Genomic DNA, 133,941 nt, shown 5'->3' on the forward strand with positions numbered 1-133,941 from the left:
GGTCTTCTGTTTTCCTGCATGAGCATGTGCGCCTGCTAGCTGATCGTTGCGCGCGCATGCATGCCAGAAACCCCAAAAAGTAGCTGGCCGGTGCACATGCATGCGCTGGAAACTGGAAGTTCATTTTCAGGCACATGCATGCACCCTGGGCAGCTCCTCTTCTGGGTTGTGGACCAGACAAGCGTGCACATGCACGAAAAGCACACACACTCTCTTTTCTGCACTGCTGAAAAGGTTCACCATCATTGTACTAGGATGATGTTGCAACACAAATTTTGTCCCTTTTATAAGTACCCATACACATATCAGGAGTGGCCCTTGCTTAGCAATCTTGCGGTGCTCATTTCATCATTTGACTCCCTTTCCCAACTATTTGGGTGTCCATGGCAGTGACTAGGCAGGGTTGGGGATATGAAAGGAAAAACAAGCAGGGAATGTAGGGAATGCACATTCAGCCACTCCTTAAACCAAAATGTCTTTTTCTGGGATCCAGTTGCATTGGGAGAAGGCAGCCACAAGATCTTGGAAAAACCACAGGGGCTGAAAGGAACCACCAGTAACTATTATACGATGTTCTCCAGGCACTTTAAAACACTGTATTCCCTTTGAATTCAAAGCCATGCACTGTATTGGCACATGCATGAAAAGATATAAGAAGAGAGGCTTCCCTCTTTCCCCTATATACTATTTATTTATTTATTTATTATTTATTAATCATACTTTTATACCGCACCATCTCCCGTAGGACTCAGGGCGGTTCACAGGCATATTAAAAGACAATATAATAAATAAGCATTAAAAACCTAATTAAAACTAAATATTATCATAGCCAAATCACTAAAAACGGTAAAAAACGGTTAAAAACCCATTAAAATGTAGCTAAAACATTTTATTCTTAGGCTAGTCCAGCGCGCTGAAATAATAAAGTCTTCAGTTCACGTCTGAAGGTCCGGAGGTCGGGGAGTTGTCACAATCCTGGAGGAAGCTTGTTCCACAGGGCTGGTGCCACCACAGAGAAGGCCCTCCCCCTGGGGGTCGCCAACCTACATTGTTTGGTCAACGGCACCCTGAGGAGGCCCACTCTGGGGGGGCGCACGGGTCATTGGGAGGCAATCGGCGGCAGAAGGCGGTCTCGAAGGTATCCCGGTCCTAAGCCATGGAGCGCTTTAAAGATGGTAACCAAAACCTTGAATTGCACCTGGAAGGCTACCGGTAGCCAGTGTAGACCGCGCAGGATGGGTGTTATATGGGAGCAATGCGGTGCTCCCTCTATCACCCGCGCGGCCGCATTCTGGACTAACTGGAGCCTCCGGGTGCTCTTCAAGGGGAGCCCCATGTAGAGAGCATTGCAATAGTCCAGGCGGGAAGTGACGAGGGTGTGAGTGACCGTGCGTAAGGCGTCCCGGTCAAGGAAGGGGTGCAACTGGTAAATCAGGTGAACCTGATAAAATGCTCCCCTGGCGACGGCTGTCAAATGATCCTCTAAGGACAGCCGTCCAGGAGAGTTGCGCACTCCCTCCCTGGGGGAGTTGCGCACTCCCTCCCTGGGGGTCAGTACTTCCTAAGTTGCACACTCCCTCCCTGGGGGTCAGTACTTCCTCCCCCACAGTCAGCGATAGTGTAAGCTGACTGTACCAGGACGCCGGAACCCACAGCCACTCTGTCTTGGAAGGGTTGAGTCGGAGCCTGTTCCTCACCATCCAGACCCTCACGGCCTCAAGACACCGGCCCATCACCTCAACGGCTTCGTTGGGGTGGTTCGGGGTGGAAATGTTCAGCTGAGTATCATCAGCGTACAGATGATAATCCACCCCGAAACAACGGATAACCTCACCCAGCGGCTTCATATAGATGTTGAACAGGAGAGGCGAGAGAACAGACCCCTGAGGCACCCCACAAGTGAGGCGCCTTAGGGTCGACCTCTGTCCCTCTGCCAACACCATCTGCGAACAGTCAGAGAGATAGGAGGAGAACCACCGATAAACGGTACCTCCCACCCCCAATCCCTCCAACCGTCGCAGCAGGATACCATGGTTGATGGTATCAAAAGCCGCCAAGAGATCTAATAGAACCAGGACAGAGGAACAACCCCTGTCCCGGGCTCTCCAGAGGTCATCCACCAACACGACCAAAGCCATCTCGGTGCTGTATCCGGGTCTGAAACCAGACTGGAACGGGTTCAGAGAGGCTGTTTCCTCCAGGCGCTGAGGAAGCTGATATGCCACCACCCTCTCAACAACCTTCGCCAAGAAGTGAAGGTTGGAGACTGGACGGTAGTTCGCTAAAACAGCCGGGTCCAGGGAGGGCTTCTTGAGGAAGAGCCTCACCACCGCCTCTTTCAAAGCGGCGGGGAAAACACCCTCCAACAAAGAAGCGTTGGTAACTCCCAGGAGCCAGCCTTGTGTAACCTCCCGTGTGGCCAGTACCATCCAGGAGGGACATGGGTCCAATAAACATGTGGTGGAATTCAACCTACCCAACAACCTGTCCATGTCATCAGGAGTCACAGGATCGAACTCAGCCCAGATAACATTCTCAAGACTCGTCTCCGCCATCCCACTTGGATCTATCCAATCAGTGTCCAGGCCATCCCGAATCTGAGCAATTTTATCAGACAGATACTGAACAAAATCCTCAGCGCGTCCCTGTAAGGGGTCCTCCTGAGCCTCCTGCGTAACCCTAAATAGGGTGGCTGGGCGATTATCTGCCGATGCGATGAGTGCGGAGAAATAGGTATGTTTCACCGCCCTGATCGCCACTAGATAGGTCTGAATATATGACCTCGCTAGTGTTCGGTCAGGTTCGGAGTGGCTGGACCTCCAGGCGCTCTCTAGGCTTCTTTTCTGGCGCTTCATCTCTCTCAGCTCCTCGTTATACCAAGGAGCTGGTCGAGTTCGTCGCCGGGTCAGAAGCCGCAAAGGCACGACGCAGTCTAAGGTGCCAGCGGCCGCCTCCTCCCAGGCGGCCGCCAGCTCCTCAGCCGAGCCGTGGGCTAACTCCCTCGGAAATGGCCCAAGCTCCGTCAGAAACCTCTCAGGGTCCATCAGGCACCTGGGACGGAACCATTGAACCGGTTCCGTCTCCCTGCGGTGAGGTGTAGCGGTCCGAAAGTCTAGCTGAAGGAGTAAATGATCTGACCATGACAAGGGTTGAGATATTAATTCCCCTAACTCCAGATCATTTAGCCACTGTCCCGAGACAAAAATCAAGTCCAGTGTGTTACCCCCGATGTGGGTGGGGACTGCAACTACCAGGTCAGGTCCAAGGCCGTCATGGAAGCCATGAACTCCCGAGCTGCCGTTGACGAATCGTCCGCCGATGGCAAGTTGAAATCCCCCATGACCATAAGTCTGGGGGTCTCAACCGCCGTCCCGGCTATCATCTCCAGCAGCTCGGGCAGGGCTGCCGTCACGTAGCAAGGAGCCAGGTACGTAATCAGCAAGCCCACCTGCACCCCCCAGCCCCACCTCATGAAGAGGGTTTCACAACCGGCTATCTGCGGGACAGCGACCTCCCTCAGATCCAGACTCTCGTTAATAACAACCGCTACCACCCCACCCCTACCATGGGCCCTCGGCTGATGAAACGCACGGAAACCTGGCGGGCACATCTCAGTGAGGGGAACCCTCCCTTTTGTGCCCAGCCAGGTCTCCGTAATGCCCATTAGGTCCGCTCCCCCCTCTTGAATAAGATCGGATATGAGGGGGGCCTTATTCATGACGGACCTGGCATTACATAACATCAGTCGAAGGTCCAGGTTCCGGGGGATATAACCACTCGGGACCCGAGTGAAGCCTAGGGGCCCGGAGTGCGGTATCACTTTCAAACAACGAGAATGCACTCCCCGAACATGATATGAGCCCCTGCTTCCGCCATACCTGCCCCTCCCTCGTACCGTGTAGATGGAAGTGCCCATACATGGTCAAGCCTTAACCTCCTCCAAGACCTCCAATTTACAAACCTCCAGATCGTGAACCTTAGAAGGGACTAGCCTAATCCCCTGTGGTCGTGCCCCCCCACATCCCCTAACCCCTTATTTGAATTAGATAAAAGTTTACAAAAAGATAAATTTAAAAACCTCCTTAACCCTCTCTTAGAAGCATGCCACCTCTCGGGATTCCAAAATCCGTCATCGAGGTAGGCCCTCGATAAAGAGGAGGGCCACACCCGCGAGAGGGGGGCATCTCGCAGTGCAAGAAGCTGGTTAAATGAAAAAGTCATCAGAGATTGAAGAAAATGGTGGTATCCTGGTTTGTCGAGGTCTCAAACGACAGTCATTGGGCAGAGCCACCAGCTGGAAAACGAAGAGATCTTAAAAAAGTGCATGGTATAGATAGCATAGTCCTGGGTAGAACTAAGATGGTCCACCACCCAGGTTCTCACGGAGGTTCCATAAAAAGGAGAGAAAAGAGCAGCGACCGTTGCCGCCGCAGGAGGTCTTCCACGATAGCCTTGCCATCGCCGTCGTCCCCGCCCTGGCATCCAGCAGCCACTCAGGGAGCCCCCAAGGACCCCAGCGGAGCCCCCAAGAAACCATAGAGCCCCCCCCCGGGGGGAAGGGGGGACAGTCACTGTCACCATCGCCGTCTTTGCCATCCCCATCAGGGTATCGCTGCCGGCGTCATAGATATTTAAAGGCAACCACCGTCCCCTTAGCACAGCAACCCCCAACAACAAGGGCTCCAAGGCTCGAGGGGCTCCATCGGGTACCCAGCAGGGCTCCACTAATTTACCTCTGGGGCGGAGGGGATAGAGAGGGAACCAATGGCCTGCTAACCATGTGTTTCCCAAACTTGTAACCCTGAGCCTTGAAATGCTTGGTGGTTAATTTTTAAAAATTGCTTATTTATGGACATGATTGAGAGGGTGGCCTAAAGAGACTTTGTGGTCAAACAGGGACTTCAATCTGGTCTGCTCAGTCCCAGCCCAATAGCTTTATTATTAGATAACATTAGATCTTGGGAAAATAAAGGAAATACTATATGTATGTTAAGCAGTGTCAAAGATACAGTAAGTCCTTACCAAAGGTGTGTGTGTGTGTGTGTGTGTGTGTGTGTGTGTGTGTGTGTGTGTACATTAAGCTCCATCTCCTTCAGTAATGTTGTAACTTGACCGCCATGTCCCAGGCAGTCCTGAAATTCTCTTCCCTACACCTCAACACACTCACAAAATAATTTATCTTTAAAAAGATGGCCTGCCTCTAATTGTAAATGTTCATTTCAACCCCATTTCTTTATAAGAGGCTCATATAAGGGTAATATAGTTCCATGCTCACCTGAAAGGCAACACCTAGTTATTTCAAAATGCCGATGAAAGGGGATTAAACATGGTTAGCACTTAAATGAGAAATACTAATAGGACAGATACTAACTAGGACAGAGATGGGGAACTATCGCCCCTTTATGACTTGTAGACTTCAACTCCCAGAATTTCTGAATCAGCATGGCTGGCTCAAGAATTCTGGGAGTTGAGACGACTTCCGGTATCCAGCGGCAACGGACGTCTGGAAGGCTTCTCCTGCCTCCAGCGCCCGAATCCGGCCGCCGCCGAGGCCCTCAGGGGCCAGGTGTTCCGAAAAGGACACCTGCCGCACGGACGGCTCGCCAGGGGTCTCCCAGCCGACATACAGGACTGTGGGGACCGATGCTGGCGCGTCCTAGGCTCGGCGGGGTTCGGAGGCCACAGGCCGCGGCCATTATTTTGGTCGTCGCCTGGGCCGCTGTGCCCGGTGACACCGGGGCATTGGATTTATAACTGCAGCAGCCTGGTGGTGAACAGGGCACGGAGAAGAATTGAGGAGGAGAAGGGAAGGGAATATCGGTGGCGTGGTGGACTGCTCCGGTGCGGGGGTTTTTCTCCCCTGCGGTTGGAAGGAGCACGAGTTATTCTGGAGAGGAGAACTTAAAATAAGAAGATTACCGGTTTTGTGGAGCTCTGGAGAGAAGAGGTGATGGAGAAATTTAGGAGGGAAGGTTTGAGGCCCCCCCTCCTTCTGGGGAACAGTGGTGGCGTCCCGCTTCCGCCTTCACTATGTGGATTTTGATGACATCACTTCCCTTGACTTCCTGGTTGACTAACTGTACTCTGGACTCGTTGCTCCTGTGAGTGCCCCTGGTGGATCCGGAGGAAATTACAAGGATACTGTGCCTGCCTGAGGATTTTGTATTTTTTTCCTTAATGGCAAAGGTCAGAGACCAACTGCTGGAGAGATGGAGAATTTTGGAAAAGTTATCTAATATGGACAAGAAATTGGATGAAATAAGAGCAGAAATTGTGACTATCCAAAAGGATTTAAAGGATACTCAACAAGTTTCAGCAGAAAACAAGCAGAAAGTGGAAGGTTTGGAGGGTGAGATGCGGGCAGTGCAGAAAAGAGAGGAGGCGACAGGCAATGCTGTGCTTGGACTACAGATGGATAAAATGTCTTATTTCCTTAGGTTTCAAAATTTGGAAGAAGTGGACCAAGAAGACTTGAGAGATGTTGTGACTAAATTGTTGGGAGAATTTCTTGGGAGAGGTGTTGATTTCATGAATTGGGATGTGGATCGAGTTTATAGAGTTAATTAGCAATATGCACGCATGCAGTTCCCAGAGAGGTTCATGTCAAATTTGTGAGAAGAGAGACGAGAGATGAAATTCTTAGAAAACATAGGAGTGGGGCACTGATTTACAGGGGCAGGGAGATAGCCATTCTGAGGCAGATTCCCAGACAGGTACGTGAAAAAAGAAAGAAATATTATTTTTTGTCAAGCAAATTGTACCAGAAGGAAGTGGGCTTCAGATGGCTGATGCCAGAGGGATTGATGATTTTCCGGGAGGGCATTACGAAAAAAATCAGTACAATTGCGGAGGCTACGGCCTATGTGGAGGAACACAAAGCCTTCCTGGAATCAGATGACCCAGGAATTGAAGAAGGGGAGGTTATAGATCATGGGGCTGAAGCGGCTGCCGCTGTTGTGGCCCTGGAGTTGGGTCAGGCTGAACCCAGAGTTCTGAGATCCAAAACTAGGAAGTGATAAAGATATTTGGGATTGTGTTGGTTTTCCTTATTCTCTTTTGTACGATATTCTGTTTATTCTTGACTCTTCTTTATTACGTATTTAAAATTTGCAAACTTAGCTACTTCGTGTCACCTGCTTGCCTTATGGCTGTTGTATGTGTTAAAAAATTTGAGTAAAATTCTTATTTTAGATAAGAAAAATGAAAATTTACCATACCTGATATGTATTTGTATAAACCTTTTTTGACTAATAAAAACTTTTTGAATAAAAAAAAAAAAAAGAATTCTGGGAGTTGAAGTCCACAAGCTGTAAAAGCAGTGGTGAAATCAGTTTGCTGCCAGTTTGCTGCCTATGCGTGCATGGTGTGCATCTAATGTACACTTGTGCACACATGTGCAGTGCGCACCAAATGTGTGCTTCATGGAGAAAAAGGAGGCTTAAGAAGGTAAGTAGAACAGTGAGGGGGGAACAGCCGTGGGATTTCCCGCTTTCTAGCTAATATAAATCACAGCTGATTGTCGGAATACTAGTTCGGATGAACCGCTAGCAGTTTTTTACTACCAGTTTGCTGGAACTGGTAGCTTTTATTACTGGCGCGAACCAGTAGCATTTCACCCCTGCATAAAAGGGCCATCATTCCCCCCCCTGCACTAGGCTATGAAATGTGTATATTTAAAATGAAAATAAAGCAACATATTTCTTATGCAGGAATAATATCATGACTTTTTCCCAGGAATTCCTGGAGGTACATGTGGTACACATACAAGTCTCCCCTCCATTCCCTCCCCACAAAACAATTCTGTGTGTCAGGTTTTGCCCAAAGATACCCACTGAGTTTTCATGGCTGAAGATGGACTTGAAACTGTGTTCACTATTTTAGCCCAATTTGGCATCTTAATCACCAGGCCACTCCCAAATGCCCAAATCTCCCCTCAAGTTGAGTTCAACCCTTGGTAACTATCTGGCCTCTCCTATTGCTTTCTTCATTCATCTCACTGTTGATGAGTCCATGAAGGTTGATGTGAAGGAAACTTTATCTTACTTTTCTTGGTTATTTCATGTATCAGATGCCAAAATATGATTACTAGCCTTCTAGTAATCTTATTTGTATCTAGTAATGGGCAGAAAAAGTAATCTTGAGGAACAAGAGAAAGAGCTGCCACCAAGACAGCGGTCAGGTAAAAGAAAACTTAAGTCTGAGACAGAAATTGTCACATGACACAAATCTTCCTAGTTATCCCAAAGCTAAAGGGAAGTTAGTTGGAAGTATATCCAAACTTGCAAGTTTTTGTTACTGTAACCTTATAATAAAAGTAATAATTGCCTCCATGACTATGACTAGTCTGTTTACCTTGAAGGAGTGACACCCTCCATAAAATTATTCCCTTAGGTTTTGTTGGCTGGATATAGGTAGTCCTCAACTTACGACCACAATTGTGCCCAAAATTTATGTTGCGACCCTGATTGCTACACAAAATTTATGTTGCTAAGTGAGAAATTTGTTAAATGAGTTTTGCCCCATTTTACAACTTTTCTCGCCCCATTTGTTAAGTGAATCACCGCAGTTCTTACATTAGTAACAGAGTTGCTAAGTCAGTCTGGTTTCCCCATTGACTTTGCTTGTCAGAAGGTCGCAAAAGAGGACCAGATGATTCCGGGACACTGCAACCCTCGTAAGTGTGAGTCAGTTGCCAGATGTCTGAATTTTGATCACGTGATCATGGAAATGCTGCAACGTAAGTGTGAAAAGTGGTCATAAATCACTTTTTTCAGTACTGTTATAACTTTGAATGGTTATTAAATTAACCTTTGCAAGTCGATGACTACTTGTACTTGTATTAACCTTAGCCAAGATAGTGAGGTAATGGGGTTTAAACTTCAAATTATCATGGGGTCACTGAATGCTGACTGTTCTCCCTTTGTATGAAAATCTTAATCTTAATTTTTTAAGATTTTTAATTTAATTTAATTTAATTTAAGGAGAACCAAGCTTTCCCTCATGGGGTAGCATGGGTGCAACACAGATCAAAAGAAAAATGATCAATGTAAAAATATTCTGATTCCTTTCATGGCTTTGAAAAAGTAACATAATCGTTGCCCTGCCAAACAAGGTACCAATGTACCTTTGGAGTGACTTTGTTAATAGAAAATAGCGCTCAGTCAGACTGATTGGATTTAAACATGGCTGGTGAAAAAAATTGCACTGTAGTTTAGATGCTGTGTCATCAGTGATGTATTATGCTACTTCGCCCATTTGTTCCCATGTCAATGTTTATATTATATTTACAGCTGCTGAAGATCCATTCTCTCCCCTGTGGATAAACTCAACCTGGCGTTCAGCATTCTCTAGTATGGTTGGAAGCATTTAATTTAATGAGATGGTTTCTTTCCCAATCATGGATGGGTGACCCACTTATTGGGACTAAGCTATCGGAACCTTTGCTGAAGCTCCAAATAGCCCTTTGCCTGAGTGACCAATCTGACACATGCTGATACTAAAAGTAATAGTATTTTTTTTAAAATCTTGGGAAATTATCATAATCAGCCAGCTGGTGGATAGAATCCGTAAAAGAGAATGAAGCTGATGTGGGAACTGTACAAGTAAAACATGGCATTTAGGCTAAGTGTTTCAAAAGGAATATCAAAAAACATCTGGGAGAAAAGGGGGGAGGGAAAAAATATAGTAAAGAATTAGAAAAGCAAGGGGGAAAAACAGAATGGAAAGTCAAAGTTTCTTCTTCTACTATCATTCTCTATACCTTTCACCAGGACTTATCCCTCTTCAGTCCATTCTCCATCTTTCCAGCATTGATAAAATGCATTTGGAGCTCTTATCGATATCTTCACACATGTTCTCATTAAGGCAGTTTCTAGTTATGTGAACAATTTTATGATTTGCATGGGGATCAAGTGTAGCCATGGTGAAGCTTATGAAATGCATAATATCACTGCCTACTATGGGGAGACTGGCTGCTTCAGAAGGGGAAAATGAAAAGTGCCAAGAAAAGGAACCTGTTCTTGGTAGTTGTAGCTTCTTGAACAGGCACCTAACTATTTACTTGCTACTGGCGTGAAGAGATGTTTAGCCTTCTTCTCCTAAGCTGTTATACCTAATGACTTTGGAAAAACCCTCTGAGTCAATACTTGAGAGGTATCTGACCCAGGCTATACAATCCATGAAGCAAAATGTACATGTGTATAGATTGCTCCATTGTTGCAATGTGTATTGCTGTGTTGATGTACTTATCTGAACAGGTAGGGAAAGAATACCAAGCATAGCAATTAGTGAGTAGCCACAAATTATTGAGAGGTTAGGATTGTATGACCCGGAATCTTTCTGTTTCTTTTTAAGTCAACAGTTTCTTGCCTCCCTTTATCTATCCTTAGGTACCCTAGCCCAATAGACTTTTGTGGGCTTTAAGTCTATATTTCTCTGTGAAATTCACTTCCAAATTGAGCAAAGGGACTGAAAGTGTGTATTTGGTGGTAGAGGACAGGGAGAGCCAAAGCAGCATTAATTTCTTAAAAGCTCACTTGCTTTTACCCATCTACACACAGAGACATTGTTTAACTTTTCATCTATTTCAGTGGCCCCCAGTCTTTTGGGCACAGGGACCGGTTCCGTGGAGAGAAGTTTTTCCATGGATCGGAAGGGGTGTAGTTTTGCATGATGACTTCATTCCGCAGATAGGGCTTCACTTTTTTGTGCGGCCCAGTTTTGGGCATGTCATGGCCCAGTGCCGGTCCACGGACCAGGGGTTGGGGATCCCTGATCTATTCAATCACTTAAATATGAACAAGCAGTGTGTGTGGCAGCTATCAAAAAAGCTAATGCAATTCTAGGTTGCATTAACAGAGGGATAGAATCAAAATAATGAAAAGTATTAGTACCATTCTATAAAGTCTTAGTAAGTCCACACCTGGAGTATATTCTATGCAGTTTTGGTCACCACATTATAAAAAAGATATTGAAAATTTGAAAAGAGTGCAGAGAAGAGCAACAAAGATGATTAGTGGCCATGAGACTATGCCTTCAGAGAGGACCTGTTCCATGTCCAAGATTGCACAAATAATTTCCAGTTCAGCCAGTATCTATATATTAATCAGGGAATTGCCGGGATCATATTATCATATGTGGTGGACATGTAAGGAAGCAAAAAATTATTGGGTTAGAATACAGGCATGATTAGAGGAAATGTTGCACCAACGTATAGAATTAAAACTAGAGGCATTTTTATTGGGTATATTACTGGAGAAATATAGTAAAGAAAATACATATTTGATTATTCATTTAGTAACAGTAGCAAGAATTGTATTTGCACAAAAGTGGAAGACAGAAAAAATCTCATCAGAAGGAGAGGTAATAAAGAAGATTTTAGAACGTGCAGAAATGAATAGGTTAACATTGAGAATAAAAGACAAAGAGGAATTGATGTATTTCAAGACATGGGAACGTTTTTATGTATGGTTAGAAAAGAAATATGAATAAAAGATTATAGAGAAATAAATTAGATAAAGTATGAGTAAATGAGAGAGAAGACAAACAAAAAAGAAAGAAAGAAACCCAGAAGACACCTGTGTAAATGGAAAAGGGGAAGAGGAGAGAGAGAAAGAAAAGGTTATTATATAAATGTACATTTATGATGATATGTGTGAATTTAGTAAAATGAAAAAGTAATTGAAAAGAAAATAAAAAATTGGGGTTGCTCAAATACCACTTTGGAAAATACTAAACATTTATGAATACAACAATAGAGTGAGAATAGAGAGGGATAGAGGAGAGAAGAGAAGAAGGAGAGAGAGGGAAAGAAGAAAGGAAAAAGGAGAGGAAGAAAGAGAGGGGAAACAAGAGTAGGAGAGAAGGTTAGAAGGGAGGAAGAAGGGAGGAGTAGGGGGAAAGGAAGGGGAAGTAGAGAAGGAGAAGGAGAGGAGGAAAGAAGAAAGAAGAGTAGATGGAAGAAGGGAGGGAAAGGAAAGAGAGAAGAGGGAGAAGAAGGATTGTTGTAAAACAAGGGAGATGAAATGGTAGAAGAGCAACCCCAAATATATTTAATTTTTTTAGGATGAAGACTGTATTAGTATGAAAGCTAAAAGAAAATATGTATGTTAGATAAGAAACTGTACAGTTAAGATACGTTTATGAGAAAAAATAAAAAACTTTTTCAAAAAAAATATTAAACAGGGAAGCGGCACCATCTTGTACTTTTCCACAAATGCTTTGGATTAACCATGATTATGAAGAAAAAAAGGGTCTTTGCAATCCAAATTCTGGGCAGTGCAAAAGCTGACTCATGCATCTTTTGTTAATAATGCAGATTGTATATTACTGCATATCCTTGCATGGTCTGGATTATTTATTCAGAGTGTGCAATTACTAGAAGCTTGTTTATAGTTAAAAAAACTGAACTCCATACCTATGTTTCTCAAATGCTATACTTTTTCTACTCTCCTCCAGAGATTTATGAGCAAGGAACTTAATGCTGGTATGATTATTCCAGTCTAAAGGTCAAGAAACATAAGGATTGCACAGTCTGGTGTTATGGTCACATATTGTAGAGGTTAATATATTTCTTTGCTTTCATTGATGGTACATCAATAGTGTTGAACTATATCTATGAAGTTCCCTTTTCTGACACTGACAGCTGTTTTTCAGTGACATTTTTTTTTTCATCGAAAACACAAAAGGACACCCTTGCCAAAGGTCAGGGCAGAAGATGCCACCCTGCAGCCATCAGCATGTATTGCATCTGAAACCAGTCACAGCATTTTGGCATGCCAAAATTTCTCACCAGAATTTCTCCCCATCCAAGGCAATAAAAATAAAACAAGAACAAATACAATACTGTTAAGTGGCAGTTCATCGTCACATCCACAATGCCCAAATTTTCTGCTTGGGGAGACTATTTCACTCTGTGACATAGTACAGCCAGACCAGATTCCAACATTTCCTTCTCCCTTTTAATTTTTTTATCTGTATGTTTTCTATTCAAAGCAATCCCAATGACCAACTACAGATTCTAATAGCTTGCAGTGAAGAGCAGTTTAGTGATAAATAACTCATCCCTTGCGTCAAAGACCAAGCTTAGGAAGCGCTCCATTTTTGACTCTTCCTGTGTTTTTGCTTGTCATCCAGCAATCAAGGAAGAAAAGGATGCAATATTATTTTGGATGCCTCCTATTAAAAGTGGCATTTTGGCTCCTATCCTTCTTCCTCCATTCAACTCAAAGGCAAATTCAACCTTTCCCTCACCACAAATCACTTGAAATACTAAAAGCGCTTTTCATTTTGTGATGCTTTCATTATCACTGCTTCCTGATCTGCTTTCCCAGGCCGGTATGTTTTTATCTTTTCTCTGTTAATCTGGTTTATTTGTTCTTTCTGAAGAAATTCTCTCCCTCCCCCTTCTAACAACAATGATGCCAGTTCCAGGGATTTCTTGCCTTCTGTCTTTGGGGTGGGGGGATAATCTTCCCTTTGAACAGCTGCTGTAATTTGCCAGGAAAGTAGGGGGTAGAAGACACCAGGAACGGGGTACTCTTGTGTTCATTGCAAGGTCATTGGTGTAGACAATGGCTCATTTCCTTCCTACACACTCATCTTATTTTTTTTTTAAAGCACACTCACATTTTAACAGAGTAAGATAATTTATGGTTTTCTTCCCCCAGAATGGGGGGGGGGGGAAATACTTTTGACTGTTTGTTCCATCCTCCTGATGACTTCACCCGACCTATTCATATGCTTCCCACCACTTTTTACTCATACAGCTACCACCAACCCTGTGTACTGATTGTGCCAGATGCATATTATGCAGGGATCATGAACACCCATTCTCTTCCTTCCTCTGACCTTCATCTCTACATCTCACAGCCACAATCTCCAAAGAGGTCTTTGCTCTCACTCAGGCTGGCTGGAACTACAGAAATGCAAGGCACCAAAAATGAGGGGAATCAAAATAAAAAATTTTCCCATAATTCTTCTTAGTCTTAGGCCTAACTTAACATTTTACTGCAGCACTGACAACTGCAAGGTTGTTCATAATTGTGCTCATCCACAATTCAGAAAGAATCAGCCTTAAGTTGCCACTAAATGGACTAATATAAAAATAGTTCTTTCCCCCTTAAGACAACACTATCTCACAATAAAGTTCGTAAAATCCATTATTTTGGAGGTGAAGCTTCAGCCTGTCGAGATACTCCAGGCAAGAAGCATGCCCAGAAGTACTGCTCTTAACTTTATTGTAAGAATGCTGAAAATCTTACTTATAACAACTGACATCAGAAAACATAATGGTTTGGAATAGATGCACACAAAAGACGTACTAGGCATTAAGAATAAGAATTACAAATTGTATGCTGGTTCTACACACTGAAGGAACTATGGGTAGCATTTTACTCGGTTGTGAAGAATAGCCATATCCTAGCTAGTGTTTTGTAACGTCCTTATGTTGGCTTTCCATACTTCACCTTCAACAGCAAGGCATAAGGAATTCCCCCCCCCCCCCCCGCAAATGGAATAATACTCCTCTTTCCTAAAGAAGAATCTCAGACCAGAAAAGACTGATTTGAAGGTGTGTGTGGGGGGGTATTTTTATTTATTTATTTATTTATTTATTTTGTCAAACTTGTACATGATAACAGGTGTAAGTATAAACTGGACTTGAACATAGGAAATGAGTATGAATGGGGACAGTAGGACAGGGACGGTAGGCCTGCTGGTGCGCTTATGCATGCCCCTTTTACGGACCTCTTAGGAATGGGGTGAGGTCCATGGTAGACAGTTTAAGGTTGAAGCTGTGGGGGTTTGAGGATGTAACAACAGAGTCATGTAAAGCATTGCAGGCATTCACCAATCTGTTGCTAAAGTCTATTTTCTGCAATTGAGTTTGGAGCGGTTTACCTTGAGATTGTATTTATTGTTTGTCCAAGTATTATTGTGTTTGAATCTGAAGTAGTCGTTGACATGTAGGGCATTGTAGCAGACAATTTTGTGTACTATGCTTAGGTCAGACCATAGGCGGCACAGTTCCAGGTTGTCCAGGCCCAAAATTTCGAGCCTGGTGGCATAAAGGATTCTATTGTGAGCAGAGGAGTGAAGTACTCTTCTCATGAAATACCCCTGGACCCGCTCAATTGTATTAATATATACAGATATACAGCGTGGATTCTAGGCAGACAAGCTGTATTCGAGAATTGGTCTAGCAAAGGTTTTGTATGCCCTAGTTAGCAGTACAATGTCACCAGAGAAGAAGCTTCACAAAATTAGGTTAACAACTCTTAATGCCTTTTTGGCAATGCTGTTACAGTGAGCTCTGGGGCATAGATTATTTGAGCTGAGTACTCCTAGGTCCTTGACAGACTGAGGGTCGTCTACGAGGTCGTATCTTCCCAGCTTGTATTTGGTGTTCTGATTTTTGTTGCCAATGTGTAAGACAGAGCATTTGTTAGTTGAGATTTGGAGTTGCCAATTGCGCGACCATTCTGACACATAGTCAAGGTCTCTTTGTAGAGGAGCAATATTGTTGGTGGTGTTAAATAGTTTTCCATCATCATCAAAGAGAACACAGCTGTTTATAATCTGATCACAAAGGTCATTTATGTAAATCAGAAAGAGTGTGGATCCTAAAACGCTGCTTTGGGGGACACCACTGTTAACTGGTGCTGGGTTTGATAGGGTGTTCCCTATTTTGACTATTTGTTGTCTGTTTGACTGGAACATGGCTATCCACTTGTACAGGGATCCTGAAATACCGTAAGCACTTAGTTTTATCAGTAGTTTGTCGTGTACCACTGAATCAAAAGCTTTGCAGAAGTCTATGTAAATTGCATCTATTGCTTTACCCTGGTCGAGTTGTGTTATCCAAATGTTTCTGCAGTGTAGGAGTTGTAGATTACAGGACAAATTTTTCCTGAAACCAAACTGCTTGTTAGAAAGCAGGTTGTTTGTCTCTAAGTGGAGGGTGGTGGACTGATTTATAATAAGATTCCATGACTTTACAGGTGATGCAACACAGTGATATTGGTCTGTAATTTTCTACTAGGCTGGGGTCCCCCTTTTTTAAGATAGTAATGACTATGGCTAATGACCATAGGTTGGACAAGGAGCTGGTTCTGAAAGATACCTCATAGATTGTGCTTAGAAGTTCGGCTATGGCAGTGGGGAACTTTAGAGTATTGCTTTAGAGATTCCTGAAAACTTTCCTAAGCTCCTGAAACTAACTTGTGAAGACAGAAACATGCTAAGAGCCGAACAAATCAAACCGCCTATGTCATACTTTGAAAAGGAAGAGAACTAAGAACTTGCCTTCACTAGCATTTCTTAGAGTGAGAAATTCTTGCAGTAACCTTTGCTCCAAGCTGGAGACAAAAGTATATGCTAGATGGCCATGCAAGAAATTGCTACTTTGAGTGAAGAAAATCAAGGGATGTTAGAGCTGACTACTTCAAAAGATGAAAGAGACCAACTCTGAAAAGTGGACGACTGTGCATTTTGTTCTTTTAGAGTTAGAACTTATTTTTCTGTCAAATTTAGGCAACATATAACTTCTTTATGTAGCTCCATCTATTGATAAGGAGTGTCCATCCCCCTGTTTTGTGGGACACAATGGCCTATGGGAGAAGAATATTCACTATTACCACATCAAAAGAAAAGGGTGAGGTTATCGGACCATTCGTAATAAAAGTAGGAATATGAGAGAGAGATGTTTATATGTACGTGTGTGTGTGTGTGTGTGTGTGTATAAACCAGTTATGACAAAGCTCCTGAATACCAAACTTGAAATAAGAGCCTCCAGAGTGTAAAAGACTAGGAAGCTTCTCCAGCGCTAGTCAGAGGGGAGGGAAGAGTAACTACGTGGGGTTGTAAATTCTGTTTAGATTTGCATAAAAGGGGAGGTCCGAGTGGTAAGGAGACCCATCAGCATCGGCTTCAGAGTTATTTAGAGTGAGGACCGTCTGTTGTCGCTTAAGAGAATAAGTCGGCTTTTTGCTTTTCCTAAAAGGAAACTTAAAGCGGACGAGCAGGAGAACCCTCAAAAATTTATCCCGGGGGTTCGGGAGAATAAAGCTTCGTGGTCCATCGAGGCGGGAGAAGAGGCGGCTTTGGATTTAAGGTGGGAGGGGAGGGGCGGAAGAGCTCCGGTCCGCAACCCTTCCGGAGAACTGTATTCATCTGCTTCAGCTCCGGATCCCCAGCTCAGACGGGCCCGTCCTAGGCGCACCATGACCGAGATTACCGAAAAGGAGAACGACCCCCAACACAGCACGGATGCGCAGCAGACCCCGAGCACCGGCTCCAGCCTGCAGGAAACAAAGGTAGCCATCTCCCTCCCTCCCTCTTCTAAACTAAGCGAGTTATTGATTGGCGCACTTTTCTGAGCCGCCGTCTCCTCCTTCAGCGCAGCTCTCCTTTCCCAGGGCGACTCTCGGGATCGAGGAGGCAGCGAGCGCTTGTATACCGCGGAGATGTTTTCTCCTTGGTTGTCTCCACAGAGCCTCTCGTCCATTCTTGCGCCCCGCCCCGCTCCATAACTAGTTCTCCACGAGCCCCGAGCGACCGCGTGTTTTCCCCTTGCCCGGTTCCTCCAGTCCCATCTTTTCAGCTCCGCGCTTCCTCCTCTTTCGCCCGCCTTTTCTCCCTGCAGTAGCCAAGCCGCGTGCCATCCTGCTGACTGTTTCATCACAACCGCAGTACTGTATAATCCTTTTGAAGTAAGCGGTAGCACCCTCTTTTTGCCCCCTTCGCTAATCTGGCGCCCTCTAGATGTGTTGGATTACCGGACCGATAGTCTGCAACCCATCTGGAGAGTGGTGTAGATCATTGCTAGATATTTCTGGGATTCCTCTTGGGCTCTGTGCATGTGGCGTGGTGGGTTACAATTGTATGGGATGGGCAGATGGGGAAAGAGAAGAGAGAGCTGTTTACCATCAAAAGACACTTCCAAATCTTACCAGCCTGGTGACTGTTTTTTTCTCTTTATTAATCTGAACGCTGGATATAGGAACGGATATAAATATTTATTGACATTTAAGTTGAGAAGCACTCTACTTTAAACATCTGAGTTAGGCATTTATTTTCTGTGTCCCATTTATAATCTGAAGGCCAACATGTAGGGCAGATGATTATATAGCTGACAGTAAGAGAGACAGTAATGCAATAGTCCGATCTCTTTGAAGTTGGATTTTTAAAAACATAATCAAAGCTGGAAAATGGTTGTATATCCCCATTGTCATTCTCTCCGCCTGATAGCCTTAATGTCCAATTTAAAAGGTAAATAGGATTACCAAGAAATATCGTAAAATACATACGTGTTTGTGAGGATCTAAAATATCACTTCAGTGTTATCTATGAAATAAGTGCAGGAGACTGGGGATAAGGGCACTACCATTCAGTACACACACACACACACACACACACACACACAAACAGAGAGAGAGAGAGAGAAAGACACAGAGAGAGAAATTGGAGGAGATTGAATTTGAAAAGGTTACTAGCTTGAAATCATAATAACATCTAATTCTTGGGGAGAACAGGAGCTTTGGAAAGTAACAAAAATTAACTCTGTATGTGTGTGTCTGTTCACATGCATGTTTCAATGCAGCAGGGTGACTTATTACAGCATGCTTTAATTATAGGCTTTGTGTTGTAATAGTTGTGTTCTTTTGTGTCTTAGGAACATGCTTTAAAGGGGAAGAAGATGGGGAACAAAATCATTTTGCTATGGAAGAAAAAAAATGCTTGAACTGTATCAGCATTTCATTGCAAGAGCAGCTAAGAAAGCCACTAGCAGTGCACCCAGTGGGAAGCAAAATTTTCTTTCTTTGCTGCTTATTTCTTAGATGCTTCTAGTTTACAGAAGAATGTTACTTCTGTACATGGAGGCTCCACTAATTCAATTGTCTAGTTGGCCTATTCTCCCTTCATAAGAAGTATGCATATTGTTCCTGCTTGTTTGTTTCCTTTTACATAGGTGATAACATTTCCAGTTTGAAGAAAGAACATGTGGCCAGTGCAATACTGAAAAGAAGTGTTGACTTCTCTAGAATTTAGTTTTGGCAGCCCAATGCTTACTCCCTCTCTGCTAGAGTGAAAATGCACTCAACAACGTCAACACTTCTTTTTCCTGTTCTTACACTCCTGAGACCTGAAACCAGAAATAGACATTAGGGACTGCTATACCTAGGAGTGTGTGGACTGAAAAGAAGCATGATACATACATTAGAAATCAGATTTAAAAGGCAATCAGATGAACTTTTTTCCAACCAAGCACTCTCCACGTATGTCCGACTACAATTTCCATAACCTTCAACTCTGTATGGCTAAGAACAATGGGATGTGTAACCTAACATATCTGGAAAGCCAAGGAAGGCATTTCCAAAGCCTGACCCATTATGATCATTTACCTGAAACTGCAGATTCAGTCCAGAATTGTGTTGTCAAAATTTGGGTTGTGATGGAAGAAATAGGAATTTTGGTTATCAAAAATAAGGGGTGTTTTCAACCCACTCCAATTGTTACTAACGTATGCTGTGATGTGGAATGTGCAGGCTCATTCTGCTGCCAGTTTAGAGCCCTGCTGATGTCAAAACTGTGACGTTGGTTGCTAATGCACGTAACATCTCGAGTGGGTTTAAAATTCTAGGCAACACGTGCAGTTCCAGCAGTGATGCTGCATCTTCCACTCCTGCCAAATTTGTACTACCAATAAAAGATGCGTCTGAGTGTGCATGTGTGCGTGTGCATGATTGTCTCTGGCATGCACAGCAGAATATGTTCCTACTTTACTCTGCAATTCACTCACTAGGAAGTTACCTCTGTAAGGAAGGAGATGGATGCAGTGCTATGCAGGTTCCCTATGTGGGTGAAGAATTCCCACATGCCTCTGAAATCTATGTAATGCCTGGCACTTTTCCTCTCATATTATCAATTGCTTATCATTCTCTAGTCAAGCTGCTGGCTGTCCACCATCAAATCTGTGGGGTGAGTCCACAGTTGCTTTAGAGGTTGACAGAAATGAAGGAAGACTTTTATCTCCTGCGTTTTCCTGGACCATGCTGTTTGTGCCATACAACCCAAGAATTTTGACTTGCCTTAGTTGGAATCGTCTGAGTCTGACCTACACTGACAGCAGCAAATCCCACTGATACCCCTCTTCTCCTTTAGCAGAAAAGTAATTACCATTACTGAGTAATTAACTATGTGCTGCCCTTTCATGGCACTTACAATCATTCTGCTTAATGGTACAGACACCCACGATTTCAAGGACTAAGAAAAAGAGTCACATTTTTGAATGCTTTTGTGATGGGTGGGAGAATCATTCTCTATATGAAGAATGAAGCTTATCAGTGGAATGGTACAGCCTAGCCTTATCCTTGATAGGCTATATTTCATAGCACAAAGAAGCTGATGGGAGTATGTATTTGAAAAACAGAGAAAGCCAGAAGAAATAATCAAGAATGCACCCTACTCGTCCACAGTGCTCCTTGATTCCATTGTCTGGATAAAATTGAGTAGAAACGAGGGCAAGAATCACTAGGAAGTGAAGAATTATAACTGGAGTACGGAGCAAAGGTTATAATAAATTAGGGAAGACTTTCCCTCTACATTTTTTTCTGACTAATCCCCATTTGTGAATCTGCTATTTCACTTCCATAAAAAGCCATGTAGAATAGAATAGAATAGAATAGAATTTTATTGGCCAAGTGTGATTGGACACACAAGGAATTTGTCTTGGTGCATATGCTCTCAGTGTACATAAAAGATATGTTCATCAAGGTACAACATTTACAACACAATTGATGATTAATATATCAATATAAATCATAAGGATTGCCAGCAACAAGTTACAGTCATACAGTCATAAGTGGAAAGAGATTGGTGATGGGAACTATGAAACGATTAATAGTAGTGCAGATTCAGTAAATAGTCTAACAGTGTTGAGGGGATTATTTGTTTAGCAGAGTGATGGCCTTCGGGAAAAAACTGTTCTTGTGTCTAATTGTTCTGTTGTGCAGTGCTCTATAGCGTCGTTTTGAGGGTAGGAGTTGAAACAGTTTATGTCCAGGATGCGAGGGATCTGCAAATATTTTCACGGCCCTCTTCTTGATTCGTGCAGTATACAGGTCCTCAATGGAAGGCAGGTTGGTAGCAATTATTTTTTCTGCAGTTCTAATTATCCTCTGAAGTCTGTGTTTTTCTTTTTGGGTTGCAGAACCGAACCAGACAGTTATAGAGGTGCAAATTACAGACTCAATAATTCCTCTATAGAATGTGCCACCTGAATTTCCTTTATGAAAGAAATCACAGCAGGGGGATGTGATAATTTTGAAGTGGGAAAAATAGTGTTGTGGGATGGGAGAGAGGAGAGTTAATTAAGATTTTTTGTCCATTCCCACAGTCATGGTTGAATTTCTTGCTCCATCTCTGAAGCTGCCTGGTGGTTTGTTTAAAGACTCAGGTAGATCTACTAAGTCTGTGAGTATTTGTGCACTAAGTTGTGCTTTTAGAGCAGCTTTTTCAAACCTGATATTCTCTGTTTTGGAGGATTCCATGTTGGGGAAGATTGATGTACGTAACTATCATGTTCAAAAGGATCCCTTAAATGCCACCCTAAGGCAAAACAGAAGAAATTATAACTGTTCATTTGATATCTGTCCTTAGTGATACTTCTTAAAGCTCTGCTAGCCTCAGGCCAAAATATTAGGCTTGCTTTGCAGAACTGTTTTGAACGATATACCTTCTTTCTTGTTTTCTCCCCAATTTTCCTCCCTTTTTAAAGATTTTTCCTTGGTCAATCCAGTTGCTTAGCCAACAGCCTATCTATGGATTTGGTTGCAACTCCTTCTGAAGAAGCTCTGGGTTGGTTTTGTTTTGTTCGGGAGAGACAGTTTAGCAGCCAAAAAAATATCTCCACTGGAAATAAACTGATTAAGCACCCACATATTCCTGATATTACAAAGATTAGCTTTTCCCATCTCTAGGGGAGGCAGTTTGGCCTTACATAAACCTGATGGGGTTTTCTAGCCAACCCAAGGATTCCTTAGGAAACTCTTTGAAAATATGGTACTTTGTTTGCTCCTTCTTAAGAACAAGATATCTCATCAGAACAGGCACAGTACATAAAGGTCCTGCACATTTATGATACATGAGGAAAATCTGATGGCTTTTACAATAAGCACATTGACTAGGATGAAAGACTCAGTTGAACAGACCTGAGAGATTTCTGCTGATCTGTACTTCCCTGCCCCCTCTTTTCCCTATTCTGGTTACAGGAAGATTTATAAACAAATATCTGTAAAATTCCAGCACAATTATGGTAATCTATTTTTGAGAAGATGGGGTTGTATAGATTAAAGGAGTTGTGTAATATTTCCCTGTTCTCAACATATAATAAAATAAAACAGAGTTCCAGGACATTTTCACACCATTCTGCTTTAGACCTGGATTAATTTGAATCATATTCTCTTTCCTGGAGTGAAATTGATGTATTTCTGACTGTAGTCCAGTTTATTGGAAACCACAAGTGATGAAATCCAAATTTTTTTACTACAGGTTCTGTGGGCATGGCTTGGTGGGCATCGTGGGGCTTGGTGGGTGTGGCAGGGGGAGGATACTGCAGAATCTCCATTCCCACCTCATTCTGGGGCCAGCCAGAGGTGGTATTTGCCAGTTCTCTGAACTGCTCAAAATTTCTACTACCAGTTCTCCAGAACCTGTCAGAACCTGCTGGATTTCATCCCTGGAAACCACTGAAAACTAGCACTTTCCTTTGAACTGCTATCTCTCAGCAAATCTCCTAGACAATCTGTTCTCCATTTGGCAGGAGGACCCCGACTCCAGGGAATAAATTGCCATCATGGTTAAGGTCTTATTCCTGAATCTTTCCTCTCCCTTCATTGGCTCCCCCACAATAAAAGTGGTGAATTTTCAGCAGTAAAAACTTGGGGGATGGAATAACTCAACAGCTTCCTTCTAAGTTTTTATTCCGATGGTGTAGATTTGATCTTGGCAAGGTGTTTTTTTTTTAAATTTTATTTGTCGCAAAAGTATATATAAGCATAAACATAAAATAACTATACGATATATAAGCATATATATAAGCATAAGCATGGAATAACTATATGAAATTGTATACAATCAAAGGGAACATTAGGACAGGAATGGTAGGCACGTTGGTGCTCTTATGCATGCCCCTTACAGACCTCTTAGGAATGGGGTGAGGTCAATAGTAGATAGTCTTTGGTTAAAGCTTTGGGGATTTTGGGAAGAGACCACAGAGTCAGGTAGTGTATTCCAGGCATTAACAACTCTGTTACTGAAGTCATATTTTCTGCAATCAAGATTGGAGTGGTTCACATTAAGCTTAAATCTATTGTGTGCTCGTGTATTGTTGCGATTCAAGCTGAAGTAGTCTTCAACAGGAAGGACATTGTAACAGATGATTCTATGAGTTAAACTCAGGTCATGCGAAGGCGGTGGAGTTCTAAATTTTCTAAACCCAGGATTTCAAGTCTGGTGGCATAAGGTATTTTGTTGTAATCAGAGGAGTGGAGAACTCTTCTTGTAAAATATTTCTGGACACGCTCAATTGTATTAATGTCCGAAATGAGGTGTGGGTTCCAGACAGTCGAGCTGTATTCAAGAATTGGTCTAGCAAATGTTTTATATGCTCTGGTTAGTAGTGTAATCTTTCTGGAGAAGAAGCTACACAAGATTAAGTTTACAACTCTTAAAACCTTTTTTGCGATGTAGTTGCAGTGGGCTTTGGCACTTAGATCATTTGATATGAAAACTCTGAGGTCTTTAACCGGGTCATCTGTAAGGTAATGTCCATCAAGCTTGTACTTAGTGTTCTGATTCTTTTTTCCAATGTGTAATGCTTGTTATCTTGATGCAGTACCATGAAAGATTTTAAAAGTGATGATCAGCATTTTGAATTGGATCTGGAAACTGACTACTGGCCAATGCAGGATGGGCATAATCCTATTCTGATGGGTTTGTCTTGTCAGGCGCCTAGCCGCCTCACTGTGAATTAGCTATAGCGATTGAGATCTCTCCAAAAGCATCACCACCTAGAGTGCCTTACAATAGTCTAAGAATGAGTCATCATGACCAAGACATCGGTTAAGGTAGGATTGTAACAAGTGCAGCAGCCAAAGCTGAGCAAAGGCTCCCCTGGCTATGGTTTCCAGCTCCTATTTCAGCAGAAGCCATGAATCCATACAGCTAGTCCTTGCTTATCAACTATTGTTCAGTGACCATTGGAAATTACAGTGGTGCTGAGAAAATAATTTTATTGCCCGCTTAGAACCTTTGAGGCACCCTTCTATCATGTGATTGCCATATCAGTCCTATGCCTGGTCTGTGTTTTTTTTCTTCCCCCTTCTTGCAGAGAAATTGAAGAAAAAGGGATTGCAAGAAAGTAAGCTGTTAACTTCTACACACCCAAAGCAATGTGATTGTACTAATAGCCTTGGCCCAGTAGCCATGGGACACTATGGCTACTGGGTCGACAGTAAACTGCAAACAGTTTATAGCATGCTCTTGAAATCCCTTCTTCAATCTCTCTGCTCTGAGGCAGCTTGGGGGGTAGGAGAGAAAAAAAAGCGATTTCTATAGGCACTCTGTCTGCCCTCTTATCCTTGCCCCCTCCCACCCCTGAAAGAGAGACTGGAGAGGGATTTCAAGAGAATAAGATGTTTGTTCTGCTACTTTTGAAAGCAGAACAATCACACCAGTAATGGGAAAGGATCAGACAAAGAGGAGATTGCTTTCAGAAATTTTTCTCCCTTCTTCCTATCCCCCAGAGAAATTGGAGAGAAAGGGATTAAAAAAAAGTAAGCTGTTCATGTAGCGTACCTATGACGCCCAACCCTGGGCTGCAACATGATCATATTGGCTTTGATGTGTACAAGACAGCATGCAGGCACTCGAGCATTCTAAAAAGTGGTGGAATGGTTAGGAAACAAACTTTAAGAATAAAAGATAAAGAGGAATCGGTGTATTTCAAGACATGGGAAAGATTCTACATATGGTTGGAAAAGAGAAGAAATAAAAGATAATAGATAAAACAATGTTAATAAATGGAAATTAAATGAGAGAAATAAGAAAAGTAAATAGAAAAGGGGGATGCGGGTGGAAGAAGAGAAGATCATAAAATATAAATGTACAATTATGAAATGATAGATTGGGTAAAATAGAAAAGAAATTGAAAAGAAAGTATATAATATCAGATTGGAGTTGCTCAGTTACCAAACAAGGGAAATATACAACAAAAAAGAAAGAAAGAAGAGAGGAATAGAGGGTAAGTTAGAGGAGGTGAAGGAGAGAGAGGGATGGAGGGAAGGAGAAGGAGAGGAAGATAAGTTAGGGATTAAGAGTAGGAGAGAAGGTGAGAAAGGGAAAGAGAAGAGTGCGGGAGAGGTAGGGGAATAGGTATGAGGAGGGAGAAGAGGAGGAAGAAGGTAGGAAAGGAGAAGAAGGAAGGAGGGAAAAGAGGAGAAGAAGGTTTGTTGTAAAACGGAGGGAAAGAAATGTTAGAAGAGCAACTCCAAATGCAATTAAAATGTTTTACTTTTGTACTTTCTTTGGAGAGAATATGTATGATTATCTTTGAATAAGAAAACGTACATTTACAATATGTGTATCAGAAAAGAAAAATAAAAAAAACTTTTTTTAAAAAAGGAAACAAACGAAAGCCAAAAGTTTAAAACTGAGTAGTTTGTATGTTTCCAGCCAGAAGCAACAGTTATGAACACGTGATTTCTCCTTAGGGACCACTTCACTTAGAAGTGGAATTACATATCCCAATACAGTTACTGAGCAAGGACCACCTGTTAAAACCCCAGTTCATGCACTGAGTCCTTGAAAAGGAGCATTACCCTGTCAAGAGTACCTTCCAGGTTAAAAAAAGATGCCAGGTGATTGCTGGCACCAAACACATCAGTCTTGGCAGGGTTTATTCTGAGTTTTTTTCCCCATTTTTTTTAGATCCTGCCCAAGCACCAGTTCTGGGTTTCCATATGTGTTTATGCAATGTCAAAAAACCATTTGTCCCTTAGTCCAGGACTGTCCTTGATACCTTTTCAGGTAATGAATGAAAAGCCTGATTAATCCAGTTTTTATTAATCTGGAGAGACAAGTATTGTTATCTTAGCTTCAAACTCATATCACCGAATCCTGGAAAATATTTACCTAATGCACCTCTGATTATTTATTCAGAAGAGATTCTAATCATCATCTCTGATGAGATCTGATTTAATTTAAGTTTTGAATATTAAATCAGGAATGCATTCATGAAAGATTTAGATCCTTTAACAACAAGATGTGAGAAGAGTTTTACTGCTCAAGAACTACCGTCGATCATCTTTTTCCAGCCAAGGGCTGCATTCAGACTGGAACCAAAGCCAGGATGTAATTGTGGGAAGGGCATAAAAGTAATGGAGCTGAATCATTTGTGATAAGTATTCCTGATAAACGTCACCTGTCAGTGTTTGGTTGCAAAGGATGAATTTTTGTGAGTAATGTGCCAAATTCTCTGGGGAACTTTGTGTATAATTGCAGATCATGAATTGTCCAGTTTGCTTAAAAGCAATTGTAGGTTAAAAAATGCAGGTTTGAAATTGAGAAAACTTGTGTTTGGTCCTCTTCTGTTCATGGTATTGGGGGTGATGTTAACAAAAATTAGGGTTGTATGATGATATTTAAAAGAACTTGAATGGAAACGATAGGAGTATCTGCCTTAATCTGTTCCCCTTGCAGTTAGTTGTCTTTCCCTCTCCAGCTTTCCCTTATTATCTCCTATGAATGGGTCATTTCAAGAAGTGGAACTAGAAATTAAGACTACTGGCAGAAGAGGGAGAAGAACTGAAGTTAGAGATTTTGTTCTTGTTAAGAGCAGATAGCTGAACTAGAGGAGATGCTGCAGTCAGATCACTGGTGCTATTCAGCCAGTTCTATCTGATTTGGGCAAACAGGTAGCGGCAGCTGCGGAAGGTTCCGCCCATCCGCCCGGACGTCATCATGTCCTGTTTTTGACATTCTGTGCATGCACAGAAGGTCCTGCACATGCGCAGAGGTGCCATGCGCATGTTCAAATTTGCGAACTGGTAGTGAAGGTAAGTCAATACCACCCCTGAATCAGACATATCTATTAATTTAAGTTGCTTTAAAAAGGATTGCACAGATGTGCATGGGATCAGGCAGTTGGTCAATAATAATTATTTACAATCCCAGGACCGTATCTTAATACAAGGTGACCAAACGCAACAGCAGAAGAGAGCTATTGAACACTTGCCTACGTTAGCTTTTTGAATGCACCTGGTTGGCCATTACATGGCACAAAACTGAACTGGAGGCCTGAATCAACAGGATCTTTTCTTACAGTTTTGTCAGCAAAAAAGGAAGGAAAAAGGGTGCTTGGGGAAAATGACAAATCTTAATAGCAGCTGTCAGGGCCAAGGAGGCTCCTGTAGAATCTTACATCTCAGGAACATTTATTATATCAAGAGACTTAAAGCCAGTAAACCGGACTGTTAATGCACTGTGTTTAAAAGCCCAGGCTATTGCTAAAGAAATTGAAACCACTTAAGTTGGCTGTCAAAGAGCTTGGGGCACAGTGACAAGAAAAATGGCAGCCTGAACATTGGCAGCCTTCGCTGAGTGTTGGCACTGAACAGGACTGGATCTGGATGCCCAAGTTCCAGATTCCAGAGCTGTCTTCCAGAATCTTTTTGCTTGCAGTAGGGATGACCTTAACTCTTCTTGCATGCTGGCCAAGGCAAAGCCACCAGGATTCAGTTCCCTTCCCTTTCCAAAATGGCTGCTCTTGGTCTTTTTTCTGCAAGGTGTCATGCTGGATATTCAGGTGGAAACTGTCTGTTTCCAACAGACTCCAAGCAGCTAGAGCAGGCTAGTCTTCCCTTGTTCCCATTGTTTTTCAAAATGTACAAGTGACATTTTATTCAGGCTGACAGGAGAAGAAAAGCAGGCCAGGGCCCAGCATGGCATTGCCATAAAGAAGAGCAGGAAGAGCTAGCTTTGCTCTTTGTTTTCAGAGCCATCCTTTCCCAATAAGGAAGTATATGTTTTCAGAGCCTTCCTTATACAATAAGGAAGTATATCGTCTTCCTTATTGTAGAGGACAAATTGTGAATAGACACAGGAACATGGAATTGGGGCAAAGTCAAGCTGAGGCTTCTGGACATTATGGATTGGAGCATACATGAGCATTTTAAATTTTATGTGACGCAAGAATTGAATTAAGGTCCAAACTCTCCTTGCCTCCATCCTCATTTAGAAAAATTCAATTTGGTGGGAATTACTCACAAATTTGCTTCAGTGGCATACAATCTCAGTTGTCTCTGTCATGCCAGCTTAGGGAAAGAACAGGCTTTTAACTTTTATTATGAGAAAGAAGAAAAAAGAAAGAAGAAAATTAGGGCCTCTGGTGGCTCAGACTGCTAAGGGAGTCTGTTATTAACACAGCTGCTTGCAATTACTGCAGGTTCAAGTTCCACCAGGCCCAAGGTTGACTCAACCTTCCATCCTTTATAAGGTAGGTAAAATGAGGACCCAGATTGTTGGGGGCAATAAGTTGACTTTGTATATAATATACAAATGGATGAAGTCTATTGCTTGACATAGTGTAAGCCACCCTGAGTCTTCGGAGAAGGGCGGGATATAAATGCAAATAAAATAAATAAATAACAAATTAAAAGATGTACATAAAAGTTTTGGTATCTCTGTAACCTATGTATTGTAGTTGTTATATGTATAAGAACTTGTGTAAATGTGAGAAGTTTTCTTGAGTTTTCTTTTAATTGTTGATTTTGTTTTAGACAACATCTGCAGCTTGTTTATGAAAGCCAAGGGATTCTGTTGTTTAAAGCCCATCACTTATTTATTTGTTTGTTTATCGAATTTGCACGGCTGCCCAACTCCATAATGTCTCAGGGCTGCATCTCCTATTAAGACAGGAAGAGCAAAGCAAGCACATTCCTTTAGCATAAAACATCTCTACCACCCCAGCCCAAGGCCTGGAGAAAAGCTAAGTTTAAATGAGGTCACAGTAGGGATTATATCGATCTTGGGAGTGGGGAGAAGTGCTGTTCCAAAGATCACGTGGTGTAACAAAGAAGCCTGTTTCTTGGATTCAGCTCAGTTTATGAAAGTTCCTGGTTCTGCTTAATCCAAATACCCTCAGGCACGATGTTGCTAGTGTTGAGTCTGAGTCTGTTCTTTCCCCATCCAGACCATAGTCACTTGTCAAGACCTTGACAGCATGATTTCATTGGGCTGGGGTTGAGATACACAGTCAGGTATGATCTGCATATTAATGACACCTGAACCAAAACTGGTGAATGATCTCACCTAATGGTCTCATATAGATATTGAAAAGGAGGCAAGAGTGCTGAGCGTATTGAATCCTGCATATCAGAGGCTTTGCATTCAGTCTCTCTCTTCCACACCCCCTGCCCTCCATGCTATCACCTACTGGAACCAATTACAGGGCAAGAACCACCATAACATTTCTATTCCCTAGAAGCAACCCAGAAGAATACTGTATGTGATGGTATTAAAAGCTTCTGAGAAATTGAGAAGAACTATATGGTTTCACTACTTGTTCCTGTCACTACCAAAAGCTGTCAACAGCTGTGTGCCCAATGCTTTCTCAATACCGTGTCCCAGTTTGAAACTGGCTAAGTATTGCCTAGATAATCCAAGGCTCTCTAAAGTGGCTGGCTAGACCAAAGCATCTAAGGTGTTGGCTCAGGCAATAGCTTCTTGAAAAGAGGACATACCATTATTTCCTGCAAGGCAGGTAGAACCATATCTCTTTCAATGTGGCTTTCGGTTCTACCAAGAACTATAGCATGTACTGAAGTTCAGTGCTTAAGAAGAGAATTTACCATCAGGAAGAGGACAAGGGAGAAGTTGAGTGAGGATAGCCCCAAAGAAAGGCTATTGCCTCATATAGTTGAGTGTGTGATGCTGTCTGTAAGGTGGAGGCGTCTTATTGAATTTAATCCAAACTTGAATCAGAAAGCCCTTTAAATAAAAATATCTTTCAAGAGAGGATAGTTCTCTGTAAAGGCATTTTATTTGGCATCTTTAGGGGTCATGAAGAAAAAGAATGGTGGATGTGAATAAGACAGGGACAAAAGCTGAGCTACCTATCTTCATTGAATCTTCCTTACTGCCTCATTTACAGACCTTGGCTAATGAGCCAGGGTGTATGTCCTCTGTGAGCATGTATAATACATAACACATGCCTATTTCAAGCATCTTATCTTGTAGATCTCAGTGGGAGTAATGGAAGGAAGCATGGCTTTATTTTCAGTGTTCTTAGCTACCAAAAATAGACCCAGCACCCTCTCTAAACTGGTCTGATGTCTTGTAAGATAAAATTAAATTGGACGTTGGAGATGCTTCATTATATCTTCCTTCTCTCTTCATTTCTTGTAAGATCAGTCAAGTGGGGAAGCAAATTTGATCAGGACTGCAGTATTGAAGAAGACTATTTTAGTTATTTCCCCTGTTCCAGCTTCTTCCCACCTGATGCCCTCTGAAGAAAAGGTGCCAAAGTGTCGACCTCCATCTTTTTAATGAAATACTTCAGGTAATTCAGGAAGAAGCAAAACATGGTGGCGAGTTAGGGCCTTAACCAAGTTACTTAACATCTCATGCTTTGACTTTTGCATTTACCCAAGGCTGCCTTTGAAGATTTTTCAGATACTACAGGTGGGACAGAATGCAGCAACCTGATTAATAGCCACTGGGAATTCCTATAACCTTGTATTACTGCACGCTGCACTGGTTACCAACAGGTTTCCAGAAAAAATTCAAAATGATGATTTTGACGTATAAAGTTCTATGTTGCTTGGCTCAAGGTAGCTTCAGAATTGTGATTATGCCATAAAGAAGAGAGCACTTTCCATCCCTCCCATCTAAAAGATGGCTGGGAAAGTAGAACTTTTTAAGTAAGAGAATAGTCTCCTCCAGAGAATTAAAAGGCCCCAAATTTGCTAGCATTCAGAGAGCAACTTAAATTGTTCTGTTCTGCAATGTGTTTGCATTGCGACTGATATGTCAGTGATAATGATTCTAACTGGCTGTTACGTAGGTGTAAAGGTAACTTTTAAAGCATTTTATTTTTTATGGTACAACTGTAGCAATTTTTTTGTTTTGTGGTTTTGTTTATACATAAAGTGCAATGTACAGTGATACAATATGTAGAAAAATGACAAAGCGGAATGCATGACAGCAAATAATATGACTGGACTGTTTGGGGGGATTTTTTATTTATTTATTTATTTTTGTCATTGCTTACTTAAAACTGGGCAAAGATGCAGCCAGGCAAAAGAATTTTGAGAGAATCCCCAATTTTGGGCGTCTCAGCTGGAAAGACTCTTAACCCAAATACTGTGCTTGCTTGCAATATTTGCAAGTCCCAAAGCAAGGTATGAGAAATAGATGAGGTTCCTATTCTGGTTCACATACAGAAGATGATTGCTGACTTATCTTGATCCCAGGGCATTTAAACCAGAGATGCACAATCTGAGAATTCATGCTGTATATCCTCCCCCTCCCCAAATACAGATCCTCCATAGGTTGGCAATGAATTGTACTTTAGAATATCACAGAAGAGAATATGTATTATGTGCAAGGAAAATAATGTTTAACTTTAAATTAAATGCAGAATTTACCTAGCTCTAAAGCATATTTGTTCTGGCTTCTCCTACAGCCCTTTGGTATATTAATCAAAATCTTGATGAAGCCTTTAGTTGTGGATTTCATCAGAAATAATCCAATTTGCACACCAGTTTTAAACAGGGAAATGCAATCCATTCTGGGCTAAAGTCTCCAGTCCAGATAATCACAACTACTTGCTTTTGATCCTGAGTCGGTTCCTCCCTTTGCACAAACCTGTTCAAAGTCCTCATTTATGCTTTTTCCAAAATGCTCCCCTTGGATTGAGTTTGAATGGAAGTTGGCATCTAGCACAATGATACAATCAGTTAAATATCAGGCTGACTTAATTAGTTCTACTCAGCCCAACAGGAACTGCAATTGGTATCAGTGTAAATTTCTCCAGGCTAGCTTCAAACCTAGCCTTGAGAATGCAATATAATAATTCAACCAGAATATGAATGAATGGCCAAACCATTTCAGTTTTTTTCTATTGCTGCTATATTGGAGTAAATTCTAACAGAAATAATTGTAAACAGCAAGCACCCACTTTCCAAACTGTGACTCCCCCACCTCCCTTCAGGTAATGAGGTTTCTTCTTTAAATAAAACTGCTGTTCATCTACTTTCATCCAAAGGATTCATAAGATAGCAGTCTTGGACTTCCATTATTTCCATGATTTGGTGAGATGAAAATGAGAATAACAGCTGAGCATTATCTGTATAAAATCCAACCCAGGTGCAGATTTCAGTGTGATGTGCATTCTGAACACATTACTAAGTTGGCACATTTCACTAAACCACACTGTGATTTGCTTGCTATTATCTAAATGTATGTCAACCTTGCCACTATGATTTGCAACCAGTGGTCTGTGCCTTAGTGTGAGGTGTAATCCCACCAACATGATAGGTTGCGGCAATCATGAATATCGATGGAGAAGGAAAGAGAGTTAAAGACATCCCCAGAGTTGTGAACTTGTGAATTGATGCTTGAAGCCTCTAGAGGCTATGCAGTGCTGGGGGTAGTGAGCGCAGCTGAAAGTTAAACATTGTACATCATTTCATAAATATGGGGAAAGGAGAGTTTTTGAAAAGGTTGGGAGCTGAGTCGCCAATGAGACTTATATTTGCCAAGCTGTTTTCACAGCAGCTGTGTTAAAAATAGCTTGCAGGGGCTGGAGCTGCATGTCAAGAAATATTAGCCTTTTTTTTAATAGAGTCTTGGCAGGTTCGTTGAATGTTGCAGAGGGTGAAAAACTGAGAAATGGCAGTTTGAGCAGGAACCTGGATCTGCTCTTTTGAACATCCGTTTAAAATAGCATAATAGAGAATCTGGTTGAAAGGGAAGGCCTCAATTTCCCTTGGCATAATTCCTCCCACTGGTTAATCCGCAACATGTGGGGGCCACAATTCCTATAACACCAAATTTCTATACTGACTGTGGATGCTGGAAGTTGCAGTCACAACATTCTATAGTTCAGGGGTCTCCAATCTTGGCAACTTTAAGCCTGGCAGACTTCAACTCCCAGAATTCCTCAGCCAGCAAAGCAAAGCTGGCTAGGGAATTCTGGGAGTTGAAGTCCGCCAGGCTTAAAGTTGCAAGGTTGGAGACCCTTTGCTATAGTTGGAGGGCAACAAGGAGGGAAGACTCCCTTAGGGCAGTGATGGTGAACTTTTTGGATTTACTTGTGTCTGCTGGCATATCACCCCACCCAAACGAAAGAAAACAATTCTTTGCATATTTATCTTTTTTTTTTAAATGAAGCCCAACTGTGTATGATCCCCAGGATCTGCCCTGCGCTTCTTACCTTCAGGTCCTGTTGTTTTTCTGTTGATAGGCTCCTTTGGCCTATCTGAGGCAGCTCTAGGCCCTTCATTCTTGAAGTGGCTTCAGAGAATGCTCTTCCATAAACTGGGTGAAAACATGCTTGTTCTTGCACAACTTGTGGAAGCTCTGGAGGCTGCCCAGAGCATACTTCAATCTTGTGCTGCCTTCTCAGCTTCCAGAAAGTATGAAAAAAAGGCATATTTTTGACAATAGCTGTCAGGGGAACTGTGATGTCACTTAAAATGTGATGGTTGTCTGCTTTGACATTCAGGTTCACCCATTACTACCTGATGGGGTGGGAGCAGTGGTGGGTTTCTACCGGTTCACCCCAGTTCGGGCAAACCGGTAGTGGCGGTGCAGGAGGCTCCGCCCATCCACCTGGACATCATCACAGATGCTCTGCGCGTGCGCAGAAACGCTATGCGCAAGAGAAGCAAGCACGCACACGCTCCCGGTTCCGAACCAGTAGCGAATGTCAGTGGAACCCACTACTGAGTGGGAGGAAGTCAGTTTGCCATATTATTTCCCAATAAACCTCCTGTTTTATGCAAACATTTTCCTAATGGTTATATGATGCTTTTAGAAAGTCATAAGTATTTTCTAGTTCATCTGTCCCATATTCCAAGCCATGTTTCACACCTTGTGCTAAGCCATATGCTTTGTTTTGTTTTGTTTTAGGGTGTTGTGTTATGTTGTGCTTCACCAATAACTGAGGGCTTAGCATATTTTTGCCAAGCTTTTGTAGATTATTTAGCAAACTCGTGTTAATCCAAAGAAGTGATTGAATTCAAAATATTCTTCAATCCCATTCCATTATTCCTATGCCAAATTTTTGTTGCTTATTTATATTTCTTCTCTTGATGCCATGTTTTTGGAAAAACCACTTTCCTTTCCTTTCCTTTCCTTGAAGAAGTAATAACAATAATTATTGTTATTGTTATCATCAATATCACTAGTACTTTGAGGTGTTTTCTTTGAGCAGTATGAATTTGAGAGCTTTTTTTTTTGCAGAATTCTCCTATTTAAAGGCAGTAAACGGGATTGAAGCTAGACTATACTCTTTCAATCTGAGCATAAAGTATATGCTGTACAGCAGTTTTTCACAACAGAATGACTGGATGCTCAGTGTTAATACTAAGCTTCAAACCACGAAGTTTAGGTTTACCCAAGTATTGATTTGCCGTGTGGTATGAACCTAACCACTGTGATTTATAAACCATAATTTATCATATAGTACGTTATGAAAATTAAATAATTATATTCATCCAAATATGGTTTAAAAATCTAGTGTAATATGTGAACCCACCCATTGTGATGTATAAAGAACCATAGTTAAAATAAAAAAGTGTTTAGTGTAATGTGGTAAATATTGTATGCATGTATCTCCCAGTAATGCTTATTTTTAAAATGATAAATATTCATAAAGATCAGAAACCTTTTATCTAGCCTTAAATATAAGATGCCTTCTTGTACAATTAGTACTGTGCATATGTGCTTTAAGATATTTCTCTGTCTTTATAACTGCTGTGTTACAAGGCTTCGTCTGGAAAAGTGAATTTCTTCATCAGTTTTAAACTTCTGATCCTTTACAATTTAGTGGCTTTCACTTTTCCACTCTAATAACACTTTCAGATATTGAATAATCAAAGAACACAAAAAGTGCCTTCTTGGGTTCTACAATTTACAAGGTGCCAAAATGATCATACATGTGTCATGATGTCATTCTGCAAATGACAAGAGTTATGTCATTCGTAAAGTCATGTATTTTACTTTGTGGTGCACGTACCATTTGTCTTGCATGGCTTTTTTTGCAGATACAAATGGGAGAGCAGGGTCTTCTGCCTGAAAACTTTTAACTCCTTACACCCACCCATCCCAGTACTTCTTCCCCAGTATCTTGAAAAAAGTACCCAGGAACAATTGAGGCAAAATAAAGAGATAGTCCTGGGGATGGAGAAGATGTGAGAAAGAAATTCTGCCTTGAGTTGGTTTGATATGAGTGGGTGACATTGGGAAGCTTTCGAGATTCTGTTATTATATCCTACGACAGTAGTAGCATTTCTTGCACTGTTTGTTTCTTTACCTAGCCTGCCTCAAAAGATTGGTATACTCAAGGTTACCTAGGATCAGCCTTCTGTTTGTTCCATTCTCCTCATTTTCTTTCTTTTTTTTAACTGATCCGGTTTCTTTTGTATTATTATATGACATTACAGCAGCTGAAACACATTTAATAAATGAAAGTTTTTGCATTCCATGCTTGAAAAGGCTTCCTTTACTCCATTTCCATATACTAGACTGCTGTTGCAAATATAAGAGCAATGATATTTATCAAAAGAGGAAAGGAAAGGGAGAAAAATTGACTACAGTTGGTCCTTGACTTATGGGCACAACTGGAAACAGAACTTCTATAACAAAGCGATGGTCACTAAGTGAATTACATGGTTGTTATGTGAATACAGCTCCCTCCCATTGACTTTTCTTGTTAAAACCCCCTAAGATGGTCATGAAGGGCCATCAATATGAACTGAGGCCCTGCAACCATCCTAAATACATACTGGTTGCCAAGCACCCAAAGTTTGATCACATGGCCACAAGGACACTGCATCACCATGCCATCTGTGGGTGGCTAGGTTTACATATGTTCATAAACATGCATGAATAATTTTAAGAAGTCGCTCTGCAGTGTTATAGTTAATTTAAAAAAAACCCTCTTTAGGCACAAAGTAGGCTCCACATTTTTCAGTTTTGCTATGGTTTTATCAGCAGCTTAGCAGAAATGACTTTATTTTTCAATGTTATATATGGAATTTGATCCACAGAAGGAGATAGTGATAGTTTATTTAATTTTATTTGTAATATGCCTCAAGGGAAATAAACAGATGACTTGGAATTTGTAGTCCATCTGTAGATGGACAAACACTTAAGCCCAATTCAGGCTCCAGGTGGGTTTCAAGCATCTTTTTACATATAAAAACGTCTTGAGCTAAAATAGATTCTTGTGCTCCTGAATTGTGTGAAATGAAGCAGCCTCTATTAGCACACTAGATTTGGAAGCCCAGTGGTATTTCTTTCGCTCCAAAGGCCCCAGCTCATCAGTAGTTAGTGGAGCTGAAACCTTTTAAGCTCAGTATGCAGAGACAGCTGGGTTCCTTCTCCCCCTCCCGCCCCCCCCCCCAGCAAAAAGCCACAGCCAGTGAGGTGTACAGAAACCCACATGCACATTTCCACTCTCTCACCTTGCACTTTCCCTACCCCCAGCTCTCTTCGCTATACTTCATGTTCTTTTGCTATTCCTCCCTCGCCCCCGTTTTCTCTAACAAGGCTGAATTAATTTCACCCCATAGCCCGTTTTAAAAGCCAGACCTGATTCATGCAAACTTATGGTAAATGGCAGTTCTATAATATTTTCTAAAATATTGTCTCTTCATGGGTGTCCCAGAATTAGGAAACAGAAGATACAAACAAGAATAATGCATTACCCCATCCCAGTGTTTCTCAACTTTAGCAACTTTAAGAGGTGGGGACTTTTAACTCTCAGAATTCCTCAGCCAGCATGCATTACTTCATTGATGATGCCTGCCCCTGTGATTTCTAAACTATAGGCTTCGCCTCACTCGTGAACCCAAATATTATTTTAAAATAAATAATGATTTGAGTGCAAACGGGAAACTTTGCAGGAAAGAGGACGGCAAGGCAAAATCTGGTACTGGTTGCAGAATCTAACTTACTGTATGTAATATGATGGAAAGCAGATACGATGGAAACAACTAAGGCTAGAGCAGTTGCTGATCCTACATCCTCCAACATCTTTTATTTTCTCTCCATTTAACTTTGCTCCAAGCTTTTTCTGCTCCATCTCTGTCAGATAGACTAGCTTTTCCAAGCTGGGATGGGTGATAAAACCTGAGGCTAACAAGTAGGGACCAGCCAACATTCACACAGCAAGCTTCATGGTTGAGTGAAAATTTTAACCCAGCCAGCTGTAGTCAATGTGCCCAAATAGGCGTAGCTGTACTTGGCAGATTTATAGACGCTAAACAGGTTTGGATCTAGTTACAATATGGATCAAAAACTGCTAGGAAGTAGGTTAGACTGAGAAGTTAAACAAAAATCCAAAAAGAGGATGAAAAACTACTTCTATTCTATTGCCAAGAAAGCTACATGGATGCATTATGGATAAATGCAGTCGATGGAGATTAAGTCAAATTTGGTGCTCAATATTATACCTGTCAGCCTTGCTTTTGTGACACTTAGGTATTCCAAAGAACCTAAAAACACCCTGTATGCAACAATAAAAATGTATAAACACATCAATGTATTTTGGAAATTTTAAGAAAATAATGCTGGAGCAGGTTCTGCACAATGTACTATATCGGGGTGCAGTTGAGGGCAACCTACCCTGTCCCCCAGTTTAAGGTGCAAATACCAGAAGATGGGCAGTCATTTGAAAACTGATGCAGAAAATCTAACAAGGATTTCCCCCCATTGACAAGAAAGGCAATTAAATAAATAACCAGTCATTTGCAGTATCCTTTGTAATAGGCTTGATTTGAGTCCCAGCTCCGTAGATTTTTCAGTGTTATAAATGCTCTTTTCTCTTTGAAATCATTTTTAATAAAAATGATTGTTTCTAAGTATTAGTTAATAATGTAACTAATAATGGAATGGAATTGAAGGTACAAGCAAGGATAATAACAAAGGGAAGTGATCTATCTATCTATCTAGCTATCTTTTTTGCTGGTCCTTATTTTTTTGCTGGTCCTTATTTCAAGACCTGAAATCTACTTATTTCTTAAGCAAAAATCTCTTCCAAATTTTATTCTCATTGATCTTATTGTTTCTGTTCACAGGGAGAGCTGCAAAATGTCTCGTCTCCTTTTCTAGTAAAAAACAAAATTCTTCTAGTCCAGCCAACAACACCTTTCCTTCCTTGTTTTCAGAACCAAAGATTGAGAGGAATTCTATTATACTATAGTCCAGGGGTCTCCAACCTTGGCAACTTTAAGACTTGTGGACTTCAGCTCCCAGAATTCCTCAGCCAGCAAAGACCTATGCTATAGTCCTTGCAATGACCATACAGAAAACTATCAAGTTTACACTGATACAAGAATAGTGTGATACATCAGGAAATACTTAAATCATTGTAAATACCCCTATCTTCCTGTACTCCTGAGAAATTTGCTTAGAGAATATAGTTGATCTTTGAAATCTAGGACAAGTTAAACTTACTCAACAATCCTAGTTATTTTGCCAAGGTTTTACAAGCAGCTGATTCCTCTCCCATCTTCTTAATTCTACTTGCACATACACATTACTGGCCTCAATTCAAATTCAGATGGACTCTTGATTTGTATTAAGGGACACGGTAGGGCAGTGATGACTAACCCTTTTGCCATTGAGTGCCAAAAGCAAGGGGACCGCGGGGGGGGGTCGTGTGTGTGGGTGCCCACATCCATAATTCAATGCGCCCTGTCCCACGCACCTGTGTGTGTGACACCCTCCCCCCCTGCACTCCCACCGCTTTTGGTATGTGATGGCACGGTGGGTTCAGTAGGCCCGTTTTTAGCTCTCCCCAGGCTCCAGAGGCTTTCTAGGAGCCTGAGGAGGGCAAAAATGGCCTTCTCCAACCCTCCACCCCAGTAACCCTCCAGAGGCCAGAAACAACCCATTTCCCAACTTCCAATGGGCCTGGAAGGCCCGAAAATAGCTGGCCAGCACGCACATATCTTGCGTGCCCACAGATATGGCTCTGCGTGCCACCTGTGGCACGCATGCCATAGGTTCGCCATCACAGTGGTAGGGCCTTGCCTCCCATTCTTCTTCCCTGGAATTGAAGGTACAAGCAAGGATAATAACAAAGGGGAGTGATCTATCTATCTATCTATCTATCTATCTATCTATCTATCTATCTATCTATCTATCTATCTATCTATCTATCTATCTATCCATCTCCACCAATTCCAATAGAAACTGGATGGCAAAATGGATCAGAAAGTTCATTAAAATAAAATATAAAACCACGCAATAATAAATACTAAAATAATCTTAAAGGCAACACAGATGATAACATAGCACTCTTCCCCCCCCCCCTCCACTCATAGAGTAAAGCATTAACCCCAGCTCTGGGACTAAACCAAAGCCAGATTTTAAAAGCTTCCTGGATTTAAGAAAATTCATAAATGGCTAGAAATGATAACTGAGCAACATATTGAGTTCAAACCAGAAATGTGCCTCTTAGGTATATGGTTGGAAAGTTATGACAAAGCAACCATTTACTTAGTGTTACATATATTGACGGCAGCTAGAATTACATATGCTAAATATTGGAAAAATGTGAACACCTCACCGGATGATGACATAATTAGGAAAATTTGGGATTGTGCAGAAATGGACAGATTAACTTGAAAAATTAAAGATAAAGAAGGCTCAAAATATTACAGGACATGGAATAAATTTTATGAATGGACAGAGACGAGGTAGAAATGAGAGGGACGTTTATGAGTGTCAGTACAACAAAAATGTATAAAACTAGATATAATAGGGAAAAATTTGTAAATAAGCTAACGTAAGTAGAAACTTAAGGGACACGGTGGCTCAGGGGCTAGGACGTTGAGCTTGTCGATCGAAAGGTCGGCAGCTCAGCGGTTTGAATCCCTAGTGCTGCCGTGTAACAGGGTGAACTCCTGTTACTTGTCCCAGCTTCTGCCAACCTAGCAGTTTCGAAAGCACGTAAAAATGCAAGTAGAAAAAATAGGGACCACCTCTGGTGGGAAGGTAACAGCGTTCTGTGCACTTTTGGTGTTGAGTCATGCCAGCCACATGACCATGGAGACGTCTTCGGACAGCACTGGCTCTTAGGCTTTGAAACGGAGATGAGCACCGCCCCCTAGAGTCGGCAACGACTAGCATGTTTGTGCGAGGGGAACCTTTACCTTTTTAAGTAGAAACTTAGTTGAAGTTTTCTTTTATTTCCTTTTGTTTTTTATTTTTGTTTTTTTTTATTGTTGCAATTACTGTTAACATAGCACAGTTATAGTTATTAGCATGTATGTTATTTATCATTGATCTCTCTCTGGTTGTGCTTTATTGGCATTGTTACCCTGATGTGGCACTGTCTTTTCAATAAAATAAAATAATAATAAAATAAAATAAAATAAAATAAAATAAAATAATAAAATAAAATAAAATAAAATAAAATAAATAAAATAAATAAAATATAAAATAATAAATAAAATAAAATAATAAAATAAAATAAAATAATAAATAAATAAATAAATAAATAAATAAATAAATAAATAAATAAAAATAAAAAATAAAATAAAATAAAAGCTTCCTGGAACCCAATGCAGAGGGCATTTTTCAGAGAGAAGGGTGGCACTGTAACAGAAAAGGCCAACTTCCTTAGTCCTGTAACATAATGTTTACTAAAGTGGACCTGAAGCACAACCAGATGAGCAGAAACAATTAGACACTTATCTCAGGAAAACTGGTTTATCTCATCATTGTAAAACTTAATTCCTTCTTTTTTCAGGTTGCTTCATTGATCTAGCCAGTTCCGTTTTTTATTTTCTAGCCATTTCTTCCAGCCTTGCTCAAGTGTCGGCTCAAGCCTTGTTTGTATCTAAGAGAATCCTTGTACCTGTAGGTCCCCAGTGGTATCACTTGTGCCCCTTACTTCCATGTCTTTTATATTCCTTTTTCCAAACATTGCTTTCCACTCCCGGAAGTAACCTTTCCCTCCCACCAGAAAATCACATTTCATATGTCCTTGTACTTTGTCTTCTAAAATGCTCTGAATCTCATCCAATGATCTCAATACGTTATTTTCCCTTTCTTCATCTTTCCACCCTTATTCCTCTGTTCTGCATCCACCCATCCAATTACAAAGTTATTACTTCCAGCATTTTGCTCCGTCTTCATTCATTTGTTTCACTTTATCGCAACCTCCTGAGTCCCAATAATGTGTGCTGTTAGCTATATTTATCTTGGGTTTCAGATGGTATCCTTGAGCATTTCTAATTCTTAGCAGTTTAAATGATTTGGCATTTATTCATTTTAAAAATTGTTTCAAGATTAGCTTCTCTCAGATTATGACTTTAGTCACGGGTTTTTCCTAATTACAGACCCAATACTTACCCATGATGGTTGGGGATGATGGAAGGATTATGCCGCATTGCTGGTGCTTTTTTTATAGCCTCCACTAATATCAGTCCTTTTACTGCAGTAACTGGCTGGAATTGTGTGGCATAGCAAAACTGGCATTATATAATGAGAGTGAAAAAGGTGTTAGTAAACAAATTTCACAGAAAAATTAATAATGTGAGCCAGATTACAATACGCATAGGTGGAACCGAAAAGTAAGAGGCCAAATTACTAAGTTACTATAAAATAAAGTAGTTGGTGTATTCAGCTACTAACATTGCTAAGATATACCGAGACATGAAATAAATCATTACTGGATTCTCATTCTCATTCTCTTATGTTGGCCATACTTGGTGCAAGTATAGATACTTCACCAACAGAATGGATTCAGCTCTCACTCGCCAGAAAGAGATAATGAAAAGAGCAGTGAAATGGGGTTGCGGGCTAGATAGCCATAAGATCACTCATCTCCAGACACGCCTAGAGATTGGAGCATCTGTAGTAGTCCCCTAGGCCCACATGTTAGCCAGTGGGTTGCTGTTACATTGAGCAGAGTTTTTCCTCCAGGCCTAGATGTTGTACCTTGAGTGCAGTTAGTCATGGCCTTTGCTCTGTATGTTCAAGGTCCTATTCTCACAACAGCAGGTCAGTGGAAAATTTTCCTAACAATATGTTAACTAACTTATTCCACTGTTGACAGCCCTCTTTTCCCCAGCAGGAAAGAAAAACAGTAAAGAGAGGATGGTTTTTCTAGCACATAAATGGCCTGCAGCCTTAAACAATCTCTTCTTTGCCCTCTTTTCCTCTCTAAGCAGCCTGTCTTCCAAATCAGATTAAAGTAGTTTTTGCTTGCTTTTTAAAATAGAAACCTTTTCTTGACTCCCATGTGCTCTCCTCTAGATTATTTATTTAAGGCTTCTCTGGTAAATGTGGAATGAGACTGAAGCTTTTCTCTTCTGTGAGGCCCTTGATACTCTCTTGAGCTTGGTTGTTTCCTTGCGTATGTTTCATTACCAGGCTAGGTAACATCATCAGGAATGGGGAGAAGGAGAAATGGGTTAAGTTTCTGTTTTGACTACTCCCCCAAAGCTTTGCCTTCAGTGCCTTTTGAGAATTCTGCAGCAGAAATGTGGTGATTGAAGGGAAAAGCAAAAATGAAGTTCATGAAGTACAAGAGCTCAGTTTGATGTAATAGTTAAGGCATCAGCTACGAACCAGGAGATTGTGGTTCTAATCCCACTTTAATCACAAAGCTAACTGGGTGATCTCATCCATCATTTTCTCTCAGCCGTAGGAAGAAGCCCAGGGTATTTCCCAAAAACTTCCCAAGAAAACTGTACAGGTTAATCCAGGCAGTTGCTAGTGCAGCCATGGTAGTGCAGTGGTTAAAAAGCAGTATTGCAGGCTAACTGGTCACAGCTGGGAGTTCAATCCTGACTGACTCAATCCCCCATCCTTTCGAGGTCGCTAAAAATAGGACCAAATTGTTGGGGGCAATATGCCGATGTTGTAGACCAGTCAGAGTGCTATAAAACACTATGGAACGATACACAAGTCTAAGTGCTAATTGCTTTTTAAAAGCACAAAATCCATTAAGTATATTGAATATTTCATCACTTTCAGTGGATACTGAGCAAAGTTCTTGATGCTAATATAACATGCCCTCCTCCCCAGTGACTGCTGTTATTTTTTCCCTTTTTCTTTCCCTTTGTCTGCTAGTTACAAAGGTTCAAACGCTCTCTATCACTCAAGACCATCCTGCGCAGCAAGAGCGTGGAGAACTTTTTTCTGCGCTCTGGTAATGAGTTCAAGCTGCCCTCCGATGTCCTGCTCAGTCCTCCTGATTCCATGCCACCCCCCTCTCCACCCCCAGCTCCCTCCGAAGTAGAAGCCTCCCCGAGAGCTCTTCACAAGTCCCTGGGGACCCTCAAGCCCATGAAGACGCACAGCTTCCAGGAACACGTCTTCAAGAAACACAACCCTTGTGAAATTTGCCATCAGCTTATTGTAGGTAAGCAATTTGGATGCCTTGTCCCACACCTTCTTGATAATGTTTTCTAGTTCTTGCCATGCACGCTCAGGAGCTGAATTCTGGTCATTTTTTTTCTGTCCATGTCTGGATTTCTTACACTCTAAATCCTGAGCTACTTCCAGATCAGGATGGCCCTCCTCCCTTTCCTCAAATAGGTTTACACTTAATAAGGATTAGGCATTGATTCTAGATGAAGCTTGGAAAAATATGCATTGGCGGAAGTTGGCTGTTGATGTACCTCATCTGCTTGAGTGGAGCCTGCAGTGGAAAAAATAGAACAGCTGGAGCACAGCCCATGAAGGAGCAAGGAGATGCACACAGGCCTGATATTTTCTTTTTCTTTTTTTAAGCAGGCTAGCAACAAGCAATTGGAAGTGGGTGGAAGCCTTATAGGCTGTGTAGTTTGCTTTCTTTTGCTGTCTAGCATTGTTTGTTTGGGTTGGAAATTTTGATGGCTGTTAAGTGAAGCACCCATGTGTTCGTCTCATGTATGACACTCCACTTCTTCCTAAGGCAGTCATTAAATGAATATGTGGGTTGTTGAGTGGTCATTGGGTGCCTCAGATTTGCCAGAGAAGGACCCCAATCTCTCAAGGCATTCCCCACCCCCGGAGGCACTTCAGGCTCGCCCTATGCCCCTCAGGGTGCCTATAGGGCTTGAGTCTACTTCCCACCCCACCAGGCCCTATGTCCTTCTTCTTGTCCCACATCACCCCACAATGCCCCTCACACACATCCTTAATCCAAGCTCTGGAGCTCTTTGAAAGATGTGATGAGTGACACGGGGTGAGGAGGAGGAGGAGGAGGGTATGGGGCTTGGTGGGAGTAATGCGAAGGGAGGTGGGAGGGCACTACAGCATCCCTGTATCTGATGTAAGAATGAACAATCACAGGGGCAGTACAGTGACCATTATTCCAAGATGAGGTTGTACATAGTTTTTTTTTGGAGGGGGGGAGGTCTAAAGTGATCAGTTGTAAGTCAAAGGCTGCCTGTAAGTGCAAAGGAAAAAGTAACCCTGGAAATAAGGATTGGAAAAAAATTCATAAGATGGTTGATCGTAATAAGCCACCCTGCAGATATGTTGATTAGGGAGGATGGGAATCATTATTGGCCTCATTTGAGATGAGTACACAGCCTGTCCCTTGCTATCAGGCACATATTTCTGATTTTTATTCTCCCTTGCTCTGCCCCTCAGTATTGTTTCCACCAACATACATCTATTATCTTAGCAAAACACCTTCTAGCTCCCTTGTGTCTTGGCTTTACTTTTAGGAAACTCCAAGCAAGGTCTACGATGCAAGACATGCAAAGCAAGTGTGCATTTGTGGTGTTCAGAAGAAGTTTCTCATCAGCAGTGCCTGGGCAAGACAGTAAGTAGCTAAGCAAAGGTATGCATGGGTTAGGATAGAAAGATCCAGAGAAGGAGAGGATGGACTCTATTCTATAGTTTACACAGGGTTGATGTAATGCAAATAGGCCTCACTTAACATCCAATTATTGAACAACTGTTTGACATTACAGTGGTGCTGAATGAAGAAGTTTACGTGCAGTCCTAGATGTTCCAGCCATTGCAGTGCCTCCGCAGTCATGTGAACAGAATTTGGTCCCATTGGGGCCCATCCGCATTTATGGCCATCTTATTTGCCATCCACCATCATCAATACCCCAGCTGTTGCCACATTGCGTACCACTGCTGTATTGGGCAGGACTTGTTTCACGCTGCTTTCTTTCAAGCTGCTGTAGCCAGGGCCTCGGTTTGTATGCCAGCCAGGTTCTCCATTCATATGCCTGTCAGGGCCTTTGTTCTCAGGTCAGCCAGGACCTTCTTTTACAAAAGGAGACCCCAACCAGTCTGGGGTCCTATCTGTGCTGGCACAAAATAAGGCCCTGGCTAGCAAGGTCCATATTTCAGGCACTGGCTTTCTTTCATTGGCCTTGTTTCGGGGGGAAAAAGTTTCTGGCCAGTGCAGATATGGAACTCCTGGTTGGGACTCAAAAACTCAAAACAGGAGTGCAAAAGAAGCCCTGATTGCAATAGTGTGAAAGCAGGTGGCACAAAAGAAGGCCCCCAACTAGTATACTAGCAGCATGCAGTGTAGCAATAGAAAAGGCAGTGGGCAGAAGATAAGCGGGCAGGCAAATGGGCAGAGATGGGGGGGGCGGAGATAGGCAAATAGAGGAAGTTGAAGCAGAGACAGTCCTTACCTTTTTCCAAGAATGCTTGGATCCTGGTGAGCCCCTGAAAACAACCATGCAGTGACAGCAACTGGCATTGCTGGAATTGCCATTGCTAAGCTGTTTTGTGATATTTCACTTGGTGACTACATCCCTTAATGATGGAATTGCTGTTCCCAATTAAGGTCATTAAGTGAAAATTAATTGGGCCAGTCACTCTCAGCCCAACCACAGGATTATGGTTGTGGGAAAATACAAGGAGGAGAGTGTGTTGGATGTGTTCACCGCCTTGAGTTATTTGACTAAAAATAATAAAGGCAGGATACAGATAAATAAATAAAATGAATAAATAAATAAATTACCAGTTCCATAGACTGTAGTACACGCATTCTGCAAGAGAAGGATTGGCAATGATAGAAGGAAAAAAGAAACAGGAGGGTGGATTTTGCCTACAAAGTTTGTGCATTTTGGATAAAGTCCTGTATCAAGAGCACTAGAAACTGGATTGCTTTACACTGACTTTCTCTTGCAAACAAATCATTTTAAAAAACAAATAAGCTCTGTTGTGAAAATATCCAAAAGGATCTCTCAAAACTGGGTGAAGGGTCATTCAAACGACAAATATTCAGTTTAAGTAAGTGTAAAGTGATGTACATTAAGGCAACACAGAACCCTCTCCAAATTTCAGATATTCATTGATATGAATTTCTTATCAGACAAAAGGTCTTCAGGTTTTTCTGAATAGATATCTGCCATAGCAGCTTTGCAAAAGGCACATTCTATGATAGGAGTGAGAACATAGGGAATTGAAAATAAAATAGCCAGCTTTATAATGTCTGGAATATCTATATCTGGTATGTTCTATACAATTATGGTTGGACTGGAAGAAGTTCAGGGCATGGCAGATCAAGATAATCAGTTGTCTTTAACATTTTCCTTCCAAGGAAAGGCTGGAAAATGTAAGACACTTAGCTTAGAAAAAAACAACTGGTAAGGATATAAAATTAAGCATGACATGGAGAAAATAGACAATATATTTTCCCTTTCTCAAAACACTAGAGAAAAGGCCATCCAATGAAGCAATCTTAAGAGGAAATTTAAAATAGGCAAATGAAAGCCTGTTTTCACATAGCACATAATATGTGGTATTCATTATCTCATGGCATGGTGATGGCTACTAATATGAATGGTTTTAAAGCAAGGTTGGTTATTTTCAGATTTAATGTTGCCTCTGGCTTGGGGATAGTATGCCTCCAAAGAGGTTATGGGAACATGGGCAGGGGAGGATATGTCTCCTTCTGCAACTTAAAAGTACTCAGAGACATCTGCATGGCCATTGTGAAGAACAAATTTTGTATTTATTTTTCACATTTCTTAACTACTGGTACCCGACTTCCTCAAAGAGGTACTTTTAGCAATATATAATAAAACTTCAAAATATAAAAGCAGCATATACTGTAAAAAAATGAAATGTTAGAATTAAACTTTATGAATTTTTTTTAATTGTTAAAAATTAGTTGCAAAAGGCAAAGGAAGGCCTCTAAAAATGCTGAACTAAGATAAATTTTGGACAATTCAAGAAAATTCCTATTATGTAAGATCAAAATTACTATATGAGATCAGGTTTGGTTTTAAAAATTGCCCAACAAATTGTATAAAAAATAAATCAATGAACATAACGTAGACATAAAGCAACATGCCAAAAATATATTTCTCACAACCCTTATTTTTCTCTATACTTACTGCTAATTCCAGCTGTTCAGAAGTACTATTTTATAGATTATGCAAGGAAAACAGCCCACTCATGTTTAAAAAAATACGTTCCTCAAAATAAAGTCTCTTGAAATCAATTATCTCAATTCTTTGTTACCTGATATGTCTTTCTGCTTAAACTGGATAAATCACTTGATTTGTTTTACATCTTTTTCAAACTGAAAGTAGAATAACGTATTTTATTTCTAGACACTTGCAATTTTTTTCACTCAAGGACATTCTAAAAAGCACTTGGCCACTAATAAACATTTTAAGGTATTTATCAATCCACCTCCTCTGTTTCTGTTCTTTTATATTTATCCTTAACAAATTGTAGCTTATGAAATCATGCTTAAATGAGTTGTGCTTCATTGCGTGCAAATAGTTGTTTGTATTGCAGTCCTTCCTCCAATAAACCAAGAAAAGGAAAGAGGATATGCATTCTGAGAATATGGTTAAGAAAGAGAGAATGGAAAGCAGCTTTACAATATAATTTGTTCTAATTTTTGAACATTAGTGACATGTTAAACTTGCATTATTTATTTTGTTGTGCAAAAGGCAAAATGAATAAACTGCAGTATTATAATACACTTATCTTGTGTTATAGTTAATTACATTTGGTTTTCTGTCTTTATCAATATGAATTGCATGTGCTTTCTGTGGCTTACCAATTGACATTATGATACAGAAAGTGTTGTACCACTTGGAGCCAGTTTCTGTACATTTGTACATTCTGTACATTTCAGATTTCACAACTTTTGTCTTATTAGATTATATTTTCATTTTTTCCTCCAGGGATTTCAGAACCCTGAAGCTGTGGGAAGCTGTGGGTTCCCAACAGCTCTGTAAGATCAATGTTAGTAGATGAGCGAGGAATTTTCTTGGTTTGAGACCAAACTCAATCTGCTATACCAGATTTCTAGAAGCAAAGAATGAATCTAAGGATCACCATTTTTAGAAGCTGGTGTGCAGAGTTCTAGACTATTTCCTCTCCTGTTTTACTTAGCTTAAAATTTCTCCGAAGGTTAAGCATATAAAGAGGAAATAAACTATTCTTTGTAATGCTTCAAGAGTGAAGTGAACATGGTTCCTATATTAATTCACCCTCTCAGCAGTATGGAAGAGGGTCAAGCACATAGTACTCTATAGCAGCCACTGAAATATTCTTCTGTACTTCTTTCCTCAGCAGGCAACCTCTTTCCGCCGTAATCTTAGTTCTCCTCTGCTGCTCCATGAACCACAGCCCCAACAAGCCCCAGCCAAGGAATCTCCTCCTGCAGGTAAAAATTTGGCCATTTCTAAAGGCAGTAAAATTTCTGACAGAAACTCAATCACGGAAAATGGATGGTGAGGTGCTCCCAGGCTGCTGTCTCCTAGAACTGCCAGCCAGGGCTTTCCAAGGGAAGTGTTCAAGATGGCAGACATGCATGTGCAGTGCATGTAAAAAAAGGGGTGGGGTTTCATAGTTCTCATCTTCTAACACCCAGCCTCTAAATTGTCTCTGCTGCCTCCTCAATGGATATTTAGGGGTAAGAAAGAATACGGAAGAAGCAGCGAGAAAATGCAGGAGTGTTATACATGGAAGATTATTATGGTGCTAGGATCATCAAGTAAAATGCCATGATTGAGCCAAGACAATTGAATGGAAGGTTTGTGGGGTGGGGAGGTTCATTTTGGAATTCAAAGGCCTCCCAGATCCAATTTAGCAAATGGATTCTTTATCAGGGAACCGAGTAGAAGAATTTGACTGGTCATTGCAACTCAGATCTGTCCTTCCAGATGGTAACTAGAAAGCATGGTGGGTTAATCTGGCTGATGAGAACAGATTTCGCTCATTGCACAAGGAATTTTACAAATAATCCAGGACAGCGTATGCTTCACAAAGTACAGAATAATAGAATAAAGTGACCCTGCTTATGACAGCTTCCTTTGCTTCTCCTTTGTGCATGACAATCCAATTCTAAAATGTATCTGGTTTACCAGCAGGCCCCAGTGGAAAGGTAGATCCCGTTTATGAGACTTTGCGCTACGGCACTTCACTGGCCTACATGAATCGCTCCAGCTTCAGCAGCACCTCAGAGTCCCCCACCAAGAGTCTGGTATAGTCCCTAAATTCAAAGATTTCATTTTGGTAACATTAACAGGTCCCTGATGAACACACTGGGGTTGAGGGAAACCCATTTGTGAAACCTAGAGAAGATAGTGCAGAAAAATTTATTGGAAATGGATATATGTGAAAAAGGATAGGAAGAGAGGTGGAAACTATGAGTAAATCAAGAAAGCAATACACGTTTCTTTCATTGGTACTCATTTTATAAAGAGTCAAGATCAATATGAGGGAATGTATAGTTGAAGCAGGTAGCAACATTCAGCCAACCTTGGCTGATCTCAGAGAGGCCTTTATTTCTTCCAGAATGAGAAGGAGGAACTAGTTCAGAACACAGAAGGCTCAACAGCAAGTGGACCAACAGCAGAGGAAAATATGACCGATAATGGTAAGTAAAATTCCCGTTCCCACTTAACAATGTAACATATGTAAAATAACCTATTTTGTTAGCCATGCCCAAAATTTACCTTCACCCAACCACATACATATGTAATTCAATTCAAATCAAATCTTTATTGTCAGTGCACAACATATGTACAAGGAGATTGGTTGAGCTCCCTCAGTGTAATACACAAAAAGAGGGATGGCTCAGCCTGTGTTAATGTAGTCACACTTGCTCCCTCGCTTTCTCTCTCTGTCTCTGTCTCTCTTGCTCTGTTTCTTTCTCTCTTTATATTTATATTATATTATAAGAAATTTATATTTCTTTCTCTAGTACCATGTTTCCCGAAAATATGGCCTACCCAGAAAAGAAGACCTAGCCCAATTTTCATGCCTGTGCCTAAAAGAAGGCCTAGTTAAGGCCCATCCACTATGTGGTTGTATGAGGTGGGGTGAGGCGCATCTGTAAAAATCAAGCGGGTGTGGGTGGAGGACAAAACAAGGTAGGGGGTGGGGGATGAAGCAAGGCAGAGGGTGCCTCCATGTGCCCTGCACTGGCTTACCTGAGGATCCTTCAGCCAGACCACCCATGCCAAACTCTCACCCCACCCCAGAGCAGCCACAGCCACAGCCCTTCTTCAACCTGCTTTCCAGTTCCATTCTCTGCTGCCACATGCAGGGCAACAAAAGTAGTTTGTGGGACTGTCGTAAAAAAAAAATAGTTCAATCAGATCTTCCAAAATACAAGATGAAAAAACCAAGATCTTGTGAGGTTGGAAGGTCTGAACTTGTGTGTGTGTGTGTGTGTGTGTGTGTGTGTGTGTGTGTGTGTGTGTGTAGTGACAGAGAGAGAGAGTGATCCGATCCAACCTTGGAGAATTATACCAGTGCTGGTGGCGGTGTGTGCTCTCTTTCTCTCTCCTTCCATCCCCTCTCTCATTCATTCCTTCTTCTCCTTCCCTTTCCAGTTCTGCAAAGTGCACAAAATTAGGTGGAAAAGATTTTTGGAACAAAAGCTCAGCTTTGGCCTTGGCCTTCCTCTTTGTTTGTTTTCCTTTCCCTCCTATGTGTAATTTCTATACAGAATTATTATGTAATTCAGAATTTCCATGGAAGCTGATATCCCCTTCTTTGTTCTGGGATGGAAGTAAAATTCAACTCAGAAGTCATGGGAGATATCCAAGTGGCTGTACTAAAGGCAATAAATCTTGCTCTTTCTAATTCGATCTTCTTTCGCATATTGTATATTTTATTTTGAATGATTACATCCTTGCATACTGTTTGGTAAGTCTTCCAAAAATTGTTCTAATGCAAATTATCCCCTTTGGTCCTAAATTGTACTGTGGAAGGCAAGACTGGCTCAGAGATTAAGGCTTATGACTTTGAACGCCTTCAGTTCTCAGTGTTTTGCTAAAGGCGAGACTGAGGCTATTCTGGAATCCTTAAAAAAAATCCCCCTGTACAAACACTCCTCCAATTGCAGCAAAGACCATTTAATTAAAATTTCTTCTCAAAGCTAGGTCTAATCTTTGCAACCTGAAGAACACCATTTTGCCCAGATTTTCTGTCAGTGACTGCTTCTCTGATTTCTGGGTGTTGTTTCTTAATGAACTTCTAGATCTCTTTTCATCTCTGATGATGGATTGCATCCTTCTCTGGGAAAAAGGAAAGAAAGAATATATGTTTCATTGCATACTGGAATGATGAACTTTAATATCCTCTGCCTTTTTTTTTTCTTTCAGTTTTCTCAGCGGCCACAGAAGGAGAGAACCCTGTATTGGAAGAAAAGAACTCAGGGCAACAGGTAGAACATGAAAACCCATTTCATTTGAACATTGAGAAAAAGCAGAGATTACCCCAAAAATGTAGGATCTAGCTCCTTCTTCAGATTTTTATTTCTAGAGAAAGAGGGAAGAAGGAAGGAAGGCAGGGAAGGAGAGAAATTGCATACAATAATGTTATATTTTTGTTTATTAATATTTGGCTTTTATTCCTTTTTAAAATTCAAGAACCAAAAAGATTGTTTAGTATAGTAGTTCAACTTTAAAAGTAGAGTTGCATGGAACTACATGCCACAACTTTCCTTTTTTAAATTATTTTCTCTTGTGGGATAATTATTTAGCAGTCCAACCCAGAAATTCTCTACCCTTTCTTGTCAAAGTATAGTTATTTAGTGATGATCCACTGTAATAAATTTCCTTAGTGAGTCACGAAGGAGACAGACATTTTATATGTGTGTAGAATTTCTTAAAGAAAATGTAGTGCGGGACAATGAGAATGACTGGCAAAATAATTCCTGCTAGACACAATTAAGGGAATTGTGTTTAGTGTTAGGAAATGAAGACTGAGAAGATTATGACTGCATTCTTTGGAGAGATTTTATTCAGAAGAAGGCCATAACCTGTTCTCTGTCAGGAAAACAGATTTTGTTTGAAAGTTAAGAACATTTCTTGACGGCAGTGGGTTCATTTTCTTAGGGACATTTGCTAAACATGTTTGGACAGTGTGAGTCAGATATTTGTCATCAGTGCTTTAATCTGGGTTTTCATATTGAATGGGGGCTGAATTCAGTGGCTCAAATGCCATCCCCCATGATTCTATAAACAATTTAAAGGTTCAGAGCTCTGCTTTTTAAAGAAGCCAAGTGGCATATGTTCTGATTTTTTTTTTCCTTCAAAGAAAGTTGTGAAAAATATAGCCAAGCAAAACTATCGATTTCAGGATGGATAGAAGGCTGGAAAAAGGCCCTTGTCAATGGAGTGCGTGACTCTTTCACACAGCTTTACTTTTGTGCTGGCTTCTGCCCTTTTCCTGACCCATTTCGCTCAACTGCACTCTTTCCCTTTCACAAATTCTTTCCAACAAACCTTCACCATCTCTAGCATGGAAAGTAGCAAGTTCTGGTAATCATAAGATCTTTATCTGTCTGCCCCGTAATAGCATTTTGCAAAAGCTGTAAAATGTAGGAACACTTTGCATCAAATGGTATTTTGCTGTTTACTTCAGACTAGATCCCTAAAGATTACACCACGTGTCTCAAGACTGCAATGTTTCTTCTTGTTATTTCTTTTTCCAATAGCCATCTCAAGGCTCTACACGCAAAGAGGTCTCACCCATGTATTCTTATGTTGCTCTGTACAAGTTTCTGCCTCAGGAAAACAATGATCTGCCACTAAAGTAAGTATGCCCTTATTCTCAGATAACCAATCTAAAAATCCATAGCATGAGATGGGCATAAAGTAGACTTAGAATAATAACTTTATTGTCACTTTGAATGTACACTAATTAGCATACATTCAAATGAAATTTCGTTGCGTACAGCTCTCAAAGGGTCTCCGCCTCTAACATAACATGAATGAATGAATGAATGAACAAACAAACAAACAAATAAATAAATTATGCATATATCCACATATATTATATGACATCGAGAAAGAACACAGTCTAGTTTGGATGTATACATGTACATTGCGAGAGAAACAAATCTTATGAGTTTACCAGACAGATGACATAGGGAACAAAGGAGATCATCGTAGATTTTAGGAAGAGCCGGCATGGTCATACTCCACTCAGAATCAAGGATGCAGCTGTAGAGGTGGTCAATAGCATTAAGTATCTGTGGGTGCAGATAAGTAACAATCTGAACTGATCTCTTGACACGTCATCCTTAGTGAAGCATGCAAACCAGTATCTGCATTTCCTGCATCAGATGAGGAGATCATATCTTTCTCTTTTTATCCCCACCACTTTTTACAGAGGCATGATTGGGATGTTTTAACAAAATCCTTCACGGTTTGGTTTGATGGCAGCAGTGCCTCAGATAGAAAGTCCATTCAGAGAGTGGTAAGAACAGCCGAGAAGATTATAGGAAACTCGCTTCTTGTCATTCAGGATACTCCTTATAAGCGCTATGTGCTTAGAGCTCAAAGCATTGATAGAGACCCTGCACACTCACTTTACGGTCTGTTTTTGCTGCACTGAATGCTGTATCATTCACATACTTCACATTATGATTTGTAGCAGATTTGACACAGCAGTCGTGGGTCATTAAGGTAAACAGTATCAGACTCGACACAGCCCTGTGGGGAACCTGTACTCAAGGAGATGGAGTTGGAGACTTTTCTTCCAACTCGCACAAATTGAGGCCTATCAATAAGGAAATCCAGTATCCAATTACATAAAGGAGTATTAAAACCTAACAGGCCCAGTTTGTTCAACAATGCTAAGGAATGATTGTGTTGAATGCCAAACTAAAATCATTAAACAGCATTCACACATGAGTATTCTTCTCCTCCAAATGTGCCAAGCTAAGAAGAAGCACATAGGAAAGTGCATCATCTATAGAGTGGATCTTCCAATAGTCAAACTGTAATGAGTCAAATGTAGGGGGAAACATGCATGAAACCACATAATCCTTTACCAATCTCTCAAAACGCTTCATCTAATGGAAGTGAGTGCCACAGGATGGTAATCATTAAGGCATGTGATGTTGGCTTTTGGGGGCACTAATACAAGGATGGCAGTCTTAAAACATGATGGAACCACGGCCTATGAAAAGTTGAAGGTGTCTTGCAATGAGAAGTTGAAGATGTCTGTGAGAACAGTGGCCAGCTGGTCAGCACACTCCTTAAGTACTCGCCCAGGGATATTATCAGAACCAGCAGCTTTCCGAGTATTGATTTCCCACAGGACCTTTCGAACAGCAGTTGTATCAAACCTGGGGCCGTGAAAATATTTGCAGATCCTTCGCATCCTGGACATAAACTGTTTCAACTCCTACCCTCAAAACGACGCTATAGAGCACTGCACACCAGAACAACTAGACACAAGAACAGTTTTTTCCCGAAGGCCATCACTCTGCTAAACAATTCCCTCAACACTGTCAGACTATTTACTGAATCTGCACTACTATTAATCATTTCATAGTTCCCATCACCAATCTCTTTCCACTTATGACTGTATGACTATAACTTGTTGCTGGCAATCCTTATGATTTATATTGATATATTGACCATCAATTGTGTTGTAAATGTTGTACCTTGATGAACGTATCTTTTCTTTTATGTACACTGAGAGCATATGCACCAAGACAAATTCCTTGTGTGTCCAATCACACTTGGCCAATAAAATTCTATTCTATTCTGAGTGTCTGCTCATCAGGGAAGGAAACAGCCTTCCTTGCTGGAACATTGTTTGTGGCCTCCAACCATCCAAATAACATATTTAGCTTGTTTAGAGCAGGGGACTCCAACCTTGGTCCCTTTAAGACTTGTGGACTTCAACTCCCAGAGTCCCTCAGCCAGCAAAGCTGAGGAACTCTGGGAGTTGAAGTCCACAAGTCTTAAAGGGACCAAGGTTGGAGACCCCTGGTTTAGAGAATCTATGTCCCCTTACATGTCAGGGAAGATGCCTTATAGTCAGGAATGACCCGAATGCCTTGCCACATGCGTCTCGGGTCCATAGGCTCTTGAAAAAAGTTCTGTACTTTCTGACTGTAGGCCCCCTTTGCTGTTTTTATAACATGTCTCATATCAGCTCTTGCTATTCTAAGTGCTGCCACATCACCTGATTTGAAAGCAGTGTTTCTCACTTTCAGCATCACACAGATCTCCTACGACACCCAAGGTTTTTTATTTGCTCGTACGACAAAAGTGTTAAGAACACTGACATCCACCGTACACTTTCACATATAAGCAGACACCGTAGAAGTGTATTCATTCACATCAGTATGTTGTTCATTCACTGCAGCCTCTTTAAATATGTTCCAATTAGTGCACTCAAAGCAATCTTGTAGAGCTTCCATAGCTCCTGCTGGCCACACACTCACTTGTTTTCTAATTGGTTTCTCTCTGATTAGCAAAGGTTTATATGCTGGCATAAGCATCACGGAGAGGTGATCTGAGGAGCCAAAATGAGGGTGAGGGGCAGCCTTAAATGCTTCCTCAATGGTAGAGTAAGCTAAGTCCAGGATGTTCCCACCCCTAATGGCAAAGTCCATATATGGATGGAAATCAAGGAGGGCTGCTTTCAAGTTAGTATGATTGAAATCCCCTACCACAATGAAAAAAACCCTCCAGGTAGATAATTTGCAAGTCATTGATAGTGTTATAAAGAGGACTCATGGCTTCATCCTTGTTGGCACTGGGGGCAATCCAGTGCCAAAAGTAAGTCAGTTCTTTTACTGTGAAACCTTGCTGACAGAGCTTAAAGGAGCTACCACTCAAGATTAAGGCTGTGGTTGCTGGTGGGACACCTGCAAGTAATGACTCATGTACTTCTAGTAGGCTACTTATTTTGCCCAGTGATTTTTATACTGTGGCATTCCCTACATCTTACTACCCAAAAGACAGCTGGAGATAAACTAGACTTTGTCTGTCCCTGCAGGCCAGGAGATCGAATCATGCTGATAGATGATTCTAATGAAGATTGGTGGAAGGTGAGCAGAATATTATGGCAGAACACAGAGATCTGAACATATACTGTATTTCCCATAAAATATGCAACTCAACTTCTTATATGAAAAGTGCCACCACTTGTGTTTGACCAATTGATTGATTGATCGATCAATTGATTTTTTATAACCAGTTCATTCAGAAGCCCAAGGCAGCTTATTCAGCACTCCTTCTCTCCCATGTTTTCCCCACCACAACAACTCCATGAGCTAGGTTGAACTGAGAGAGAAGGACTGGGCCAAAGTCTCCAGTGAGCTTCGTGGCTTACCATGTACTTGAACCAGGGACTCCCTTATCTTAGACCAGCATCTTAACCATTGCACTACAGTGGTGACATCCTCTGCTCTTTCTGAAAAGTTCTGTCTTCAGAAGTTTCCTGATTGGTAGTAAGGGGCAGGATCCTAAAGATAGGGGCGAGGGGGGAGGAAATCTGTAGTTCATTGTGATTAAAGGCTTCATCTTTGAGGAGATGGGTGATTCAGAAGTGTGTGTGTGTGTGTGAGAGAGAGAGAGAGAGATATGCACAGAATGACAGACAGACAGACAGACAGACAGACAGACAGACAGAAAGAAAGAAAGAAAGAAGATTCCAGCTACAAGTTTGCAGGTACAGAAGACCAGGTTCTCAATATCTAGGTATTCTAAAGTGGAGATTCTATCACTATAATCATTATAATTTAATTATAAACAATTATATGCTTCTTTGGGTCTCATTTCCTAAACCCAAGATAACCTAAATACTGATAAAAGCCTTGTATGGTTTGCAGGCCAGGAGGAATATTATAGTGCCCTGGTTTTTATATATTTATTTCAGTATATAACAGAATAACAGAGTTGGAAGGGACCTTGGAGGTCTTCTAGTCCAATCTCCTGCTCAAGCAGGAAGCTGTATACCATTTCAGACAAATAGTTGTCCAATCTCTTCTTAAAAAACTCCAGTGTTGGAGTACCCAAAGCGTCTAGAGGCAAGTCATTCCACTGATTAATTATTCGGTCAGGAAACTTCACCTTAATTCTAGATAAGTTCTCTCCTCGATTAGTTTCCATCTAAAACTAATCAAGTTTTTGTCCTACCTCCAGGTGCTTTGGAAGTGGTTGACAACCCACCCACTTCACTCTTCTTTGTGACAGCCTCTTGGAACACTGCTGTCATATCACTCCTAATCTTTCTTTTCCTTAAACATACCCATTTCTTGCAACCATTCTTCATATGCTTTAACCTTCAGTCCCCTAATTATTTTTGGAGCTCTTCTCTGCACTCTTTCCAGAGCCTCAACATCTTTTTTATATTGTGGTGACCACAACTATATGCAATATTCCAAGTGTGACCTTACCAAGGCATTATAAAGAGGTGTTAACCCTTCACATGATCTTGATTCTATATCTCCGTTAATGCAGCCTAGGACTGCACTGGCTTTTTTGGCAGCTGCAGGATACTCCTGGCTCATATTTAAGTGATTGTCCATGTGAAGATCCATCTCATAGCAGGTACATCTGTTTTATACCTATGTATTTGGTTTTTCTTGCATAAATGTAAAACTTTACTTTTGTCACCATTGAATTTCATTTTGTTAGATAGAGCCCAGTGTTCAAGTCTGTCAAGATCCTTCTGTATCTTGAGCCTGTCTTCTGTAGTGTTGGCTATTCCTGCTAGCTTGGTGTCATCTGCAAATTTGATGAGTTCACCTTGTATCCTCTTGTCTAAACCATTTATGAAGATATTGAAGAGTACCGGGCCTAAGACAAAGCCTTGAGGTGTCCCACTGCATACATACTTTCTTCCATATAGAAACAGATCCATTAAGGACTACACATTGTATGTGGTTGATCAGCCAATTACAAAACATCTGATAGTGATGCTATCTAACCTAGTGGTCCCCAATGTTTCTATCTCAACAGATTGGCAGCAGCAGTGGTGGCAGGAGGGAAGGGATGGTTTTGCATGCGCAGCCTAGCTCCCGTGCATGTACAAATGAAGCTTTGAACACTTGCCCTCCACTTGCACAGACTGGTTCCTGACAGGCCGCAGAGTGGTACTGGTCCAGAGGTTGAGGTCCCTTGATCTGATTCATATTTTCCCACCTGGTCAAGTAGTAGGTTGTGGTCTACTTTATCAAATCCTTTACTGAAGTCCAAATAAATTATATCGCTGGTCCACTAATTTTGTCACTTTGTCAAAAAATGCAATAAGATTTGTCTGACATGATCTGTTTTTGATAAACCCACATTGGTTTCTGATTATGACTTTGCTTGGCTCTAGTTGTTCACAGATTCATTGCTTGATTATCTTTTCCAGAATCTTTCCAGGGATAGATGTCAGATTGATAGGTCTGTTTCCTGGATCCATTTTTTCCCTGTTTTTGAAGATGGGAACTATATCAGCCCTTTTCCAGTCCTCTAGTTCCCCAGTGCTCCAGGATCTTTGAAAGATATGGCTCTGTGGTTCTGTGATCACATCTGCCAGTTATTTCAGAACCTTGAGATGTAATCCAACTGGACCTAGTGATCTGAACTCATCTCAAGTAGAAAGTTATCTTACCATGTTCTTGCTTATTTTGATTTATATTCCTAATCTGCATTTTGCATTTTTTTTATAGGATAGGCTGTTTTTTTCCTTTTGGGTAAAGACAGATGCAAAAACTCAGTTAAGAAATTCTGCTTTCTCCCTGCTGCTTGTCATCTTCTTGCCATCTGCTCCCATTAATGGACCAAAAGTTTCCTTTACTTTTTTTCATTTTTTACATGAAAAAAAGCTTTTTTTGTTGTTACTTTTGACTTTGTCACAAGCCTTAATTCATTCTGAGCTTTAGCTTTCCTGACTTCATCTTTGCAGGTTTGGCTATTTGCTGATATTCTACCTTAGTTATGTGCCCATTTTTTTATTTTTAAAAATATTTTGTCCTTTTTGTCATTCAGTTTATCAGAGTTCTTTGTGCAGTGATGCTGGTCTTTTAAGATTTCCTATTTTTCTTCTTCATTGGAATTGTGCTAGACTAGGCTTTTGTAATCTTTTCAAAGTTTCCCAGGCCTCTTGGATTGTTTTCCCCGTGAGGATTCTCATCCATGAAATCCTTCTCAAGCTAAGTTATTGAAATCATATTTTTTAGCATCCCAAAATGAATCATTGAGTAGTTCTTTGAATGGCAAAGACAAAGCTAAGAAAGCACACTGGGCTCTAGTCAGATTACTTATTCCTTGATGTTACACCAATCATCCTGCCCATGACCATCAGCTTAGCAATCAAAGAATGCAGAATGTTGGTCCTGAAAAATTTTGGAAGTCCCTGATATACAGCTAGGTTTTCCAACCAATCACTCTAAAAATACCATATGTTGGGACCAAAATTCACAAAGGCGACACTGTTTGGATTTTCTGGTAGATGCAGTACCAATAAATTAGGAAAGTATCAGTTGGGGAGAACTGATTTTGAGAAAGGTGATGAAGCTCTAAAACAGTGTTTTAAAGAGTTACCTTCACCATATAGTAAGGATAGTTCCCCAGCCCTTATTGTGTAAAGCAAGTGGCAAATGTTTTACCTGATTCAGATATTTATTTCTGAATAAACTTCTACTTTGCCTTTATAAAAACCCTCCTTGCAGGTGCTTTCCAACCATAACATGCAATAAAAATCTCAAAACAATAAACCCATTACAAAAAAAAAATCATAATTATATTATGAAAAATCCAGTAGAAATCTGATGAAATCAATATTTTTCTTTATTGCCTGTTGGAAAAAAAACCCAGCAAATATATGACTATGCATGTATTTACCATAAAGCAGAACATTTCTCTAGGGCCAATTTTCCTTGCTATGGCTCTTATTTAAAATCCAGAGAATTACAGGTCTCAGTTTATAATTTTTAATTTAAAAGGCCAGATTTCTATGCCTGCTGATGAGCAAGATATAAAAGTATAACATAAATACTGTCACAGACTTTTGTGCTATAGTGGTGACATTTTTGTTTTGCAATCTAGGGGAAGATGGGAGACCGCATTGGCTTTTTCCCAGCCAATTTTGTCCAGCGAGTTCGCCCAGGTGAAACTGTTTGGAGATGCTTTAGGACTTTCTGTGGCAACAAAGAACAGGGACAGCTGAGCCTTAAAGAAAACCAGGTAGGCATGTATGCCCCCAAATATAGACGTGAACAAGTAAGGTCTCTAGCCTCTTTTTCACAAAGCTGATCTGTGACCAGTCAGTTCAAGTTTGGAAAGATATGCCCTGCCTCTCAGCTGGCACTCGCCTTGAAGAAGTGAAAATAAAATGGGGTCATCCAAGGAGAATTAAAATGCAACTTTGGTCCCACTCATAACTTTTCTGTAGCCCTTATGCAATGGTGAAATGTAAAATTTGTTACTACTGGTTCTGTGGGCGTGGCTTGGTAGTGGTGGTAATGTAACTGGGTAGGTATGGCCAGCTTTTTTTTTTTTTTACTTTTAAAAGTATTTTTTCTACAACCTTTTTGGCTGAAGAGCAGGGATGAAATCTAAAAATTTTCCCTATCGGTTCTGTGGGCGTGGCTTAATTGGTGGGTGTGGCTTGGTGGTCAGGTGACTGAATGGGCATGGTCAATAATAATAAATAATAAAAATAATAAAGTATACAAAACTTGGGAGGCACCGGTCTACCAAGTGCCTTTTACTGAGAGGCCTTTTTTTGGCAGGCACCAGTCTACCTTCTTTAAAAGTAGAGGCAGTGGTCTACTAGCTGCCTACAGCGCTGATCAGCTATAGTGCGGCCCTTTGAAGTGCCGTGGCAGTCATTTAAGGCCGTTTGCAGCTATATCACCACCGAGAGCTTCAGGGACAGAGAAGAGGAACAGCGAAGCATGGGCATTGGGGGAGGGGGCAGGGATTTTTGCTACCGGTTCTCCGAACTACCTGCCCCAATTGCTATCGGATCGTGTGATCCGGTCCGAACCGGGAGCCTTTCACCCCTGCCGAAGAGGTTGTAAAAAAATGCTTTTAAAAGGCTCTGAAGATCCTAGCTGAGTTGCCTGATCATCAGAGGCTGTTGTTTTCTTTTAAAACCATTTTTTTTGCCTTTAAAAGAAAAAAAAGCCTCTGACAATCAGGCAACTCAGCTGGGATTGCCAGAACCTTTTAAAAGCATTTTTTACAACCTTTTTGCGAAGAGGTTGTAGAAAAAATGCTTTTAAAAGGTTCTGACAGTCCCAGCTGAGCCGCACGATCATCAGAGCCTTTTTTTTTACTTTTAAAAGCATTTTTTCAGCCGAAGAAAAAATGCTTTTAAAAGTAAAAAAAAAAAAAAAGAAAGAAAACCTCTGATGATCGTGAGGCTCATCTGGGCATGTGGGGGGGCAGGGATTCTTGCTACTGGTTCTCCGAACCACCCGCCACCATCGCTACCAGTACGAACTGGGAGCATTTACCCCTGCCCTTATGGGAAAAAGGTTTCCTACCCCTGAAATAAAAGGTAATTTAAAATAAAAGAAGTCAAACATGATTCCTAGGAAATTTAGGGACAAGTCCATGTGTTTTTAAACAGGGTGGCTGGGGGAGGAAGCTTGGTTGGCTTGTTTTCAGTTCTAACTCGTTTTCCTGGTATTGCCTGTTGAATCCAAACACCAGGTTGGTCCTAAAAAGGACTATATTTTTCTTCAGTCTTTGTAACCTGATGGACATCATTTTGCTAGGATAAACTTTATCCTTTGCTTTTTTATATTCTTGTAACCTTTTGCTTGTGTTATCTGTTGATAGTATCTAGTAATTTTGTCTTCTGCCAAACTCTTGGAATTATCTTTTATTATTCCAAGAATTAGAGGCTTGTATAGTGACTCACCCTTCACGACTGGTATCCAGAATATTTAAACTTTAGCATTCTTATTTGTGCTTGCATCGAATAGTCTTAATTTTACTTCATCAAGTATTGTTCTTCTTGTGGTCCAGGTTAAACTTTTCTAATGATCCAGCTTTCACAGCCATACGTCACAACTGGAAAGCCATGGTCTTGATAATATGTACCATTGTTGTCAGTGCAATTTAACATTTAAACTAGTTATCCCCTAATTACATAATATGTCAGAACTACCAATTCTCAACGTTCTATATTTAGGAGCAAATATCCGTGCTTCACATTATGGTGATGAATTGGACATGAAGGTTTTATACAATTGTGCACAGTATTATTGCACATAAGCTGAACTGCAGCTGAGGTGCACCTTGTTTGTGTATTGCTAAAGAACTAAAATCTTGGTCCTAAATTAGACATTGGAGACATTTTGATGAGTCAGAACTTTTCACTGAATCACTATGTAATTCAGTAGCAATGCTTCTTTGACAATTTCAGATGGACTATAATTCAGATGGACTATAATTCAGCAAAATGAAATTATCCAGAGATTGTACAAAGGAGATGTTCTAGCTTTTTCCCTTCAGTTGAGTCAGAACAAGAAGACTCAGATTCCTGGTGATCATGATAGCTTTATAACAGGTTAGGAAAAGCAGCTGTTGGAGAAGGATGATTAATATATTCCCATACCAAATTTAATAATATTGGAGGTGCGTCTATATAAAAAGGTCCCTGGTGTATAAAGCACTTTGTCCTTAGTCTCCTCCTCTAATGATTTTAATAGAAAGTCCTGGGATTAACTTTGCAGCCAGTGAATTTTCCATTTGGGCATTCCAAATTCCTTCCCTCTTGAACATTCAAAACAAACTCAGCATCTCCTTGCACCCATGTTGTTCTGCCAGCCTAATACTCCTGCATCCACTCTCAGTGTGTAGGATTTCAGCCAATCTGAATTCTTTGGTCCATTTCAATAAGTTTTGAGCAAACCAAGTTATTCTGAATCAGTAAGGAAGGGCTGGGTCCTACAAATAATGGAAGAAAGGAGCTTAAGTCAGTTTGGATGCCAAGCAAAGGATAGCCAGTAAGATAGTGGAGATGAGATGCAAGCCAAGGTGAAAAATATTGGAGCACAGAAGAAACACAAAGACAGTTGCTTAGGGAAGTTTGTTTGGTGTTTCCATTGAAAATACTTTTATTATTATTATTATTATTATTATTATTATTATTATTATTATTATTATTATTATTATTATTATTATTATTATTATTATTATTATTATTATTATTATTATTATTATTATTATTGTAACACAGAAATATATCTAGAAATGTATATTGTTGTGAGGTGGACTCTTACCCAATAATGAATTTTCTTGATATTAGAGGTTTGTTCTCTAATATGTGGAAGCCTACACAGAGGGTTGAAAAACCTTATAACTAACTAGGAGTGTTAGCATAAATCCAAACAAAAGTTAAGTTTAAACTTTATATAAGAGGCACTGTAGTATCTCATAAAATTTAATCCAGAATTAGGGGATCCAGTCTCTTCTGTTTATTACAGCAGTGGGGCTGGTATATAAAAGAGTATCCAATACATTTCCCTCCTTTGTTTTGGAACCAATCTCTTATTTTTATTTTATTTTTTCCATACATACATTGCTATTGTATGAGGTTTATATATGTCATGTGTGTTATTTCTCTTTCTTGAACAGTCTCCCAGTTATTATAGGCACTGATCAGGAAAGAAGGGTTTTGGTTATGTTTATATATGTTGTATATGCTACTCTTTATCTGCCACTTGAAATTTTGGATAATTGATGAGACATGATACAGCTTGTACAATGAGTCGTACAAGGCACCAAAGTCCGATGAGTTGTACAAGCTGCCAAAGTTTTTTTACTATGAAGGTTGTAACCTTTATGGTTTAACTTTAAAAAGTGCAACTTCTTGGCCAGAACAAGAAGATTGTTGCTGAAAAGGACCTTTTGTTTATGAAAAACTCTCTACAATTTTTAAAATGCCCATGAGAAGCATGAGTTTTGGAATACTACTACTATCAAATACTTTGTGACAGAATTCAAAAGCTATCTGGCAATAAATTAGAATCAAAAGTGACTGAATAACACTGAGCCAAAATCCAAACTTCATTTTTTAAAATGCCTCCAAAACACACAAACAAGACAGTAAGTAATACTTATTACTCCAATTACATACTTTAAATGTCACATTGTGGGGTTCATAGTACGTTTACATTTACCACTTCTGAGTCTTTGGATAACATTTAGGATTCTCACCACCCCTTCTTCTGATTCTCCTAGATCTGTGTTGGTGTGGGAAAGACCAAAGAGAATGAAGGTTTCATCAAGGTGACAAGTGGCAAAAAACGTGGGCTGGTGCCTGCTGATACTCTGACAGAAATTTGAAGATGAAAGATGAGGAGCCAAATGAGAGAAGTATACACTAAAAAGAGGACGCCTACAAGGGGAGCGAAGCTGCCTTGTGTTCCTCTAGGCCACCCCATATCGGAGCACCTGGGTAATCACTGTTTCACAGAATCTTCCCACTGGATCTTGCGAGCAGCTTTTGTGGAAGGGGTAAAAGAACGCTTGAGGGGGAATTGGCAAGAGCACCACTTGCTGTGTATCTTTATCCACGTGGGGTTGGAAATTCACTCCTGTTTGACTTAGTTTCTCATCACATTCACTGCAGTCTTTGTAAAGGTCTGTGGCGAAGAGCTCACTGTGTTGTGAATGTGAGGGAGATTTCCTCTGCTGTAATTCACACCCTGTCTTCTTGTCTTTGGACCCTGACAATAGATGCCAGTTAATAATTAACCAGCCTTAACTTATTGGGAGGGATCTATCTTAGTGTAAGGCTCTCGACCCCCTCCCAATTTCAGAAATTCCCCAACAATGCTGTTGCATGCAAGCTACCCATGGAAATGCAAAGCCCTTCTCTGACTAAGAAGACCATGTGGTGTGTTGGTTTCTGTGTTAGTTTTCTTTCTCTGTATTTGTGTGACTGTTTGCTCACAATTAGTATCACCGTCTGTCAAAAAGATGATGTGGCCAGGCAATTATATACAGCCTTTTATTGGTCACATACTGAGGAGTCTTACTTTGGAGCCTCTTCTGCTTAATTTTTAGGAGGCGAAGTGGTTTGCAATTCTGTTGTGCCCTTTCCTGGGTCCTGGGGAAATCATACAACTATGTTTGCTCCTCAGTGTGTAGTGGCTGACCCGCCATATAACTGATAGCAGCATTGATAATTTCTCAGGGACCTTCCTTAGCCAGATGCTTTTCTGAACTAAACAGAGAATATTCCTGCTTTGCTCATAGGAGTTCAAAGATCCGGGTTACTCCAGATTTCTTTGTTTCCCAGCATGCTTTCAGCTATGTGATTTGCAGATATATTTTTGTAAAACAGAAAAGGAAAGAAAAGAAAGAAAAAGAAGAAGAATGAAAGTCTATGATTTGAAAAGAATTATTTAATATAATATTTGCATCGACATCCCTAGTATGACTGAACTAGCATTTTTCTCACTTGATTTGCTGGTTAAGAAGAGATGCCTTGTTAAATCCTATGGTTTCTTGGGCCCAGTTGGAATATATAACAGGCCACATATGAGATATTGGCCTGAGAAAGATGGCTCACATGAAATACTTCTGTGAGATAGACCATTGACCACCATTTAACCAATAGTACGTATAACACTGTGATTCTAGCCTATTAGTAGGTTAGGTTAGTAGGTTAGCAATAGGTATTCCTTTGCTTCTTCCAAAACTCCAGAAATACATTTTCTTTATTTATACTTCAAATTGTCCAAACAGCATACAAAATATACAGTTAAGTGCTTAATTCATCAGGTATTCTCAAAATACGACTTGGTGATTTGGTGATGATCAATACACAGCACATTCATGACATTCAGTAAATGTTTTCTATTTTGTTTTTTTGGGAGTAGAAATACATTTTCTTGTTTTCTTACATAAAGACTATTAGTGAGAACTTTTATTAACCTAATGTTAAAGCCCATATCATAAAAGTCATCCTTGCATTATACATGGTTTTGCCATAATCTATGGTGAAAGACTGCTGTTACAATAAACAAATCCTGTTTGCTATCACAAGTGCAAAATATAGGCATATGCACAATGCAATGAGAAAACAAATGATGCATCAAAAAGATTTGATCAAGTGTGCAAACTATCTGAAACTATGTTATTGCTCAGCAATAGGGACCCCCCCAAAAAAAATCATGTAATGAAGAAATTGCCACAAGGAAGAAACGCTGATTCAGGAGTAGAATCTGGTGTTACGTTTAGAGATGACTTTTAGATTCTTCCATATTTAAGCCATCTCTCACATTCTGATGATCATTTAGTCATGCACTAGATAGAAACAGTTTCTTTTTCATCAATTAGCTCCTTGGCAGTCAAATCCATCTTCTCTTGGGAGAAGTCGTTAGCAAGCTACTCAATTCCGTCTCAAAAATCCATCAGTATTTCTTTTTTACTTGAAATCAGAATATTGTTCCAAGTATTTCCATATCATAAAGGCATCGCTATATTGGTCTGATTCACATCTATATCATAGAATTTCTGCAACACTAAGCAATGACTTGCAAATATGATGTCCAGATTTCATAACCAGGAACTTTATATCATTAGAAATGCTTTCAACAAATGAGCTTAGGCATTCAGTTGCCAAAAATTAAGCATAATGAAATCAAATAATGTAAATGCATGTATGAGTCAGACTCTACCTTGGGAAATTTATTGCTTGCAAAGCTAATATAAAGATAATAAAGATTAGAATGTATTTAAATGTCAGTGTCACCAAGTGGAAGCTGTAGAGGAAAAAGAAGCACTTAATATTTGTTGGACAATATGTGTTAAAGTATGGCACAATAAATCTTCCACCAAGTACACAGACTCATTTATATTGTCTTTTCTGGGTCAGGACCATGAAAATAGATGATATAAGCAACAAGAGTATCAGCCGTAGCAATTTTCCAAAATAAATAATGTTTAGATAGAGACCAACAGTAGGAAAATCTATTTGGAAGATGAATTTCCCATTCTTGTTTTATTATGCATAGTTACGTTTGCACTATTTTTGAATTACTGTTGGATAGAACTTTTCCACTTTTTGTGCACTAATTTGGGGTTATCTCAAGCTAACCAAGCACTTACGGAGTGGTTTAGCCACTGTCTCGATAAACATGCAAATTTTACAGCATGCACAGCAGCATTCCTGAGGAGTTTTGCTTGGTTGTCAGGATTAAAAAATTAGATCCATAATCTTATGATTCTCATATCAAGAGTGCCAGGAGGAAAGTACATAGGACATAATATGAGATCTTCCAGCTGGAAGGTTTAGGTTTCCTACCGCACTAATTCATGTGGCAGATGTAATTTCTTTATTGGTTTCCCCTTTATTCTCCTTTAAAGGTTTTATTCAGAATGTTGGAGTTAACTGGAACATATTGAAGCACATTTTTTCTTTTCTAGTGAAAAATGATATAATTACTTCTCAAAAAATAACATCATAGAAAATATCCCTGGTGGGGGCTATAAAATCGATTAGAGAAATGGAAGATGGGAGGAGGAAGAACATGTGGCCAGATACTACTGACCCTACTTGATTAATAACCCTAATGAATGGGGTAATACAGAGGTGATCTGATAAGAGTTCTCCAGAATAAACTGCAGCAAGAAGCAAGGTGAGATACAGAAGATGTGAAGGGAAGGAAATATAATCAGAATTACATTATGTTTCTCTTGATAATATACTGATTTTTGGAGTTAAAACCAAAAGATGTGTTTACTTGCCCAGTGGATCTCCTGAACTACCAATACTTGCGGGGTGGGGGATAGTTTGTTTGTTTTTCTTCATTGGCTAATTGTTACAGCAGCAACTAACTATACATCTAAAACAATGCCATGTCAATATATTTTCCTTCTTAGGCAGGCTGTGTGAGAGACTGGTCACAAAATACATTCAACATACATTTGAAATCTCCATTGTACAGAAAGTGTAGCACCCTTGATTCCTTGCTGGAATCCCACTCATCTAAGCAATAATGTTCAATTCTTTCTTGGCTGCATATAGACATATATGTTTATAAATGGCATCTTTGTATATGTTGAAGAATGCATTGTGGTCAAAGGGGAGAAAATGGAAAAAATGTTCTGAATTAAATACTATGATGCACCAAACACTGTGATTGATAGGTTTTTCTTCTCCCGATTTGGTCAAAGTAATATTGGTTTTGTTATCTTCTGGTAAGATAGTTAAAGGTATGGTGAAGAATTGTAAAGCCAGAACCTTATACTTGAAGGTCAGCACTTTGCCTAAGCTGTTCTTATCAAATGTTTCTCTATGTCTTAGCTCGGTACTTCATTCTTTAAAATAATTGTTATTCCGCACTTGCTATCAATGCTATCATCACCAAGTGAATGAAATTTGCAGGCTGTTCATATGGATGTAATATTTAAAATATTTGATATGTTTTCACATAACTGATAGTGTTCTTAACCTGAATATACTGATTATCCAGGCTATTTAATATCTTGGAAATTTACTTTTGGCAAGCTGCTTGCAATTCTAGAGTCCATAAATATGCTTATTTGTCCAGTATAGCAAGACATCCTGATCTGAAGAATTTGGATGACTTGGGATGTGGTCATGCAACTAATTGGGATAGTAATAGTAAACCTGCCTTTACACAGTGAAAGTGAATGTGTGTGGTGGGATAGTGCTCTGCTAATAATCTCTATGTACTGTATGTGTGTAAGACAGAAAGATACAGATATAGGGAACGGTCTTTTTAAATGTTACTCAGTATGTATATATTTGGTACCAAGTTTACAGCTACTTCCACAAAAGTTTATTCTTATATTCCTGAATGTGTGAACTCATGTGTTTCTGAGTTTTGGGCTGTAACTCCTGTAGTTGGATTTTGCTTTGGCCTATATTAAGGCATTTCACTGTCATCTGTACCATTTCTTTTAAATTTCTTTGTTTAAGAAAGTCAGTATAAAATAATTCTATATTGCCGTGTGTTGATCTTTCCACCTTGGCCTAGGTAGGTCTTCGATGGACAAAGAAAGTACAGAGTACTAAGGTTTCACTGAATAAATATAACAGTTCTGAAATAAGGTGATGCTATGAAATAATTTTGAGACAAGATGTGGCTCAGAGAATTCTAGACTTCTTTTCCTACAATATTGATAAACTCTTCCTATGTGCTCCATACTGCTATTGGTGCTGATCATGTGCATGAGCCCATATTCTTGCTGCCACAAATATTATATACTTTCATCATCTAAGAAAAAAAAATATTGGAAAAAGGAGTAGAATATAATGGAATACTACAGAAGGGAAGGATGACATCACATTGATAAACATAAAAGATATCCATTACATTTGTGCTGCAAACTCAATTGCAGTTTTTTTTTTCAAGGTGATCTATTTTCAAGATCCATTCTTCAGCTTGCTACATTTGTTATTGTGGGGATCATATTAAGGAAGGAAAGGAGGCAAATGATAAGGAAGTTATTATCAAAAGTAAAAAATGCAAATAGGTGTTTTCCCCTTTTGGTATAAAACGCATAGTGTCCAACATTTGGTGTGGTCCTCAACCGGAACTGACAGATCCTTTAAAGTTCCCCAGTCTGATATATAGATATATATATCCAGTGAACTTAACTTTAAAAGACCTGATTGTAACAAACTCAGCAGCTTGGGAAAGATTCCATGGACGAAAATCTTAAAGGAGAAAACACCTAAAGAAATTTGGGAAACTGAAAAAATAATAATAATAAGAGCCCAGTTCAGCACAATACCACTGAAAAAGAAAAACAAGAAATCCAAGAAGAAACAGCATGGGTGCACAAAGATCTCTCTGATAAATTGAAAGACTAAAACAATAAGTACAATAAATGGGAAGAGAGACACATAATTAAAGTAGAGTATCAACAAGCAATCCTGACTTGCAAAGATGAAGTCAAGAAAGCTAAGGCTCAGAATGAAGTTGAGTTTCAACCCTAACCCTAATTCATTCTTTGCATCAGTCTTCACATAAAAAGAAAATAGCCCAACCTACCAAAAACATAACCCATAAAAGAGGCTAGAAATAAAAATTAAAATAAGCAAGAAAATTATAAGATACCTGTCTGATCTAGATGAGTTCAAATCACTGGGATCTGACAGATTATATCCCAGGATTCTGAAGGAACTGGCAGTTGAGATCTCAGAACCATTGAACCATATTTTTCAAAGATCCCGGAGGACCAGGGAAATACCTGAGGCCTGGAAAACAGCTGATGTAGTTCCCATCTTCAAAAAAGGGTGAGGGGGGAAGCAGCCTGACATCAATGTCTGGAAAGTTCCTGGAAAAGTTAATCAAAAAACAGATCTGTGAACACCTAGAAGCAAGTAAAGTTATAACCAGAAGCCAACACAAGTTTGTCACAAACTTTCCAAACATCTTATTTCATTCTTTGACAAAGTGACTAATTTAGTGGCAAAATGTTGTGGACATAATATACTTTGATTTCAGTAAGACATTTGCCAAAGTAGATCACAACCTACTTCTTGTTACAGAATCAGACATTTAGGCAGCAATCCTTGGCCGTGCCCACTTTGCTCCCAGCCAACTGCCACTGCCGAATCCCAGCAGGCTTTCCTCTTACCCTAGTCCACTGCCAGCAATGGTCCACCGCCAATGACCCCCAGACCCTCCACCTCCAGCCAATTCCCCAAGGTTTGACCCAGGCATTTTGCTGTATCAGACAAATAGGGTGGCATCAAATCACATGGCAGACAGAAACAATTTGCTGTGTGGGCAAAGCACAATTGGTGGAGGGCAGGGGAATCGTAGGAGCTGGGGGGAGGTGGTATGTGATGCAATGGGTGGCATGCTGCGGTGGGAGAGCAGGATCAGTATCAGCTGTGGAGGAGGAGAGCAAGATAGGTGGTGGAACTGCTGATAGAGGAGGGGAATCCTGGGGACTGGAATAAAGCACAAAGTGCAAACTCCTAAGCAAAAAGGCACTACTATAATGCTGTCTGGAAGGGCAACGACACAAATCTGTCTGCCAGAAGCCCGCACAATTCATTATTTCTCAATCTTTTCCAATGCACATGCATAAATAAATGAACAGTGGATAAGGCTTCCCATTTTGTGGAACGGAGTGGGTGGCAAGGGCGGCAGTTGTGGATGTCAGTACAGGAAACCGTGGTTTCTTTACAAGTTTTTTTAAGCACTCAACAAGGTTTTTTTTTAAAGCCACTCCACAAAATGGGAATCCCGGCACACTGCCACAGCTGAACTGTCCATTTGGCATTTGGGCCAGAGCCAACACACAGGCAATGGCAGGGGATGCCAAAATGGAAAGCTCCCATCCGTATTTGGGCCAGCGTTTGCTCTAAGTGGATAATTTGGCTTTTAACACTGGGTGGGGTGGGCAGGGGGGATGCAGCAGTAGGTAGGAGCTTCCTATTTATGCATGTATGTGCATTGGGAAGGATTGAGAGAGAAAATGAATTTTGGGGGGTTTTGGCAGACAGATTTGTGGTTTTGCACTTCCAGACAGCTATATAGTAGTGCCTTTTTGCTTTGGAGTTTGCATTTTGTGCTTTATCCCAGGATTCCCCTCCACCACCAAGAGTTGGATGCCATCGCCTATCTTGCTCTCCCGCTCCACAGCCGACATCGATCTTGCTCTCCCACCCCAGCCTGCCACCCATTGCATCACACACCCACAGCCCCTATGATTACCCTGCCCTCTGCTAATTGTGCACTGCCCCCAAGACAATATTGCTGCTGTCTGCCACCTGATTTGATAGTGACTATTTGTCCAATGTAGCAAAATGCCACGGTCAAATTACGCCTTGGGGAAGCGGCTGGGACGCAAGACTGGAGGTGGAGGGTCAGGCGGTCATTGGCGGTGGACCATTGTTGGCAGTGGGCCAGGGGAAAGCCTGCTATGTTTTGGCAGTGGCAGTTGCCTCTGAGCAATGTGGACACAGCCAAGGATTGTTGCCTAAATGTCCCATTCTGTACCAAGAAGTAGGTTGTGGTCTATTTTTTGACTGAAATCAAAGTATATAATGTCCACAACATTTTGCTGGTCCACTAATTTAGTTACTTTGTCAAAGAATGAAATAAGATGTTTGGCATGTTTGTGACAAACTTATGTTGGCTTACAGTTATAACTTTACTTGCTTCTAAGTATTCACAGTTCTGTTTTTTGATTATCTTTTCCAGGTTCTTCCCAGACATCGATGTCAGGCTTCTTCCCCCCCCCTTTTTTTTTTTTGAAGATGGGAACCACATCAGCTGTTTTCCAGGCCTCAGATAGTTCCCTGGTCCTCAAGGATCTTTGAAAAATATGGTTCAATGGTTCTGAGATCTCACTTCCCAATTCCTTCAGAACCCTGGGATATAATCCATCAGATCCCAATGATTTGAACGCATCTTGATCAGACAGGTGCCCTCTTATCGTTTTCTTGCTTATTTTAATTTTTATTTCTAATCTCTTTTATGGTTCTGTTTTTGGTAGGTTGTGCTATATTTTCTTTTTATGTGAAGACTGATGCCAATAATGAGTTAGGCAGCTCTGTTTTCTCTCTACTGCCTGTTATTTCCTTGCCATTTTCTCTTGTTAGTGGACCAATTGTTTCCTTAATTTTTTTTCTTGTTTCTTGTGTGTTGAAACTTTTTTAATTGTTTTTGGTATTTTTTGCAAGTCTAATTCATTCTGAGCCTTAGCTTTCTTGACTTCATCTCTGCAAGTCACGATTATTTGTTGGTACTTAACCTTAATTATGTGTCCCTCTTCCTATTTATTGTACTTATAGTTTTCGTCTTTCAATTTATCAGAGAGATCTTTGTGCACCCACGCAGTTTCTTCTTGGATTTCTTGTTTTTCTTTTTCAGTGGTATTGTGCTGAACTGGGCTTTTATTATTATTACTATTTCAGAGTTTTCCAAGCTTCTTGAGTTGTTTTCTCCTTTAAGATTTTTATCCATGGAATCTTTCCCAAGCTGTTTCTGAGTTTGTTACAAAATCAGCTCTTTTAAAGTTAAATTCACTGGATGTATATATCTGTATATCAGTTTGGGGAACTTTAAAGTACCTGTCAATTTGTTTCCAGTTGAGGACCACACTGAATGTTGGATACTGTATTATGAGTTTTATACCAAGAGGGGAAAACACGTATTTACAAATGTCACAAATTGCAGAATGAGTCTGAAAAATAATCACCTTGGGAAAAAATAACTGCAATTGAATTTGCAGCACAGATGTGATAGGTATCTTTATTTTTATTAATGTGATGCCTCCGTTCTGTAGTATTACTTATATTCTTCTCTCCCCGCCCACAACCAATCTTACTGTCCTCTCTCAGCCTGCAGCCAATCACATCATGCACTGCCCCCAGCCCCTGAGATCATCTTTCCCATTGCCAATCATGCACTGTCCTAGCGCCATCACTTCTGCTGGCCGCCACCCAATTGGCTGGCAGCTATTTGTCCAGTGCAACAAAATGCCTGTGTCACACCATGCCTTGGGTAATGGGCTGGGATGCAGGGCTGAGGATGAAGGGCCAGGGGGGCATTGGTATAAAACACTCGCTGGCATTGGGCCAGTAGAGGAGGAAAGCCTATTATGGTTCAGTGATGGTGGCTGGAAGCAAAGTGGGCATGGCCAAGGGTCAGCAGCTAAATGTCATAGACCCTCTTGGAAAACTAAAAAAAAGTGAAATAAATAGCATCACCACCAGTTGGGTTTGCAACTGGCTAACAAACCACACTCAACAAGTAGTCCTTAATGGTACTACATCTACATGGAGGGAAGTAAGCAGTAGGGTACCACAAGCTTCCATCTTAGACAGGAATAGAAGGAGAACTCATCTAATTTGCAGATGACACTAAGCTGGCAGGAATAGCCAGTACCCCAGATGATAGATTCAGGACCCAAATGAATCTTGACAGAGTTGAACACGGAACTCTATCCAATAAAACAAAATTTAATGTAGAGAAAAGTAAGGTTTTACACTTAATGCAGAAAAAAACAAATATACAAGCACAGATTAGGTGAAACCTGGCTAGCAGTAACTGTGAGAAGGTTCTGGAGTTCTAGTAGACAATCACTTAAATATGAGCCAGCAGTGTGTGGCATCAGCCAAAAAAGCTAAAGCAATCCTTGGTTGCCTAAACAGAGGGATAGAGTCAAGTTCATGTGAAGTATTAGTACTGCTTTATAAAACCTTAGTAAGATCACATCTGGAACATTGCATTCAGTTTTGGTCACATAAAAAAGGTGTTGAGGCTTTAGAAAGATTTCAGTAAAGAGAAACAAGGATCATTAGGGGACTGGAAGCTAAAACATCAACGGTTGCAGGAATTGGGTACTGCTAGTCAAGAGAAAAGAAGGGCTAAGGGTAACATAATAGCAGTCTTCTAATCTTTGAGGGGCTGCCACAAAGAAAAGTGAGGCCAACTTATTTTTCAAAGCACCAGAAAGCAAGACAACTAATCAAGGAAATAAACAACCTAGAGCTAAGGAGAAATGTCCTAACAGAACAATTAACCAGTGGAACAACTTGCCTTCAGAAGTTGTGGGTGCTTAATCACTGGAGGCTTTTAAGGAGAAACTAGAAATCCACTTGTCTGAAGTGGTATAAGGTCTCTTATTTGAGCAGTGGTCTGAACTAGAAGGACCTACAAGGTCCCTTCTAACTTTTATGCTGTGTTCTATACTTTATACATATGGCAAAGTTGTGCTTGGCTAAAATTTATGTCTGATTGGTGGAGGATGGGAAAAGAAAAATGTGATTATGTGGTATATAAACTAAAGTAATTTTTGCCCTAAATATTGTTGATGGTAGTATCAATTAAGTCAATCAAGTGAAGTTAACAGTTGCATACAAAAAGGAGAGGTATAGCTCAGTGAGTTGAAATAGCAAGGAAAGGGTAATTGTGTAATAATTTCCTAGAATTCTTTCTGTATGCAGAGTCAAATTAGCATCTCATATAACAACCTTTATTTTACCTAGCATTCTTTATGAATCTTGCCAGTTTATGATGCAGTGTGCCATGCTACATTACCTATATTATTTCAGTTATAGGCCAGTATAAAACAATATAAATAAGAATTGCATCCACTTCAGTAATAACAATGAAACATATAGTAAATACAATATAAACATGCTTAAAATCTAGCATTATCAATATGGCTATAACATTATAACATTAAGATCTTTATATAAAGGTTCTTGAATTAAAACTAATATTGTGAACTAAGAAGCAAAAATATAATAGAAAAATGAATATAAAGACTAAATGATTATAATTCATAATGGGGCCTCTGTGGCTCAGACTGGTAAGACAGTCTGTTATTAACACAGCTGCCTGCAATTACTGCAGGTTCTAGTCTCACCAGGCCCAAGGTTGACTCAGCCTTCCATCCTTTATAAGGTAGGTAAAATGAGGACCCAGATTGTTGGGGGCAATAAGTTGACTTTGTATATAAATATACAAATAGGATGAAGACTATTGCTAACATAGTGTAAGCCGCCCTGAGTCTTCGGAGAAGGGTGGGATATAAATGCAAATAAAAAATAAAAAAATAATAATTAAAGTTTAATAAAATGTTACATAAAATATAGAAATAGGTCTTATCTAATCTATTTCTTTACTATCATAGCTCAGATACAAATAAACATAAACTCTGGTTTATATTTCTGTTTGCACAAAATTTTGCAACTGCAATGGAAATGCTGATTTTTATGAGTGGAGACAGTAGGCATATAAGATCTGTAAGATTTCGCTGGATAGGCTAAACTCCTCATCAAGGAGAAAGCAGTGTGTCATGCAAACCCAGAAAATTGGACTGATAAGCCATGATTAAGTGAATCATGGTGTCAGCCCTGGAGTCCATCTTTTACTTTGGATCTTCAGGGCTGCCACACTTGGTGGATGGGCATGCTGTGGGAAACGAGAGGGAGGGTGGGTAGATGGAGACAGGGTGAGATGTATAGCCATAACAACATTCTTTTCCCTGGGAGCCAAGGACATTCAGCTTGCACCTGGAGAGGCGTGACTGGGAAGCAACTCCAGTTCGGACGGGGACATGATTGGACCGTGTGATGGACATGTGAGTACAGGGGAAGGAACTTTGATTTTGATTTGGGTGGGGAAAACCCAGAGGCCTTTCAGATATGGGTTTTCCCAGATGTACCAATATGACATCTATAATAAAGTGGAACTTTAAGAAAAATGCCTGCCTTGGAGTTTTACTTCGCTGGAGGTGTTATTTGGAACCATGACACGTAGCTAAGTATGCCCGTTATCCAAAAGGAGGGCATCTGGCAGTCTGTGGGTCACAAACAGCCTTTTAAGGGCCTTGATCACAGTATCCGAGGTGGTTGATGTCATGAGTATCACCTCAAGCCATTTTGAGTAGACATCCACAACCACCATAAAAGTCTGTCCATGGAAAGGCCCCACTAACTCAATATGCACCCTCAACCAAGGTTTTCTTGGGTGCTTCTCGTTTGTGTGCTGGTATGGAGGGTGGGGGCTGGCCTTGACTCTTGGCAAGGCTGACAAGATACAACCAAATAAGTGATTGCCTTGTCTAAGTTGAGCCACCAGACATAACTGTGGGCGAGTGCCTGCATCCGCATGATGCCTCAGTGGCCTATATGAAGAACTTCCAAAACTGACCGCCACAGCCTCTGGGGTATCACCACATGACTACCCCAGAGTACGCAGCCCAATTGAGTAGACAGCTCATGTTCCTGGGTATGGAAGGGAAGGGACTCTGCACTGACTGGCCCCTTTGGCCACCCCCTCCACACCCAGTGGAGCACTTGAGTGATGACACAGTCCTTGGCAGAGTGTGCAGCAATCTCTGATGCCGTAATGGGGCCAGACGGCAGGTCTTCTATTAATAAAATCAATGATGCTGGAGCCGGATCCTCCCAAACAGTTGGGAACGGGCATTGGCTGTGGGTGTCAGTGTGGCTAAGTGTCTTACCCGGCCAATGTAGGAGGCAGTAGCTGTATGCAGCTAGGAACACAGTCCAGTGCAGCGTGCGAGGGGAGAAGACCTTTGGCGAAGACCCAGTAGCTGCTTGTGATTGGTCATAAGGTCAAATGGTTTGCCATAGAGGTATTCATGGAATAGTTTGACTCCTGCGACCGCGGCCAAAATTCTCTTGTCCAGCTGGCTGTAGTTTCATTCAGCTAATGACAAGGTTCATGAGAAGAAAGCAATTGGGGCCTCTCTTCCATTCGGGAATTGATGGCTTAAAATGGTACTGACACCGAGTGGAGAGGCATCACAGGTGAGAACCAAGGGAAGATTCTTGTTGTACTGCACCAGGATGCTATTCGAAGATAATAGCTCCTTGACAGTAGAGAAGGCAGCAGCTTATTTTTGGCCCCAGAACCAAGACATCTTGTTGAGCAATCGATGGAGAGACTCGGATACAGAAGCTTTGTGTGGCAAGAAGACTGTAGAAATGTAGAAGTCTCAAGAACACCTGCAGCTTGGTCTTGTTCTTAGGTTTGGGAACTTCCTGGATAGCTTGGATCTTTGCCTGTGAAGGGTGTAACCCAGAGGCATTAATAAGGTAGCTGAGGAACTCTACCTGTGGAAAAGTGATCTTGCACTTTTCTTTTTTAACTTTGAGGCCAACTTCCTGAAAATGGGTAAGTACTGCTCTCAGACGGTCGAGGAGTTCGGCATTGTTGGCTGGTAACACTAAGATGTCATCGAAATGGGGGATGGCACCTGGGATGCCTTGCAAGAGATGCTCCATCAGGCTCTGGAAAAATCCCGGTGCCACACTCACCCCAATTTTCAGCTGGCGACATCTGAAAGTTCCTCAATGTGTTACAATTGTCTGACCATCAGCTGTGGCATCATCAACTGGTAGTTGTTGGTAGGCTTGGGCAAGGTTCAATTTAGCAAAGATCTTACCCTCACCCAGAGAGTGCAGCAGATATTGGACTACGGGGATCAGGTATGCGTTTTGCTGTAATGCTTTATTTAGTGTACATTTATAGTCTGCACCAATGCGGATAAAACCATCCGGCTTCACAGGGGTCACAATTGGAATCTTCCATTTTACGTGGTTGACAGATTCCAGGATTCCTTGGCTGATGAGCTTGTTGAGTTGCTCATCAACTTTTGATCACAAGGCAAACGGTACTCTTTGTAGCTTCATTTAGATTGGAGCAACCTGGGAGTCAAGATTGAATGAAATGGGTGTGCCCGTATACCTGCCCAGGTTTCCGTCAAAGACGTCTGCAAAATCAGAGATTACGGCCTCAATATCAGAATCACTGGTGCCACTCAAGGACTGGGCTGAGAGCTTGCCCTCCACTGCCCAGGACTCCGAGCATCCTGTGCCACCATCTGGGGATCCTCCATGTGGCCCTAGAGGGATAGCAAGGCTCCTCTGTGAATGAGGCTTTAGCCCTTGCCCTGGTCTTGCCTCTTCTACTGGAGACCTCTGGATACCCACTCCCAGCCTTGCCTGCCCCCCCCCAAAGAAGGCAGAGGATGACCCTGCTGCATGTGGAAGCATGGAGGAGAAAGTTATCAGGAAGCAGTTTCCTTAGTCCAAATACACACACATACTTGGCTGCCAACAGTCTGGGGAGGCGAGGAGCTTGTGGAACACTGAATATGGGCCTCTGGTGGCTCAACAGGCTAATGCAGCCTGTTATTAACAGCAACTGCCTGCAATATTGCAGGTTCAAGTCCCACCAGGCCCAAGGTTGACTCAGCCTTCTATCCTTTATAAGGTAGGTAAAATGAGGACCCAGATTGTTGGGGGGCAATAAGTTGACTTTGTATATAATATACAAATGGATGAAGACTATTGCTTAACACTGTGTAAGCCGCCCTGAGTCTTCGGAGAAGGGCGGGATATAAATGCAAATAAAAATAAAAAATAAATAAATAAAAATTGTCCCCATGTCCGGTCTCAACCCCACCATCCCAAGTCATGCCCAGTGAGTGACAATGAGTTGGCCATGCCCAGCCAGTCACACCCACCTAGTCACAGTGATCCAATTGTGACCACCCAGCTATGCCTACCCAGCCACGTCCACATAGCTGCTGTGAGTTGTCATAGTCTTACATGCAACTGGCCTTTTGAAGGCAATAATAATGCTGATGCAGCTCTTGAACTTGAATTTGATCCCATGCATTTTATCTTCTTAAATCTTACAATAAATGCACCTTTTTGTGGGGAGATACAGTAGCCCCTTCATCTTTTCCCTTTTTCAGTCACTTAACTCTGATTCATTCTTTCCACATAATGGCAAATTCTACACTTAAATGAATTTATGAATTTGTTCTGACTGTAAAAGTCCCCCTTCTAGTCTATCCATACGATCCTCCTCTTGCATTCTACGCTGAATAATTTGCAATAAATACCAACTTTATTTCTCATATATCTTACAATTTTTCTCTAAATCTAATTACTAAAAGGATGATGGTTCACAGAAATGGTCACTGGAAAAAGTAAAGCTGGTCCTCTTCTCTCCAGCAGCCACCAATTTTGACCCTCCCCATCCCTAAAAAAAAAGAGGAAAGAATTCCACAAAATTAGGTTTAGTAAAAAGAAGCTTCAGTTGGATGTATGGAAACTTTTTACTTAAGATTAGTTACCACAGGAGGGAGATTTTGATGGGTCAAGAAAAGACAAGAGAGAAAAAGAATATTGAAATATATTGAAAAAAGAAAGAAGATGGGGGGGGAAGTGCTTACTATTGGCTTTAACCTGCCGGGTACTAGACCCTGCTGATGTTGATGATCCCTGATACTTTAAGCACGCAAATATATTCTAAATTTGAGGTTCTTCTCCTTTATCCTACAATGTTAAACCACCTTATCATTGTTACGTATATTCTAAATTCCAAATAGGATCCAGGATTTTAGCATCCTAGCTTGTAATTCTATCCTGTTATATTCCATTTTTCGACTGAAACAACACTAATTGTTCCCAGACATCCTCTATCCTAATTATCTTGGTCCATCACCTCTTAGCCTGTGTCCATTCTTTTCTCTAGCGCCTGCCTTTGTCCCAACCAAACTCTAGTGACAGATAATATATTGTAAGGACACATTGTCTAATAACATAACTGGACATCTTTCCTTTCAAGACTTCAAAGTCTCTATATATCATGTAGATAGAGCTGGCTCTGACATAAACCAGAAAAGAATTTTAAAAGGTTTGGCTCCATGACAATCTCTTTGGATGACCTTGAATTGCTCCTCATTTATGGGAATATCCTGTTTTATTGCTGCTGCTGATCTTTCCATGTGAGAAATGCTGTACAGTCTGTATTCCCATAATCCTATAAGGGAGATCAGAACTGTTTTTATACTACCACACAGGAATAGTTACCTATTTTATTTACTATTCTTTATTTCCCTTCCATCTCAAAAATGTTCAGGTCAGGTCAGGGGTGAAATGCTACTGGGTGAACCGGCAATAATAAAAGCTAACAGTTTTGTGTCTGTGCCCCCCGAGCTGGGCCTCCTGCCAGAAAGTGACTTGGAAAGTGAGGGGGAAGGGCCATCAAGACTTACCTCGGAAGCACCAGCTTCCCTGCTCAGCTCCAGGAGCCAGAGACAGGCCAGGTGGAAGAGATAACGAGGCCTCCGTCCTCTGACTCTTTCCACCCCCAGGCCACGCCTCCAGACACAGCTGATGGCAATCAGGCCTGGCTGGACCCTAGGTTTCATAGGCAGGAGAGGAGGAAACAACAGAAGCAGGGGTGGGGCAGGCCTAGGAAGTGCTGAGTCATGGAGCCACACCCCACAGGATATAAAGGCAGCAAGAGCTGCTGTGTCTCTTCGTAGCAGGCAAATTAACTGCTTAACTAAGAGCTGAAGTACTGTTTGACTCTTCGGCGTCGAGAGAGATAACAGACACTTGGCATATGCTCGCTATTTTGCTGCCAGAGCTGATAGTGCCAGCTAATTAAGCCATCGCTTGAATGGAGGTGAAGGGGGATAGAAAAACAGTTTGGGAGAACCGGTAGAAAAAAAAACTGCAGGTTCATCCGAAAGCAGGAGATCCTTCTTTCTACCAAATCTAAATCACATGGCATAGTTGTTCCTCCCCTCGCTGTTCTACTTAAAACTTCAAAAGGCTTCTTTTTTCATCCAAAGCTCACATTTGATCACACTATGCATGCGCAGGCGCAGCGTGCGTTTGGTGCACCTTGCGCATGCACACAGAGCATGTGTTTGGTGCACAGCGTGCCTTTGGTGCACACTGTGCTTGCACAGGCAGCAAACCGGCGGCAACCCACAGAGGACTTCACCATTGGGGCAGGTTCTGACAATAAAAAAATACAGTTAAAATAACCACTTTTCAAGCAGTAAAATAACCATTAAACTATAAAGTACTATTATAAGTATAAAAACTCATAAATAAATGTTAATGAAACTGCATTTAAAAAGTCTACTCAAATTACATTAGATGGAAAGATTCCAATATGGGCAATCCCGAGACACATGATAGAAAATATAAATATATATCAAAAGATGGAGGTAGTTACCTATAAAGAACTTCTTTGTATGGAAAAGGGGGAATTACAATTAAAATCCAGAGAAAAGATGGGGGAAGAAGGGAAAAATTATACATGGTTCCAATATGGACAATTACAAGCTAGATGGAAATTAGATCAAAAAATAGGTGTTAAGCAAACTGAGGATAATTTGTTAAAACAAATGAGAGATCAAGGCCAACAGCATATTAAGAGGTTGTATAATGTATTAGTAGAAATAGACTCAGAGACTGAATTGGTTAAGGATTGTATGATTAAGTGGGCACAAAATTTTCAGCAACCAATAATGTTGGAAACTTGGGAAAGAATTTGGGTGAGGAATGTTAAATTTACACAAGCGCAAAATATGAGAGAAATATTTCATAAGATGTTTTACAGATGGCATTTAGACCCCCAAAAGTTGTCATGTATGTATCCTAATGTACAGGCTAAATGTTGGAGATGCGATTGTGAAGATGCCACTTATTACCATATATGGTGGACTTGTAAAAAAGTTAAAGCATTTTGGATTAAAGTATGGTGGATCATGCAGAATATTTTGAAAAAGATTAAGTTTACTCCAGTTCTTTCTACTAGGAATAATTATGGATTGTACAGCTATAGAGACTAAATTGATTTTGAACTTAATAACAGCCGCAAGACTTTTGATTGCTCAATATTGGAAGAAAGAAGAATTACCTACAATTGAAGAATGGACACTCAAAGTATCAAATCTGGCAGAAATGGCAAAAATTTCTGCTTACTTGAAAGACTATACACAAGAAAAATATATTTTAGAATGGAAAATGTGGATTGATTATATTCAAAATAAGTATCAGATAAAAAAATATCGAATAGCATATGAGTAAATTTAGGAAATATTTTGTATTAGATATATTTCTGAAGGAGAGGGGAATTGAGAGTGTGATTATGTGTGGAGTGACTAGAGATTATAATTTAGGAATTATTTTGGATTATGATTGTTAGTTTTGATACTCTGCATTTTGTTCTGGGAAGTCGGGGTGGGGGGTGGGAGGTAAGGGGGAGGGGAATTGGGGGTTGAGGGTAGAGATGGAGTGATGGTTAATGTACAGGGATTATTGAAGATGTGTAAATATAATTAATGTAGGGTCGGGTCTGCCCAGTTACCATTTTAGAACGGTGGGGAGGTAGGAAAGAGGAGAAGAGGAAGGAAGAGGGGTAGAAGAGGGAGAAGGAAGGTGGAGGGTGGAGGGAGGAGAGGATGTAGATAAGAGAAGGAGAGGAAGGTCTGGAAAGTAAAAGAAGGTAGAAGAGGGAAGAGTGTTAAAAAGGGGGGTGGTGACTGGGCAAGCCCGACTAATTGTATATAACTGTACATTGGATGAGCTGTTTGATATGATTGTAAAAATAAAACTTTTTTATGAAAAAAAAAGTCTACTCAAATTACAATTAAAAACCAGACCTCTGGAGACTGTTTTCTAAAACTGTAGAATGAGGAGTCTGCCTCAAATTCATTGGAACTTTATTCCAAAAATCTGGTGCTACTATGGAAAAGGCCCATCACTAAACTTCTTGTGCAATTGGATAACCTGCAATCCTCCCAGATTTTAGAATGATGGCATTGGATGGGGTGATATCTCAATAATCATTTTGGACTTCATAGGTAAATAGCAGTACCTGAGCCTTGGATGCTATCAACAGCTTGGGCAATGCTTACAGGGCAGCAATAATATGAGTCTGTCTGTCTTTCTAGCCCCATTAGCACTGGATCACAAGATTTTGTACCAGCTGTACTCTACAAATCAGTGGTGGGTTTCAAAAAATTTTGCTACCAGTTCTGAGGGTGTGGCTTGGTGGGCGTGGCTTGGTGGGCCTGGCAGGGGAAGGATACTGCAAAATCTCCATTCCCACCCCATTCCAGGGGAAGGATGCTGCAAAATCCCCATTTCCTCCCAATCAGCTGGGACTCGGAAGGCAGAGAATAGATGGGTGTGGGGCCAGTCAGAATTTTTACTACCGGTTCTCCGAACTATTCAAAATTTCCACTACCAGTCCTCCAGAACTGGTCAGAACCTGCTGAAACCCACCTCTGCTACAGATCTTTTCAAGTGCAACCCTATAAAATATATTTCAGTAACCAACAAAGAAGTTACCAATATATAGATTACTAAAGTGATCGGGTTACAATCTCTTAAATTTTAGGATATTGTAGATAGAAAGAGACTCATTGATCGGAATGAACAGGAGGCCTCAATTCATTAGGGATAGCTTATTGCATTTTGGAATAACCAATCTACCCCCACACAACCCCCCCCTCCCATTTTAATTACCTGCTGTGTCTACAGAAGGATATGAATATGTTTCCAATGCTGTAATTAAACCAACATAACTTACTAGAAAATAATACCAGAAAGAATAGCTGACTTTTCCCAGGACCAGCCACTGCAATCAGAAATCCTCTAGGTATTTTGGAGTGCTTTCTATCACCCTCAAGCAGTAAGATCAACTACAAGGGATTATGAAAACTGTCATCCAAAACATCTGAAAGATTACATGTTCAATCTACTGACTTTCCTATGTTGTTTCATTTTCTATTTCAAAAAGGTAATTTTGTAACATTCTGATTGGTTGCAGTTGCCTATCTTGCGGTTAGATTTTTTCCCCCTAATGAACCAACACATTTTCTATGATCTACTTAGAACAAGGGGGACGCGGTGGCTCAGAGGCTAAGATGCTGAGCTTGTCGATCGAAAGATCAGCAGTTCAGCAGTTCGAATCCCTAGTGCCACGTAACGGAGTGAGCTCTCGTTACTTCTCCCAGTTTCTGCCAACCTAGCAGTTCGAAAGCATGTAAAAAATGCAAGTAGAAAAATAGGGACTACCTTTGGTGGGAAGGTAAGAGCATTCCATGCGCATTTGGTGTTTAGTCATGCTGGCCACATGACCATGGACAGCGCTGGCTCTTTGGCTTTGAAACGGAGATGAGCACCGCCCCCTAGAGTCAGGAACAACTAGCACATATGTGCGAGGGGAACCTTTACCTTTTACTTAGAACAAATTAGGTTTTTTTTTACAAGGTACACCTTTTCTTTATAGTATCTAGAGCATATTCATATGACATGGCCACTCTAAACATGATTTAGCCAGAATAACTGTTATCTTTGGCTTTTATCTTTGTTTTTATATTTCTTCTTTATTTTATTCTTTCTGGAAAATAAACTATGAGTGGGTTATTTGAAGGTATATTATGTAAATAAATATTGGTGGCAGCTACATTCATGCAAACATGTCCAAGGTTTTACACTCAACAATGAAAATCATTTTAAATAGAATCACATAGGTTAAAATAATCAACTAAGAAAGACACACACAGATGGAATAATAGCATAACTTCATAACTTAACAGCATAACTTCCAACAACAATGAACCACAAAATTGTTCATTAAAATCTTGGAACCTAAATGATAAGAGGAAAACAACCAGTTTGGTCTAGTGGTTAAGGCACCACTAGGTAGGAAGTAGAAGACTGTGAGACTGTGAGTTCAAGTCCTGTTTTAACCATGAAAACTCCTAGGGGACTTTGGGCCAGTCACTTTCTCTCAGCCCAATCCACCTCCCTGGAGAGAGGATTATATAACTGGGATGCTGAGATATTATGACAAAAACATTTTGGTAGTGGTATCTGCTAAAGGGTATAAAAATACTGTATAAAAATGACCAATCCATGTATACTGGTGGAATGGTGAAGTCATCTCTTTGGTCAGTCTTCATGGGGGGGGGTGTTGGGGGGCTACCCTTATATTATTAAAGTGCCTGTACTAGGCAGGGTACACAGATTCCAGATAGTTTTTAATTCCAGCATTTGCTCCTGAGACTTAAACATTGCCATTAGCTTATCAAAAATACAGATGCCAAAATCAATGCCCAAAAAGAAACGTATCAAGGATCTGGAAAGCAACGCAATTCTATCATCTAACACTCTTTTAAAGATTTCTAAAGTCTTCAAATGGCATTAGTTCAAGATGGGATCCACTGTGTGCCAAGGATGATAGGATAACTCATTTTCAGTGTGAGTGTCTATCCAGAAACTACAAATGAGGAAGAACAAAACAAAACAAAACAAAACATCCAGGGATCTTTGGAAGGTCTTCTGGCCCAAGACTTAGTCCAATAAATAGCATTTTATATTATTAAAAATATATCTCAATATCCATTTTCAGTATCAATAATGAGATGTTTTTAATGTGATTGATGAAGAAGAAATTTGTATTTATTTATTTATTTATTTGTCAGGCATATATAAGATAACAGGTAAAAGTATAAACATAATTTGAATACATGAAAAGAGTAAGAGTAAAAAGGAATATTAGGACAGGGACGGTAGGCACGCTGGTGCACTTATGCACACCCCTTACGCCTCTTAGGAATGGGGTGAGGTCAACAGTAAACAGTTTAAGGTTAAAGTTTTGGGGGTTTGGGGAAGAAACCACAGTCAGGTAGTGCATTCCAGGCATTGAACACTCTCTTACTGAAGTCATATTTTCTGCAATCGAGTTTGGAGCGGATTACCTTGAGTTTGTATCTATTATTTGCTCATGTATTGTTGTGTTTGAAGCTGAAGTAGTCATTGACAGGTAGGACATTGTGGCAGATAATTTTATGTATTATGCTTAGGTCAGACCAAAGTCGAAGTTGTCTAAACCCAAAATTTGAAGTCTGGTGGCATAAGGTATGTTATTGCAGGTAGAGGAATGAAGGACTCTTCTCGTAAAATATTGAGATTGAAACTCAGATATAGTTCAAACCATCAATAGGGTGAAGTGGTGAAAAAAAATGAAAATTCTAGGTCAGCCCTCCATATTATAATTCAACCTTAATAACTTTATGCATCTACTAAACTCTGATTTCCACCCAAATAATAAAGAGCTTGTTTGTGTGACACAGATGACCCAGGTATTCCTGGCCAATTTTCTCCATAAACAGACAAAACCAGAATGGCTTCAGAGATAGAAATATTTCATTTTCACAGAGCTTCTCTAGAATGTTGTTTAATTGAGGAAGAGAGAAGGAATGGCCAATTCTCCTGTAATTGTTCAAAGGTGGAAGCTAGTTTCATTTTAATTAAAATGAACCTTTTAGTTTACTTGGTGATTCAAATGGCTGAATTTCAGAATTCACATGACAGACTTATTTCCACCTATATCACAGTGAAACAAGTTGTGTAAACAAAGCCAAATAATGAATCTCAGCCTATGATCTATTTTACAGTTACAAAGATACCCAGACACACATTAAAACCATTTAGTAGAGACAACTAACTACATTCATGTTCTACTTTACCAACTATAACCTAGAAGCCTCCATGAAAGTTTTATACTACAGTTCTGATAATTTATTCCCACAGGCCCTGACATTCACCACTGAAGAGCAAACCAAAATGAATAGGTCTAAATCTTATACTAAATTATATACCATTCTGGACTTCGAAAAACCACATTCTTTTGTGGTATGCAATCCTCTGTGTACAACTATACATTTAACCAGACATTTTAAGGCTAATCATAAATGCTCTGAAACAAATCAAGGTGACAGTATTCTTCTCTTTGCCGTTTGTTATGCAAATTATTCTGATTCATGTCAACCCCTCACTGCCTCCTTGGGGGAATAAAGGAGACCTTGTGGAAAAACGAGTAATCACATCAAATTGTCAGTGGCAAGTCAGTTTTTTATTCCAAAGAAATGAGATTTAAGGAGCAAAGAGGAGGATAGGGGAGAAAAGCCTTTTTACTGCTGGCAGAGAAGCATATTTTTTCTTTTATTTCTCTCACTTAGCCTTATTTAAATAGGATGGAAAACAAGGATGGGATACATGGGAACTCACCTGTATGCTTCACTAGGTAACCTGCTGTTACCTTTTGCCTCCCACCGACCCGTACGCTCGCACAGAGAGGGTCTCCTCAGGGTGCCGTCCGCCAAACAGTGTCGGCTGGCGGCCCCCAGGAGTAGGGCCTTCTCTGTGGGGGCAGTGACGCTCTGGAACGAACTTCCCCCCGGTCTGCGTCAAGTGCCCGATCTTCGGACCTTCCGTCGTGAGCTCAAAACATATTTATTCATTAAAGCGGGACTGGCATAATTAGTGATGTATTTTAATTGGGTTTTTAATATTTTTTAACTTTTTAATTTAAATTTTAATAATCGGCCTTTAAAATTTGCTCTTTTTAATTGTTGTTTTAAACTGTATATATCTTTGTTTTTACTTTGGCTGTACACCGCCCTGAGTCCTTCGGGAGAAGGGCGGTATAAAAATTTAATAAAATAAATAAATAAATAAATAAATTACCCATTTTTATTTTTATTTTTTTTTTGGCTATAGATTGTCCTGTTCCAGATAGCAGGTCAGAGAGCAGTCCAATCTGTGCTAAGATCATTTTCTGTGGGGCCTTATGCCAAAAAGCCTTGGACACTTCTGCTAGTTATTCAAAAGGAGAGAAATATAGTAAAAATGATACCGGTAATATAGAATCAAATTAAGATTTGATGTCTGTTCATGTCTTTGAAATATATATACCAGTATATATTCAAGGACTGAACAGACATCAAATCTTAATTTTAGATTTTAAATATTTAATCTCAATCAAATTATAGCCCAACATATATATTAGTCATGAAATAAGTAAAGCAAGTGAAGATCTATTTGGGTAAATCTGTAAAGTGCAATTATTTTCACCCAGATCTTTTACCCTCTGCAGCTCTGTTGGGCAATAATTCTGACATAAATTCAAATATCTTTCTGTCTAGAGATTAATGGAGTTGTAGATTAACCATTCTGATAGGTATCATTTTCAGATTCCCACAAATTCTTTCTGGAATGGATTTTACCTACCTGTCCATCTATTCGATATAAACAAAACAGTAGCTGGATTAGCAGTTGAGAATTCAGATATAAAATTAGCCAATAGGAAATAGCCAAATATATAATATACTTTTCATTTCCTACCTTCTCCCTGAAGAGCAATTAGGCCAATCTTTGAATGATCTGAAATATTTAAGTTGTTTAAAGCTACCTGAACTTGGAGAAGATTTCTGTGTTAACTTGAAGACTTCAGTCTAGTACTTGGTTTTAACAAGACTTTAAGTATGGGTTTTTACTGCCCTCTGCGGTTTTCAAGAAGAACAATGACAAAAAATACCTTACAGAACTCAGTTCATGTTGTTATATTTATTTTCCCTAGGACCAAGAAATGGAGATAAGTACTACACTCTGGACACGACTGGAAAGGGAAACCTTTGCCTTTTTATTTATTTTCTGTTTTTAAATATATCTTTCCAGTGTAAACTGCTTTACAATAAATGAGTCATATTTTTAAATAAGCAGTACAGGATGGTACTAAAGATTAATAATCTCTTTCCTGTGTTTATTTTTTCCATTCATTTTGGTTGCTTGAACATGCTAGTTGATGTAGTTCAAACAAGAAGTCCCCAGTATGGGCTGCAGCCCAGGCCATTCGGAACCAGGCTGCACAAATGGTGGGCGAGCGTGCAACAGCATGCAGTTCCATTTGTGCGAGTGGCAGGTGAGCACAAGCATGCTCACCTGCTGCTTGCGTGGAACCATCCCCTCTCCCCCCCATCACCACTATTGCCACCATCACTACTGGTCCACTAAGCCAGAAAAGTTGCTGACTGCTACTTCAGACCATCTAAAGCAAAGATGGCGAACCTTTCAGAGACCAAGTGCCCAAATTGTAACCCAAAACCCACTTATTTATCACAAAGTGCCAGCACGGGTAATTTAATACCGAGGTTTTACTACCTAAAATAATGATAAACAAGGCAGAGTTCAGATGATTGTTCTAAGAAAAACGTGATAAATGCACTTTTATGCCCCTTCATGTTTTTTTCTGCTTTTGAAATATTACGTTTAGTGACAAAAAAAAAGAAAAACTTTGGTAATATCATTTCTTGGTTTTTCTCTTCACTTTCTTATCCCAATTTTCTCTGTATATTTTTACTTCTTTTCTTGTTAAAATAAAATAGTTTTAATTTCTATTATTGAAAGAAACATCGCCTTTCTCATAACTAAATACCCATCAATTATTTATCTGGAAGAAAACTGTATCACCATAAAATGTCCTGTCTGGGACGGAAGTAGGGACAGTCTGAGCCTAGATACCTTTGGTTATAAGCCAAAAAATCCTATTATCTTGGACAGGAAATTTAGAACAAGAAAGTGGGGAGGGCAAAGCTATTGGCACATGGCCCGTATCTTGAAGGAAAGACAAGGTTAGGGATGCTTTGAATCCACTGTATGGAGACTGGATAGCTTTTTTTTCTTCTGCTTCTTTGTCTGATGAGTGGTTTCAATAAAGATATATGCTTACAAATACCTTCCTCCCAAGGACTCTGCAAATATATGATTGTCTAGGACTGAAAAATACAACATGGGTAGTTACCAATTTATACTCTTCGTTTCTTCACCTTACACTCCGCTGCTGTTGCCACCACAGCTGCTGCTTGTTTAGCAGGGGTGGCCTTGGCTATAGTGGGCGGTTTCATTGTTATTTTGTCCACCATAATCCGTGAGGGAAAGAAAGGCAGAGGAAAGGCCACACACAACTGGGTGCGCTTGGTGGCAGGATGAGAAGTGATGTGACAGGGCTTTTTTTTTCACCGCTGACGGAGTCATTGACAGAGTGACTGACCCGATTGAAGCTGAGCCCAATGTAGGGGAGACTGCAGGGTTAGTTTGGCCAGGCAAATTATTCCCCCCCCCATGCTATCAAAGTGGATAATGGGCGCGGCGCTGCAATGTAGAAATGAGAAATGGAGCAGCCAGCGCAAGGGAAGGAGGAGCAGGGAGAAGAGGGGGAATGTGGCCTCCTCGTTACCTCGTACCTGCTGCTCCATTACCTATTTCATCATTGCAGCGCCACACCATGGAGCTTTCCCCACCCACCACCACTGCCTAGATGCCCTCACTTCCCCCAAGCTGGAGGACAGCAGGAAGAAGAGAGGACCGCTCAGTTGCTTGTTTCGCCATTGCAGCACCAAGCCATGGAGCTTTCCCCACCCACCACCACTGCCTAGATGCCCTCACTTCCCCCAAGCTGGAGGACAGCAGGAAGAAGAGAGGACCGCTCAGTTGCTTGTTTCGCCATTGCAGCACCAAGCCATGGAGCTTGCCCCACCCACCACCACCCAGGTTGTTGTTAGCTTTGTCACATTTCTCTGTCGTCTTTCACACCATCATGTGCAGGGAAACAAAATTTGAGTTCACTCAATCGATTCTAACTTTGCAAGTTCTTTTTCTTTCGCGAGAAGTTGGAATTGATTGAGCGAACTTTTTTTTTTAATCCTACAAACTTTTGTTTCCCTGCAAACAATGGCGATAAATGTGATGGAGAAATGTGATGGAGGCGACGGTATGCATTCCCACAGAGAGATCTCTGTGTGCCACCTCTGGCATGCATGCCACCATGCATGCCGGTTCGCCACCACTGATCTAAACGTCCCAAACTGAGCTTGGTTGCTGCCATCTAGTGGCTATTCAGATTTTAGAAGTCCAAATATGATAACCTATTTATGGTATATACTCTAGCTCAGGGGTCCCCAACTCCTGGTCCATGGACCAGCACTGGTCTGTGGCATTCTAGAAACTGAACCAGCCAAATAAGGAAAGTCCCATCAGTGGGATTCAGGTAGCATGCAAAATCACAACCCCTCTGGTCCGTGGAACAACATCTCTCCACAGAACCAGTCCCTGGTACCCAAAAGATTGACGGGCTGCTACTCTAGCAATTTTCTATTGCCACATTTTCCCGAAAATAAGACCCAGTCTTATTTTCTTTTGGGCCCCAAAATAAGCACTTACACTTATTTTCAGGGAGGTTTCTTTTTTTTTTAATCACAAGGCCTGGCCCAACCGGGTGTCCCATCTATCCCACATACACAGGAGGTGGCAACTGCACAGAGGCCAACTGCAGCAGGAAGTAGAGGGAGGGAGGCGGCCAAAGGACATAGGTCTGCGCAGCTCTAATCAGCTGCAGGCAGCTGTGGAGAGCATGGCTGGTGCCACCATCATGAGGTGGGGTTAGAGAATGAGAGATCAATCTGATCAAACCTTTGTGTGTATGTGAGAGAGAGAAGGGGGGGGAGAGAGAGAGAGAGTGAGTGTACACTGCCATGAGCCCTGATATAATTCTCCAAGGTTGAATCGTATCACTCTCTCTGTCATTTCACACTCACATACACACATACAAGTTCAGACCTTCCAACTTCACAAGATCTTGGTTTTTTCATTTTGTATTTTGGAAGGTCTGATTGAACTATTTTTTTTTTACCACAGTCCCACCCTGCACGCGGCAGCAGAGAATGGAACTGGAAAGCAGGTTGGAGAAGGGCTGTGGCTGTGGCTGCCCTTGGGTGGGGTGAGAGTTTGGCATGGGTGGTCTGGCTGAAAGATCCTCAGGTAAGCCAGTGCAGGGCACAAGGAGGCACTCTCTGTCTCACTTTGTCCCCCACCCCCTACCTCGTTTTGTCCTCCACCCACACCCGCTTGAGTTTTACAGCTGTGCTTCACCCCACCTCATACAACCAGATGGTAGATGGGCCTTAACTAGGCCTTCTTTTAGGCACAGACATGAAAATTGGGCTAGGTCTTCTTTTCGGGCTAGGTCATATTTTCGGGAGACATGGTACTACAGAAAGAAATATAAATTTCTTAAAAAACCATTATCAGCAAAAGGTTTGTTAAAAAGGCATAGAATGTTCACTGCTGAGACTGAAGAAAATAATAAATAACCAGAGAAGAAGAATTAAGAGAGAGACATACAGAGGTACAAGGTATAACAGGCAATTTAATGAATGTTAAAAGTTGCAATAGACACACACACACCAAAAACCATATATGACCCCATTTCAAAGTTACAATAGGTGTGGTGGCAGTTATTCATCCTTATGACTCACCGCAAGTTCACTGCAGCGCTCCCCCAGCTCTCTTCCACCATCTCACTCCACCTGAACCCTGTAGTGCTTGGGCCTGCTCCGCACATGCCTATTATGCACCACACTTACATTTTGATGCTCTCTAGACCTAATGTTGTGGCAGGATAACAGGCCATGTGTTCCTAACCCATGCAGTAGCAATCGAAATGCAGCCATTTTGTCCAACCATCTTGTGGGTAGAGACAAAATGGCTGCCACCAAACATTGTGTTTCATTTTGCTGCCTTTCCAAGGTCAGGCACAGTACCATAGAACTTCTGAACACTGCAGAAAGCTTCTACAGCACTGTAGAACTGCAGCAGGAAAATGAAGCAGTTGTCCCCAGACCAGTGACCTGAATGCAGCTGACATTTTGGACAAGATGGCAGTCACTTTCAGGATTGTGCCATGTGGTCACTCAAAGATGGGCCTGGCCCTATGCTAAGCCTTCAATGAATTTCCCTACCAGGACATAGTCCCCTTTCTGCATAATGATCTGCACAGTTATTTAATGTTTATTGGAGAGAGCAGGGGTGAGGTGGGATTGTTAGGTGAGACATTAAATCTGCCTTGTTATGAGACCATAATGGACAGGCTCCATTATGGTTGTATCTCAAGGACTACTTGTAAATGATATATTCTTAATTCTGAATAGATTGGAGCCATATTTAGCCATATCAAATGAGTCGCAACAAGTTCAGTTCAGGGGTGGTATTCACTTACCTTTGCTACCGGTTTGCAAATGTGAGCACGTGTGGTGGCACGTGTGGTGGCCACTAAGCCTGACACCAGCTCTCATCCCCCGGTCCGACCTCCAGCAGCATCAAAGACCAAGAAGACCAAGAAGCAGCCGGACAAAGGGAAAATCATGTGGCAAGCTGTGAAGTCCCTTTCCAGGAGAGGGGAACTCAAGCTCCAGAACTCGGCACCACTAGCGAGAGCAGCAAAGAAGACCCAATGGAAAGTAAGGCCATCCACTCATTTGCCATCAAGTCTCGCACAGTAGTGCCCAGGACAGAGGTCCAGGGGGAAATAGAAGCCATTATAGACACCAGTTATACCAGGTGCTTAATTAGCTTTCTTACCGTCCAGAAGCTAGGAATAAAAATGAAGCCCCTGGGATGCCCCATACATTTTGAACAAATCAATGGGACATTAGCAGGTGGGGCTGGTCACAGAGCCTGTGACTGGATATTGGGCACCACTGGGAATTCATACGCTTTGTGGTGGCCCCCAGAATGACAGAGGCACTTATCCTAGGCCTTGCCTGGCTAGACAAATGAGCTCCAGAAATCACTTGGGAAGACGGCTACCAAAAACTAAAAATAGGCATTGGCCCACTGCCCCAACAACCACAAAGTGACGCTCAGCCACCTCAACCCCCTGGCAGCCCAGATCAAAGGGAGGGAGTGGCGGTCCCCATAGATGGTCACCCTGACTGTCCCCAGGTGCCCAAAGAATACAAGGACCTGACAGATGTATTCAACGAACACGAATGTAACATCCTCCCCCCTCACACTGCCCCACCAACTGTGCAATAGAACTCATGTCAGGAGCCAAACTGCCAAAATCTAAGATTTATTCCATGATCCCTAGGGAGATGGACGAACTGAAGAAATACATTGACACCAATTTGGCAAGAGGCTTCATCCTGCCCACCAAATCCAAAGTAGCAGCCCCTATGCTGTTTAAAGAAAAAAAGATGGGGGAATGAGGCTTTGTGTAGACTTCCATGGAATTAACACTGTGTGTGTTGCACACGCCTACCCTCTCCCCCTCATGAAAGTCATGCTAAGCCACCTGGCGAAAGGGAAAATGTTTACAAAGTTAGACCTGAGAGAAGCCTATTACCGAGTGTGGATTAAGGAATGGGATAAGTGGAAGACCACCTTGAACTGCCTGCTAGGCAGCTTCCAATTCAAGGTCATGCTATTCAGATTACAGGGAGCCCCTGCAGTCTTCATGCAGCTAATCAACAAGGTGCTACATAAGTGTTTGAATCATTAAAAAGGATTTTTTGCCGAAGAACCCATTCTTTGACACTCTAACCCACACAGGCAGTTTATCATCCATGCAGATGCTAGCGGCATAGCTATGGCAGTGGTGCTCTTACAAGAGAACTCCTAGGGCCAGCTCCAGCCTTGCATCTACAAATCCAAAAACTCACTGACACTGAAAGACGTTGGGCAATATGGGAGAAGGAAGCCTTTGCTGTTGGATGGGCCCTCCTTTCCTGATGGCATTTCCTAGAGAGGAGCAAAGTACCTTTTGAGGTCTGGATGAACCACAAGAACCTGAAGACCCCTCAAAAACTCTCCCCTAAGCAAGTCTGCTCGGCACAGTGTTTTAAGTGATTCAACTTTGAGCTAAAATACATTCCAGGATGAAAGAACCAGCTTGCTGATGCCTTGTCAAGAAAGCTGCAGTTCAACAGTTGACGAGAAGTAGTACATGCAATCATTCCCCCTCGCAGCAGGTGGCCCAAGTCAACACCAGAGATAAACCCAGATGTTGGGATGATCAGAGGTGGTCAAATGACCACAGCACTAAAGTCTGCACTCCCGATCAGTGATTTGGAGACAATTGGAACACCCTGACCCTAAGGGATGGACTAGCCAGAAAAGGATCCAAATTGTATGTCCCTGCCAGCTTGAGAATTCAGATTCTACAGCGCAACCATGATTCCCAATTAGCAGGCCACCTCAGATTCCTACAATCCCTTCACTTGACAAGGAGGCAATTCTGGTGACCAAAGAGGAAGACAGATGTGGAAGACTATGTCAAAAGTTATGCTACATGTGCTACCTGTCAGCCCCAGCCCTGCGATGGTACTTGGGGCTACTATTCGTGTGGGGATTGCCATTCCGCTGCTGCATGCTTTCGCCGACGACACTTCCTGTGTCCCTGCTCTGCTGGGTCGTCAGCCCTGAGGCATGCCTCTCACTTCAACTCCCGAACCACATGCTAGATGACTTCAGGGGCATGCACTGAAGCAGTTTCTCACCATCCATCACTTTAAGGAAAGACAGAGCAGATAATTAAGTGATTGCACTGGGGTGGAGCTCTATGCTGCTTAAAGGGTGATGGGGAGCACGGAGTGTCAGCTGCAACAAAGATTCCTTTCTGTAACACTTTAAGGTGGTCATTTAGTACCAATATCAGGATAAAGAAACTTGGTTACCTGCTTTTGCATCCTGAGGGTTTTTTCTCCTTAGGAATGGGGAAGAGAAGGTGTAAGAAGTGGAATCCAGGCACAGAAATGGAAAAATGGGAGGGGGGAATAGGGAGAAGGTGTAAGAAGATATTTCCTTAAGATTGCTGACGTTTGGCAATCTAAGGAAATTTCTTCCAATTCTTCAAGATAGACTTTGAGAAGGCGACAGCAAAAGTAGTGGCAGCGGGAGCAACAGGGGCGTGTGCATGTGTGTCTGTCTGTCGATCCCCCTCTGCAAGGACTTGGGAGGTGGCAAATCCCTGGCGAGGACACACCCCTGTTGCCCCTGCTGCCGCTACTTTTGCTGTCGGCTTCTTGGAGCTCTTAAAGTCCATCTTGAAGAGTTGGAAGATGTGTCCTTAGGTGCTCTGAGCAATGAGTTTGGCAGTGTGGAAGGCAGGGAACCATGGCAGGGCTGAGGGCGATGGATCAGTTTGAGGGTGTGGCCAGCCAGCAATTGCTACCGTTCTCCGCTACCAGTTCTCCCGATCCAGTCCAAACTGGTAGCATTTCACCCCTGGGTGAAACCCACTAAGGAAAGGGTTAAGGAAATATTGGACTCCAGATTGCACAGGGATTACAATATTTAGTCCATTTGAAGGGATACCCATTGTCTGAAGTTACATGGGTAAAGAGTTGGAATGTGCAGGCTGACAGATTAGTAAAACTATTCCATGAGAAGTTTCCTGATTAGGCAAAAGCCTCCCCCCCCCGGGGGGGGGGAAGTGTCAATTAAGAATCAGTACACTAATCCCTTGTTGCTCATCTCATTTCAGGATATCCTCATTGGTTGGGGGGGGCTGCCTGTCAGCCCTGGAGCCATCTTTGATGAGAGACTTCAGGACTGCCACAGCCATGTTTGAGCAAGCTGTGGGAACAGGAGGGGAGAGCTGATTAGTGTGGGGTATGTAATCATAACAACATTCTGTCCCTTGGGACTCAAGGATGTCTCGCCAGCACCTAGGGAGGTGTGACTGGAAGTTGCATGAAGTTGGGACAGTATCCTGATTAGGCCATGTGATGCAGATGTGAATGGAAGGGGAAGGATCTTTGACTTTGATTTGGGGTGGGGGAAAACACTGGGACCTCAGATTCAGGTTTTCCCCAGATATGCCAATATGACATCTCTAATAAATTCTTACTTTGAAGAAAATGCTTGCCTCGGAGTTTTGATTCAGTTGGGGGTGTTACTTGGAACCCTAACAGTTTTGTTGTTTGGCCATACTGTGGGAAAACCTCATGAAAAATGTCATTTGTATATGCTTTTTGAAAACACACAGTATAGAAGCTTCAAAATTTTGTAGTTTAAAAACCTCTGGAAAAAGGTGTCAAATTAGCATTCATTTTCTTTCTTAAAGTTGTATGTGGTTTGGCATATTATTGTCTGGTTCTGTAAAAACTTGGTTTGAAATTGTAATGTGGATCACTACAAGTCTGTCATTTCTTGTTTAGATTTTTTATCTAAAATATGCGTTTATAATTTGAACATGGTGCAATACACAGAAATGTAATCTGCATAATAATGAATTATTAATTTAGCAGTAACAAAGCCTCCTTTCCTTACCACAAAGGTTAACGAAAATACATCTTTATTCTCCTGTTCATATTAAAGGCCAAAAGTTTTAAGTTTCTGCCTACATTGGGATTAATTAGATAATTAAAAAGCGGGCATATGGGAGCACATCAGTTCATTATTTGCCTGCACTTGACTTAATAATTATTATTATTATTTATTTATTAAATTTGTATACCGCCCTTCTCCCGAAGGACTCAGGGCGGTTCACAGCCAAGTAAAATAGACAATATATAAATACAATTTAAAATACACTTAAAAAACTTATTAAAATTGGCCACAATTAAAATTTAAAACTAAAACCCATTTAAAAACCCATAAATTTAAAAACTAACCCAGGCCAGCGCAGATAAATAGGTAAGTTTTAAGCTCGCGGCGAAAGGTTCGGAGGTCCGGAAGTTGACGAAGTCCTGGGGGGAGGTCGTTCCAGAGGGCGGGAGCCCCCACAGAGAAGGCCCTTCCCCTGGGCGTCGCCAGACGACACTGTCGCGCCGGTGGCACCCTGAGGAGTCCCTCTCTGTGAGAGCGCACGGGTCGGTGAGAGGTATTCGGTAGCAGCAGGCGGTCCCGTAAGTAGCCCGGCCCTATGCCATAGTAATGCATGTAATAGTAATGCATGTAATTGAGGGAAGGTCAGCGGGCTGTATGTCAATTAAGATGTGTACATAAATAATAATCCTGGAGATTGACTCCTGGAAAACCCAAAATTATTTTCGAGACCTATAAAATTATCTCAGAAACTAACATTGTAAGAGTACAAACTATAGAACTAAATTATATATATAAAAGCAAAAACCACTCATGTCGTAGTCACAAAATTTCCAGAACCGTAAAGCCTACAAACTGAAATTTGCCACATGTTCCTCTTGGCTTCTAGATTTTTCGAAATGACCATCAAAGCACTAGTATTTCCTATATTATTAACACCCTCTGATGCTAAGGAGTTCTACCCCCTCTCCCCACCTGAAACGAAATCTGTTCCAAATGCAAAAAAACGCAAGCAGAGGAGTTTCACTTTCAGTTTTACTTTCACAGCAGCGACCAGGGGCAAGCCTGAGGGAGAGGTGGTGAGAGGGGAGGCTGATTGTAACTACTAATTGTCAAGCTGTAAATGTCAATTTATCAAGCCCCATACATAGTTTCATAGCGAAGCACGGGTATCCAGCTAATCTAAAGATAAACTTTGAATATAGCTTTGAAACCCGTACCTTGCAATATGTAATCCAACTGATTAAAATTGATTGACTTGTTAGGTTTATTTATAGTCCTGTTGCATATCTAAAGATTTCTATGCATTTCCTCTTAGAAAATCAACGTATCTAAAGATGACTGTTTGATTTCTGGAAATGAAGATGCATTACTTCATTTTTTCACCAGTTTACCTTTCATTCATTACTATAATCCACTAAGGACACCATAGTAATACTCACAGATATTACGCCTGGTCAAGTTTAAATTATTACATTTAGCTTTTACCATACACTTCCCGATCCTTTTGCCAATCTCAACAAAGCTGCTATATACACATACCATTTGTCCCTGTTCCAGTTCACTTCCTGTGATACATTTGTCCTAAGTTTCTCAATATGGATAGCTACATATATAGGTTTTTATGTGCATATGAATGCACAGCTACTGAGACCTAGTAGTAGTTAATGGCTAGAAAGCAGGAGAATTAGTGAGTTCTAGTTGTGCAAGTCACTACCAAACATCTTGACAAAAAAAACTTCAGACTTGTCCAGGCAGTTGCCAAGAATTAACACCGACTCAAATACATACACACACGTTTTTTAAAAAAGCCTAAGCTATTCCCCACCCCCCATAATCACTTTGTTAGTTTTACTATTGTTTGAAATTTTCTACCTTTATCTTAGAACATTTAAGTGTCTGTAAATGACACTCCTTATAAAAGGATTATCATATACAAAAAATGACCCAAGGAGATCCCATAGTGAGCATATGTATTCGTTTATTTATTAAATTTATTCATTTATTTATTAAATGTATTTGCCACTCATTTCATTTTGAAGCAAATTTGGGCAGTTTACAGCATAAAATACATTAAAATCATGAAGTTTAAATATTCACTCAATAAAATGACAATGCAAAAACAGAACAAAATCCTTAACCCAAGATGGAGGAGGAGGAGCTGGATACATGGTGGGAAAGGAAGAGCTGGAATTAGCACTTAATCAACCAATTTCAACGTGAAATTGGTTGATTAAACTCCCCACTGGGGCCCAGATCTTGAGGCCCACAGTGAAAGTCAAAAGAGTAGAAGCTGTTCTCACCTCAAGGGGCAAAATATTAGAAAGGACAGGAGCCATGGTAGAAAAGGCTCTTCTTGGACCACCAACCCACTAGCTAAAATTCCTTGACTGACGGGATCTTCAGAATGCGTCAATGCGGGTGGGACAGATCAATCCCATTGGGATGAGATGATAGCCTGGAAACCTGGACCTGGAAACAAACCAGCAAACAGTGCAGTTTGCAGAGCAATGGTATTAATCTGGGCCACTTTGGGGGCCCTACGAACTGCCTGTACTGCTATACTTTATGACAACTTCCGAAAATTCTTCAAGGGTAGACCTATGTAGTAGCATTACAGTAGCCCTAATGGGAGACCAAAAGGGCTTGAATGAGCACAGGGGCTCATGAACCAGAAAAGGCTACTAGTACACAAGACAAAACTGAACAAGGTTCTCCTAGCATGATCAACCACCTATATTTTGAGCAGAATTTGTGAGTCCAAGAGAACTGCCAAATTGTGGACCATCTGGGATAATGCTACCTCATCCAGATCTGAGGATGTTAAAGTTGCAGATTCTGAAATTCCATGCGCCCAAAGCCTACTGTCTCCCATCCAAGCCTCCACAATCTCTAGATACCACGAGAGGGCACTACAGTATCAGTTGAATTACCAGGGTTGAAGATATAAAGCTAAGTACCATAAGGCTGATATCTCAACACATGGTGACAATCTCACCCGACAGTTTCCCATGTATGTTGAAAAGCAGTGGAGAGAGCATCAAGCCTTGTGGCATGACACAAAGGACTGGCTGAGGGATCTCTCTGAATCAATAGCGATTGGGACTGGCCCTGGATAAAGGAGTCAAACCATTGCAAGATTGTGCTGCCCAGCTCCAATCCCTGTAGCTATCCGAAAAGATACCATGGCCAAGGGTATCCAAGGCCGTTGAGCTGTCTCTGTCCCATAACTGTGCCTGGATTCTGACTGAAAAGGGCCCAGAAAATCCATTTTATTCAGGACCCTCTGAAGCTGACAAGCATCCATCCTTTCTACCATCTTTCCTAAAAATTGGTTGATTAAACTCCCCACTGGGGCCCAGATCTTGAGGCCCACAGTGAAAGTCAAAAGAGTAGAAGCTGTTCTCACCTCAAGGGGCAAAATATTAGAAAAGACAGGAGCCATGGTAGAAAAGGCTCTTCTTGGACCACCAACCCACTAGCTAAAATTCCTTGACTGACGGGATCTTCAGAATGCGTCAATGCGGGTGGGACAGATCAATCCCATTGGGATGAGATGATAGCCTGGAAACCTGGACCTGGAAACAAACCAGCAAACAGTGCAGTTTGCAGAGCAATGGTATTAATCTGGGCCACTTTGGGGGCCCTACGAACTGCCTGTACTGCTATACTTTATGACAACTTCCGAAAATTCTTCAAGGGTAGACCTATGTAGTAGCATTACAGTAGCCCTAATGGGAGACCAAAAGGGCTTGAATGAGCACAGGGGCTCATGAACCAGAAAAGGCTACTAGTACACAAGACAAAACTGAACAAGGTTCTCCTAGCATGACCAACCACCTATACTTTGAGCAGAATTTGCGAGTCCAAGAGAACTGCCAAATTGTGGACCATCTGGGATAATTCTACCTCATCCAGATCTGAGGATGTTAAAGTTGCAGATTCTGAAATTCCATGCGCCCAAAGCCTATTGTCTCCCATCCAAGCCTCCACAATCTCTAAATACCACGAGAGGGCACTACAGTATCAGTTGAATTACCAGGGTTGAAGCTAAGTACCATAAGGCTGATATCTCAACAATGGTGACAATCTCACCCGACAGTTTCCCATGTATGTTGAAAAGCAGTGGAGAGAACATCAAGCCTTGTGGCATGACACAAAGGACTGGCTGAGGATCTCTCTGGGTCAATATCGATTGGGACTGGCCCTGGATAAAGGAGTCAAACCATTGCAAGATTGTGCTGCCCAGCTCAATCCTGTAGCTATCCGAAAAGATACCATGGCCAAGGGTATCCAAGGCTTTTGAGCTGTCTCTGTCCCATAACTGTGCCTGGATTCTGACTGAAAAGGGCCCAGAAAATCCATTTTATTCAGGACCCTCTGAAGCTGACAAGCATCCATCCTTTCTACCATCTTTCCTAAAAATTGGTTGATTAAACTCCCCACTGGGGCCCAGATCTTGAGGCCCACAGTGAAAGTCAAAAGAGTAGAAGCTGTTCTCACCTCAAGGGGCAAAATATTAGAAAAGACAGGAGCCATGGTAGAAAAGGCTCTTCTTGGACCACCAACCCACTAGCTAAAATTCCTTGACTGACGGGATCTTCAGAATGCGTCAATGCGGGTGGGACAGATCAATCCCATTGGGATGAGATGATAGCCTGGAAACCTGGACCTGGAAACAAACCAGCAAACAGTGCAGTTTGCAGAGCAATGGTATTAATCTGGGCCACTTTGGGGGCCCTACGAACTGCCTGTACTGCTATACTTTATGACAACTTCCGAAAATTCTTCAAGGGTAGACCTATGTAGTAGCATTACAGTAGCCCTAATGGGAGACCAAAAGGGCTTGAATGAGCACAGGGGCTCATGAACCAGAAAAGGCTACTAGTACACAAGACAAAACTGAACAAGGTTCTCCTAGCATGACCAACCACCTATACTTTGAGCAGAATTTGCGAGTCCAAGAGAACTGCCAAATTGTGGACCATCTGGGATAATTCTACCTCATCCAGATCTGAGGATGTTAAAGTTGCAGATTCTGAAATTCCATGCGCCCAAAGCCTACTGTCTCCCATCCAAGCCTCCACAATCTCTAAATACCACGAGAGGGCACTACAGTATCAGTTGAATTACCAGGGTTGAAGCTAAGTACCATAAGGCTGATATCTCAACAATGGTGACAATCTCACCCGACAGTTTCCCATGTATGTTGAAAAGCAGTGGAGAGAACATCAAGCCTTGTGGCATGACACAAAGGACTGGCTGAGGGATCTCTCTGGGTCAATATCGATTGGGACTGGCCCTGGATAAAGGAGTCAAACCATTGCAAGATTGTGCTGCCCAGCTCCAATCCCTGTAGCTATCCAAAAAGATACCACGACCAAGGGTAACCAAGGCTTTTGAGCTGTCTCTGTCCCATAACTGTGCCTGGATTCTGACTGAAAAGGGTCCAGAAAATCCATTTTATTCAGGACCCTCTGAAGCTAACAAGCATCCATCCTTTCTACCACCTTTCCTAAAAAGACGAGAAATTGAACAAACATTGTCCATGCATTGGTCCAGTGTTTTTATTAAGGGGTTGAACCAGGGCCTCCCAAGGCCCTGGGAATGTTCCCTCCTACAGTGAAGAATTTATCACTGCTTGCACTCATTTGCTAGACACCACCAACCAGGTTGGGCAAGGATCTAATTAGCAGATGGTTGCATTGACAGCATAGGGGACCCTGCTTACTCAGGATCTAACAGGGTCAGATAACTTAGAAAGATCTCTCCTCAGGCATCTCACATGGACCTGCACCATGCATAGGCTTAAACTGAAAACGAATCCAAGCTACTTGAACACAATTCTTGATCAACCAAGCCTTTCTACCAACATCGCTAGGAACAATGGGTTAAGAGGCTTCATATATTTGATCATCTCCAAATTCCTGGCTGCCCTTTGGTTACAGGCCATTACTAAGGTTTCAACAGGGCCATGCATAAAGTACCTAGGATGTCCCCCAACTCCCTCTGGAACTCATTTGTGCAGAGGTGGTGGCATAGGATTATCTCAAGGACACCAGGGCATGATCTCTGCATGACAGGGGAGATGTTAGGGTCTCTACCAAGTCACATTACCATTATTCTGACAAGAAAATGCCTGTTATGTGACCACTGTTCTGAGATGGAGCTGAGGGTGCCATGGTGATAAGTCCTTAGCCACTCCCAATGCCAAAGCCAAGAACGGCCTCCAGCTCAGGCAGGAGGTTGTTATGCAGTAGGAAGGTTTAAACAGTAGCAACACTCCCAACTGATCTTTTCAGTCCAGCTTCAGAAACACAACCAGGAACCTGAGGTGAGGGGGAGTAATTGAATAGCATTGTGACAATCTCGCCCGACAGTTTCACATGGATGTTGAAAAGCAGTGGAGAGAGCATCAAGCCTTGTGGCATGATTCTGAAATTCCATGCACCCAAAGCCACTTAGTCTTGCCAAGATTCAACCAAAGCCTACTATCTCCCATCCAAGCCTCCACAACCTCTAGATACCACGAGAGGGCACTACAGTATCAGTTGAATAACCAGGGTTGAACATATAAAGCTAAGTACCATAAGGCTGATATCTCAACACATGGTGACAATCTCACCCGACAAGTTTCCCATGCATGTTGAAAAGCAGTGGAGAGAGCATCAAGCCTTGTGGCATGACACAAAGGACTGGCTGAGGGATCTCTCTGGGTCAATATCGATTGGGACTGGCCCTGGATAAAGGAGTCAAACCATTGCAAGATTGTGCTGCCCAGCTCCAATCCCTGTAGCTATCCAAAAAGATACCACGGCCAAGGGTATCCAAGGCTGTTGAGCTTTCTCTGTCCCATAACTGTGCCTGGATTCTGACTGAAAAGGGTCCAGAAAATCCATTTTATTCAGGACCCTCTGAAGCTGACAAGCATCCATCCTTTCTACCACCTTTCCTAAAAAGACGAGAAATTGAACAAACATTGTCCATGCATTGGTCCAGTGTTTTTATTAAGGGGTTGAACCAGGGCCTCCCAAGGCCCTGGGAATGTTCCCTCCTACAGTGAAGAATTTATCACTGCTTGCACTCATTTGCTAGACACCACCAACCAGGTTGGGCAAGGATCTAATTAGCAGATGGTTGCACTGACAGCATAGGGGACCCTGCTTACTCAGGATCTAACAGGGTCAGATAACTTAGAAAGATCTCTCCTCAGGCATCTCACATGGACCTGCACCATGCATAGGCTTAAACTGAAAACGAATCCAAGCTACTTGAACACAATTCTTGATCAACCAAGCCTTTCTACCAACATCGCTAGGAACAATGGGTTAAGAGGCTGCATATATTTGATCATCTCCAAATTCCTGGCTGCCCTTTGGTTACAGGCCATTACTAAGGTTTCAACAGGGCCATGCATAAAGTACCTAGGATGTCCCCCAACTCCCTCTGGAACTCATTTGTGCAGAGGTGGTGGCATAGGATTATCTCAAGGACACCAGGGCATGATCTCTGCATGACAGGGGAGATGTTAGGGTCTCTACCAAGTCACATTACCATTGTTCTGACAAGAAAATGCCTGTTATGTGACCACTGTTCTGAGACGGAGCTGAGGGTGCCATGGTGATAAAGTCCTTAGCCACTTCCAATGCCAAAGCCAAGAACGGTCTCCAGCTCAGGCAGGAGATTGTTATGCAGCAGGAAGGTTTAAACAGTAGCAACACTCCCAACTGATCTTTTCAGTCCAGCTTCAGAAACACAACCAGGAACCTGAGGTGAGGGGAGTAATTGAATAGCATTGTGACAATCTCACCGACAAGTTTCCCATGCATGTTGAAAAGCAGTGGAGAGAGCATCAAGCCTTGTGGCATGATTCTGAAATTCCATGCACCCAAAGCCACTTAGTCTTGCCAAGATTCAACCAAAGCCTACTATCTCCCATCCAAGCCTCCACAACCTCTAGATACCACGAGAGGGCACTACAGTATCAGTTGAATAACCAGGGTTGAACATATAAAGCTAAGTACCATAAGGCTGATATCTCAACACATGGTGACAATCTCACCCGACAAGTTTCCCATGCATGTTGAAAAGCAGTGGAGAGAGCATCAAGCCTTGTGGCATGACACAAAGGACTGGCTGAGGGATCTCTCTGGGTCAATATCGATTGGGACTGGCCCTGGATAAAGGAGTCAAACCATTGCAAGATTGTGCTGCCCAGCTCCAATCCCTGTAGCTATCCAAAAAGATACCACGGCCAAGGGTATCCAAGGCTGTTGAGCTTTCTCTGTCCCATAACTGTGCCTGGATTCTGACTGAAAAGGGTCCAGAAAATCCATTTTATTCAGGACCCTCTGAAGCTGACAAGCATCCATCCTTTCTACCACCTTTCCTAAAAAGACGAGAAATTGAACAAACATTGTCCATGCATTGGTCCAGTGTTTTTATTAAGGGGTTGAACCAGGGCCTCCCAAGGCCCTGGGAATGTTCCCTCCTACAGTGAAGAATTTATCACTGCTTGCACTCATTTGCTAGACACCACCAACCAGGTTGGGCAAGGATCTAATTAGCAGATGGTTGCACTGACAGCATAGGGGACCCTGCTTACTCAGGATCTAACAGGGTCAGATAACTTAGAAAGATCTCTCCTCAGGCATCTCACATGGACCTGCACCATGCATAGGCTTAAACTGAAAACGAATCCAAGCTACTTGAACACAATTCTTGATCAACCAAGCCTTTCTACCAACATCGCTAGGAACAATGGGTTAAGAGGCTGCATATATTTGATCATCTCCAAATTCCTGGCTGCCCTTTGGTTACAGGCCATTACTAAGGTTTCAACAGGGCCATGCATAAAGTACCTAGGATGTCCCCCAACTCCCTCTGGAACTCATTTGTGCAGAGGTGGTGGCATAGGATTATCTCAAGGACACCAGGGCATGATCTCTGCATGACAGGGGAGATGTTAGGGTCTCTACCAAGTCACATTACCATTGTTCTGACAAGAAAATGCCTGTTATGTGACCACTGTTCTGAGACGGAGCTGAGGGTGCCATGGTGATAAAGTCCTTAGCCACTTCCAATGCCAAAGCCAAGAACGGTCTCCAGCTCAGGCAGGAGATTGTTATGCAGCAGGAAGGTTTAAACAGTAGCAACACTCCCAACTGATCTTTTCAGTCCAGCTTCAGAAACGCAACCAGGAACCTGAGGTGAGGGGGAGTAATTGAATAGCAAATGACTCTTGAATGATCACTGCTGCATCACTTCCACTTAGTTGGGGCATTGGCTGGTCCCAAACCCTAAATTGTACTGGGCACATCTCCAAAAGGGGAATCTCCACTTCTGCAATCAGCCAAGTCTCGATAATGCATGTCAGGTTGGCTCATTCCTCCTCAGTAAGACTTTAGATAAGGGGAGCCTGGCATTAACCAGTAGCAGCCAAACCCCAAGGCCTCTGAAGCTATGTTGTTCGGGTATTATTGGGAATGAGCCAAGGGGGCTGGAGCATGCCACTGATTCCACACATTGGGGCCATTTTCCCTAGAGCCAAGGGTTCTGCCATCCTCTCTATTCACTCTTGCAGATTTGGGGGGGGGGGGGGAAGATAGGTGAGAGAGGGAATCCCACTCAGTGTTATAGCTTAAGCTATCAGCACCAACAGGGCTCCCACCATTCCATTTCCCACCACGACCACATACAACTTCCCATCTCAGCTGGTTTCTCTCACTGATCGGGGAATACTCATCCCAGATCCTCCACATGACTCTTTGTTGGAATGCAAGCATCTGCCCTAATACACTAGCCACTCCTGGTACCCCAGTACTTTCCATATTACAGAATGAAATCCTTCTATTCAAATTATTCTTTCCCCACACAATTTTTTTTTGGACTAGCATGTAATATTCTGGCTAGCTTCCATGCAATGTAAGTAGTTTTTGATTAAAAGCTTAAATCTTCATACATATACTGTAAGAAATTAGAAATTATATACACAAGTATTTAAAATCAGGTGAATAGTTATATTATACAGACTTAAACCAAAACATGAAAAGACAAACATTTAGCTAAAACATGTTATTCCAGAAAGTAAAACCTACTTTATTCTCAACTGACCCCCTCCTACATAGAAAAAGGTACTGGTAACTGCTGTTGTTGAAGAAGTTTATTAGATACCCCTTGAGCACTAGGTACACAAAAAGGCAGAAATTATTTCTTAGTTTCTTCTTCCTTAGACAAGGTTTTGATAATTTCCTCCTTTTTTGCTTGGAGACGTTCTTCCCGGCGCTTACGGGCCTCCTTGGTCTTAGACCTGCGGGCTTCAGCCTGGTCACTGAAGAATAAAGGAGTGCTCAGATAGTTTAGCAATGAAACATTACCTTTTTTTTTTTTTGAAAAAAACATTACCTTTGAGGCATCCAGTGATTATCTGTTTCTGCTGCGCCAAGTATTTCCCCAATATCATTACTTTAACAATCATGTTTCTCTTCCCAGATTAAATTCTAACATTTTTCCACAGAAATATTCTTATCTTTTACAAGAGGTAGGACTGGCTTTTCTTTTTCTTCAATTAAAATCTAACCATCTTGCTATTTATGAGGAGTACCCTAAAGATTTATTTGTCTCTTATATACAAACTAATACAAACTAACTAAAGTTAACGAACTACCTCCCAATGTTTATTTAAGCACTGCTTCCTTGCAAAAAGTATTTTCTTAGGGTTCTAAAACCCTAGTTACTAATTTTCACTTCCAGCTGCAAATTAATGCAGGTACACTATTAGTTATTTAATTTGATCAATTCCCACATTGGAGGTACATAAATAACCAAGCAATCATATTAAGGATTCTTACTAATCATTATACTTACTTGAATCTCTTATGGTCAAAAAGTATTCAGAATTTGCAGTGCTTTTTGATAAATGTATATGGCCTATTGCCTGCTTACTGCATTCTTTCTAATAAAATTCTTTCTATAAATGCTATAACTAACCAGATTCTTTTGAATCACTTCCCAAAGCAGAAAATCTACACATCAAACCTTATTTTTTAGTATCCATTTTCAACTTTTCAGTTCTTAATACTTAACTCCTTCTCAGTAGTGTTACATTGAAAACTGTTAATACTGTTGTGTGTGATTCTTTATATGAAAAGAAAAAAGCAGCATTACTGAGTAAATAAGTCTGCCTAATGACTTAGTAAGATACTTACGCCAGAAGCTTCTTGCGAGCCTTGTCTGCCTTCAGTTTATGGATGTGCTCCATCAGAATCCGCTTGTTCTTGAACACATTACCTTTCACCTTCAAATACAAGCTATGGTACCTGTAAAGCAGAGAAAAAGAATTGAATATGCATCTTAGAATACTGAGGAAAAATGCTATCTTAATAGGAACATTTGACTAGATGTTCTGCCATGGCATTTGAAATGTGGACCTTATGTTCTTTTTATATGCTTTCTCCAATTTGCTGTGCAGCAGAAGTTGTGAACTCTCATTTAAGAAATTGACTTTATGTGAGTCAACACTGCTAAGCAGCTTTACCTAGAATATTGTTTAGGGGGGAAAAAGGCCCATAAGTAAACAAAAATAAAGTGACATCTTTTAAATGGCAGGACCTGTAAGCGCCCTCTCTTCTAGACTTACATATGCCTGTCAATCTTCTTGGATTCCCTGTATCTGCGTAAAAGACGCCTCAAAATTCTCATCCTCCTCATCCATGTGACTTTTTCTGGCATACGAGCATTAGCTGTACCCTTTCTCTTCCCTGGAGAGCAAAAGGAGGTTGGTGTTAATCAATTTTTGATATTTAATATTTGTACTTTGAATATTTGCATTTCTCCATATCCTTAAAGCTTTTCTATGTTTTTTTACAGAAGTCTACATAAAACTGTTATTTTTTTTTCATTTCAGAATTGTAAGCTGAATATATTATCATACAAGCATCTATAAATAAATGAATTATAATTTTATATATAGGAGGGGCAACCAACACTTACCAATGCCCATGTGCCTGCCCTTTCGACGAGCCAAGGTGTTTTTCCTGCATCGAGCTCTTGAGTGAACAGTCACAGGCTTACGGATTATTAGACCATCTTTTATTAGTTTTCTGATCTGCTGACCTAGAATGGCAGAAAATCAATTACTAACAGATGGTACTAAGGTAGACATCACATGAAGTATTTTATCATTTTGCCTAAATATATGCAAGTATGCTTATTTCCTGCTCTAAATTTTCAGTTTCCAAATCAAATTAAAATGTTAAAAGTTAGTTGGTTTTTGATATCATTTTTCTCATGAACTCATCTATTTTTAGTCTAATACAAATTAGTTGAGAAATGAGATTGTTCTACTGTTCAAACACACTGCTTATGAAAGTGAAATCTGGGAAGATACTTATTTTTAAATTATAACTTTTAAGTATTTGAATCTATTTGACATTACCATCAGAAATGCTGTTAAACATAAGCAGACATTATTTGAGGTATACAAAATAATTCAAATAGCCATTCTGAGGTCAGAACAAATCTCTGCAATCTCATCAAACATGTTCCAATACTGGAAAACCTGTTTGGATCTTGCTAGTAAGTATCCAACTTCAGAACAGAACATTCTGACTTCAAAATAGAAGTATAAGCAATAAATTCTGATTACTTCTAACAACGCTGGACCATCCCATTCCACTGAGGACAGAGATTGAACTGGGTATTCTGCAGCTGGAAAGGAATGGTTATATTTGAAAATGTTTTACATGCCTCTTAAAGCTACAATATAGGCCTCCTGTACCAGGCAAATGATACTTACGGGAGTTGGCATTAGCAATTTCATTGGTCTCATTGGGATCCAACCATACTTTTTTCTTTCCACATCGCAAAACGCTGGAAGCCAGCCTCTTCTGCAGCCTTAACATACTAAGGAAAAGAAACACTACATGTAAGTTGGAAGTTACCCAGGGAAAAAACCTTGATTTCTGATGATGACATGGGAAATTATTCTAAGTCTCTAAATATAACTAATTTTGAGTAGACAAAATGATGTACATTCAAGTAGTCCTCAACTCACAACCACAATTGAGCTCAAAATTTCTTCTGTTACATTTGTTAAGTGAGTTTTGCCTCATTTTACGATCTTCCTTAGTCCAGTTGTTAAGTGAATCACTTTAGTTGATAAGTTAGTAATCTGGTTGTTAACTGAATCTGGCTTCCCCATTGACTTTGCCAGATTGCAAAAGATGTGACCTTGGGACATGGCTACGATCATAAATATGAACCATTTGCCAAGCATCTGAATTTTGATCACATGATCATGGGGAACTCTGAAAAGATCATAATTGTGAAAAAGTTATGTCACATTTTTTTCAGTGCCGTTGTAACTTTGAATGGCCACTAAACGAACTGTTGTAAGTCAAAGACTACCTGTATTTATGTGTGAATCCTAGGTAGCAGCCTGCATGCTAATTAAATAATTAGAGCATGTAAAGATCACTATATACACATGCTTGAGATTTTTAAGTCTTTTAAATGTAAACACTAAGGATTTAACGTATTGTCTGATAAATCTTGTTTACAGGGCAATTTTTATTAAACAGAGATCATGAAATTCCACCATCTAAATCTGCTTTGTAATTCTAGTGAGTTATAATTTCAAGGTAAAAAATATTATTTAAAAAAACCGCATTATTTAACTGATCTTTTCTACAAAACAACTGTTGCTTTCTTGTTTCCTTTACAGGAATCATTCTAATGTACTGGCCTACAAATCCCATTATCAAAACCAAAATGAAGGGTATCAAATTAGCCAACAGATATCTTACATTTAGATAATTTTGTTCAGATGACTTGTAGGAATAAGAATGTAGGTATTTGGGAAGAAATAGAGATAGGTTTAGCAAACAATATTGTTCTAAATTTACCAACTTAATACATCTATTTCAGTAGTTGGTGTTGAACTAAAATCTATGCCTATTTTATAATGATGGAGGTTTTCCTTCCAAAACTGTGGTAAGAATTTGTATAATATGCATTTTGATCTATGCAAGGGTTTACTTCAAACCAGGAACTTGTCTTCTGATCTCTCTGGAATTGCAAGAATAGATTTATAGTCCACAAAACTCTTCAATACAGAAAAGAATTTGGGCAACATTAGATTACTGGGAGGGGACATACTGCAATGAACAGGATTGTAATTCTAATTCTAAAAAAATTCCCATTTTGTATTTAGAAATATTTATCTTTATATTATTTAATGTTGTAAGCCACACAGAGTCGCTTTGAAGGGAGACAGGCAACAAACAAAATCAATCGATTAAAAAAAAAGGCGTGTTATTAAAATAATTTCTAAACATATATGTAACGTGACATAGAGGAGACAAAGTTATTTCAACCCTCTAAATATTATATCTAGTTAACTTAACATATTCGTATGAGGATTTTTTTTACACAATAACTATCATTAAAAAGACCCTCTCGGGGGAAAAAATTTTTTTTGAGAGTAAACGTCATAACTCCTATTTTTTACTCTTTAGAAGCACAGCAAATCAATCTATCTATCTATCTATCTATAGCTATCTATCTATCTATATATTAGTCTTCTAAAGAGTAAAAAATAGGAATTCGGATGTTTATATATCTCAATGTTAAAAGTGTACTTGAGAACCGCATGTTCGGTAAACTCCAAAACGCCTCTGCAGTCCCATTCTTAAATCTCAGTTAAGCGAATGGAAGTTACTTGTGAGGAGAAAAGGCATGGAAAAAAGACGGCAGGGCGAAGCGAATAATGTGGGGCGAAGACTTTAGAAACAGGCGGCGCCAAACCCCACCAGGCCGCCAGCCTCTCCCCAGGTCTGCTACCAATCCTCCCATCACGCTTTCCTCCCGCAAAGCTACCCTGGCGCCTCGCAGTCTCTCCACATCGGCTCTTCAGGCAGAAAGATACTCTCTTTGAAAAAAAAGAAAGGGGGGGGGATACTTGGTAGGAAATCCCGACGGTTCCCCGGTTCTCGAGTGCCACGAGTCACGTTTTCGTCGCCAGGCTCCTCCACGCTTCGCAGGCCTTTAGGCCGCACTCCTCGTTCTCCTAGCTCTTAGCCCCTCGCCCCTCCATTCCTCCACAGGAGGCTTTTCAGCTGTCTTTCGGACCGTTTCGCCAACCGTGACTCTTAAGTTTCGTTACTTAAGGCTCCCCCCCAGGCCCTTAGGCCCCTTCGCAGCGAGCAGCTCACCTCATGGCGGCAGGGCCAACGGCGCTGAAAAGAAAGAAAGGAAGTGGAGGCGGGCTAACCCATCTCCCGTAATGGGCTGCACCACTCGCTTTCACCTCAGTCCTGCCTCTCCTTGTCTTCCTCGCTCTTCCTAAAATCCTCTTTATTTTCTATTGCACCTTTAAGTCTGACCTTAAAGGATATATCGAGGAAGAAAGGGGATATTACGTGTAAATAAAAATATATTCTCCCCTCAAATGACGGGCAAATGGTATCATCCAAAGTATCATTACGCTTGCGCACATCTCTTGGTATGTTAGCACAGGGAGGGCAGTTCGGGGGGGGAGGGGAAAAGATTTTGGGTTTGTACCACGAACGTGCGCAAACCGCTTTGCGCATGCTTATATTTGTGGCTATGCTTACAAACCGTAATTGATGCGGTATTGGCGCATGAATGCTTAAAGTAACTCCTTTTTTTTTTAAAGCGATCTATGATTTTCTTGTAGCCTTCATTAGCCACTAGCGATCTCATTTTTTATTTTTTTTTAAGAATAGAATAGAATTCTTTATTGGCCAAGTGTGTTTGGATACACAAGGAATTTGTCTTTGGTGCATATGCTCTCAGTATACATAAAAAGACAAGATAACAGCCGTCAAGAATCACAGGGCACAACACCCAGTGAATGTCATACGGTACAATAAGCTGTTGGAAGAAATATCCATCTGGGTTCAGTTCCAAGTGGGGACAAAGACACTGGAAACATGGAGGCTGCTTGGAAAGATGGTTTAATGGTGGTCAGGATCACATGGCTTGAGTTCCTGAACAGAAAAGGGCTGAGATCCTGTGTGCTCCCTGGCTTTATGCTTTTTCTGAGCTTTGACCTTTCTGGGGCACAGGAAGAGTATCCTGATTGGTTGTCAGACTCCCAGGGGGTGGGAGTCTTAGCTAGCCTTGCTGGCTGTCTCTCAAGCTTGCTTGAGCCATGCCATGTGGTGAGTTTCAGTTGTATTGTGTTGCAAATCATGGGGGGATTGAGTGAGCTTGGTTGAAGCCTTAATTGCCCATTGACAAAGGTGGGAGAATGAGTGAGCTTAGCTGAGGCTTTTAATGGCCCATTGACAAAGGTGGGGGAGTCAGGAAGTTGCAGGAGCTCCTTTGTCTTTAAAATATGTTTCTCCATTTCTCATCCAGGAAGGTATAATATTCTGCTTTTTAAAATATTTCCTAGAATATTTCATTCTTCTAGGAGGGGGGTGGGTGCTAAATTCCTACAATCCCTACTTTTTTTTTTTTTTTCAAAACGTGAGTTTTGAAACATGCTCTTAAAAAATTAAAATTGATCAAATCAGTGGGTGCTTTTAATTTTCCTGATGCAAAGGAAGCCATTGATAGAGACAACAGAAAAAGATTCCTTCAGTGGCTCCCAAAAGCTTTCAACCATGAAGGTCTAGCAGCCAGGGGAAAAGTTCTGGTAAGAATTTTACAGTATCCAATTTTCTATGCCAATTAATTTCAGCTGTTAGATATCACTTTCTGAGAGCTTCCAGTCAGGTCAAGCAAGCACACATCCCAAAAGTTTCACAGCCATGGTTTTCCTTTAAATTACAGGCTGCCCATTTCCAAGGGTTGGTTACTAAACCTGCCCTAGCTCTTACTTTATCCAAGATTTTTTTTCCAGTCCAAATTGAGGTTAATCAGTGTGCAATCCAGGCTTTTCCTTTCTTCTTTTAAAAAATTACACACAATGAGCCCTGGGACTTCTACTCATGAGACCACCAGTGCAACATATCTTGCTTTACTGGGCAACTGGGCAGCATCATTTGTGAGTCATAGTCAGGGCTTGGGTTTTGGATATCACTTTTTCTGCTATCTCTTCAAGAGAGGAATTGCCTGAGGGGAATGCCCCTCCCCCATGGAATTAGCAGGGAGATCTGACTCCTTGGGCTTTTAGTGCCACAGAGCAAAAATCAACCTAAAAGTATTGTGTGGAGGTAAGTGAAGGGAATAGACTAATTCTGAATGGTGTGTCTCTCTGTGTGTGCCTGTGTATGCAGCTACTTTTACAATACAGGCAATACAAACATTTTGGACATATTTCCCTCCCACCAGACAAAAATCTAACGTGTTCAGAACTTGCTGTGGTAGCCACTCAAATACAATCCTTACATGAGTACTTTAGACTGATTACAATGTAAATGAGACAAGACAGAAAACCTTACAATGAATTTCCACCCTTCCCCATAGTCTTTCCAGTTGTCTTCTGGGAATTGAAAAGAGTCTTTTAGTCTTTACTTGTACATATCAGGGTCCTTTCTTTCATATCTTTTGGGTGGCATGCTTGTTGGTCAGTCAGGTTTGGAAAGGTCTGCTCCAATCTGGTTGCTATGATGACTTTCAGTGGGGGCTGGATTCAAACTCAATTCCTGACTCCAACAAATGGAAGGTCTCCTCTGGGGGCAGCATCTGGAACCATGTGCTCTGCTTCCACAGTTGCAGAGTCATCTTTTCAGGGCTGAAAGACATTAGAACAGGATCTCCTCCCCACTTTTGTGGGTAATCTTCTCAGGAAAGGCATTGTAACAGGATTAAAAAGTTGGGGGGGGGGTAGATATCTTGCAGGCAGAGTTTGAAAAGAAACAACACATCAATATTGCAGTTACTAAAAGGTAATGCAGTTTCAACAAAATGGAGACACAACTGATGAGAAAGAAAAAACTTCACATACTTCAGGAAGAGGATGAACAGGTAAAATCATTTAAATACACAGTAAATGCAAGACTGAATTTTTTTTTCTCTTGTAAGTGAACTTAAAACGTTTCCTCATAAACTTCTCTTGTAAGTGAACTTAAAATGTTTCCTTATAAACTTGAGTTGTTACTTTAAGATAGAGAGGAGAAAAAAAAACAGAAATAGGATGAAAAGTCCTTTTTACTATTTTGTTGGCCGGACAAAGACAGGAAAAAGGCTCTTTCCTTTTTTTTTTCTCTCTCTCTTCCCCATTTTCATTGTTTCAACCTTTTGTTTTTCTTTTTCCCTAACAATTTAAAATTCTTGTCTCTAGAGATCAGATACATTTTACAGTTACAATTACCTCAAGGGCCCACAAAGACAGACATACACACATAAAAAACAAGGAGGACAAAGAGAAAAACAAAACTCTGAGATTTACACACACACTGATCATTCCCGCCATAAATCTCAGTTAAATTAGGGAAGGCACAAATCTTAACAGACAGACCACGTGGTTCCATAGAAGACAGAGAAAGAGACAAACAAACAAACAAACAAAACAAAAACCCAAACATTCCTATTTATATATTTCCCTTTTCTTTTAAGTACCTTTATTTAGCCAAATTTGTTTCCTATTCTCATCTTTATTACACAATTTCCTCAATTTCTTTTTCCGCATACCAGGTAAAACTGGCAGCCTCCGGGCACTCCAGGCCCCCAGCAGGTTTTCCAGGGGATTTCCCTCCACCCTCGAGCTACTGCTTCCCATGTTTCCCTCTCCGATGTGAGGTTTTATTTTTCACTTTGGCTTAGCCGGGTGGATCCTCCTACAGTTTTCAGAAAAAAAAGGTTCTGGGAAGGACTTCGACTCCCTTCTGTCGAAGTATGAGCACCTTCCTGTTAAGGGAGCTTCCGTTTTGGATCAAAAAAGGTGATCCCAGAGGACCTACTGCCCTGCCAGTAGGTACGAGCACCTCTTCAACACTGCTTCCTGCTTCCTTTTTAGCATACCAGGCAGTACTGGCAGCCTCCGGGCATCCAGGGCCCCAAGCAGATTTCCTGCTTCCTTTTTTTTTCTCCTTTTCTCCTTTTTTACTCTCTTAATTGCTTCATTCACACTTACTTTCCTCTCGCTCGGCTTCCGTTCCTAATAAACACAAAGTTCCACGTTTGGCTTCCCCCCCTTGCTTTCTCTATCCTACCGGTCACGGCTCGGTGGAGCTAGCAGTAGGCAGAGGTGCGGCTAGAGGTTGCTCAAAGAGGTGGAATCAGACTGTTTCCTCAGGTGGAATCCCACACACACTTCTTCCTTCCCTAACAGAAGGTCCTGTGCTCTGGCAAAACCCCCATGCTCTCCAGACTTTTGGTCTTTCTGCGGTTAGGAAATGCACAGAGGATGCAAGATCCAGCTGTGATTGGGAGCAGGGCTCTCTCATTCACACACATGCAGGCATACACATATTTCCCATGCTTTTCCATGCTTAAAATTAAAATTTAGAGGTACTCACCTTCTTTCCAAGCAGTCTTTGAGCTCAAACTCAAAACCCCTTTAAAACCTAGTTCCAAATGGCCAAGGTCCAGGAAAACTTACCCACAGACTCAATGGGTCTGCTGCTAGCAAGGAGGCTTACCTGGGCCAGGTCCATTGGTTAGGTTAGCTTGGAGTCCCATCTGGGTGCCAATTGTTGGGAGAAATATCCATCTGGGTTCAGTTCCAAGTGGGGACAAAGACACTGGAAACATGGAGGCTGCTTGGAAAGATGGTTTAATGGTGGTCAGGATCACATGGCTTGAGTTCCTGAACAGAAAAGGGCTGAGATCCTGTGTGCTCCCTGGCTTTATGCTTTTCTGAGCTTTGACCTTTCTGGGGCACAGGAAGAGTATCCTGATTGGTTGTCAGACTCCCAGGGGTGGGGTCTTAGCTAGCCTTGCTGGCTGTCTCTCAAGCTTGCTTGAGCCTTGCCATGTGGTGAGTTTCAGTTGTATTGTGTTGCAAATCATGGGGGGATTGAGTGAGCTTGGTTGAAGCCTTAATTGCCCATTGACAAAGGTGGGGAGAATGAGTGAGCTTAGCTGAGGCTTTTAATGGCCCATTGACAAAGGTGGGGGGGGGGAGTCAGGAAGTTGCAGGGAGCTCCTTTGTCTTTAAAATATGTTTCTCCATTTCTCATCCAGGAAGGTATAATATTCTGCTTTTTAAAATATTTCCTAGAATATTTCATTCTTCTAGGAGGGGGGTGGGTGCTAAATTCCTACAAAGCAATCAGAGCATACTAAGAAAAAATCAATTTCATGAAGTCACCTTAATAAAGGGGAAAGATTTGTGTTTTTCTAAATTAGGGTTTTTTTTAATGTCTAAATTGATTGGAAACTTGGTCTACAAAAGCAAGTAGTTTCCCCACATCTTAATGGGGGCAGTGGGTACTGTGATTGAGAAAACAGACAGACCTATTATTATTATTTTATTATTATTATTTATTATTATTTATTAGATTTCTATACCGCCCTTCTCCTGAAGGACTCGGCGGTTTACAGCCAAAATAAGAACAAAACAATATACAATTAAAAACAGAATTAAAAAACTTATTATACAATTGGCCAAAAATTTAAAAACATTTAAAATCTAAAAAACCCATTAAAATTCATCTAGAAATTTTTAAAATTTAAAAAAAAAAAAATCTAACAAAAAACTTAGGCCAGCCCCGCGTGAGTAAATAAATACGTTTTCAACTCGCGGCGAAAGGTCCGAAGATCAGGTATTTGGCGCAAACCAGGGGAAAGTTGGTTCCAGAGGGTAGGAGCCCCCACAGAGAAGGATCTTCCCCTGGGGGCCACCAGCCGGCATTGCTTGGCGGACGGCACCCTGAGAAGTCCCTCTCTGTGTGAGCGTACGGGTCGGTGGGAGGCATGGGATAACAGTAGGCGGTCCCGTAAGTACCCAGGCCCCAAGCCATGGAGCGCTTTAAAGGTAGTAACCAAAACCTTAAAGTGCACCCAAAAGACCATAGGCATTCTGATTCTCTGATCAGAAGATGAACTAAAGAATTGGTTTGAATTCCTCCTCAAACATTCTCTATTTCCTTGACATATGACCACAATCAAGCCCAGAATTTATGTTGTTAAATGAGAAATTTGTTACATGAGTTTTGCTCCATTTTAAGACTTTTCTTGCCACATTTGTTAAGTGACTTGCTGCTGTTGTTAAATTAAAAGGTAAAGGTTCCCCTCGCATATACGTGCTAGTCGTTGCCGACTCTAGGAGGCGATGCTCATCTCCGTTTCAATAAATAATAATAAATAAATTATTAATTAAATAATTAATTAATTAATTAATTAAATTAATTAATTAACATTAAATAAATGTTAACATCAACATTTAACATTAATTAAACATAATTTAATTAATTAATTAATTAAACATTAACACCAACATGTTAATGTTTAATTAATTAATGTTAATCATCCTTTGACTTTGCTTGTCAGAAGGACAAAAAAGGGCATCACATGACTTTGGGATTCTGTAATTGTAATAAGCTGTCAGGCATCGGAATCTAGTTTTCTTAATATTTAAATCAGGAGTATGTCTTATTTGGTTTAGCTGTTACATGAACATAGCAATTGGGCTTTTATTTATTAAATAAACTTAGATGTAATGCAATGACCCTGTGAGTGGTTTCAGATCTAAAGTTCCTAGTTGAGTTCACCCTGAAAGTGAAAATGTAATTGCTTACCCTATTAGCATGTCTGTGATTTATACAGGTTAATAAAATAAAATTTGGCAAAACAATTTAGTGTGCATGCTGTTTGAAAGACATTATAAACTAACATAGGGGCCAAGTTTGGAAAACAGACTGGGCTAAACTGGTTTAATAGGTCATGTGAATACAATCAACAGAAGTACATTCAAAACTTCATTATAATCTTTAAAATGAAAAAGGAAAGGTGTAAACACTACATAATGTTTCAAAATCACTTCACTCATGCTGCCCTGCTTTGAGAAAAAAATTCAACCTACACACTATAATTTTATTCACGCTAAATGCTCACCTCCCTTTCTAATGGTCAATGAATAATCCCAGTGAAATACAATAGTTAATTATTTCACTGGGCATGTTACAGCGTGCAATTTATTGCAGGGTTCATTATTTAAAGGCAAGTCCAGGCAAGCTTTGTGCAATCACAAATTCAGCACACTATAAGCAAATTTACTAAGAATAAACTTCAGGAGATCTATTTGTCACTTCTCCTCCCAAGTGCTATCAATATTAGAAAACTACTGTAACTTCTAAATCAGGTGACGCATCCAGTTGTCTTGAGATAGCATTCTCATCAATTCCCCTCATACTAATGTAGGAAGCTAGCACCCACCCCTCTCCTAGAAGAATAAAATATTTTAGGAAATATTATGCAGGAAGTTAACACCCACACCTTTCCTAGAAGAATGAAATATTTTAGGAAATATTAAAAAAGGCAGAATATTATATTTCCCTGGATGAGAAATGGAGAAACATGTTTTAAGGACAAAGGAGCTCCCTGCAGCTTCCTGCCTTCCCCCACCTTTGTCAATGGGCCAGAAGCAGAAACTTATTCTCCCCACCTTTGTCAATGGGTCATCATCTGCAACACAATAGGACCCATCTAGCAACAAACTCACCACATGGCACCTGGGAAGATTACATCAGCCAGCAAGGCTAGCTAAGACCCCCACCCCCTGGGGTCTGACAACCAATCGGGATACTCTTCCTTTGCCCCAGGAAGTTCAAAGCTCAGAGAAAGCATAAAACCAAGGCACGCTCAGTATCTCGGCCTTTTTCTGTTCAGGAACTCAAACCATGTGAACCTGTCTGCCATTAAACCATTTTTTCAAGCAGTCTCCATGTTTCCAGTACTTTTTTCCCCCACTTGGAACTGAACCCAGGTGGATTCCAACAATTAAAAAGGCAGAATATATTTCCCTGGATGAGAAATGGAGAAACATGTTTCAAGACAAAGCAGCTCCCACCTTCCTGCCTCACCCCCCACTCCAGTCCTTTGTCAATGGACTGGAGGCAGAAACCCAATCCCCCCACCTTTGTCAATAGACCATCATCTGCAACAGAATAGGACCCATCTAGCAACTGAAATTCCCCACATGGCATCTGGGGAGATTACATCAGCCAGCAAGACTAGCTATGACCTCTGACAACAACCAATCAGGATACTTTCCTGTGCCCCAGGAAGTTCAAAGCCAGAGAGGATATAAAACCCAGGGACTCTCAGCATCTCGGCCCTTTTCTGCTCAGGAACTCAAACCATGTGTTCCTGTCCACCATTAAACCATCTTTCCAAGCAGTCTCCATGTTTCCAGTGTTTTTCCCCCACTTGGAACTGAACCCAGGTGGATTCAACAATTAAAAAGGCAGAATATATTTCCTGGATGAGAAATGGAGAAACATGTTTCAAGACAAAGCAGCTCCCACCTTCCTGCCTCACCCCACTCCAGTCCTTTGTCAATGGACTGGAGGCAGAAACCCAATCCCCCCACCTTTGTCAATAGACCATCATCTGCAACAGAATAGGACCCATCTAGCAACTGAAATTCCCCACATGGCATCTGGGGAGATTACATCAGCCAGCAAGACTAGCTATGACCTCTGACAGCAACCAATCAGGATACTTTCCTGTGCCCCAGGAAGTTCAAAGCCAGAGAGGATATAAAACCCAGGGACTCTCAGCATCTCGGCCCTTTTCTGCTCAGGAACTCAAACCATGTGTTCCTGTCCACCATTAAACCATCTTTCCAAGCAGTCTCCATGTTTCCAGTGTCTTTTTCCCCACTTGGAACTAAACCCAGATGGACGTTTCTTCCACAACTAGCATACAATTGGCTGTACTTGTTGGGGATGATGTGTTTTATAGGCCAACAGGAAAGGAATAGGATCAGGTAATTGGACATATAATAATAACAAGAAGCCCAAGGTTCGAAAGGAGTAAGTATAAGTAAGCCATTTTAATTTTTGCTTTTAATAATAGATAACAAAGAAAAGATAGATTGTCTGCAATTTTGAATGTAAATTTCCCTTGGATAAGGAGGTACTTTTAGAAAAGTTTGATTTTGACACGTCTGAAATTAGATAAGACATTTGTGCCTAGGCTGCATAAACAGAATGATACTAGAGGTAGCCCTTGACTTACAACACTTCATTTAGTAACCATTCAAAGTTACAACAGAATTGAAAAAAGTGACTTATGATGATTTTTCATATTTCCGACCAGTCCAGCATCTCCATGGTCACATGATTTACATTCAGATGCTTGACAACATTTTCATTTTCAAAATGAAAGAGGAAAACCCTGTGCCTTAAGATGAGTTCCTAGGAGGATATACAAAATAATGTAGATTACAACTAGAATTAAATACTTATATGGATATTTTGATTGTTTTAATACAAATGTAAAAACCTGTTGCTGGTTACTGTATATAAATACAGACACTAATCCAAAAACAAATATTTTTGTCTGGGTTTTATAGCACAAATTAGCCAACTATATTTTAGCTTATCATGTCCACAATCACTCTAAATATGGTTTTTTAGTCTTGGTTTCTGAAATATTCCACACAATAGATTAATCTGTACAATGTTAAATCAAAATCAAAAATATATGCTATGTGAACAAGCCACATTAATGATACGTAGCCTGATTATTATTTAATATATTTTTCAGAATGATGATATTGTTTTGTTGAGTAAATTGGTATTAATTTGTGGTGTTTATATTAACTGAACATGCCATCATAAAAGGAAATCATTATGCTGAATGTTTTTCATTTTTACCTAGACAGCTAATATTTCTATTTAAACATGTGCTTACTTGTCTAGGAAAAAATATTTTTTGATATGTAAAAATATACTGACATGTTGATTCCCCCGTCCCTTTGGGAATATGAAGCAGATTGCAAGTATCATTTAAAGTAGCATAGTTACTGGGGGGCCAGACTGGCTGGGTGGGCATGGCCAGGTGGTCATGTGACTGGGTGGGCGTGGTCAATTTAACAGTCTATTAAACAATACACAAATTAAACTTTAATTTGTTTTGCTCCTGGGGGTGTTTTATTTCCTTTGTTTGCATGTTGCTCTTTTGGTTGACTTTTCTTTTTACTAGATCATTTCTTAAGTTTTTTAGGAGTCTAGTGGTCCACTTCAGGAAACTCAGCTTTGCAGCAATTCTTCTCAGCCCCAAGGAGCTTACAACAAACAAGTCTCTCTTCCTTTCTCTATCTCTTCTCTCTCTCTATTTCCCTCTCTGTTTCTCTCTATCTTTTTCTCTGTCACTCTATGTCTTTTGTCTCTCTCTCTCTCTTTCCCTCTCCTTGTCTATCTCTCTCATTCTTTCTCTCTCTCTCTCTTTGTCTCTGTCTCTCTGTCTCTGTCTCTCTCTCTATTTCCCTCTCTGTTTCTCTCTATCTTTTTCTCTCTGTCACTCTATGTCTTTTGTCTCTCTCTCTCTCTCTCTCTTCCTTTCTCTATCTCTCTCTCTGTCTCTCTCTCTCATTCTTTCTTCTCTCTCTCTCTCTTCTCTCTCTCTCTCTCTCTGTCCCTGGGAGGGAAGGAACTCCTGAACTGGTGCTGGATGGTGGGAATTTGAGATCTTGCGATATGATAGAACCCAGAAATTTGAAGGTTTCTACTGTTGATACTGTGTTGTCAAGTATTGTGAGAGGTGGAAGTATGGAAGGGTTTTCCTAAAGTCTACCACCATTTCTACGGTTTTGAGTGTGTTCAGTTCCAGATTGTTTTGGTTGCACCACAAGGCTAGTCGTTCGACCTCTCGTCTATATGCGGATTCGTCATTGTCTCGAATGAGACCAATCACTGTTGTGTCATCTGCGAACTTCAGTAGCTTAACAAATGGATCATTGGAGATGCAGTCATTGGTATACAGAGAGAAGAGAAGTGGGGAGAGCACACAGCCTTGGGGGTCCCTGTGCTAATTGTACAGGTATTTGATGTGATCTTGCTTAGCTTCACCTGCTGCTTCCTGTTTGTTAGGAAGCTTGTGATCCACTTACAAGTCTGTTCCGGTACCTGTAGCTGGTTTAGCTTAGTTAGAAGAATGTCTGGAATGATGGTATTGAATGCTGAACTAAAGTCTACAAAAAGGACCCTTGCATAGGTCTTTGGAGACTCAAGATGTTGTAGGCAGAGCCATATTAACAGCATCATCTGTTGATCTATTTGCTCGGTATGCAAATTGCAAGGGGTCTAAAAGTGGATTCGTGATGGTTTTCAGGTAGGAAAGCACTAGCCTTTCAAAGGTTTTCATGACTACAGATGTTAGAGCAACTGGTCTGTAGTCATTTAGTTCCTTGATGGTGGGCTTCTTCGGCACTGGGATGATGGTAGAGCGTTTGAAGCAAGAAGGAACATAGCACATCTCTAGTGATTTATTGAAAATATGGGTGAAGATGGGGGCCAATTGGTCAGCACAGACTTTTAAGCAAGAAGGAGTTATCTTGTCTGGGCCTGGAGCTTTTCCTGGCTTTTGTCTGTGAAATAGGTCCTGCACTTGGCCAAAGGGTGGGAGCTGGTGGGGAGCATGGGCGGATTAATGGCTTACGGCCATATCCGGTTTGGGCCATAGCTTGAGGACCCCTCTTCTAATGTATTGAATGTCTCTTGAGATTCTCAGTCACAGTGATCTCAAAGATGCTTTTTCAGTGTTTTTCTTTAAGAAAGAGGACATTTTGCTTCTCATCCAAGAAGCTTCATCAGTTCTGATGAAGATAGAAGGATTAATTCTGATTCTTCTAATATACTGTCTTCACTGGAAAAGCTCTTAAAAATTAAAGGAAATATTCGGATATATGTGCCTTGAAAATAACTATATAATATACAAGCATATATATAAGCATAAGCATGAAAATAACTTATTCTGAACTGTATAGCACCATCAAACATGAGGGACTGACCACAGGAAATATTTAATAACCTTATGTATTATATCATAAAAGGTATTATGGTATTTTTATGTAAATATGCTTTGGGACGTCCATTTGAGGTACTTTTAGAAAAGTTTGATTTTGACACGTCTGAAATTAGATAAGACATTTGTGCCTAGGCTGCATAAACAGAATGATACTAGAGGTAGCCCTTGACTTACAACACTTCATTTAGTAACCATTCAAAGTTACAACAGAATTGAAAAAAGTGACTTATGATGATTTTTCATATTTCCGACCAGTCCAGCATCTCCATGGTCACATGATTTACATTCAGATGCTTGACAACATTTTCATTTTCAAAATGAAAGAGGAAAACCCTGTGCCTTAAGATGAGTTCCTAGGAGGATATACAAAATAATGTAGATTACAACTAGAATTAAATACTTATATGGATATTTTGATTGTTTTAATACAAATGTAAAAACCTGTTGCTGGTTACTGTATATAAATACAGCACACTATAAGCAAATTTACTAAGAATAAACTTCAGGAGATCTATTTGTCACTTCTCCTCCCAAGTGCTATCAATATTAGAAAACTACTGTAACTTCTAAATCAGGTGACGCATCCAGTTGTCTTGAGATAGCATTCTCATCAATTCCCCTCATACTAATGTAGGAAGCTAGCACCCACCCTCTCCTAGAAGAATGAAATATCTTAGGAAATATTAAAAAGGCAGAATATTATATTTCCCTGGATGAGAAATGGAGAAACTTGTTTTAAGGACAAAGGAGCTCCTGCAGCTTCCTGCCTCCCAACACCTTTGTCAATGGATCATCATCTGCAACACAATAGGACCCATCTAGCAACTGAAATTCCCCACATGGCATCTGGGAGATTACATCAGCCAGCAAGGCTAGCTAAGACCCCCACCCCTGGGGTCTGACAACCAATCGATACTCTTCCTTTGCCCCAGGAAGTTCAAAGTTCAGAGAAAGCATAAAACCAAGGCACGCTCAGTATCTCGGCCTTTTTCTGTTCAGGAACTCAAACCATGTGTTCCTGTCCACCATTAAACCATCTTTCCAAGCAGTCTCCATGTTTCCAGTACTTTTTCCCCACTTGGAACTGAACCCAGGTGGATTCAACAATTAAAAAGGCAGAATATATTTCCCTGGATGAGAAATGGAGAAACATGTTTTAAGGACAAAGGAGCTCCTGCAGCTTCCTGCCTCCCAACACCTTTGTCAATGGATCATCATCTGCAACAGAATAGGACCCATCTAGCAACTGAAATTCCCCACATGGCATCTGGGAGATTACATCAGCCAGCAAGACTAGCTATGACCTCTGACAGCAACCAATCAGGATACTCTTCCTTTGCCCCAGGAAGTTCAAAGTTCAGAGAAAGCATAAAACCAAGGCACGCTCAGTATCTCGGCCTTTTTCTGTTCAGGAACTCAAGCCATGTGAACCTGATTACCATTAAACCATTTTTTCAAGCAGTCTCCATGTTTCCAGTACTTTTTCCCCACTTGGAACTGAACCCAGGTGGATTCAACAATTAAAAAGGCAGAATATTATATTTCCCTGGATGAGAAATGGAGAAACATGTTTTAAGGACAAAGGAGCTCCTGCAGCTTCCTGCCTCCCAACACCTTTGTCAATAGACCATCATCTGCAACACAATAGGACCCATCTAGCAACAAACTCACCACATGGCACCTGGGAAGATTACATCAGCCAGCAAGACTAGCTATGACCTCTGACAGCAACCAATCAGGATACTCTTCCTTTGCCCCAGGAAGTTCAAAGTTCAGAGAAAGCATAAAACCAAGGCACGCTCAGTATCTCGGCCTTTTTCTGTTCAGGAACTCAAACCATGTGAACCTGTCTGCCATTAAACCATTTTTTCAAGCAGTCTCCATGTTTCCAGTACTTTTTCCCCACTTGGAACTGAACCCAGGTGGATTCAACAATTAAAAAGGCAGAATATTATATTTCCCTGGATGAGAAATGGAGAAACATGTTTCAAGACAAAGCAGCTCCCACCTTCCTGCCTCCCAACACCTTTGTCAATGGACTGAGGCAGAAACCCAATCCCCCACCTTTGTCAATAGACCATCATCTGCAACACAATAGGACCCATCTAGCAACTGAAATTCCCCACATGGCATCTGGGGAGATTACATCAGCCAGCAAGACTAGCTATGACCTCTGACAGCAACCAATCAGGATACTTTCCTGTGCCCCAGGAAGTTCAAAGCCAGAGAGGATATAAAACCCAGGGACTCTCAGCATCTCGGCCCTTTTCTGCTCAGGAACTCAAACCATGTGAACCTGTCTGCCATTAAACCATCTTTCCAAGCAGTCTCCATGTTTCCAGTACTTTTTCCCCACTTGGAACTGAACCCAGGTGGATTCAACAATTAAAAAGGCAGAATATTATATTTCCCTGGATGAGAAATGGAGAAACATGTTTCAAGACAAAGCAGCTCCCACCTTCCTGCCTCCCAACACCTTTGTCAATGGATCATCATCTGCAACAGAATAGGACCCATCTAGCAACAAACTCACCACATGGCACCTGGGAAGATTACATCAGCCAGCAAGACTAGCTATGACCTCTGACAGCAACCAATCAGGATACTCTTCCTTTGCCCCAGGAAGTTCAAAGCTCAGAGAAAGCATAAAACCAAGGCACGCTCAGTATCTCGGCCTTTTTCTGTTCAGGAACTCAAACCATGTGTTCCTGTCCACCATTAAACCATCTTTCCAAGCAGTCTCCATGTTTCCAGTACTTTTTCCCCACTTGGAACTAAACCCAGATGGACGTTTCTTCCACAACTAGCATACAATTGGCTGTACTTGTTGGGGATGATGTGTTTTATAGGCCAACAGGAAAGGAATAGGATCAGGTAATTGGACATATAATAATAACAAGAAGCCCAAAAACAAATATTTTTGTCTGGGTTTTATAGCACAAATTAGCCAACTATATTTTAGCTTATCATGTCCACAATCACTCTAAATATGGTTTTTTAGTCTTGGTTTCTGAAATATTCCACACAATAGATTAATCTGTACAATGTTAAATCAAAATCAAAAATATATGCTATGTGAACAAGCCACATTAATGATACGTAGCCTGATTATTATTTAATATATTTTTCAGAATGATGATATTGTTTTGTTGAGTAAATTGGTATTAATTTGTGGTGTTTATATTAACTGAACATGCCATCATAAAAGGAAATCATTATGCTGAATGTTTTTCATTTTTACCTAGACAGCTAATATTTCTATTTAAACATGTGCTTACTTGTCTAGGAAAAAATATTTTTTGATATGTAAAAATATACTGACATGTTGATTCCCCCGTCCCTTTGGGAATATGAAGCAGATTGCAAGTATCATTTAAAGTAGCATAGTTACTGGGGGGCCAGACTGGCTGGGTGGGCATGGCCAGGTGGTCATGTGACTGGGTGGGCGTGGTCAATTTAACAGTCTATTAAACAATACACACAAATTAAACTTTAATTTGTTTTGCTCCTGGGGGTGTTTTATTTCCTTTGTTTGCATGTTGCTCTTTTGGTTGACTTTTCTTTTTACTAGATCATTTCTTAAGTTTTTTAGGAGTCTAGTGGTCCACTTCAGGAAGCTCAGCTTTGCAGCAATTCTTCTCAGCCCCAAGGAGCTTACAACAAACAAGTCTCTCTTCCTTTCTCTATCTCTTCTCTCTCTTTCTATTTCCCTCTCTGTTTCTCTCTATCTTTTTCTCTGTCACTCTATGTCTTTTGTCTCTCTCTCTCTCTTTCCCTCTCCTTGTCTATCTCTCTCATTCTTTCTTCTCTCTCTCTCTCTCTTTGTCTCTGTCTCTCTGTCTCTGTCTCTCTCTCTATTTCCCTCTCTGTTTCTCTCTATCTTTTTCTCTCTGTCACTCTATGTCTTTTGTCTCTCTCTCTCTCTCTTTCCCTTCCTCTCTCTCTCCTTGTCTATCTCTCTCTCATTCTTTCTTCTCTCTCTCTCTCTTTCTCTTTCTTTCTCTCTCTCTCTGTCCCCTGGGGAGGGGAAGGAACTCCTGAACTGGTGCTGGATGGTGGGAATTTGACGTCTGGAGGCCAATGAGTGGCACACTGAAGATGAGCAGGCTGGCAGCGAGGCGGGACAATCCTGTGGTTTCCCCAAAAGTAACATATCTCTTGTTGCTTGAAATTCGAAGACTAATCTGGCTAACAGGTAGGCGAGCGGCCAATCCTCCTCCAATCCAGTCCTCTTGCACCACCCTGCCAGCCGTGGAAAGGCCCCGGGAGGCCTCCCCATGGCCAGTTTTTGGCCTCCGTTTCCTCCAGAAGTATTCTGTCTGCCAAAAACATTGGCCTTACCTTCCAGTTTCAACCTGCAGGATTTGCGAGGGTAAGTCCTGCACTTGGCCAAAGGGTGGGAGCTGGTGGGGGGGAGCATGGGCCGGATTAATGGCTTTGGCGGGCCATATCCGGTTTGCGGGCCATAGTTTGAGGACCCCTCTTCTAATGTATTGAATGTCTCTTGAGATTCTCAGTCACAGTGATCTCAAAGATGCTTTTTCGAAAGTGTTTTTTCTTTAAGAAAGAGGACATTTTGCTTCTCATCCAAGAAGCTTCATCAGTTCTGATGAAGATAGAAGGATTAATTCTGATTCTTCTAATATACTGTCTTCACTGGAAAAGCTCTTAAAAATTAAAGGAAATATTCGGATATATGTGCCTTGAAAATAACTTATTCTGAACTGTATAGCACCATCAAACATGAGGGACTGACCACAGGAAATATTTAATAACCTTATGTATTATATCATAAAAGGTATTATGGTATTTTTATGTAAATATGCTTTGGGACGTCCATTTGAGGTACTTTGTTACAAAAATTGTTGCCCTATGATGCATTGTTTTGTCCAGTTAAAGGTTACAGACATGAGTTTTAGTAGTACATAATCATAACTCTCCATTGTGCCAAGTGAATAAAGTTTTTTGAAGAAAGAGATACATACATATCCAAGAATCACAGTGAGTGATAGTTCACTCACTATGATTCTTGGATTATGTATGTATCTCTTACCGGATATCGGTATTATGGCACAGTAAGGATTTAATTTTTACCATGGTCTCTCTCTTTTTTCCCTTGGAAGATTTTAACATTATAGTTAAAATAAATCAATGGCAGATTAAATTTATCTTATAAACTTTCCCTCATTTTCATTTTTCCTCAAAAATCATCAAGAAATAGTGGCATCGTTACAATAACAGTTTGCTACAACATTTCAGCTGTGTAGACTTAGGAGGCTCCAGAGGATTCAAAAGAAAAGGGAAATATTGGAGTCACATGTAGAGCAGGAGACCAAAAGGTATGGCTAATTTATCAGTTGCTATACTAGCAAAAGATAACTTTCAGATAGACTGCTCTATGTAGTTAGAATTCCCTAAGAGTTAACAGGAGCAATTAAAAGAATTGTTTATTTTATTTATTTATTTTATTTATTTATTTTGTCACAACAGTATATATAAGCATAAGCATGAAAATAACTATATAATATACAAGCATATATATAAGCATAAGTATGTAATAACTATATTAATTAGATATAATGAAAGGAAACAATAGGACAGGAACGATAGGCACACTTGTGCTCTTATGCACGCCCCTTACAGACCTCTTAGGAATGGGGTGAGGTCAATAGTAGACAGTTTTTGGTTAAAGCTTTGGGGATTTTGAGAAGAGACCACAGAGTCAGGTAGTATGTTCCAAGTATTAATAACTCTGTTACAGAAGTCATATTTTCTGCAATCAAGATTGAAGCGGTTAACATTAAGTTTAAATCTATTGTTTGCTCTTGTATTGTTGTGATTGAAGCTGAAGTAGTCTTTAACAGGAAGGACATTGCAATAGATGATTCTATGAGTTAAACACAGATCTTGTTGAAGGCGGCGGAGTTCTAAGTTTTATAAACCCAAGATTTCAAATCTGGTGGCATAAGATATTTTGTTGTATTCAGAGGTCTTACCTCTCCAATCTTCCCAAGAAAGCAGGACTCTTGAAACTGTAGTTGTTCCAAAAGAAGCTTTTATTGGAAGGTTTGTGATAACAAAAGATCTAAGCAAGAACTGAAGTTTCTCATTTAAAACCAGCTATTTAACCAAACCCCTCCTATACTACACCATTGCAGGGAAATAGAAACAGAGACTTCATATAGAGATTAACACAGTAATGCAAGAAACAGAAACAGAAACTTCATATACAGACCACTCCATTCCTCCCCACCTTCCTCACACCAAAATGACAGCGTCCCTGTAGAAATATCTGGGACCTGATAAGAATAACAAGGCTGAATCAATTGCAGCATTTTCAACAGTATAGGACAATATACACAAATTCTGGGTTAAATGTGTTCTTTATATTTCTACTCAGATCTTTCAAAGCCTTATTCTTCTTTCTAACTAGAAAATGCTCTCACCTTTGTTTGCTCTATTAGTCTTCACAAATGCTGCAGGCTGAATTTCTTCTCTGTGAACAACTTCTGTGTACAATTCTAGAGTCAAAGCTGGCCCACACATATTCAGCAAGGATGAGCTACCTTCCCAGGGGAGTGATTGAAACCTCAGATAAAACTGGGAATTAAATATTTATTGGAGGAAGTCTCACACTCATTCATTCTCTGTCATTGCCAAAAGCAGTTATGACAAGGATTATGGAGCTCCAAATAACTTCCCAATGAATCCCAGTAAAACATTTACCTTTCTTTATTGGCAGGACAGCTGTTTCTACCACTATCACACTTTTTTGTGTAAGTTTAGATCTTGGAATTTTAGGAGCTTAAGTTTTAAAGTTTCTCTTAAAATTATTAAAAAGTGTAGGAAGTTAGCACCCACCCCCTCTCCTAGAAGAATGAAATATCTTAGGAAATATTAAAAAGGGCAGAATATTATATTTCCCTGGATGAGAAATGGAGAAACTTGTTTTAAGGACAAAAGAGCGCCCTGCAGCTTCCTGCCTCCCAACACCTTTGTCAGTGGGCCAGAGGCAAAAACTTATCCTCCCCACCTTTGTCAATGGATCATCATCTGCAACACAATAGGACCCATCTAGCAACAAACTCACCACATGGCACCTGGGAAGATTACATCAGCCAGCAAGGCTAGCTAAGACCCCCACCCCCTTGGAGTCTGACAACCAATCAGGATACTCTTCCTGTGCCCCAGGAAGTTCAAAGTTCAGAGAAAGCATAAAGCCAGGGCGCACTCAGCATCTCGGCCCTTTTTTCTGTTCAGGAACTCAAGCCATGTGAACCTGATTACCATTAAACCATCTTTCCAAGCAGTCTCCATGTTTCCAGTGTTTTTTCCCCCACTTGGAATTGAACCCAGATGGACATTTCTTCCAACAAAAGTCATGTCAGATGTGCTTGTATTTGAACTAATTGCTTTGTATAACATCCAGAAAACTAGTTGATTCCATAAACTACGGTGAAACAAACATGTTACTATAATGTGGAAATCATATCAGTAAGTATGTTGGAAACTGCAAATAACTGTTGATACATCTGTAATGTGAACAAAGCTGTATTTGCAATACTGTTGTACTCCATACCCAAAAATTAGAAGATAAAATGTGTTATAGGACATGTCTAGATAGCTTAATGCATTTTCTTGTAGTCTGTTAGGTGATACGAAAGTGTCTTGCCTAGTGGTGGGTTTTGAATTTTTTTACTACTGGTTCTGTGGGTGTGGCTTGGTGGGCGTGGCATGGCTTGGTGGGGGTGGCTTGGTGGGCATGGCAGGGGAAGGATACTATAAAATCTCCATTCCCTCCCCATTCCAAAGGAAGGATACTGCAAAATCCCCATTTCCTCCCAATCAACTGGGCCTTGGGAGGCAGAGAATAGATGGGGGTGGGGCCAGTCAGAATTTTTACTACCAGTTCTCTGAACTTCTCAAAATTCCTGCTACCAGTTCTCCAAAACTAGTCAGAACCTGCTGAAACCCACCTCTGGTCTTGCCCTGACACTGGAATTTATTCTGCCCTGGTTACAAGGTTAGTGAGTGCTGCCTTGGGGTTTTTGATGAGGGACAAGTTAAGAAAAAAGATTGGTGGATTTCTTGCAGTTACTCTCCCTAACATGGAGAGTAGAGAGAATAGAGAAGTGGGCTGGAAACCAGTTTTGACTGATGGGTTTAGCCATTTGCCAGGATTCTGATCTGTAGGGTGGATAAGGCACTGCAGCTCCCATCCACTTCGTTGGTGATCCACAGATTATTCCTCACACTCATGCTGCCTCGCTTTCTCTTGCCTGTTAGTCACTCATACTGTCTTCTTCATTCATCTTTCTCACTCATCACTCCATCAGCCTCAGTGGCCCCATCACCACTTCATCACTTGCTTTTGCTCCATCGCCTTCCACAGTCCTAATTCTCTCACTCTGTTACTCACTTCATTGCTCTCATTCATTCCAGCATCCTCTCTTGCTCTATCACTCCCATTCAATTGCTTTTCGGGGTCTTTCTTTTGCTCACTTAACTTTCTCTTCATCCTTGTCTTAGTTTTTCTTTTTTGGTTTTGCTCATTGTTCTACTCTCTCACACCTGCTGCGCATTTTGCTGCCTACAACAGATATGCAGGGGTTGGGATTCAAGGACTGTGGTGGATCGACTGCTCTGCTTCAGTCAATGTACAAGCTGCCCAGGCATTCATTTAGCCAAACAGATAAAGAACCCGCATAATGTCTAAGTAATGTTTCACATAAGATGACCATAGCAGGCCAAAGCAGCTATAGGAACTGAACTGAACTTAGCCTCTGTTCTATCATCACCCCAATAAATTCTTAAGCAAAACTAATTGTTCATAAAGCAAGCCACATTGGTAAAAGATGGAAAACATTCGATAAGATAAACATAAAGTTTTATGGCTGAATTCTGAGATGCCCTTAAAGAATGGTTAAGAAGGTATCTTCAAGATGCAGTTAGCAGGGTTTCTGAATGAAACAAGGAATATTTCTTGGCAAAAGAACTGAGCAATTGCAGCAATAGTGGAAACAAGCTAATGGGATTAAAAAAGATAGACAATTTTGTACTTAATGACATTATGTGCACGTATGTAAAGCATTTTATGCCATAATGTGGTATGCTTTTTCACAAACCTCAAAGTTAAGAGAAATATGACTTAGTATGTTGGTGAATTAGCCTGTATCTTGTAGTTTCAGTGATTTGGGGGTAATGTTTCTTAAACCAAGCACTACAAAGCATCTCAAGGGAGAAGAATAAAATGAGATAGAGGAGAGGTACAATGACATCTTGTTGTATATAGGATAATCTTGCTAACCTGTTGCTGAATATCCAGACAATAAGACACAGCATATCTGGAGGGCATTA

At 40.9% G+C, this 133,941-nt stretch overlaps 2 protein-coding genes across 4 annotated transcripts; one reads left to right on the forward strand and one right to left on the reverse strand.

The window, feature by feature from the left end:
• The first annotated feature begins 16,963 nt into the window (after positions 1-16,963).
• On the forward strand, positions 16,964-70,063 carry STAC2 (SH3 and cysteine rich domain 2). 3 transcript variants are annotated; one of them, XM_058182164.1, is made up of 11 exons: positions 16,964-17,312; positions 43,375-43,666; positions 44,961-45,058; positions 48,802-48,895; positions 49,599-49,714; positions 50,029-50,110; positions 51,846-51,907; positions 53,183-53,280; positions 56,488-56,539; positions 60,531-60,668; positions 64,683-70,063. In XM_058182164.1, exons 1-11 carry the CDS (start codon positions 17,220-17,222, stop codon positions 64,785-64,787), a joined length of 1,230 nt encoding a protein of 409 aa, XP_058038147.1. In that variant the 5' UTR covers positions 16,964-17,219; the 3' UTR covers positions 64,788-70,063. The 3 variants fall into 3 exon arrangements, with proteins under 3 accessions (XP_058038147.1, XP_058038148.1, XP_058038149.1); XM_058182165.1 differs by having other exon boundaries at positions 49,602-49,714; XM_058182166.1 differs by having other exon boundaries at positions 48,805-48,895; positions 49,602-49,714.
• Positions 70,064-107,839: 37,776 nt separating this feature from the next.
• Positions 107,840-112,953, reverse strand: RPL19 (ribosomal protein L19). The gene is made up of 6 exons (XM_058182830.1): positions 112,908-112,953; positions 110,492-110,598; positions 109,687-109,809; positions 109,334-109,454; positions 108,903-109,013; positions 107,840-108,025 (listed from the first exon to the last, which is right to left on the reverse strand). The coding sequence occupies exons 1-6, from the start codon at positions 112,910-112,912 to the stop codon at positions 107,902-107,904; spliced, it is 591 nt and encodes a 196-aa protein (XP_058038813.1). The 5' UTR covers positions 112,913-112,953; the 3' UTR covers positions 107,840-107,901.
• Between the last annotated feature and the right edge of the window lie 20,988 nt (positions 112,954-133,941).

This window comes from Ahaetulla prasina, chromosome 4 (genome assembly GCF_028640845.1).
Source record: "Ahaetulla prasina isolate Xishuangbanna chromosome 4, ASM2864084v1, whole genome shotgun sequence".
Classification (NCBI taxonomy): Eukaryota; Metazoa; Chordata; class Lepidosauria; order Squamata; family Colubridae; genus Ahaetulla; species Ahaetulla prasina.

Excerpts from the sequence above, each read along its gene's own strand:
- RPL19 (XM_058182830.1), bottom strand. Across the intron at positions 109,810-110,491 it reads AATTGCTAATGCCAACTCCC|GTCAGCAGATCAGAAAACTA; the intron begins GTAAGTATCATT and ends CTGCCATTCTAG. Across the intron at positions 108,026-108,902 it reads GCTCGCAAGAAGCTTCTGGC|TGACCAGGCTGAAGCCCGCA; the intron begins GTAAGTATCTTA and ends TTTATTCTTCAG.
- STAC2 (XM_058182164.1), top strand. The coding sequence starts at position 17,220 with ATGACCGAGATTACCGAAAAGGAGAACGACCCCCAACACAGCACGGAT. Across the intron at positions 45,059-48,801 it reads AGCAGTGCCTGGGCAAGACA|CAGGCAACCTCTTTCCGCCG; the intron begins GTAAGTAGCTAA and ends TTCTTTCCTCAG. Across the intron at positions 48,896-49,598 it reads CAAGGAATCTCCTCCTGCAG|CAGGCCCCAGTGGAAAGGTA; the intron begins GTAAAAATTTGG and ends CTGGTTTACCAG.